The following is a 144179-nucleotide window of genomic DNA, read 5'->3' on the forward strand; positions in this document are numbered from 1 at the left end:
GCCTAAAAGAAAGATAATTTTGTTTAGTGTAGGGCTTATCCCTCCTTTGTTTCCATCATTTGGAGTTAGGCAGTGCTGGCTTTTTAATTGCATGGCTTGTAAAATTATCAAAGACCCCAGTTACTATCCAAACCCACTGTTAACCTTTTTTTTGTGTATATATATATATATATATATATATATATGTATGTTAACATGTGTTTTTCAACACCTAAACTTCCTTTCCTCTCCCTGTAGAGAAAACAAAATAAAGCTTTACAGTGATAATGTCGTATCTGCCTGAAGCCAGCCAGCTTCCTTTCTTTTTTCATTTTGTTTTGTTTTGTTCCTCTTACTCTCCATTTCCCTCTCTTGGGAAACTAAACACTTAAACATTAACTAAGTTTGTCAGGGTCAAATTTCTCCTGCTTTAGTCATTCTAAAATACCTACATTGGCTTTATGAATTAATAAGTTGCTCTAACACAACATTGTAAATCAACTACAAGTCAAAAAGAAAAAAAAGTTGCCACCATTTCTATAACTTCTTTAAAACTGAAACTTAAAACATTGATTAAAATTAAAATATGTAAAAACCTGTATTCAAATATATGGGATGATAACAAAAGATGTATTCTCAAATGGTTCTTTGCCAATATTCTTCTCGGCTTTTGTAAAAAAATGTTTTTGGACTTTCCTGGCAGTCCAGGAGTTAGGACTCCACACTTCCAATGCAGGGGCCACAGGTTCAATCCCTTGTCGGAGAACTAAGATCCCACATGCCGCTCGGTGCAGCCAAAACTTTACACGATATATATATATATATCCCTCTAATTTCTGTATATGCAATGTGAAAATGCAAAGGGGAAAATGCATCTCCATTCCAGTGCCACTGGTAAAGTAAGCCAGCTTGCCAGCGTTCCCTGGGTAGGACAACGTAATAACTTTTAAAGAACATATTCTACTTACACGTCAAAATAAAGACAAATTAGGAAGTGTCTGGGAGCGCAGCGATCCAAATTGTGAAAAATCTCCATCCCTTTACGCTCTCTCCTTCAGTCTGTGTCCTATCATCTTCTGAAAGGCTGCTCTTCCTCGACAGATTAGACCTCACAGATCCCACACGCCCTGTCAGAGATTCACTTATACACCTTTCCCTACATTCTCTAGACTTCTATTCCCTCTGGATTATTTTACCCAAGAAGACCATTGCTAATCATGACTCCCAGATTCTTATCTCCAGGCCAGACCTTCTCCCCTGGATTCCCCAGCCGCAGGTATATTGCCTTTTGACTCCCATGCTTTTGCGCGTGCTGTCCCTCTGCCTAGAACACTCTGTCGTGTCAGGCTCACTTTTGCACTAGACCCATCTCAGATGCCACTCTCCCCACCAGGCCGAGAAACACAGGTGGCTCTTCTCTGTTACTATAATACCCTGAGCATCTCCCTTTCTTAACGTGTAGCATGCTAGATTATAATCATCTTTCTAATTATATGATAATCATTTTTCTTGACAGCCAGTTATCAATCATAGATGTAACATGTAACATATGCTCAATAAATCGTTGAACGAACAGGTTCCATTTTTAATCTGAGTGGGTGCATTTAACAAGCTATTAATTCCAAACTAGGTTGTCCTTCAAGGGGGGAAATTCCAAATTCAGGTTCACAAGGTTCATTTCACTATTTACGACTCTCTTTTCTGTTATAGACTGGATTGTAGATGTCTTATAGCTAGTAAAACAGCCATTAAGCTTGTTTTTGTGGTGAGCTAGACGAGAAGTCACAGAATTGCTAGAATGCCAGATGTTTACTAACTTCAATAGGTCCCGTGACTACTGCTACTTGCTCTAAATCCAGTTTCACATACTAATGGTTACTATTCATTGAGCACATTTCTATATGGGAAGCTCAGTGCCTTAATTTACATTATCTCATTAACTCTTCCCCCAGATCCACTGATGTAACTCTATTATCATGCCCAATTAATAGATGAAACTGAGATTTAAAGAGATTGAGTAACATTTCCAAAATCACCCACCTACTAAGGAGGTGAGTGGATTTGAGCCCAGGTCTCATTCCAGAGAGTAAAAGTTCTTAAACACCATAGTATATGACCTTTCAACCATCGGAAGGAGATTTGTGAAGAGTTTGCATATAGTTATCACCAATTATGGGGCCAGACTAAACCTTTTGATTCCAGGCAGACAAAACTAAACAGACCTGTTCTCAGGGACACAAAGGCAAGACTGGCCCTGCAGGAAAAAACAAAGAATGAACAAATCCTGGCCAAGTCACAGCCTGCCACGCTGAATGGCTTATCTCCACAAGAAAGCGCATGTGTGTATACACACACAACTATGGATTAGAAATCTACTAAGGACAAGAATTCAGGTCCCACCGGTTTTTGTCCTAAATCTTCTTTCATCAGGTCTCGTGCTTGGAAAAATATTGGCCTTTTAAGTTAACAATCATACATTGGCAAGAACTGTTTGTGCATCAAAGATCCACAGGCTGAACTGATTTGGCAAGGGGTATGCATTTTTTTTCTTTAGGGGCATGCATTTTTAACTGCCAATAAACTATTCAGGTTTAAAAACCCCTCAAAAACAGAAATGGTGAGGGACTGATTGAAGCTTGCAGCAGGGGAAGCATTTAAGGGGAGCCTAAGAATCTCTGGGACAGTGGTGGTCGAGGTAGAATGAGGATGGGGGTCATCACTGTACCTTGTATCTGGCCTGTTTTTATCTTCAGGTAATAGGATTAGACTCCTGTGAATCTTTAGAGGGAAAGGAAAAGTTTATCTTATACATGTCCTATCCTAATTTCTTTACCATTTGGTAATAATCTTTCACGTGCCTCAAATTTTTTAGGAAATTAAGACATAAGTGTCAAAACCAGCACCTGATATACACTTTTTTTCCCTCCACTGCCCATCACTCCACAAAGTGGTAACAATGAGAACTATTCCTAATAATTGGGCATTAAAAACAACAAAATCATATTAACTACAGTTACCTATTCCCTAACCTATAAAGGTAAGCCTATATCCCTGTAGAAAATGGTACTTCTTTCAATTTACTGAGCATCTAATATCTGGCATGCAATAATGGAACAATCTCAGTCATCAAAATAGGTATTATGACTATTATTTTACATATGAGGAAGCCTTCTGAATAGAAGGTGGTAATGGAGTAAACAGCTGGACACCTTGGAAACTGCCCTGGGTACATACCCTTGGTATTTTCTCACATTTCACATATTTATTAAAGCATTACTGTGCCATTAATCAACACAACCCCAATAGGCATTGTTGGAATGAGGTCATTAATTTAGGCCCCCGAACAGGGGTATGTGTGGCCTGACCTTGGTATACTTCAATCTTGATCACATGGGAGAAGGTAATCCCAACATTCATTCCACAAGCAACAGAGAGACACAAGTACTAGTGGAAGCTGATGGGGAATTCTTTCTCTGATAGTAACTTATTTGTTCAGTGTCCTATCTTCAGGACACTGAACAAATAAGTGAGCTTTAAGAGTCAAAATCCAGTTGGTCTCATCTACAGCTATAGCCCCATCACCCATCACCTAGTACTGTGCATGGCATATAGACATGCTCAATAAATATTGGGGAAGAAATAAAGACAGTCCATGTGAGAAAACGGGCCAACTACAATACTACCAAGGATGAAGACATACTCGTCTTATTTTTTCTTTTCAAGAAGACTTCAACTCTGACTCACAGGAAAGATGAATCCAAAGACGTGAAATCTAAACGGGGATCTTATTTTGTGGAGCATGAGGGCCAGGACAAAGCTTGTAGAAAAGGGTGAAATAGAAGGGTCAGTTAAGGACAGATTGGATTGCTAGTGTGTAACTTTCAAATTCCTGATCTGAAATCATTTGTCCTTGCCTTTTCTCACATCTCACATATTTATTAAAGCATTACTGGACCATTAAGCAACACAACCCCAATAGGCATTGTTGGAATGAGGTCATTACTTCAGGCCAGCGGTAGAACATAAGGGACATCAAGAGGGTGATTTGTTGTTATAAAGCAAAATCAAACCAATTACATTTCCACAGGAATCTAATATGGTGGAGATAAGACCATTATGAAGCTAGAAACTTGAGAAAATCATTTTTAAAGCTCATAAGCATATGTAACTCATGACTAAAGGGGCTGCACTGTTCTGCGACATGAGTGTCAGGGGAACAGACTTCCAACCTCGTGACTCATGCTTCCGTATTACACATTACACACTCATGCTTCCGTATTCTTCATTTTAAAGAAATGTGAACATAAGCGTGTTCATAAAAATATCTGATACCGAAAACACAACAGCTGTCAGGCCAAGAAAAATCTGTTGACACCGTGTCATCAGAGCCACACTTCCAAGACGGCAAGTTATTTTACCTTTTGAAAAGTATGGGCGGAGAGACAACTTCCTGCCCAAGACCAGCTCGAAGCCACCGTCTCCCTCCTAGAACAGGTTCCTGAACTGCCCAAACAGGGCAGGGGAGCAAAGGCCCTGGGAAGGGAAAGTAAAAATAATTCCCCCAGCCGCATTCGCACCTACTCTGTCTCTCCTCCGCCTTCAGGCGAGGAGGGAGAGTTCCCAACTCTGCCCACCTCCAGGCCAGTGGGTCCCTTCTGGTCTCCCTTGCCCGCCTTGAGGGTGACCTGCGGACCAAAGCAGCCCAGAAAGTGGCTCAGGCCGACCCACCAGTACCTCCTCCAAAGGCCTCCCGGTTGCCCCCTGGGTCACCCGGCAGGCCCCCGCGATTACACAGTTCTCTCGACCAGACAACTTTCACCGACTTTATTGGCCCCCGACCCTAATGGGCCCCTCGCCGCCCACCTCCCCACTAGATCGCGCCGGCCCTCCATAACATCAACCGTATTCAAAAACACTGCGGGGTGGCTATGGAAAGAGCCTTTGCTGAGGAAGCCAGCTCTCCTGTGGCGGCGTCAGGGTCACTTGCTTTTCGCCTTCTGACTCTCCGTCTTCTTGGGCAGCAGCACGGCCTGGATGTTGGGTAGGACGCCGCCCTGGGCGATGGTCACTTTCCCCAGCAGCTTGTTTAGCTCCTCGTCATTGCGGATGGCGAGTTGCAGGTGGCGAGGGATTATCCTGGTCTTCTTGTTGTCCCGCGCGGCGTTGCCAGCCAACTCCAGGATCTCCGCCGTCAGGTACTCCAACACCGCTGCCAGGTACACAGGCGCCCCGGCTCCCACTCGCTCTGCGTAGTTACCTTTGCGCAGCAGTCGGTGCACTCGGCCCACCGGGAACTGCAGGCCCGCGCGAGAGGACCGGGACTTGGCCTTTGCCCGCACTTTGCCGCCCTGCTTTCCGCGACCAGACATGTTTGTCTCTTGCCTAAAACTCCAGCTAGGGGAAATAAAACCCAGCGGTCCAGTTCCTAGAATGGGAAGGCAACGTACCACATCTGAACTGCCTCCACCAACACTTTGCTGACACTAGGCAGCGCCTTCCCATTGGGCGCGGCAACAACCTCGGCTCCGGTGACCAATGACAGGCAGGCTCTTCTACCAATTAGAGCGCTGGCAGAAGGACCGCCTTCTCCAGCTTGCTCCAATCAAAAGAAAAACTGCTAACCCTCATTTACATAACCTTCCATATGAATACCCTGGGCCCGACTGCTCCGCCTTTAGGGGTTCAGTTGAACTTACAGGATCCTGAGGTTTCAACGTCCTCGCTCACTCCCAGGAAAATAACGTCTTAAGAATTAAGTAACCGGGCTTCCCTAGTGGCGCTAGTGGTGTAGTGGTTGAGAATCCGCCTGCCAATGTAGGAGACACAGGTTCTAGCTCTGGTCGGGGAAGATCCCACATGCCACAAAGCAACTAAGGCCGTGTGCCACAACTACGGAACCTGCAAGCCATAACTACGGAACCTGCATGCCACAACTACTGAAGCCCACGCTCTTAGAGCCCATGCTCCACAATAAAAGAAGCCACTGCAATGAGAAGCCCGCTCACGGCAACAAAGAGTAGCCCCTGCTTACCGCAACTAGATAAAAAAGGCTGCACGCAGCAACAAAGACCCAATGCAGCCAAAAATAAATTAATTAATTTTAAAAAAAGTTTAAAAAAATTAAGAAACCATGGTAAGAAAAAGAAAAATCCGGAAGGAGAGCTACTCTAAAGTACAAGGCCTGAAGCAAGAAATGCCTCTAGCACTTGAGGTCGCAGGGTATGCCCCCAATTTTTAACTTATTATTATGGACACTTTTTATTCTTGTAAACAAGAGAGATCTCTAACTTGAAAATGTTCTAACCTTGATTTCTTAGTAAATATTTAAAAGCCAACCTATTTTACCATTACAAGAATCCTGATTCTTCAAGAGTTTTCTTCTTTGAGTCAAGGATTAAAATCATGTTGGTACAATTTGAATATTTAGGATTTTTTTTTCCAGCCATCCAGAGAGTGTTCTGAGAGCTCTTTTAATTCTTCTTTAACAACAATAACAGTAACTTTTTTGTGCTATGGAGACGGGTAAGGATAGGTAAATAATAAGCATTTAGGTATATATAAATATTTACCATAAAGCTTTCCTGCTGGAAAGGCTTATTCGTCAGGACTAGGGACAGGGAGCACAGTTTACTAAAATATTTGTTCCTCAAGGTGTTAAGTACCTGGGAAAGAGTTATGAATCATCCTCTAAATACTGCTGCCTTTTATCGCAGTAAACCCTTTTGGGAAGACAGACAGTCCTATCTCCTAGAGGGGCGACACTACTCAAAAGTTTCGTTTTTGCTCAGGGATTCTCTTAAGAAAAGAATGGAGAGCCTCCTAATTGGGGATCTGCAGTATAAATCACTATTTAAAGCCACGATCATGGCATACATTATTTTACAGGAACTTTGAATTTTTAAGTGAGAACCTCGGGTTTTAATAAGATTACAGTATTTTTACTAAATAATCACAGAAATAGTTATTTGATTGAAAAGCAAAAAACGCGCTTCGGCTGGAGGCGGCGGAGGCAGTAAAGTCTGCCAACTGTGCAGAAGAATCTTCAAGGGAAAAGTCTGGGGGGATTGGGGGGAATGGGTAAGGTTAGACTTTTTGAAAGGATTTTAGTTCTCTCCACGGGGCCCCCAAAAGAGAAAAAAGAACCATTAAAAGATTTTCTCTACCCCAACTAGTGACTTAAAAAGATCCACAGGTATAAAGCAACTGCTTTTAAATTTAACACGTAGTAAAGCATTCCTGGTTCCTATTGATTTTTACATTAGTCTGAGAATGGTATTATGAGTAAGCATTCCGTTTGAAAACTATAAAATTAGAATTCCCGCGCCCTACAGAGAGAGAGAGAGAAAAGGCAAAATAAATTTTATCGAGTCTTTCCTCAATTTCATGGCAAAAATAAGAAAAGCTTTCCCAAATAAGCAAACAAGAAATTTTATAAGGAGGGAATTTTTTTTTTTTTTTTTTTCGGTACGCGGGCCTCTCACTGTTGTGGCCTCTCCCGTTGTGGAGCACAGGCTCCGGAAGCGCAGGCTCAGCGGCCTATGACTCACAGGCCCAGCCGCTCCGCGGCATGTGGGATCTTCGCGGACCAGGGCACGAACCGGTGTTCGCTGAATCGGCAGGCGGACTCTCAACCACTGCGCCACCAGGGAAGCCCTATAGGGAGGGAATTTAAAAAAAAAAAAAGAAAGAAAGAAATCTCCTGGAGCCTATAGCTCCGCCCACTTTCTTGAGGTTTTCAAACAGGTCCGCTAGAAGGAACTATAAGCCCAGGTTCACAGCTCACAGACCTACTAGCAGCTTGCTGTTGGGTTTTAGCCGTGTTGTTGTGAAAGATGTCCGGCCGAGGTAAAGGTGGTAAAGGGCTGGGTAAGGGAGGCGCTAAGCGCCACCGGAAGGTCTTACGGGACAACATCCAGGGTATTACGAAGCCCGCCATTCGCCGTCTGGCTCGCCGTGGTGGTGTGAAGCGCATCTCTGGCCTCATCTATGAGGAGACCCGGGGAGTGCTCAAAGTGTTCCTGGAGAACGTGATCCGTGATGCGGTGACTTACACGGAGCACGCCAAACGCAAGACGGTCACGGCCATGGATGTGGTGTATGCGCTGAAACGCCAGGGCCGCACCCTTTACGGCTTCGGCGGCTGAGGTGTGCCTGCGGCTTATCTCCAGATCCCAAAAGGCCCTTTTTAGGGCCCTCAAAACGTCAAGAAAAGAGTTGGTAGTGCTTAAACTGCCGTGTGAATGTGCAGATAGGTGCTTCAAATGAAGCGTTAATTAGGGTTAGGCTTGAGGCTTGGGGAGGTGTGAGCAGCAGAGCTCGAGCCGGGAACCTAGCGTCCGCGCTTAGAACGTAGCCTGGGAAATGCGGCGCAGGGCAGTAGTAATTTTGCTCTCTGTTTCAGAGCCGGACTGCCGACTTTGGATTCCTTTTGGGAAAAGTAGGCATCGCTAGCTCTCCAAACCCACGTCTTGGAAGTGGTACACGCTTCTTAGCGGGGGAGGCTTCGGGCCCTGAGCATATATAGAACGGCTTGTATGCAAATAGGGTGAGCCGGCTATCCTCCTCCGATTGGATAGGAGGCGTCAGAGGGGGCGGTTCTCGCTGGTGCTACCCGGGTTCTCGCTGGTCGACCCGCCCCGTCTCTGAGACCGCGGATGTCGCGGCGTCCAATAGGAAAGCTCGAGGTGCAGGCGTAGTGTGGCGCGCCGGAGTCTGCCGGGTGTGAATATTTTATTTTTTCACTGACTTTGTGAGTAAGGGGTAACCCAGCTCAGGCGCTGAATGCAGGGTGGCTGCGTGTGGGCGAAGTCCAAGCCTGGGCCTGAGCCCTCGGCCCCTGCGCTAGCCGTGGGTCAGCTGCACAAAGATAGACGCGCCGAGCAGGTGAGCGTCCCGACACCGGAGTACCCGGCGGCCGTGCTTGAACTCCTAGCGGTGGGAATCCAGGAGTTAGCCGGCAGCGTGGCCGGGACGCAGGGCAGCGTCCTGCCCAGCATCCATGCGCTGCTGTTGCTCGGGAGAGAGGGTCGTGTGGCCCGGTAGCAGCCGGCAGATAAACCCTCACTTCCTAGTAAAAGTCGTTTTCCGAATCGCGGGCGGGGCTGAGGAGAGGAGAGAGGAGGCGAGTTGGGTTCTAAGGGGTTCAGTGAAAAGGGTGGGGCGAGAGAGCTGTTTAGTCGTGGAGTCCTACGCAGTAATCCCTCCCGGGAGAGCAAGGAGCGATCCGTTTGCGGGCGCTTTCCTGGGTCGCCGGCGGAGCTGGAGACGGGGCCCCACCTGCGTGCCGCAGGCAGGGGCCGCCAGCGGGGAGAGGCGGGAACCCGAAGTCATTAAAGGGCCTCGCTCGACTCCTGGCTCTGTCACTCCTAACCTGTTTATATGAGGGAAATGGGGAAGGGAAGACCCCCAAATGCGGTGTGATCCCATGCACCTTAACTGATCTCCCACAGCTCCGGCTTGTCTAGACATCGTGAAATCACTTAGCTTCCTAGAGGTGGTTGCCTGGATTGGCTTTGGGGTAATTTCCCAGCCTTGACAGCGATGTATGTGTATCTCATTTTAAGCGATATATCAATATATCTCATATGTACTCTAGCCAGGGAAACATTTCTTGTATTCCCTCAGCAGAGGCTGGCATCGTATCATTTATTGAATATCAGACCCTTTGGGACAAATTGTATTCCATGATTGCATTTGATTCCCCAGCAAGTTTACGAATTATTTATTATTAATTACCATTTTACAGATGAGGAAACTGATACGGGGTTGGGGGCAGAACTGAGCCAGGATTTGAACCCAGCCCTGTTGGATGCTGCACCCTTTGACGTTAACCTTTACGTGCTACTGACTCTGCCAGGGAAGCTCCCGTCCCTATTTGCTGACATTTCACTTCTAAGTGCTTTCTTCTATTCCATACTCAAGTGTATCCATGGTACTGGTATTAATTAAATTTCTGGGGCAGTGAGACAGTCCCATAAGTTCAACTTTCTTTAATTCAAGTGAAAAAACCCCTGAGTTACTTAAAAAGAAGCAGCAGGGTCTGGCACACTTCCGTGCCGTTGCATTTGTTGAGTGAGCGAATGAGTGCATTTGAGTAGACAGGTAATGCACCTATTAAATCCCCAATTTAGTGTGAATCAGATTATTGAGGATGAAGGTGGGACTGCAGTGGAGCATGAAAATAGGTATTCATATGATAATTTAAAATATTTATTCTTTAAGTATTTAAGTTATTTGGAATTAATTTTTTGTTTATATTTTTGATGGTGGCCTCAATTTTTTTGAACCTGTCTAGTAGAACTTTATCTTCCCTTGTAGCACAGCTTTTTTGTTTTTGTTCATGTTTTATGTACTTTATAAAATATAACCAAATTATTTGAACATGGGAAATCTTTTGTTTCTGTCTGTGAGTATGAGTCCCATGGTAGTGTCCAGTCCTGAAGTAATCATTTTCCAAACCAAAACTGGGTCACATGATTTGAGAATGCAAGATATCTGAAATTAGAACTGACTGAGATTTTCTGAAGTTGACTAATAAAATGCGTTCCTACACGTTTGTTGAAGAACTTAATTTAAAGCTGTTCTATAAGGCTTTTCTTACAATGTGAATGAAATGCTGTTGAAATTAGAGCCTGTAGCAAAGTCATCTCTTCTGAATGGGAACATTTAATGCCTCTTTTGTCCCAAGACAAAAGTTGTGTTAACTTTTGAAGATTCAGAGATAAATAAGCCATCAAGAAGCTTCTATTTTCCAAGTAAAGAGCGAGGGAAGGGGAAGACATCTATGTGGTACACATGTGGTTTGCTATAATGGAGTGGCATGAATGAAATGCTCTTGGTGTACAGAACAAATTTTATCAGGACTAGGGGTGTCTTCAAAGATCAGGTAACATTTGTGCTGAGCTGAAGGCCCTTTGGGGAAGGAGAAGAGCACAGCAAGCTTGGGGAGCAAACAGCGTGAACAAATGCCAGAGTAATTTCTAGGCATGATGTATTTGGGAAACCTTCTAATGTTGGATATTTAATTTGTCCTGTTGCCTGAGAATAATGTGATGGACCAGGTAAACAGTTGGATATAAATTGAAACCAAGTCCAAACAAGCCAATAGAAAAATGAGCAAAAGACAGTGGAAAAACATGGCCAATAAGCATAGAAAGAGATGTTCAGTTTGATGAGTCATCAGGGAATTGCAAATCAAGACCACAGTGAAATGCAATTTTTCATTCACTATATGGGTAAAAAATTTTTAAATGACAGTAGTGTTGCACAGAATTTCTTATAACACTAGTAGGAGTATAAAGTGATTCAACTATTTTTGAAACAAAACTTTGTCATTGTCTTGTGAACTTGAAAATAGATTCACATTTATGCTGAACCAGCAATTCCACTCCTGGATATTTACCCGAGGGAAATGATAGCACTTATGTACATGGTGCATGTTCACTAAAGTTCTTGGTAGAGCTCTTCACAGTAGCAAAAACAAACCAGCTGCACATGGACAAGAGACTGGATGAATAAATTACGGTGTGATATAATTTGGCAGTCAGAGTGAACTGATAAACACAGTCAATTCATGGTGGTCTACAATACATGAAGACTTGTGACTTTATTTATTTGGCAAATATATATTCTAAACTAAAATATGGTTGAAGATCACCTGTGGGAGTCCTGAGGAACTAACTGAGCATTGCTGCCTTCCACAGAAAATTAACATTTTCTTCTCCTTTGGGCTGGATGCTGCTATCAACCTGTGACCATTTTAGCGCCCTGTGGGTGTCCCAGCTTGTTGAAGAGGCTCATATTCTACTTCGCCTCCTTACAGATTTATTCTCCATTGCAACCCTAGAGTGGATGCTTGCTTACTTCTCACCTTCAGTTGTTATTTCACTGTCCTTTTACTTTTTATTTTTTGTTCTTTGATTTTCCTTATTTTCTTCTGGCCATAATAATGCAACGTTTGTGCTAGAAGGTTCATTCAGATTGTGTAGATTGCCAAACTGCTGTAAGTGGATTTCACTAACTACAGCATTTGAATTTATGTGTTTTGCCTGACTAGTCTGTGAACTCCTTGAAAGCAAGAATCTGATTCATCTGTGTACCCCTAGAACCTCGGACCTAGAATTTGGAATACTCATAGGCACTTATTAATGTTTTGGGAAAATTATCTATTTGATAATATGTTAACATATCTTCCTAAAATGAGTTGTTTTCCATATATTTTCATTTTCTGAAAAGATTTTATACCATGACACTTATCTGTCCCTTAAATTTATTAGTAAACCATTTGCCTTGATTTGCCCTGGGGGTTATGTTTTGGTTATCTTTTCAGATTCTTTAACCATTTTTATTGGTCAGCAAAGTGACCTGACAGGTGGAGAGAAGGGCTACCTTAAATATCATATGTGGAATATTAAAAACTAATAAACAAAAATTGTAGTTGATGTTTACCCTTAAGAAATTCTTTAAAAACTGGCATTAAACATTATGATAATGATTATATTCTGATAATAAGAAATAAGTTTGCTTATTATCAAATCCAAAATTCTACCTAAATATTTTTGTACTTACATACATAGATACCTACATATTTTGTATTCTAAGGTTATCTTTCACAAAACTCTTTTCCTTGAGCTCACTCAAATAATAATGTCCCAAAATCCGAACAACTGCTTTACTATCTTGAAGATTATAATCGTGCATAATAATAAGTACTTGGTTTCTAATACTTTCTTATGGGATATATGAAGCTTGATTAAAAGCAAGCTATCTTAGAGATAAATTTTATATTAATCTTACAATTTGCTAAACCTTTGAATTAGGCATTATAGATATATAAAAAAGAGATACTTTTGGGCTTCCCTGGTGGCGCAGTGGTTGAGAGTCCGCCTGCCGATGCAGGGGACGCGGGTTCGTGCCCCGGTCCGGGAGGATCCCGCGTGCCGTGGAACGGCTGGGCCCGTGGGCCATGGCCGCTGGGCCTGCGCGTCCGGAGCCTGTGCTCTGCAACGGGAGACGCCACGGCAGTGAGAGGCCCGCGTACCGCAAAAAACAAGAAAGATACTTTTATATTTTCAAATAAATACCTGCAATTCTGCATCATCTTTACTCATCTTCATTGTCATAGTCATTGCTGCTAAACTCTTCGGTTTTTGTTTTGTTTTGTTTTGTTATTTATTTTATTTATTTATTTTTGGCTGCATTGGATTTTCATTGCTGTGTGCGGGCTTTCTCTAGTTGCAGCGAGCAGGGGCTACCGTTTTGTTGCAGTGCATGGGCTTCTCATTGCGGTGGCTTCTCTTGTGGAGCACGGGCTCTAGGCTCCCAGGCTTCAGTAGTTCTGGCACGTGGGCTCAGTAGTTGTGATTCGCAGGCTCTAGAGCACAGGGTCAGTAGTTGTGGCACATGGGCTCAGTAGTTGTGGCTCGCGGACTTAGTTGCTCTGTGGCATGTGGGATCTTCCCAGACCAGGGCTCGAACCCGTGTCCCCTGCATTGGCAGGCGGATTCTTAACCACTGCGCCACCAGGGAAGCCCTAAACTCTTGTTTATTCACTGAAGAATAAGATAAACAAACTGGAGGAAGGTGCTGCCTGAGTTCAGCCTTTTTAGGAAATAATTTTCTTATAGTTTTGTTTCTCTGCAACTTATAGTGGTTTTATATTTTTAACTTAATCTGACAGTTAGCTTTTAATAGAATTCAGTCCATTGTCACATTTAAACAACTATAAACATGATTCTTTCCTTCCATCTTTTTGTTTTTCTATTGCTGTTCCTTTTTGCTATTTCTACTGGTTTTATCACAACACTGTGGCAGACATCACTGGCAGACATCCATTATCCATTCTCCCGTTTGTTATTAATACCAGAACCTAAATTTTGGGGGGAGTGATAATGCACTCAGGAGAAAAACTGTATTTCCAAGGCCCCTGTGGTGAGAGGAGGGCCGTATGGCTGGTGGAAGCTGTGGGTGGAGCTTCTGGGAAACCTGACTAAAAGGAGGGTAAATCAGATGAGAGATCCTTTGTAGTTCCCTTTTCCTCCTCTTTTTCTACTTGGAGTGTGGGAGTAATCATGGCACTTCCCAGGCTGGGGCACGAACCCGTGTCCCCTGCATCGGCAGGCAGACTCTCAACCACTGAGCCACCAGGGAAGCCCTATTCTCTTCTTTATATCCCCTGTCAACTCCAAAGATTTGTTGAGATGATTTAGCACTTTAATTCTAGACTATTTTGATTTCTCTTGCAGAGTGCCTTTTTTTTTCAAGAATTGTTATTTAGCATTTATATTACAAATTCCCAATCACTGTATCATTATCTACTCAGACTTAATTATACGTACATTGCAGGAATCATAGTTCACTACTATTTGTTCTCTTCTTCATCTTCCCTGATTTTGAAGTCTCTATTCTGATTTCTTTTTCTTTTTCTTTTTTTTTTTTTTTTTTACTTTTGGCTGCGCCATGCAGCATGCAGGATCTTCCCCAATCAGGGATTGAACCCATGCCTCCTGCAGTGGAAGCATGGAGTCCTAACCACTGGACCGCCAGGGAAGTCCCCTGATTTATTTTTCAATTGAGTAGTCCTTTTTGAAGAATTTTCCTTAGGTGAGGTATGTGGGTAATTGAGTCTATGAAATTTTGCAGCTCTAGGCATATCTTTCCTTCACCCTGACTGGTAAATGTTATCTAAATGATATATAGACCCTTAAGTTGCAGCTCTTTTTTTTTTCTCAGAAGTCTGGATAATGTTCCATGGTCCATCAGCTTCCAATGTGCAGCTAAGAAGTCCCATGCTCGTTCACTGGCCTTTATTCATTTATTATTTGTGAGATTTTATTTTTATCCTTGGAGTTCAGTCATTTTACCAGGGTATGTTTGAAGCTATTTTGTTCTTGTATTCCATTACTGTGGTAACTCCTTTTCAATCTACTGACTCAACTTATTCTTCACATTAGGGAACTGCTTTCCCTGAAGCAGAGCCTAAAACAGGGCTTGGGTGCAGATGATGTACTGAGGGAGTGCTTTTCAAGAAAACGTGAGGGCACAGTAGAAGCCAGGTAGGGAAAGGAAGTTGTTTCCAAGGGCAGGTAAAGTCTAGCCTTGGTCTGATCCACAAGAGTTTCTGGAGAGGAAATTATAACTCTGAATTGTCCCATCTTAAAGCAGAGGCCACCAAACATGTATAATATAAACATATTTTAAAAATTTCTGAGGTAAACATATTATTTTTAAAATAAGAAAAAATGATGATTAAATATTTTATTGTGGTATGATCAAACATGGTTTTATCCATATCTTTCCTGAGCTTTTTTGGTGTTGTTCTGGATTATGTTGATTTATTTCTTTTTCTCAGTTTTATTGAGAAATAATTGACATATATCACCAATGGTTTGATTTGCCTATATTGTGAAATGATCACCACAAGTTTAGTTAAGAACCATCATCTCATATAGATACAATAAAAAGAAAAGAAATCCTCCTCACAATGAGAACTCTTAGGATTTAGTCTGCTAACAACTTTCCTTTGCAGTTGACTTTGAACAACTCAGAGGTTGGAAGCACCAACCCCCGTGCAGGTGAAAATCCTCCTATAACTTTACAGTCGGCCTCCTCATTCGGTTCCAAATTTGTGGATTTAACCATCCACAGATCATAGTAGTGTAATATGTATTTATTGAAAAACATTCATGTGTAAGTGGACCTGTGCATTTTAAACCCATGTTATTCAAGGAGTAACTGTATATCATCCGGCAGCGTTAACTATAGTCATCATGTTGTACATGATATTCCTAGTACTTACTTATCTTATAACTAGAAGTTTGTACCTTTTGACCACCTTCCTCTAATTCTGCCTCCCACCACCCCTCTTCTATAGCCACAGATCTGATCCCTGATCTCTTTTTCTGTTTTCTATAAGTTTGGTATGTTTGGGTTTTTTGTTTTTTAAATTCCACATATAAATGAGACCATTCAGTATTTGTTTTTCCTGTCTGACTTATTTCACTTAGCATAATGCCTTCAAGGTTCATCCATGTTGTCACATGTGGTAGGATTTCACTGTTCTTTATGGCTGAATAATATTCCATTCTTTATCCATTCATCCATCAATGGACACTTAGGTTATTTCCGTATATTGGCTATTTCAATAATGCTACTATGAACATTGGTGCAGATATCTTTTCAAGTTAGTGTTTTCATTTCCTTTGGATATATTCCAAGAAGTGGAATTGCTGAATTGTATGGTAGTTCTATTTTTAATTTTTTGAGGATACTCCGTATTGTTTTTTATAGTGGCTGCTCCAATTTACAATCACACCAACAATGCACTAGGGTACCCTTTTCTTCACGTCCACACCAACATTTGTTATCTCTTGTCTTTTTTATGACAGCCATTCTAACAGGCGTGAGGTGATATCTCATTGTGGTTTTAATTTGCATTTTCTTAGTGACTAGTGATGTTGAACATCTTTTCATGTACCGGTTGGCCATTTGTGTATCTTTGGGAAAATGTCTATTCAGGTTTTTGACATTTTTTATTTGAATTAGTTGCTTTTTTGCTTTTCAGCTTTATGAGCTCTTTATGTATTTTGGATTTTAACCCTTTCTGAGATATACGGTTTACAAATATTTTTCCCATTCTGTAGGTTTTCTTCACTTTGTTGAGAGTTACTTTTGCTGTGCAGCTTTTTAGTTTGATGCAGTTCCACTTGTTTATTTTTGCCCATTAGGTGTGATTTACAAAAAAACTCATGACCAACACCCATGTTAAGGAGCTTTTTTCCTACATTTCCTTCTAGGAGTTTCATGGATTCAGATCTTACATTTAAGTCTTTAATCCATTTCATGTTAATTTGGGGGAGTGGTATAAGATAGGGATCAATTTTCATTTTTTTACATGAATGCCCAATTTTCCCAGCAACATTTATTAAAGAGATTATCATTTCTCCACTGAGTATTCTTGAATCCCTAGTTAAATATTAGTTAACCATTTATGCTTGGGTTTATATCTGGCTCTCAGTTCTTTTCCATTGGTCTGTTTGTCTGTTTTTATGCCAGTACCATACTGTTTTAATTACTATAGTATTATAGGATAGCTTGAAATCAGGAATAGCCTCCTGCTTTGTTCTTCTTTCTCAGGATTCCTTTGGCTATTTGTGATCTTTTGTGGTTCCATATAAATTTTAGGAGGTTTTTTTCCCATTTCTGTAAAAAATGGCATTGGAATTTTGATAGAGATTGCACCAAATCTATAGATGGCTTTTGGTAGTATTGACATTTTAACAATATTAATTCTTCCAGTCCATGAATGTGGGATACCTTTCTATTTATTTGTGTCCTCTTTGATGTCTTTCATCAGTGTCTTACAGTTTTCAAAATAGAATTCTTTCACCTCCTTGGTTAAATTTATTCCTAAGTATTATATTGTTTCTGATTCTATTGTAAATAGGATTAACTTCTTTATTTCTTTTTCAGAAAATTTGTTGCTTGTGTATAGAAACGCTACTGATTTTTCTATGTTCATTTTATATTCTGCAGCTTTACTGAATTCATTTATTAATTCTAACAGTTTTTTGGTTGCGTCTTCATCTGCAAGTAGAAAAAATTTTATTTCTTCTTTCCCAATTCTGATAACTTTAATTTTATTTTCTTGCCTGATTGCTCTAGCTAGGACTTTAACCTTTCACCACTGAGTATGATGTTTGCTCTAGGCTTCTCATGTATGGCCTTTACTTTGTTGAGATATGTTCCTTCTGCACCTAATTTGTTGATTGTTTTTATCATAAACAGTTGCTGTATTTTGTCAAATGCTTTTTCTGCCTCAGTTGAGATAATCGTATAGTCCTTTTCTTTCATTCTCATTGGGGGATTTTTGATTACGCAGTCAATATCCTTACTAGTAATTGGTTTATTCAGATTTTCTGTTTCTTCCTGATTCTGTCTTGGTAGGTTGTATGTTTCTAAGAATTTTTTCACTTCTTCTATGTTGTCCATTTTGTTGGCATATAGTTATTCACAGTAGTCTCTTATGATCCTTTGCATTTCTGTGGTATCATTTGTAATGTCTCCTTTTTCATTTATAATTCTGTTGATTTGAGTTCTCTCTCTTTATTCCTTGGTTAGTCTAGCTAAGGGTGTGTCAATTTTCTTTATCTTTTCAAAGAACCAGCTCTCAGTTTGGTTCATCTTTTCTGTTGTTTTTCTGTTCTCAGTTACATTTATTTTTGCCCTAATCTTTATTATTTCCTTCCTCCTGCTAATTTTGGGCTCAGTTTGCTCTTTTTCTAGTTCCAGAGGCATAGAGTTAGAATTTTTATTTGGCTTCATGCAAAATGGATAGCAGAACCTAGTTTCTTATGCTAGTCACATGGCAGGCTTTTTTTCCCTTGGTCTTTGCAGAGTAGAATTAACTGTTAGCAATCTGGACAATATAACTTTTACACTGTTGGAGTGAAAGATATGAAGGAACCATAGAGGAAATGATAGAAGCAATAATATTGTCAGCTTACAAAAAAGGAGATCGAACTTAAAATTCCTATGTGAAGTGGGCCTGAGATATCTGTAAGGACATTGTAACATTTTTTTTCTATTTGATTTGATACCATATACTCATATTACTTTGTTAACTTTTTTTTAAGATCCATTTTGAGAAACAGCAATTTATAATTTTAGTGAGAGTAATGTAGTAATTACCCAGAAGCATATAAAATTTCCCTTTTATTGTTATCTGTGAACTGTTTATAAGGAATTTTAATTTCTGCTTGGTCATTAATTACCTCTACCAGTGCATATTAATATTTCAATATTATCTCCAATACTATCTCATAGGAAAGATACAACCCAGTACAGCACCTTCAATCTGTCTAGATCTTTTCAGAAATCCATTGTCTTTGATAAAGTTACATATATTCAGACCCACTGAAAGACTAATTCCTGGTGTGTGGTGAATTGGGGTTTTTCAGTGAAATTTGCTTCAGTCACCAACCAAAGAGACTGTTGCCAGGAAGAAACAAATGAAGCCATGGTTTTAGTTGGAGATTAGTTTGAAAGCAATGCACATTAAATGCCAAGTATATATCCAAGTTTTGAATTCTAGAAGGACATTGTGCATGCGTGGGGAAAGACAGAGGGCAAATTCTCTGGTGTCTCTTCTTATAAGGGCACTAATCCCATCATGAGTGCCCCATCCTCATGACCTCATCTAACCTCACTTTCCTCCCATAGGCCTCATCTTCAAAAATCATGATATTGAGAGGTAGAGCACCAACATATGAATTTTGGAGGTCACAAATATTCAGACCATAATACATGCCTTGTATGTTCAAGGAATACCCAGATGGCCAGTGAAGGTCAAGCAGAATTGACTAAAGAAAGACTGGGAGGAGATGCAGTCAGAGGATCTGTTGCCTTAAGATACTGGAAGGGCATTGCCCTTTATTCTGAATGAGATGGGGATCCACTGGAGGATCTTAAGCTGAGAAGTGATATGATCTGACTTATAATTTAAAAGAGCTAGTTTGTTGGTGGTGAGGAATATAAACTGTAGGAGGCAAGAATACAAGAGATGATGATAGTTTGGACCAATGGCAGTAATTTGATTCTAAATGTATTTTGAAGGTAAAGCCAACATATTGGAAATTAGAGAGGAATTGGATGTAGGATATAAAAGAAAAAGAAGAATCAAGGAGGGCCTGAGAGAACTTCCCTGGTGGCACAGTTGTTAAGAATCCACCCGCCAATGCAGGGGACATGGGTTCGAGCCCTGGTCTGGGAAGATCCCACATGCCACTGAGCGACTAAGCCTGTGTGCCGCAACTACTTAGCCTGTGCTCTAGAGCCTGCCACAACTGCTGAGCCCGCATGCCACACTACCGAAGCCCATGCACCTAGAGCCCGTGCTCCACAACCAGAGAAGCCACTGCAATAAGAAGCCCACGCACCACAACAAAAGAGTAGTCCCTGCAACTAGAGAAAGCCACGTGCAGCAATGAAGACCCAATGCAGCCAAAAGTTAATTAATTAACTAATAAATTTTTTAAAAGTGGTATTATTATTAACAACAAAAGAAAGGAGGGCCTGAGAAAGTAGAGTGGTAGAGGAGTAGAGTTATAATTACTGAGATGAGAATGACTTGGGGAGGAGCAAGACTGGAGAGAGGAGCTGAGGAAAACAGTAGTGCAGTTTTGGACATGAGAAATTTAAAATATGTATTAGACATCCAGGTGGAAATGTCAAGTCAGCAGTTATATATAAAATTCTTGAGGTTAGGGGAGAAGTCAAGGTTAGAAATATATGTATTTAGGTGTTATCAGCATATAGACAGCATTTGGAGTCTTGAGTTAGATGAAGACCATCTCTTAACTCATAACTCCTTTTTAAAAGCAAAGAAACCTTTTCAGAGATCCCTAAAAAACCTTCCCACATGTCTCACTTGCCAGAATAAAGCCACATGGCCATGCCTAAGCTCATTACAAAGGCAATGGGACCATTGCAACTGAATCAGTTAATTAGGAGTCACCTCCTGGAGCAGGGGAGGAGCCAAGCCTCCCAGAAGCTCATGTTAGCATGAGGATTAGCAGATAGTTGTACAAATTGTGGTTCTGCCAGGAAAAAGGAGGGATGGGCCTTATAATCATTATAGATGTCTTCAGCAGCAGAGATCAAATTTCAGTGGCAGCTTTTAAAGGTCTGGCATTTTCCTCCTTCTTCCAGCAGGTGGGAGTATTTTCAGCAGTCTTTGTCATATCTTCTATACTACTTACCAATACCACCTCCTCTTCAGCTTTATTCTGCTGCCAAAGGAAAGTGAAAGGAAGTGTGACATGTTACAGTGAAAAATAAGATACTTTTTTTTACCCGTGTGACAGTTTATTCTGTATTAAATATTTTCATGAGCTAATCTCTAATGGATATCTCACTTTAGTAAATTTTATTAATTATTAATCCATCAATTTTGACATAAACTAAGCTGGGCTTATTCTTACCTTGACTGAGTTGTTTTGATAGTTAAAAAATAATGGATGTAAATTATTTAAATAACTTTCCTCAAAATACTTTGCTATGAAATCAAAGCTTTAATAACTTACCTTAATTTGATTCTGGAAGAGCTTACAGAATCTTAGATACCTAAGTATGAAATTGTCTTCTCTTTACTTTTATCTTCTAATTGTTTTAATATTGTTGCACTAGTAATACAAAATTCATTTTGTGTGCAGAATAGTTTTCTGTTTCATATATAAATTAGACTAATACAGTTTCTTGACAAAAGAAGAGACTTAATTGCATTACTCACAGTTCAAACACTCCTCCCACATTGTAAAGAAGATATACAGATAAATATTCATTGTACACTTTCCTTATTATCCTCTTTCTTTTCTGTGGCCCTCATACTCACAGAACAGCTTTGCACTGGGCCAATAATGCCATTTAAGGCTAACCACCTTTCTCTTTCCCTCACAAACTTGGGCAACTCCTGCCATCTCAGGTCTTTAACTGTTTATTGCTCAGTTAAAGGATCTGGGAGCCAATCTAGTCATGGTGTAAAGGAAGAAAATTAAAGACAACATTCAATAGTAGATTTCCACTTCCAAAATAGTAGGGTAGATGTAGTTTGCCATGTTCCTCCTGCTAAGTACACCAAAACCCTGGACACTATATATAAAGCAAATAAAAGAAGACTCTAAAAGGTGGAGAGAAAAAGACAGATTGACAAGGGAACTCAGAATCCAATGAACAACAAAGTGGTGAGTTTTCTGGGTTTTCTTCTTGGCCTGTAGATCCCAGTCTTGGAACTGCAGAAGCTAGAAAACTGGAAACACTAACAAATGCAGACAAAACAAGCCCAACAAAAGCCTGCTCTCTCTAGCTGGAGGAAAGGGAAGCTTAACAAAACAGAAAACTTTTAGACAATTACAACTCTCTCCAGCCAAATACCAAAGAAAAACTGTAGTCTCACCCCACCTCTACCAGAAAAGGAGCTCAGATTTCCACCCTTGCTGGGCTGTAAGAAGGCATAAGTGAATAACCTAGACTCCTATCTCTACCTGGCAGTAATGAGGCTATGTCTCTCCCTTTCCCTGCCAGAGTGATGTCCAAAGAAGCCAGATAAAACAGAAGGTTAAAATAAAATTCAGAGTCTCATACTATAATATCCAAATGCCCAAATTTCAATAGAAAATCACGTTATACCAAGAACCAGAAAGGCCTCAAACTGATAGAAAAGATAATCAATAGATGCCAACGTCGAAATGATAGAGATGTTAGAATCATCTGTCAAATATTTTAAAGCAGCCATCATAAAAATGCTTTAATGAGAGGTTACGAACACACTCGAAACAAGTGAAAAAATAAAATTTCTTCAAAGAAATAGAAGATAGGAAAAAGAATTATACAGATGATTTGTTGGAGCCGTGAAACTATTCTGTATGATAGTATGTTGGTGGATACTTGTCAATATCTAAACCCATAGAATGTACAGCATCAAGAGTGAACTGTAACCTGTAGACTTTGGGTAATAACAATGTAAATTAGGCTCACCAATTGTAACAAATGTACCACTCTGTGGTGATGATGCTGTGAGGTCGATAGTGGACAAGACTCTGCATGCTGTGTGGTGACCATGAATATATGGGAACTCTGTATTTTCTTCTCAATTTTGCTGTGAATCTAAAATTGCTGTAAAAAAATAAAGTCTGTTAAAAGAATCCAATGTAAAATTTAGAACTAAAAAATAATTTAAATAAAAACTCAGTGGATAGGCACAAAATCAAAATGTAGAGGAAAGAGGAAAGAATTAGTGAACTTGAAGATGGAACAATAGAAATTACCCAATCTGAATAATAGGAAGAAAACAGAACAAGAAACAAACTTGTGGGAATATAACAAAAGATCCAACATTTTTGTCATTAGAATGTCAAAGGAGAAGAGAAAGGAGGGCTGCAAAAGTATTCCAAGAAATAATGTCTGAAATGTCCCAAATGTGGCAAAAGACATAAACTTAGATTCAACAACATGAGTAAACTCCAAGGACTATAAAACCCCCCAAATCCTACCAAGGCCCATTAAAGTCAAACTTCTAAACACTAAGGACAAAAATTCTTGAAGGCAGTGAGAGAGAAGTGACAGCTTATATATAAGAGGAAAACTATTCCAATGATAGCACATTTCTCATCAGAAATTGTGAAAGCCAGAAGGAAGTGCCACAACAATTTTAACATGCTGAAAGAAAAGAACTGACAACCCAGAATTCTGTATATAGCAAAAATGCACTTTAGGAATGAAGGGTAAATCAAGACATTCTCATTAAGGAAAACTAACAGAATTTGTCACCAGCAGACCCACTCTAAAATAATGGCTCAAAGAAGTTCTCTAAACTTAAAGGAAACAATGAAAGAAGGAATCACAGAACATCACAAAGGAAGAAAGAATATGATAAGCAAAAATATGAATAATTACAATAGACTCCCTTCTTTGGGCTTCTTAAATTATGTTTGATGATTGAGACAAAAATTTAACATGTATCTGGTGTGATTCTAAATATATGTAGAGTAAATATTTAATAAGATTATATTATGAATGGGGAGGGTAAAGAGATATAAAGGAGGGTCAGGATTCTGTACTTTATTTGAACTGGTCAAATGATGGCACCAGTAGACTGTGATAAGTTATGTGTGTATATAACACTTAGAGCAACCATTTAAAAAATTATATAGAGAGATGCACTCAAAAACATTACAAATAAACCAAAATAGAATTCTACAAAATGTTCAGATAACCCACAGGAAGACAATAAAAATGAAACAACAAAAACAGAGAACAAGTAGAAAACAAACATAAAAAATGGTGGACTTATTCCCTAACATATCAATAATTACATTAAATGTAAATGGTCCAAGTAAACAAATTAAAAGTAATCTTGGCAGAGTGGACTTGAAAACATGACCCAGCTATATGATGTCTATAAGAAACTCATTTCAAATATAAAGATATAGGCAAGTTAAAAGGATGTAAAAATTTATATCACACAAACTTTAATCTAAACAAAGCATATATGGGCTTCCCTGGTGGTGCAGTGGTTGAGAGTCCGCCTGCCGATGCAGGGGACACGGGTTCGTGCCCCGGTCTGGGAAGATCCCACATGCCGTGCAGCGGCTGGGCCCATGAGCCATGGCTGCTGAGCCTGTGCGTCCAGAGCCTGTGCTCCGCAACAGGGGAGGCCACAACAGTGAGAGGCCCGCGTACCGCAAAAAAAAAAAAAAAATAGTGACAACACTAACATTCTCTGCTCATGAGAATACAGAGAAACTGGATCACTAATAGATTGCTGGTGAGAATTTAATGGTACAGCACTCTAGAAAACAGCTGGGCAGTTTCTTACAAAACTAAATATGCAGCTACCATGCTGCCCAGAAATTGTACTCACTGGCATTTATCCCAGAGAAATGAGCATTTATATCCACAGAAAAACCTGTACATGATTGTTCACAGAAGCTTTATTTGTAACAGTCCAAAACTGGAACAACCCAGATGTCTTTAAATGAATGAACAGCTAAACAAACTACAGTACATCTATACCATGGAATACTATTCAGCAATAAAAAAGAATAAACTACTAAAGTACACAACAACCTGAGGAATTTCCATATTATACTGAGTGAAAAAGCCAGTCCCCAAAGGTTATATACTGTGTATTTCCATTTATATAATATTTTTGAAAGAAATATATAGAAATTGAGAACATATCAGTCACTGGTTGCTAGAGGTCCTCATGGGGATGGTAGGAGGGAAATGGGTATGGCTATGAAAGAATAACTTAGATTCTTCACTCTATCAGTGTCAATATCCTGGTTGTGATATTGTATCATAGTTTTGCAAGATGTTACCATTAGATAAACTGGGTAAAGGATCCATGGGATCTCTGTTATTTCTTAGAATTGCATGTAAGTCTTCAATTACCTCAAAATAAAAAGTCTAATTTAAAAAAATAAAGTAAGAACATTTTTTAAATGTTTCTGATTAGTAATACCCCTAAGACAACTGATGAAAGCAAGAGCAAAATAATCCCTGGGTTAACACGTTTAACACATAAGCCCCAAAAATGTTACAGAGATAAATTTCCCCCCAAAATGAGATTCCAATAGAAAACACTACCACACACAAACAACTACATAAACAAGTGTCAGAAGAAACAATGGCAGGATCAGGCCACAGAGTTTGCAGATATTGGATTTAGCAGTTACAGAGCATGCAATAAGTGAATTTATTATGTTAAAAAAAGAAACGATTATTAAAAAGATAAACTTCTAAAATGTACTTAGTAGATTAGAAAACAGGTAAAACTAATTGAGAAATTAAAGATACAGCTCCTAAATTTAAACTCTTAATGGGAAGGTTAAGCATCTTCTTTGGCATAGCTGAAAAAAATGTTGGAGAGCTGGGAGATAAATCTGAAGAAATGATCCAGAATGCAGAACAGATAGGGAAAAATAAAACACCATGAGAGAGGTATAAAGAAACATAGAAGGTGAAGTGAGAAGGTCCATCTCTGTCTAATAGAACTTTCAAAAGGCAAGAAGAGAAAGAATGAGAATGAGGCAGTATTTGAAGAGCTAGTAGTTGGCACTATCCAGAAGTGATCAAAGAAACCAATCCTCATAATCAGGAATATCAATAAATCCCAAATAGAAAAATAAAAATAAATATCAACCTAGAAACTTTTTGGTAGAACTGTAGAAGCCAGAAGACAAGAAGACTTTAAAAACCTCTAGAAAGAAGAGACAAAAGATTCATGATTAGACGGATGACTTCTTAATAGGAACAGTGGAAGCCAGAAGATGGCAGAATGTATCTTCAAAGTGCTGTCACCCTAAAATTGTATAGCTGTTGAAAAATGTCTTTAAACTTATAAAACAATTCTTAATTTAACTCCTAATAAGAGCAATGTAATTAGAAATCTGAAATATCATTTCTCACCTATTAAGTAACCCAAAGTCTATAAGTTTAACAATACATTCTGTATGAGGGGCTGTGAAGAACCAGGTAGTCTCACATATTACAGGTGGGAGTGCCTCACATGAAAGGCCAAAGTGGGTAAATCTAGCAATATACACAGCAACTATAGCTTGCATTTACTCTTTGACCCAAATATCTCCCTTCTGGGAATCTATTTCTCAGATACAATTATACAGCTATAAAATAATGTATACAAATTACCCATTTGAGCAATATTTGTAGCCAAGGATTGGGAAAAAATCATGTTCAATAAAATGAGACTGCCTAAATAAACAATAAAAAATCTACATGATGAAATATTATGCAGTTATTTAAAAAATAAGAATGAAGATCTCTATGTACAGGTATGAGCATAGTTCTAAGATTTTTGTCATTAAATGATGTCAGTAGACAAGAAAAAAGGTTAAAAAATAATATATATTCATCTATGCTTTTAAAAAGCTGGAATGATTAAAGCAAAATTAAAAATTGTTACCTGCATAAGGTTGGTAGAACAGAATAGAGGGGACAACGATTAGAATTAAATTGTGTAGATCATTTTTATATTTGATTGTTTCTTACTGATTTGTAGGTGTCTTAAGGTAATCTGCACATGTTAACCCTTTGGCAATTATTCATGCTACAATTATTTTTACTCTTTTTTATAGTGCACTTGATGAATAGAAGTTCTTAATTCTATTGTAGGAGAAAAAAACTAGCTTTCCCATTGTGATTTTCACTTTTTTGTGTTGTTTTTAAAAATCTCACCCTCCTAAATATTCAAGAACAGATTATTTCAACCTTATATTCAATACAAACTCTTCCAAAGAATAAAAAAAAGAAACAGTACTCCTCAACTCATGTTACGAGATTGACACCAAAACCTGGCAAAGGCAGTACTTTCTCATATTATAAAGGTAAATTACAGACCAATATCACTCAAAACATAGATGCAAAAATCCAAATGAAATAATAGCAAACCAAATCTAGCAGTGTATAAATAAGAAATAAATATATATCATGACCAAATTGGGTTTATTTCAGGATTCAACTATTCCAGGAATAGTTCAATATGATAAATATTTTTCATGAGGAAATTAATGATATAATTTCCTCATGAAAAAATAAAAGTAGAAAAAAAACATTTGATCATCTCAATAGATAAAGACAATACAACTAAAACATCGTTTATGATTAGAAACTTGGGAACCTAGAAATAGAAGGAAATGTCATTAACATGATAAAAGAATCTACAAAATAAAAACTAAATTCCTACAGTGAATTTCATACTTAATGGCGAAATGTTAAAAATCATTATCTTTAAAATAGGAAATATAACAAGATATGTACTGCTAGGTGAAAACAGTAGGTAAGAAAGGAGAGAAAATAAGTGTATAAAAACTATCTTACGAGCCCACCTAGGCAAACTAAGGTGCACAGTCTTCCGAGATCTATTAGGAACAATACAGTAAAAAGAGAAAAAAATCATTTAGTAAATGATGTGCTTTCGTATATAAAAAACTTTAATCTACAGACTATTAGTATGTAATAAAAGAACTTAGCAAGGTTGTCAATATGAGATCAATACAAAAAAATTTAAATTTCTATCTATAAACAATGAGATTTTAAAAACACAACTTACAATTTACTTGCAATAGCAACAAACATATATAAATATATAATAGTTATGAATAATTCTAACAGTGTACAGTATACTTATGTTGAAAATAGTAAAACTTCATTTAGATGCATCAGTAAAGATGTAAGTAAAGGGACCAAGCATGTTCCTAAATAAGGAGGCTCAGTATACTAAAGATGTCTAATACCCCAAATTGACCATGTTCATAGATATTAACCTTTACACACACTATGCTCTAAAAATACTGTGGAAGAAATTTCTTTTTTTAGAAGAATATTTTAAGTGCCTTTCTAATTTCATCTATATCCTAAAATAGTTTGCATTCCATCCAAGTGTAATAAATGGGAAGGGGAAAATAAAAGAATACAAGTTCTATATTGGTGTGGAGAGAACATTAAAGATTATAAACTACGAAAAGTGTCAGGAGTTAATAGTCATTGGGAGATTAATATTGAAAACTTATAAACCACCTTATAATGCTTTGTGCTTTTCAAATTACTGCAGTATCTACTTTTTCTTTTAATTCCTCAAGGTCTTTTAAAATATTTATTAAACTTTGACTGCACAATTCTAGGAGATGGAGATACAGAAATGAATAAGACAGCTCAATTCCTTGAATTCCTACACCTTAAGTTCTAATGGGGGAGGCAAATTAATTAATTAATAAACAAGATAATATCAAATCATGATAACTTTTATAAAGAAAGTAAAGCAGAGTAACATAATAGAGAATGACTAGGGGAGTGAGGTGTCTTTCAAACTGGTTAATCACAAGAAGTGTCTTAAGGAGGTGCCATTTGAGCTGAAATCTGATAACAATAAAGATAGCAGTGTCAGAGAGTTCCCAGCAGAGGGAACAGTTGATGCAGATGTCCTTAAGTGAGTGGAACTTAGCAAGGCAGAGCGGGATAGGTGAGGAGACATGCAACTTGGCAAGACAATTACCATGTAAAACAGTGGTTCTCAAAGTGTGGTCCGTAGTCTCCTTGGGTAAAGGCACTTTAAAGGGTCACAGAGTTAAACTATTTTCAAAAGAATACTAACATTTTATTTGCCTTTTTCTCTTTGTTGACATTAGTGTTAATAGTTCAGAAGCAATGGTGGGTAAAACTACTATAACCTCAGCACATCAAGGTAGTGATACCCAGACTATACTAGTATTCATTATACTGTTCATCCATCACATATCATTTGCATGACTGAGTTGCAAGCTGAACTAGTCACCTTTTTATGGAAACCATTTTTACTTGAAAGATAAATGAGGGTTATTCAGATTTGAATGTTTGCAGACATTTTCTCAAAAAGTAAGCCAAGTGAGACTGTCACTTCAAGGAACACAACTGACAGTATTTGTTACCGATGATAAAAAGTCATGCATACAAGTAAAAATTAAAATTTTGGAAAACTTGTATCTGCTACCATGAGCTTGGCATCTTCTTGATACTTGACTTTTCTAATGAGACCAACAGTGATATGACAAATGCGATATTTTGATGATGTATTATGCGATGTGTTAAAATTTGAAAAATCTGCAGAACTCAGTGAAACAGTATTTTCCAAATTCACTGATTCATGATGTTAAAAGTCATGCATGTGTGAAAGATTCAATCAAAGTGCATGATAGCTCAATAGATTTTAATATATCAGGGTATGAAATTTCCTTGATATGGTTCCAGATCTCAAATTTCAACTAACCTTTGGGAAACTATCACTTGTCAAGTTTGGGTATAAAATCAAAGGATATCTGAAAAGGTTATGAAAATACCTCCGCCCCCCCCCTTTTTCAGCTGCATATCTATGTGAGGCCAGATTTTCTTCATATACTTCAACCAAAACAACAAATTAAAACAGACTGAATGCAGAAGTAAATATAAGAATCCAGCTGTCTTTTATTAAAGAGACATCAAGGAGATCTGCAAAAATGCAAAACAAAAATCACCCTATACATCAGCTTTTATTTTAAGAAAATACAGATTTTTTTCATGAAAATATATTTTTATTGAAGTATAATTGATTTACAATCTTGTGTTATTTCAGGTGTACAGCAAAGTAATTCAATTATATATATCGTTTTTCAAATTCTTTTCATTATAGGTTATTACAAGATATTGAATATAGTTCCCTGTGCTATACAGTAAATTCTTGCTTACCTATTGCATATGTAGTAGTTTGTAATCCCATATTCCTAATTTATCCCTTCCCCTTTCCCCTTTGGTAACTGTAAGTTTGTTTTCTATGTCTGTGTGTCTGTTTCTGTTTTGTGTATCAGTTCATTTGTGTTATTTTTAAGATTCCACATACAAGTTATATCATATAATATTTGTTTTTCTCTAACTTCACTTAGTATGATATTCTCTAGGTCCTTCCATGTTGCTGCAAATGGCAATATTTCATTCTTTTTTATGGCTGAGTAATATTCCATCTTCTTAAACCAATCATCTGTTGATGGACACTTGAGTTGTTTCCATGTCTTGGATAATGCAGACAGTGCTGCTATGAACATTGGAGTGCATGTATCTTTCTGACTTAGAGTTTTCATCTTTTCCGGACATGTGCCCAGGAGTGGGATTGCTGGATCATATGGTAGCTCTAGTTTTAGTTTCTTTAAGGAACTCCCATACCGTTTTCCATAGTGGCTACACCAACAAAAAAATGCATTTATGTTAACATGTCATGGGTTTAACATTATTATTTAAAATAAATAATTTTTTAAATAAGTTTATTTTATTTATTTATTTTTGGCTGGGTTAGGTCTTCGTCGCTGTGCACAGGCTTTCTCTAGTTGCAGCGGGCGGGGGCTACTCTTCGTTACAGTGCACGGGCTTCTCATCGTGGTGGCTTCTCTTGTTGCACAGCGCGGGCTCTAGGCACATGGGCTTCAGTAGTTGTGGTGTGCAGGCTCAGCTGTTGTGGCTCGCGGCTCTAGAGCACAGGCTCAGTAGTTGTGGTGCACAGGCTTAGTTGCTCCGCGGCATGTGGGATCTTCCCAGACCAGGGCTCGAACCCGTGTCCCCTGCATTGGCAGGTGGATTCTTGTGCCACCAGGGAAGCCCTCTTTTATTTTCAGTATAATAAGTATCAGTAGTTAAAACCCCATAAACAAAAGCTCTTAGGGTCCTCAGTAATTTTTAAGAAGGAGTCCTGAGATCCAAAAGTTTAAGAACTGGAGATGTAAATTTATGAATTCAGGTTCTGTTGAGAGACAGTACAATATACTGCTTAAGAACACAGACTCTAGAGCTAGATTGCTTAGGTTTGAATCCCAGAACCAACACTCAGCATGTGTATGACCTCAGACAAGTTACTTAGTCAGTCTTGCCTAAGTATCCCCATCTGAAAAACAAGAATAATAATGAAACTGATATCATAGATTTTTATGATGATTAAGTTAATTTATATAAATCACTTAGATTATGTTTGGCTCTTGGTAAATAGTATACGTGGTCATTATTATTATAATAAATATAACAGCAAGCCACTGAGAGTTTTAGGAAGCAGTAATGCATAATCTGATTTAGTAGTTTTTTAAAAAAATCTGTTGGCTGTTGTGTAGGAAATGGATTTTAAGAGGACAGAAGCCGAAGTAGGGAGACAAGTTAGGAGGCTCTGACAGTATCTCAGACAAGAGATGATGGTTTGGACTAGGGTGGTAATAATGGAGAGGGAAGGAGTGAACCTTTTTGGGAAATATTGTGGCAGCAGAGCTGATAGGATTTGCATACCCTATTGGATGTGGAAGATGAAGCAAAGAAAAATCAAGGATGGCTATTAGGATTTTGATTGAATAGGGTAGATGAGGATTCCATTTCCTGGGATGGTGAAGACTGGAAGAGGAACATGATACAGGGTGATGCAATCTAGAGTTCTGTTCTAGACATGCCATGTTTGAGGCTTCTATTCCACATCCCAGTAGAAATATCAAGACAGATATTTGAATCTGGAGTTAGTTCAGGGTTCAAGATGTAAACTTAAGTTCATCACCTTCTAGAGATTATATAAAGCCATGGATGAGATTTCTTAGGATGAAAGTGTAGACATTGAAAGATAACAGACTATGCAACCCCCCCCAAAAAATGCCCCTTTGGTATATTGATTATTTTGAGCTGTAGTCACTTGAAAAACAGCAAATACAAGCAGGGGCTTTCTCTGAACTCCTTTTATCTGCCTAAAGACAGATCCTCAAAAGGAGTTCAATTGTCATAAATCCCCTCCCTGGGAGTTTCGTCAACCAGGGAAGATTGACTCTTGTCACAGGAGAAGAGAATAAAAGTGGACACCGCAGCCAGACAGACTGTGTCACAAACTAACATACTTCCCATCTATTCGTCTAAAGATCCGTTCATCTTTGCTAAAAATCACTTACTGTCCCCAAGAGGTCTACCTCCCTCCTCCCCTTTCCCTATTAAGTCTGAATTCTAAGCCATTTTATAAGTTACTCATTTTTCCCTGGGAATCTACCCCATATACATAAAGTATACATGTTTTGTTTTGTATTTGGGGGAGGGAAGATTTGAAAAGATCCTTTACTATTTATTTATTTACTTGCTTTTAACTATTCCAACAGGTTTTATTGTGTTTTTTCTTCCATTTTTTTGAAATATAATTGACATACGGCACTGTATAAGTTTAATTTGTACAGCTTAATGACGCCTTACATAGATCATGAAATTATTATCACAATAGGTTTAGTGAACATCCATCATCTCATATAGATACAATGTTAAAGAAATGGAAAAAAATATTTCTCCTTGTGATGAGAACTCTTAGGATTTGTTCTCTTAACAACTTTCATGTATAACATACAGCAGCGGGCGGGGGCTACTCTTCGTTGTAGCCCCCGCCCGCTGCTGTATGTTACACATGAAAGAGTACAGTGTACATTACATCCCTGGGACTTATTTATCTCATAACTGGAGATTTGTACCTTTTGACTGCTCTCATCTAATCCTCCCACACACACCCCACCCTCCAGTAACCACAAATCTGATCTCTTTTCCTATGAGTTTGTTGTTTGTTTTTGAAATATAATTGACCTCCAACACTATGTTATTTGCTGTTACACAACATAGTGATTCAATATTTCTGTACATTTCAAAGTGATCACCATGATAAATCTAGCTATGATCTGTCACCATACAAAGATATTACATAGTTATTGGCTATATTCCCCACACAGTACATATCATGTCTGTGAATCATGTATTTTGCAACTAGAAAATTGTGCCTCTTATCTCCCTCATGTATACATATTAATAAACTTCTGTTTGTTTTTCTCTTGTTAATCTGTCCTTTATTACAAGGGTCTCAGCTAAGAACTCAGAATAGTAGAGGGAAAATTATTTCTCTCCCCTGCCTCCAACAGCAAGTACTGGACAGTTCATTTTTATAATTTTTTTCATAAAAGCTAACTAAACAAAATGCCTTGTGTGGCACAAAATCATATCCTTATAAATTAAACACTTTCAAGGTTTTGCCATTTTCCCTTTACCTGCTTTGCTTTCCTATGTCTATTATCCTTTTATACTCTTTTACACCTTTATGTGTCAAATTTTATTTCCCTCCAAAATTTCCTCACTCTGCTTCCATAAACTACTTCTTTGGTATTTAAGTCCGTCTACTTCGTTGCCCTCCAGATGTTTCACCACCTGCCCTCCTCACCAGCCCCCAGCCCCCAGTCTCAATTAATAAGCTCAGAGTGGAGAAGGCTAGGCTTCTGGAATGTGGCAAAACCGATCCAAATTCTGGCTCTGCTACTTACCACCCAAGCGGCCTTGGACCCAAATGTTACCATCCAGGGTTCTTGGCCTTCCTTAATCAATAGAAATTGATCACAGGCCAGACAAGAAGTTTAGGCAAGGCTTTACTGGGGCTCCTGCTGCAGCAGGGGGGAGCGAGAACAAGTAACAGTCCCTTGCTAGCTTGCTTCCCTGAGGGGATGTGGCGAGCTAGTTCCTTATATGGGGTGACGGTAGAGGTGTGTCCAGGGGTCGGGCTGGAGGGTTGGCTCAGGTGTCAGCCCACCCCTTTGTGGTATTGAGTTGGGGGGGGGGGCTGTGCGAAGGGCCTTCCTGAGACAGACCCCTCCCCCTCAGTTTCTCTGCTTTAGCTCCTCTCGGAAGTACCTAGGTAACAGTTATCTGATGCACATTTCCTGAGTTGTTTTACAGATGCTAAAATTCCCACCAAATGGAAGAAGTTAGCTACTTGATAACCATGAGCACCCAGACTTATTGGAGCCTGAGGATTGATAATGTTAAACCTGTGACCCTGCCCTGTTACCTCACCCTGTCAACCAGTCAGAGAATTGCATGAGCTGATCACAACCCTGTGACTCCCTCCCTCACCTTGTCTTTAAAAATGCCTCCCTGAAACCCACTGGGGAGTTTGCATTTTTAGAGCATTAGCTGCCCCAGACTCCTTGTCTGGCGCCTTGCAATACACAGTGCACTTTCCTTCATCACAACCCAGTAGGTTGACTTTATGTGCAGGCAAGCAGACCCAAGTTTGGTTCGGTAGCAAAATCCAAACTTTGAGTATCATTGTCATCATTCCTGCTGATTTCACGTGTGTGTTTCAAACTACCCTTGCAACTTTCTAAATTTATGTCAAGAATTCTCACTAGCCTCTACATTCACATCCTCAATATAATTGTATATTCTTTCCCGACAAATTTACAGCTTTGTACTTTGTTTTGTTGACTCTTGGCCTCCATTTCTCTGATAAACACCTTAAGTTAAATAGTCTCTCCTTTTATTTCACAGGGATGCTGTGGGTGTCAGCTGTAAATGGGCTTGGTTTCTTTCTCACAGTTTTTTTTTTTTTTTTTTTTTTGCGGTACGTTGGTCTCTCACTGATGTGGCCTCTCCCGTTGCAGAGCACAGGCTCCGGACGCGCAGGCTCAGCGGCCATGGCTCACGGGCCCAGCCGCTCTGCGGCACGTGGGATCTTCCCGGACCGGGGCACGAACCCGTGTCCCCTGCATCGGCAGGCGGACTCTGAACCACTGCGCCACCAGGGAAGCCCTCTCACAGTCTATTTTACATCCTTACCTATCAGGGACAGTCTGTCACTGTCTAGACCTCTGAGCGTTTTAAAAGCCTATAAAGGTGTTTGAGACCTAAAAGAAAGAAGTCTTGGCTCCAAATTCAAAAAAGATAACTAAAAAATCAAAACTGATAGCAAAACTATAAGACTCCTTTCAATTTTTTACAGAAAAAAATTTTTACAGAAAAATGATACATATCAAATATATTAAGTGTGGTCGCATCTAATACATTTGATATGATGTGTCTTTGGGCGACCAGTTTCTGCAATCATGAAGCATTAATAAGACTTTTCTCCCCTGATCTTCTTATCCTTTTCCATCTAATCCTATTTCATCAGGCATTTGTTCCTCCTTCAAATAATTTTGCCAAGTTTTAAGCATTTGACAAATTCATTTCTCCTAATCTCATACATAAGGTGAAAAGGAATATCTACCACTCTACATTTCAGAACTTCTTTCTTTCAAATATATCCTGCTGATTCACTGTTAAATATAAAGAAATATATCTAAATAAATGTAGTTTAAATTTTTGTTCCTGTGGTAGATTCCAAATATTTGTCTTAGGGACAATTTTCTAATCCCATCTAGCCACATAATTATTTCTTGAATACAACTGAAATTTCTTTCCATTACTATTCTTTTCTAATAAAGTGAAGTTGTCATATACTTCGCTTTTTCAATTCATTTCAATTAAATAAACGTTCAATTAAAGTTAGAGAAGATATACCTACTATACACACAAAAGTAGCACAAAAGAAGGAGCAATTGATTCTGCCGTTTAGAGAAGGGCATCAAGGAATAACAATAACTATCTAGGTGCCAGGAACTTTATAATACCATTTTCTGCTTTAATTAAACCAAACTTCCTTGTGCTAGAATCTGCGAAGTTCACGCAACAGTAGTAAGTTAATTTTCACTTGCTGGTGCTCCTGTGAATATATCTAGAAGTTGCTAGGCATGTCTTGAATATTGTCCAATAAGTCTGTTTGTCCTGGGAACTGCTGTGGGCCCACTGAGCATGAGGGTCTCCAGTGGATTCTGCCACCTGGTGAGTGCAGTTTGCTCACACATTGAAGTCCCCCACGGGGTGCTACCACAGCTCCAGCAATCCCGACAGCCACCATGGAGGACTCTCAAAGTGCCAGAGCAGGCTGCCAGTTTTTGATCAAGTGAAGTAGGACATCCCTCTTCTTTATGTGATAGAGCCTGTTAGAGTGGCCCTAGGCAATTATGTGTATGACTTACTATTCTACTGACTTCTTTATCAGGTGGTTCTTCCAGGTTTTTATTCCAGGTCTTTTTCTCTTTTGAACTAAGGTCTGCATGTATGGACTGGATTGGAGACAGGCTGGAATAATATGGCAGCTGTTGTTTGGCTGTTTCCCTGGGAATGAATCACCTATGGTGTGACTCTTCAACCCCAGGTGAGTGAATGTTGTTTGGGCAAATCCCGTCAATCATCTGGCACACCTACCCACATCCAAACTCCAGCAAGGGTCACAGCTCAGGCTTACTGGCTAGAATAGAAATTAAATTTATCTTACAAATAAGAAAACTAAAGATCAGCAAATGTAGGTAATCTGCTGGAGTTCATATGCTTAACAAACAGCTGAAACATGATTCAAATCCAGCTTCAAGTTTTGTGGGTCTTGGTTTTTTGTATAAGAATATCGAACTGCCTCCTGAAACTCAAAGATGCTCTTCTTTGCCTCAAGATATACAATTCTGTTCTTTAAATGCTTGCCTTACCTTTCCAACTTTGTAAAGAAGCATCAATAAACAAAATTGATCGTTATTCTGTTCGTAAGGAGTTTACACTTCAGGGGACTGATCACTTTTTTTCCTTCTTTCTCAAGCTATTATTTTAACCCATATAACTAGGAGGAAGTAATCCTTCAGCTGCCTTGGCATGGTGGGGAAGAGTAATGTCCAGCTTCTCTACAGGAGAATACAGAGTTCCTTTTTCAGGATTGACGTATCAACCCAACCAACCACTCTTGGCAGCCTACGGCCTGTTTCCTTCCGTGTGTCGGAGGTAAGAGAAGACAAACAAAGCTGTTTCCAGAGCATGGAGAACTTTATTGCAGCTAAGATGCATTACTACTGTCTCCAGCACATATTTCCCTAAGTACATAAAACTAGCCACCTGGACAGAGGAGGTAATCCAAGAGTCACTAGGAAATTGAACAGAATTCCAGCTGCCCCTGCAAGTGTATAACAATGACCTACTCCAGCCTTTCCTGAGCATATGAGAAGACTGTACAAAATGGGCTGGGGAAGGAGGGAGAGGAAGACATTGCTCAGGGTTTAAATAGAGTTTCTTTTGTTGTTTGTTTGTTTGTTTTATGGGAGTATAATTGCTTTACAATGTTGTGTTAGTTTCTGCTGTACAACAAAGTGAATCAGCTATATGTATACATATATCCCCTCCCTCTTGAGCCTTCCTCCCACCCCACCCCCATCCCACTCCTCTAGGTCATCACAGAGCACCGAGCTGAGAATGGGAGAGGGGAAGACAAGAGGAAATAGGCATAACAAGGAAAAGAAACAAGCCTGTCGGCCTGAAGCGCCCAGGCACTGGTGCTAGAATTTAGATATGCAGCCCTAGTGTACAATAGTGATTTGGGTGTCAGTCGGGTCACCCGACCTTGTGATCTAGATAACATGACTTACCCGACCTTGTGATCTAGATAACATGACTTTGACGCTCATCTCATCCTTGTAGAAAGTTCAAAAACACTTCCCAATATTCCATCAAACCCTGAAGTCTTAAACTACCATGATCATCTCTGACTTTAGACTCCTGCTTCTGAGAGTCACCTAGCCATCCTACTCCTGTTCTTACCCCATGAATCTAGACGCAGATATGAGCACCTTTCCATAATTCCCAAAAGTTAGGCAAGTCGTATCTGGCACAGACTTGACTGAAGGTTTGGGAACCATTACCCAGTTTTATCAGTTTTAAATTCCCGCTAGAATACAACTATCATGAAGGCAGAAATGTGTTCATTTGTGTAACCCCAATGCTGAGAATGATTAGAGGGTGCTCCATAAATATCTGTTGTATGGATGAAGTAAGGCATCTTTTCCTCAAGGAAAAGACGAGCAACCTCTTATTTATTTTATACATCCTTGTTCTTAAATGTCTTCAGCCCGCATCCCACTAGGCCTTTCCCACAGGCCATTTATTTCTATGTAGCTCCCATCTCTTTCCCTTTATCTCTTTCCATCTCTCCTCCTCATTCCCTTGTTCCTGGATTAGCTCTGGGAACTTCACATTTTCCTCATTTTATCACGTAAAGCAATTTATATTTCTCTGTGCCTAACTCAGAAGGTTTGCGTAACCAAATCCATTTTAGTGCTCAGCAAAACCGTATAGCCTTTTAGTTACCTGAACCCATCTGGCATTGTATTATCCTATGTGAATAGGACCAGTAAGGATTTCCTTCACAGGAAATAAACAGTTAAACTAGGAATCATTAAAAATTATATATTTATACCTTAAAAGTTTTATTTTATCTCAAAACATATTCATGTTTGTTTATTCACCCATTGGTTGCTGTCAGGCCAAGTAATATTCTTTAAGCATGAGTAGCCAGGTTGGAGCTCTATATCAGCTTTCTTTCTTTCTTTTTTTATTGAAGTATAGTTGATTTACAATATTTCAGGTATACAGCAAAGTGATTCAGTTGTGACACAAAGTGATTCAGTTGTGTCTTTTTCAGATTCTTTTCCATTATAGGTTATTACAAGATATTGAATATAGTTCCCTGTGCTATACAGTAGATCCTTGTTGTTTATCTGTTTTATATATAGTAGTGTGTATCTGTTAATCCCAAATTCCCAATTTGTCCCTCCCCCCGTATCAGCTTTCTTAAGTAAACCACACCCCTAGTGCATCTTGTACTACTTCTGGTGTTTGATGTTTTAAGGTAATTGACAAGTTCTCTAAGGACAGAATTTCTTTTAGGTTTCTTTGTTATTCCCTGGTGTTTTATAGCAGTCTCGCCACAGCAGTTTTCTTAGTAATTTGCTTTGTTTAAGATTTCCAACAGTTTTTGTATGTATTTTATCAGATTACATAACATTTAATTAAGGACATAATTTAATAAATATGTTTGGCAAGTTTGGGTGCAAGCACAAGGAACCCTTGGTAAGCAGATGACTTAATTGGAAGGAGCAGAAGTATTCACGTCCACTGGCTGCAGGCATTCAGGGTGTATTTCAGCTAATCTGGTGCGTCTATTAAATCATCCGTTCAGAAATACTCTAATGTACAGCATGATGGCTCCAGCTAACACTGCTATATGATATAGAGGAAAGCTGTTAGAATAGACTCCATGAGTTCTTCTCAGAAGGAGAATTTTTTTTCCCTTTATTCTTTCCTCCTTTCTTTTCTTTTTATTGTATTTATATGGCAAGATGGTTATTAGCTGAACCTACTGTGGTAATCATTTCACAATATATGTAAAGCAAACCATCATGCTGTATGCCTTAAACTTATACAATGATGGGTGTCAATTATTTCTCAATAGCACTGGAAAAAGAGAAGTACTTTACTGTAGCCATTTTTCCTCAATAAATCCCGATCAGAATCTCTACTTTTGTGCTTATTTAAAAAAATACTTTCACGTTTTAGTTCTATCAGTTACATTAGTTCGTAAACTCACTTTTGCATCTGCACTGAGATAGGGAGAGAGGAAGCCTAGGACTGCTATAGACTGTAGAGATGCCGAGTACTCTGATAGGCCTGAAGGTGAGCAGGGGATCTTAATGAGAAGCATACAAAAGAGACCCAAAGTCTTGCCACAAACGAAAGAGTGGCACATGCAGGTGACCTGCTCAGCTGCCCCTTCCCATGAGGAGTAATTTCCCTTTTTTTCTCATATCTTTAGGGCTTTTGTGTTCTACTGAAGAGTATATCTCATAAATCTGCCAACTCGGTGTTCCATTATTTGTTTTTGACCCTTGAAACTTTCCCAGCAGAACCTGCCTCTCTTTAATCATGATCTACATGCTGGTAGTTTTACAACATAAAGAAGACACATAATGTTTGCCTTAAAGGATCCAGAAAGGACTGTCATCTTGTTCGTTCCCTTCTGAAAATCTTCCCTGGTTCCATGCTATAACCAAAGGGTTCCCAGAACTGCATCTGCCTTCTGTCTTCACATCTGAATTAAAAGCACCTGACAGTTACAACTTCGTCCATCCCTTGACGTCGCTTTCTTTCATATTTGCAATTTGCAGGCCAAATCAAAAAACAAAAACAGTCTACTCTTTCTCCTACCACAGGAAGTGGGAATAGCAACATATTAACGGACAACCAAGTTTGAGTCCACAGTGGCCACCAAATGTGCAACATATAAAATCGTTACCTGTAGCAAAGGTTAATCACCGATATGATGGCCGTGTGCCTCTCTGCAGCCTGCTGTTCCATTCTTCCTAACGTCCACTAAAAGTATCCAGGGGCACCCACTCCTGACCACTCTCAGTCACTCATCACCACGTTACCCCCCCATAAAATAACCCCAGTGCTTTCCTTCTGAATCAAATCTGAATCCTATGAAGTCTGAGCATCTACCGTCCTCCCTCCAGGAGACACTAGAATTGAACCCACCTTATTCCACATCACTCATCCCCCCAAACATGGGTACTTGGTGTCATATCTTCTCTAGCCTTTTTTCATCCCCGTATTGCTATGCCATGCTCAACACATGCCTCAGTATCCTGTATCTCTTTGTAGACTGTTCCGTACACCTCATGGCTAGGTTGGGAGAAGCAGGGGTCATGTGTTAGGGATGGGGCACACAGAGTACAAAGGCTCTAGTAACATTTTATACCTTAGGCTGTAATGTATGTACATGAGTGTTCATTTTATTATTCCTTTAATTTGTATATATTCATGGTAGATATTCCTTTACATGTATGATCTACTTCATAATTTAAAAAATTTAAAAAAAATACCTCTGTCCTCTTGAGGCGTGTACCATCTAGCCAGGATACTCTCTATCCCATTTCATCAACCACTGTCAGTTACTGAAGTCCTGGATATTCTCCCTGGTTTATTCCTCCCCAACAAGGGCCTGCTATCAGTCTGGTTGATTTTCATACCCAGGAGGTGACCTGTCCAACAGACTGGACTCTGAGTTCCTGAAACTCCTCTGTTCAAAAACATTGTCCTTCCCCCCCTCAGCCACCTTGAACTTTTCAAATCAGTAATTCAGAAAACCCACCCTCTAATGCAAACACTATCCTTCCAGCTGTTTGTTTCAGCTGTCCCCTTTCCACCTGTACTTCTACCTGCCTACTGTACCGTCATCCCTTCAAGCCTCTTCTTTTTTTTTTTTTTTTTTTGGCCATGCCGTGCGACATGCAGGGTCTTAGTTCTCCCAGCAGGGATTGAACTCACAGCCTGGGCAGTGAAAGCATGAAGTCCTAACTACTGGACGACCAGGGAATTCCCTCAAGCTTCTTCTTTATGCCTTTCCCTCACTCCCCTCCTGCATGCACTTCATTGTTATTCAATTTAGATTTTATAGTCCATCTCTCCACTCTTTTGACTTTGTTCAATTTTTTTTTTATCCATTTGTTCTTTCATTGCACCTACCTGGAAAAACCATACCTGAATAAGCCCAACCATTCACTTTCCCGTACTGCTCTTGGGCAGCTAAACATTGCTAGAGAAAATCATAAAGCTGGGCTGAGTAGGGCCAGTTTTCAGTCGCTCATCTCCTAATCTCACCACTGACAAACAACCTTAGGACACATCTCTTATCAGTCCCTTCTCTCACTCATCATGGTAACTCTTCAAGTCCCTCCCTTCTCAAGCCTCTGACTAGCCCAGCTCTCCTTTCATTCTCAGCCAATGACTCACCTCCTTCAGAAAATAAATTTAAACAATCATACATAAATGATCTCATCTTCCAGCCCACAAGTCTAGAAATATACATGTATATATGAAACCGAGCAGATCCCTGCAGGGCCTTCATGATTGCAGACCCTTCCATGTTCCCCCACTCCCACCTTTAGAAAAAAAAAAACAACCTTATTTTCCCTGGCCTGTTTCAGAAAACAGATTCAAGCAATTAATCATTTAAGGAGGGGCAAAAGTGGGAACTAAGAAAAGGCTGTCAAGCAAGGAAGGTGATAACAACTTAAGCAATAAGTAAAATTGAAGGATTGGGTCATAAAGTCCTAGTTCTCCTTGAGAAAAACAGATAACAGTGTCTGACACACATTCTTAAGTTATTTCTTACAGAAACCAGACCCCCAACCAGGTGGAAACTGCTGACCCTGAACACATAGACCATAGACTGGTTGGAGCTGGAAAATTGATGATCAAGATTACTGAAACACCACCCTGTCACCTTACCGTCTACCAATCCGAAAAGTGTCCATGAGCTGATCACACACCCTGCGACCCTCACCCCAACACTGCCTTTAAATACATTTCTCTGAAAACCATCGGGGAGTTTGGGTCTTTGAGTATTAGCTGCCCATCCTCCTTGTTGGGTGCCCTGCAGTAAACACTGAGCTTTCCTTCACCACAACCCAGTAGGTTGGCTTTGCTGCGTATCTAGGTGGGTGGATCCAAGTTCTGTTCAGGAACATACACAATCATCCTACAACACGTTCTTCCTTTTATAAGGAAGAGTTGTTCTTTCTGCCATGTTTGGAATCCCATTGCCTCTCATTTTCTTGGAGCCATCGTCATTTACGCCTCCTCTCTCATATTTGCCACCTCTCCCTCTCCACCAGCTCCTTATCAACATTTAAATAACTCAACTAACTTTCACCCTTAAAAATCCTCTCATAACCCTATCCCCACTTCTGGTTATCACTCTGTTTCTCTCCTCGGCTTCTGGTAAAAGAAGCATAATTTCTGGTTGTTTTCAGTCACTGAGTGGATTTCTAGAACCAGCCTATTTTTCAGGTTTTGGTCTACTATAAAATGAGGAGAATCACGGTACTGTCCCATTCAATTTTACTAATCCCTTCTATTAATGTCTGGTTCGTTGAGTACCCAGAATGCATTTCTTCTTTCACCTGGGATGAACAGTAGAACCGGCAAGGCTAAGTCAAGGGAGTGTTACACCAGGCAATTCCTGTCCTGTCCCACGAGGTCTGGAGGCAGCCTTTCCGTGATCACTCACAAGATCTCTTTCACGTCAGGAAACGTCCATTCTCCTTGTAGGCCCTGCAGTGGGGGATGCAACTCCCAGTGTAGAGGTGTGATCAGCTGGGACATGGTAAATCACTAGAGGGCCATTCAAGTTAACCTGAAGAGTGGCAACAGCCCAGCTTTTATTAAAATTTTTTTGTAGCACAACACCGTAAATCAACTATACTCCAATAAAATTAAAAAAAAAAATTTTGGCGGCCGACCACCATGATTGATTGAATTTATCATTTCATATATTGTATTTGGTCAGTTTTAAACTGTAAATAGAGTTACTTCCGGGGAAAATTTGTAGGGCTACTTTCTCTCGCTGTCTTCTTTTGCTATTTGATGGTTTTCTTGTAATGATTTGCTTTCAAGTTTTTTCTCATCTTTTTTGTATCTACTATAGTTTTTCTTTGTGGTTAGCTCAAGGCATGCATAAAATATCTTGTAGTTGTAGCCATCTATTTTAGGTTGATAACACCTTAACTTCAATTGCATATAAGAACTCTGTACTTTTACTCTCCTGTCCCCACACTTTCTATATTGTGTGCCCAATAACAAATTTTTATCATTTAACTTTTATATTAAGCTTAAACATAACTTAGGTACCACCATTACAATATTACTTTACTCTGCATTTTTTAATATATTTACCTTTGCCATGAGATTTATGCTCTCATATGCTTTTGCATTGCTGTTTAGTATGTTTTCATTTCAATTTGAAGAACTCCTTAAGCATTTCTGTAAGGCAGGTCTAGTGGTGATGAGCTATCTTAGTTTTTGCTTATCTGGGAAAGACTCTATCTGTCCTCCATTTTTAGAGGATAATTTTGCCGGTATAATATTTTTGGTTGGCAGGGTTTTTTCTTTCAGGTACTTTGAACATATCATTGCACTGTTTCCTTGCCTACAAGATTTGGGCTGAGAAATCCACTGATAGTCTTATAGGGGTTCCATTTCATGTGATGAGTCACTTTTCTCTTGCTGCTTTCAAAATCCTAGAGCTTAGTCAACAGCTTTCCCATCCACCCAGCTGAGTGTATAACGGGTCACTCTTGACTCCTCCCTCTCTCTAATGCCCCAAGTCCAATGAAATATCTTCTTATCATTTTACCTTTTAGATGTCTCTTGAACCCACTTCCACTGCCACGGCCCTCATCTGGCCCCCTTCACTTCTCACCTAAACCACAGAAGCAGCCTCTTAATTTGCTCCATGACCCCACTCCTGCCTCTCTCTAGGTCATTTCTTCCATGGCAGTCTAAGTGCTCTTTACAAAATTTATCTGATCATGTCCCTTTCTTGACTCTTAGGGTAAAGTTCCAAATTCGTAATGGCTCACAGGAAACCCCCTGGCCTACACTTGCCTACTCCCCTGGCATCCTTTACTGCACTGGACTAGCTTTCTTCACTTCAGCCATACCATATCTCTTTCAGTTCCTCAAATATCCATGCCCCCTCCTCTGCACAAGGGCCTCTGGGCCTCTGCACAAGCTCTGTCCCAGCCTCACATGCTCTCCCTCACTTTCCATTCAGCTAACTCCTGTTCATCCTCCAAGGCTCGGCTCAAAGGATACTTTCTCAGGGACGCGTCCTTGACTTTCCAGAATAGGTTAGGTTAATCTGCCATGTGCTCCCACAGCACTCTGCACTGTTTTTCATTGTTGAGTTTAGTTATTCATAATTATTTATTTAATGTTTGTCTTCCCCACCAGTAGACATGTGTTCCATGAAGACATTAATGTATCCATGTCATTCATGGCTGTATGCCCAGTGCCCTTCCAATGCCCCGTCAAGTCCCAATAATAGTTGCTGACTGGGTGAGTGAAACACAGATCTTCCTAGTTAAGGATTCAGTTTCAATGTGAAGGATTCAGTTTCAATGTGCAACTATAACCTAAAAGCTAATAATCTATCATATTTGTGCTTGCCTTAAACACTTTGACCTTTATTTTCCATCTTACAAGCGTTTTTGGTATATACAATACTGCCCTCTTCCTCTTTTCCCTCTTCTCAGTGATGTGTCACCAGTGATTTTTTTTTTATTGGGTGAGGCGCAGGTAATATCCTTGTTTATAACTCTGACCTTTCTGTGAGCAAACACGCAAAGTGAACTTTGGTTTATCTCCTACTGTAATGTAGCTGCTAATTGCTGACAGGGAGGCTGTATTCTGTGGTCCACGTGACCGGTGGGGTGACCAGAAAGGAGCGTGGGGAAGAGTAGACCACGGGACTCAGTGACAGGCTGTTCAGTTGGAGTTCCTGCTTCCCTGAAAGGCCCAGAGTAAAGCAAGGAGTATGGTGCTGAGGTGAGAGAGGTCATGAAGACGCCACTGTTGGCCTTGGCTTTGTGGTCACTGCTCCTCCGACCAGGGCTTTTGTTCTGGGACTCCCAAGTGAGTCAGAACTGTCACAATGGCAACTACGAGATCAGCGTGCTGTTGACGAACAACTCGGCCTTCCCAGCGTCCCAGGTTAACTTGAGAGATGTGGTGGACGCGGGAATGGAAATAGTGAGACAGCGTCTGCTTGAAGCTGGTAAGAAGATGGTAACAGAATTCTCCTCCCTGTTACCACCTCTGGGGTCAGAGGGTTGCTAAGCCAAGACCTGTGTTCTTTGCCTGATCACCCAACCTTCTCTAAGGGCCTGGCCCACAGGCCTTTTCTATTTCGAGGCAATAGATCCTCAAAGAGAAGGATTTGAGCCCTACCTCAATGAGTTCACTCATGATCTACTCTGCTTTGGGGATGGCCCCGACCCAGGTGTTCACAGCAGTGAAATGTCCCAGCTAAAGCTGGATTTAACTTAACTGGACTTAAGTAGATAAAACTACTCAGCATCAGGAAGGCATTATGTTTCCTTCTGTAGCTTCTCAGAGGCAAGATTTGGTCTGTGTCTGAGATTTCACAGGGTTACCAGTCAAGAAGATGAATTAAGTAAAGATCCAGGTGCTAAATCTTTCACTGGGATTTTTAATCCATCTACTCACTCTTTACATCTCTGGTGGCTGTTATTATAAGATACAGTCAATATGATAAATTGGCAATCAAATTCAGTGTTGAAGTTCTTTATTGTATCTCTTTTTTGGGGGATATAAGAAAATTATTTTACTTTTTAAAATGTTTTATTGAAGTATAGTTGATTTACAATGTTGTGTTAATTTCTGGTGTACAGCAAAGTCATTCAGTTGTGTGTGTGTGTGTGTGTGTGTGTGTGTGTGTGTGTGTGTGTATTCTTTTCCATGATGGTTTATCACAGGATGAATACAGTTCCCTGTGCTCTACAATAGGACCTTGTTGTTTATCCATACTGTATATGCTAGTTTGCATGTATCTCTTAATTATTAAAATAAGCTATACCAGTAGATAAAACATGTAGAATAAAGGGAAAAAAGTCACCCCTGATAATTTCCAGCCACCTGGATATTTCCCGTATCTTTTCATGTGCCTCTGAGTTTCTTGTTTTTAAGAACATAGTTGAGGTCACTATGGCACAGAAACAATTTTCTGTCCTTCTTATTTCATGTCACATGATTCTACAAGTGGCTTTCCTAGAACTGCATAATCTTCTTAGCATCATGTGAATGAATGACCAATACCCCTTAGAGTAGATATCCTCCCAAATCATGTAATCATTCCCTATGGTAGGACATTCCATTGTTTTTAATTTCTCACGATTATTTAAAAACTACTACAATAAACATTTTTATGTACATAGTTTTTTCCATGCTTTGAGGTGAGATTGCCATAAGTATAATTACTGAGTCAATGAGTATTTCATACATCTTAATGGTTATTTATGGTTCTAAGGAGAGGATGTCTTAATTTTCTCTATTTAAAATTTGTGGTAATAATAGCAATAGGTATCATAGATCATATATCATATATGTGTAATAACTGTCTTCTGTGCAATATACATTTCTTCAGTCCTTTCTGAGACTGGATTCAGATATAAATGGATGGATCTGATCTAGCGCTGTAATGGAACTAGGAGGTCATTTAATAAAATCCCCTTATTTACCTGGGCAGTGTGGTATAGTGGAAAGAACATTTGATTCGAAGTCTGAGGACCTGAATTGGAGTCCCTGCCAATCTCATGTGAGCTATTTCCCTTGGTCTCCCTGAACTTGGTGTTCTTGTTTTTTGAGTACCTGTCAAGTGCTAAGTAAGATATATAATCTCTTTACTTGCCACAGCTCTGTACGATCAACACTGCTGACACTGTTTCACAGCAGAGGTTTAATAACTTTGCTGCAGTCATACAAGTTGTCTGTTTGAAATGAGAGTCAAACCCCTATCTGTCAGATTCCACAGAGTGTATCATGTCGCCACTGTAAGATCTTTACCCACCCATTGCTCGTGAAAATAAGGTAGTGGAACACTGTGGTTAGAAGCAGAGATTTGGAATCGGACAGACCTTGGTTCATATTCCAGCCTTTTATCCAACCATTTATCACCAGTGACCTCACGCAAGTTACTTATATTTTCTGAGCCTCAGTTCCCTCACTTGTAAAATCACGATAAATAGTAGTTTCCTTCTGTGGGTGTGGTGTGAATTAAATGAGGAGATTCACATAAAGTACCTAATTCACTGACTAATACATAGCAAGAGCTCAATAAATGGCTGTTGTTTTATTGTTGCTGCTCTTACTGTTGTGCTTGGGAAGGACGTTGATATTGTGTTTGTTGCTGTGGTGTCGGAACGCGTTACCAGGCATATCTCAAAAGTGAAGCCTGATTTGAAGTCATCCCATCCCATTGTCTAAAAAGTGTTCAGTATTTTCTTGAGAAATCACTTGGGATTTGGGGAGATAAAAGTAAGCAAAAACACATCACATCACCATAATAATGAGAGGCAGCAGCTTACTACAGTATGTTCTACAGAAGTGGTTCTCAAACTTCCCATCTCAAGGCCCTTTTACACGCTTAAAAATAATCGTGGGTTCTAAAGAGTTTCGTTTATGTTACATTTATCAATGTTTATTATATGGGAAATTAAAACTGAAAAATGTTCAGAATATTTTCTTATTGATGCAGTTAAAATAACAATTGTAAGAATTTGTTAACATAAATAAAATTTCATATTAAAGAAAACATATTTCTCAAACCAAAAACTCGTAGAAGTAGGTGGGAAAAGTGGCAGAAATTCACATTTTAGCAAATCTCTAATATCAGTCTTAATAGAAAATGGTTGGATTCTCATATCTGCTTCTGCAGTTAAAATGTTGCCATACTACATATTATGTAGCCTCTGGAAAACTTCACTATATGCTCGTGAATGTCTTAAAATAATAGAATAGTTTCGACCTCGTGGACCTCCTGAAAGAGTCTCAAGGTGCCTCAGGGGTCTATGGCACACACTTTGAGAACCACTGTTCTATAGCATATTGGTTCCAGAATCAGACTGCCCTATGTTCAAAACCCAGCTCCACTACCTGCCAGCTGGTAACCCTGAGCAAGTTAACTTACCTCTCTAGATCTCCTCTTTCTAGAGAGGTAGAAAAATAAAGTCTCATGGCTGGTATAAACTTCGTGAGAAATAACACTAGCCTTCTCTTTCCCCTCATTTCTGGATAATAGGCCTAAATGTGACCGTGAATGCCAGCTTTATCAATTCGGAAAGTATGATTTATAAGTCCAGTGACTGCCGGAGTAGCACCTGTGAAGGCCTCGACCTACTCAGGACGATTTCAGTGAGTACCTGCCTTCGCAGAGTCAGCTCACACCCTCCTGCCTCAGGAGGGCCACGGCGTGAGCTCGGGCGCTGGCCCGCCAGGATCTCTCACATCGTCTCCAGCTATGCAGCTGAGTGATTTGGGGACCAGGTGCTCCGACTGTATCCCCATCTATTTCCCAAGTGATAGGCACCCTCCAGGAATCTAGGAAAGCGGGGAGAACCTTAGCTATGTTCTGTCTGTACACGTTCAGTGGTATGGAGGGGAATTATTTTGTTTTCAGCTGTTTTTAGAACTTTTAACAAATCTAAATGTTGGTATTAACTGGTTTGCCTTCGTGTCCCTCAAGAAAAATCTGAGGTGCCCCATTAAAAAATATACTCTAAAGCCTTACACCAGACACCTGTTACAAGCCATCACCGTATACACGGTCGCAGGTTTAGTGCTTAAGGGCTGAATCTGAAACCTGACTTTAAAGTAGTAACTGTAATGTCAATCTGTAGAAATGGGAAGACAGAGATTCTTGCCTAGTTCCTCCTGCCAACTCCATCCCCAACCAGAGCTTTCTGGAACTGAAGAGTAGTCCAAGCTCTCTAGAGGCAGGTAGGGTGTGAGATGTCCCTTTGGTACAGAGACCTAAGGGAAGGCCGTCCAGGAAGCTGAGCACTGGGCACAGATCCACGGCTCTGAAGCTCTGATCAGTAACATCACATCGACCAGATTGGCCGCACTCCTGTCAGGAAGTGGTCATTTTTTTTTTTTTTTTTTTTTTTTTGCGGTACGCGGGCCTCTCACTGTTGTGGCCTCTCCCGTTGCGGAGCGCAGGCTCCAGACGCGCAGGCTCAGCGGTCATGGGTCACAGGCCCAGCCGCTCCGCGGCATGTGGTATCTTCCCGGACCGGGGCACGAACCCGCGTCCCCTGCATCGGCAGGCGGACTCTCAACCACTGCGCCACCAGGGGAGCCCAGGAAGTGGTCATTCTTGATCATGGGAGGGCAAGGAGCGAGCAAGGGGAGTTTAATAAACAGGTGTGCCTCCTCCCTGGCTCCGGAGGTGGGAGGTCCCACCTCATTCTCCAGCACCAACAACGGAATGCTCCTAATCAGTTTCCCCTTGAGAAAGAGTGGAATTAAGATCTATAGTCTCTCACCCGGCCACACTGCGTTTTGTTCTCTCCAGCCCCGCTTTGTAGCTCTCCCTAAACCCGAAAGTTGCCCTGTCCTTGCATAGCACCTCCAAATCTAGCGTCTTCACCCCTTGACCTACAGATAACTGCTAATGTGACAGTCTGCCAGTCCCTCTCCCACCACTGGACATCCTCCTCTTGATAGAGTCCAGGGTCACGTCAGTCAGCTCACCTTCAGTGGGATGCCCTTCCCTCCATCCGCAGCCTCTCCCCTCTCGGACCCCTTTATCCCTCGGCTGGCCCTCGCCCAGCCCAAGGCATGCACGTGGCTCCTTTCTGCTCTACATTCTAACATCTCGAGAGGCCCGCTTTCTAGCCTTCTGGGAGTCTTCCCCTTGCTGGTTCTTTCCTGTGCATTGATTCATACTTTTAGTTTTAGGAATTGGTTGTTATTTTTTTCTCCTACAGAGGACCAAACAGATGGGATGTGTCCTCATGGGGCCCACGTGTACCTATTCCACCTTCCAGATGTAGTAAGTAGTTTGGTTTGTTGTTGTTTTCATGCCCCTGTGAATTGAAGTCAGGACATCATATCAAGATTTAACTGATGTATCAAACAGCAGTCTACTCAGGGCAATACAACTGAGGGTGCCAGGGCCCTCGTATGTTACAGTCTCTCTATAACTGTCATTCCCTCATCCGGGTAACTCTGCCTTTGCTCAGTGTGGGGTGGATGACAGTAGATATTCCGCTTCTGTTACTAACATCTGAGCTTGAAAAGCAAAAAGGTAGAGGTGAAAAGTTAGACTCCAGGCAGGACACAGGGAAGATAGTGAACTTAGATATTTTGAGAGTTGAATAAAGGAAATCTTCCCGGAAGTATGGGCAGAATGTGCCCAAACACAAAGGAAAGTGCAGCACCCTAGGGCATTAACAGGGCTCCGTTCCCTCCTTAGGGCTGTAAGAATAGGGAAGGTAGCAGGGTTCTTATTTCAAAGCACTATTTGAGGATTATATATATAACATACTAAAGTACTCTGCACAGTGCCCTTATCAGCTTAGAAAAAAAAGAAAAAGCTTCCACTGTATTTAGAGTGAAAATACTTCCTGGCTTTGGGAAAATCGCCCTCATCCCTTTCGATCATTTCATTCGGCGTAATTCTCCTCACTGCAAAACACTTTGTTCTGCCAGATCACCTCTCCCCCAATCCAAATCCCTCTCACATGCCTTTCTTTCCCCTGTTTCATCTCCCCGTGAATCAAGGATCACCCTTTGTCTACACAGAGCAAACTATGCTGAAGGAACACTTGCAATAGGTTTTGAAGGGTAGACGTTAGACTTCTGAAATTTCTGTTGCCAAGTCTGCTTCTCACACCTCCCACCCAGCTGTATAAACAGACTCAGACGTTCAAACCCACACAGACAATAGACACCCCACAGAAGCACATTTGACCTCCTCTTCTGTACCGAAGTGCAGACGAATACAGACCCTCATCTTCCTTGTGCTCATTCCCAGCTGTCATCTTACCTGACCATTCACTGATATTGCTGGAGAGTGTGCCCAGAAGGAAGGGAGAAGTAGAACGTTGATTCACCGCTTATGAGGAACTTCCATGTGCAAAGACGCATTTTTGTTGTGTCAGAGCGGAGACAATTAAGTAAAATAGAGAAGGTGACAAGGACACTGGTGACCAATACAAGGCAGAGTGGGACAGGTTCCCTTAGAGAAGTACAAGCAAGGTGCTATGGATGCACAGAGGAAATGGTCCCTCTGGATGGGAGAATTAAGCTTCAAGAGGAGAAAGACTTCATGAAGGAGATGGTATATGAGTTGAGTGTTGAAGAACGGGTTAAATTGTAATGGGTAGAGATGATGTGATAAGCATCCCAGCCAGCAGAGGGAGAAGCATATGTGAAAGCAAAGCATCAGGGAAGTGTAGAAAATTTGTGAAAGTCTGTATTAACTGGAGTGAAAGAGATGTATGGGGGAGTAGTAGGGAGAAAACTAGGAAAATCAGATAGGGCCGTATTTGGGTGGCCATGAGTTCTAAGTGAGGGAAGGGTTTTTAATTAGATTTGCATCAGAAACCACTAAAACAGCAGGGAAGTGCCATCAGAAGCAGCTCAACTTTGGGGAAGAATAATTGGAAACAGTGTAGAGGAAAGGCTGGAGCCCACCAGGAGAGACTGAGGACAGGAAAAGCAGCAGGGGAGGAAGAGATCCTGAACTAGTGAGGAAGCAATTGACTTGGAATAGGAGGATCGCCTTAAAGATATTTAAAAGTAGAATCAATAGCATTTGATAACTGATCGGATATTGGAGTGTGGGATGAAAAGTAGTTGTTGAAAAGGCTTTGAGATATCAAAACGCTAAAAGAAATGGGAAAGTCAGGATAAGGAACAGTTCTGAGAAACAAAACTAAGAGACAAATTTAACTGTGGCCGTGAGGTGTTTGAAATGCAAGCAGGACACCCAAGTGAAACCTTTCAGTGGAGCACCGAAGATGGAAGGGGAGGTCATTTTCCTCCCTTTATCAAATACATCTGAAGCATCTACACATAAAGCAGGCAGACCGGAAATGCTGCGGTGAACAAGCTGGGCGTGATCCCACCTTCGTGGCACTTGCAGTCTGGTGGAGGAGACAGGTATTCAACAGGTTCTCACCCATGATTCCTGGTCTTAGTTATCAAGGAAAGCTCTCCTGATGGATAAAGAGATGTTTAATTAAGGACCTGATGGGTGAGTAAGTATCAGCCAGGCAAAGACAGAGGGGAGCAGCATTTCTGGCATCTGTAAAGACCCTGGTAGAAAATAAAGCTTGCTATGCTTAAGGGACCACAAGCAGACCCGTGGGCCAAGCAGCGGAAGGAAAACAGTAAGGTCCTCAGGTGATGTCTGTCTCAAAGGCCGTCCGTAGAAGAGCTGGCAATAAGGCAATGCATGGAGGGAAGCTGCAGAGGGCATCTTCTGGGCTTTACAACATTTGTAGTAGCTATGGTGGCCCATTTTCTATTTTTTCTCTGCCCTACTCCCCGAAATCCATATGTCCTAGCCTAGACGTTAGGACAACCCAATGACAATTCATTTTAGAATAAAACGAAGTAACCAAGCCACATATACAAGAAAACACCCAGAGTATGCGTAGAACATAGCATACGTTCCGTAAATATTGTTTTAGATTCACCTGTGAGGGACAGACCTATATCCATGGAACACCTGCTTGAATGACCCTGTTTCATTTTTGTTATTTATACCCACACGCTGAAACAGCTTAAAGAGGGATCTTATTTGTACTACTTAGGTTAATCCTGATACTGGTTTCTCTCTCACCCCTTGGCATAGCCTTGACACAGATTTGAAGTATCCCATGATTTCAGCTGGAAGTTTTGGATTGTCGTGTGACTACAAAGAAACTTTAACCAGGCTGATGTCTCCAGCTAGGAAGTTGACGTACTTCTTGGTTGACTTTTGGAAGGTCGATTATTTTCCATTCAAAACTTTTTCCTGGGACACTGCCTATGTTTTCAAGAATGGTACCGAGTCTGAGGACTGTTTCTGGTAAGCAGGACCATTAATGTCTTTCTGGCGCTTAGCAGGGAGAGAAGCCATAAACTCTCAGCAGGCCACTAGTTATTATCAGACATGCCTTCCATGAATAGTAGCATTGGGAATGGAAACCAGCCCACTTTCTTACACACAAGTGGTACATAGCTTACATTAATTGATTTCATCCTTAAGCTGTAGATATATTTAGATAAGGCTGTTTGTTACTCCTGTTTGAACTAGGTATATTAAGCATAGCTCTCTGAAGTAGATACCCATTAACTTTAGGTCAAATTGAAATTTCACTTGGAAGTGTACAACACTTCACTGATTCCATGATCTAAATCAGTAGCAACAGGTAAAAATGTCTGTTTTTTTTTTTTTAACAGCAACTTTCTTTGAGTCCTTACTTTTTGCCAAACATTGCACTAAGCACTTTCTTTTTCTTTTTTTTTTTTTTGGTTTGAAGCCATTTTTTTTTTTTATTGGAGTAAAATTGCTTTACAGTGTTGTGTTAGTTTCTGCTGTACAACAAAGTAAATCAGCTATATGCATATCTATATCCCCTCCCTTTTGGACCTCCCTCCCACCTAGGTCATCACAGAGCACAGAGCTGAGCTCCCTGTGCTATACAGCAGGTTCCCACTGGCTATCTGTTTTACATATGGTAGAGTATTTATGTCAAACCTAATCTCCCAATTCGTCCCACCCACCTCTTTCCACCTCTTTCCCACTGCGTCAACATGTCCGTTCTCTACATCTACGTCTCTCTTTTTAAAAGAATATTTATTGGAGTAAAGTATAGCTGATTGACAATGTTGTGTTAGTTTTGCTGTACAGCAAATGAAAAATGTCTTTTCAAGAACATGTTTTAAAAGTTACCTAATACTTACTTCCTAAAAGGAGTGCATGGAGTTATTCAAGGTGGCCACAATTTTCTTCCTGACCTCTACCCAGATTGTTATTAACTACTAGAATGTAGTGGTGTAAGAAGGAGAGTCTGATGTTGAGGCTGACAGTCTTAGGATATGAGGTCTACAGATTCAATTGAATAATGAACGTTTATTCTATAGGATGTGCAGCTAATGTTTCATATTAATAAAAAAGAATCATATGGAGTGTGTTATATGTCTTGAGAACTCTGAATAAATGTTTTTAAAACATATTTTCAAAAAGTTGCATTTTCTCTTAGAGTTTTTTAGTTAACAGTGATCTGATTTATTTTGTTGTCTCAGTATGATTGACATAAAGTGTCTATGTAATAGTAAATACGTTGACTAAATTTTTTTCTAGTTCTTCCCAAATGGCATAAGTGACCTAGCAATAAATATTTATATATTTTAGATTTATTATTTATTTATTTCTTGGCTGCGTCGGATCTTAGTTGCGGCACGCAGGCTCTAGTTGAGGCGTGCAAGCTCAGTAGTTGTGACACGCGGGCTTAGTTGCCCCAGCATTTGGGATTTTCGTTCCCTGACCAGAGATCACACCCACGTGCCCTGCATTGTAAGGTGGATTCTTTACTACTCGACCACCAGGGAAGTCCCAATAAATATATTTTCATGAAGATAAACCCTCTAAAGAAAAGAGAACAAGTACTATGATCTCCATTTTACAGATAAGGAGAAGGGAAATGAGAAGTAAATGCTGTCATATTGCCGTGCAACATATGATAGCAGAGAATGTGCATTCTGCCTGTCCTACACAAGTTAGAAATCATTTCTCTCACAGCTTTTCAGAGGAATAAGGGTGGTGGGGAGAGCAGGATATTGGGTACCATTGCTAAAATAAAATCACAAGGCTCACACAACTCCAGCAAAGGTGACAGAAAGAATCTCTTGAAGGAGTCTGCAGTAGCTCTCCACCAAAGCATCCAGAGGACCAAAATAGGGCACCCCTGGGAACACACAAGAATCAGCCCTAAGGCAGCACCCTAGAAAGTTTGGGGTGAACTTAGAGCACACAAAAGTCCTTTTCACACAGTAGGAGAAATTATTCCTATCAACTCTGAATTTTTGTACTATAGATTCACAAGTTTCCATTTATCTGTGATAATGGGACAAGCAGAATAGTCTTCCTTCAGCAAATAACAAGAAGCCATTATAAGGGATTTGCCAAATGTCTACTATCTGTATATATACACGAAGATTCCCTAAAACTTTCCCTAAATTAGATGTCCGTAGTCCTAACCATTGGTATCACGCTGTGTATTGTCTATTGTGTTAGTGGTAGAAATGAATTTTAGGTGAACAAGTCCCTGGACAGATCTGTAAACAGTGAGCAAACAACATGGAAAGCCATGAAGAAACTAAGCTGATTTCTTAGAGTTTCTCTTTTTTTCTGTTCTAGGTACCTCAATGCTCTGGAGGCTGGAGTTTCCTATTTTTCTCAGAAACTTACCTTCAAGGGGACGCTGAGAAGGGATGACGAGTTTCAGCGTATCTTAATGGACCAGAACAGGAAAAGCAACGGTAAGAAGACATGAAGATAATTTTTGGCCAGCTACGTCCACACAACCATCACCTCCCTATGAGTCATTTTGACAAATCTACCACCACAGAGCTATCATCGTTACTGTATATTTTGTATATATTTGCAGAGATCTGTAGCTGCGTGCACCTCCGTTATACTGTTCCTTTTGCTGATTAAAACCTTATCCTCTGAGCAAAATTAGCTAAGTAATGTTCTGCAAATATATTAACATTATGAAAGTAATGATGATGCTAAAATCCAGCTTTTATAAGCCAAAAATGATATCACGATCCACTATTAGTAAACTGCTTTTTAAGTTCACCACAATCTAATATATTGTTGGATTTGTGACGAATTCTCAAATATTCTGAACCCTCGTCCCCTGGTGACCAAGAGGATGTATTTATTGATATGTAGCCTTAAGCAAAATTACCAGGTAGGCAAGGATTGTCTCACTTTGCTTTACTCTGTCGGTATTTTACCTGCCTAGTGATCTCTCAGTTATAGGCCAAGTGTGAAAGGCCAATGGGATACTAAGTTATTTGGTGATTTATTTCACTTTCCACAGAATTCTTTTTGCAAATAAGAATATATCAGGAGCAAAGGAATCAACTGTGGAATTTTCTACGAGGAAATGTTCTTGCTTGTCAGGATTTCCTGGTATCGCTTGAAATATCTTTTGCTGTTATAATTAAGCATTTGCCATATTAAGAGCCTACCATATGCAAAACGTTAACCAAGATATGGGGAACAAGAAATATAAGATGATTCATGTCCCTAAAGTGTTTACAGTTCAACTGGACAGCACAGTGTGTGAGCAGATCTAATGAAGTGTCTCCCAGCTTATTCATCTTACTCATCAATCCATGCATTTGGGAAATCTGGCTGCAGTGGATAGGAGAGCTTAGAGAATCAGACTGGAACTCGATCACTGAAATCACTTTCTGAGCAAAGAAGCTGCAACCCAAACCCAAGGAAAGGTGCTTAGGAAGACTTCATAAATTCTCACATTAATTTATATCTTTTCCAGCTACTTTACAAGTGGCAGTGCCCTTCACTTACCACTGAAAATAGCTTCTATAACTACTCCAGCCTCGTGTAATGGAATAAGCACGAAGCCAGACTCCAATACTTGACTATCAGAATTATTCATCCACCGGTTTTTTTATCTCATTGACATTTTAGCTACAGTCTCCTTAAATCAGTAAAATTAAGGGCAAGGACTAGATGATTCTTTTTAAGATCCCATGCAGTTCTCCTCTGCTTCTGTGACTGTAAATGAAAAATAAAAGGAGTGGGGGAGTAAATTGGAGGAACTGGTGTTAATCTTAAAACACGAAGGTAGCATGGACTTTACTGGGTTCACATTCAGGCCCCTGGTTCCCTTCCTGCTTGGGAGTAGACTATTGTATATTTTTCTCCCTGTCTTGCTCTCTCTCCTGCAGTGATTGTTACGTGTGGTACACCAAACACCATCAACATCCTCAAGGGTGACCGAGCAGTGGCTGAAGACACTGTCATTATTCTAGTGGATTTATTCAAGTAGGTATAATATTTGGAAGAACTCTCCTCCTTTCAGAAAGGAAATACTCTAAGGATTTCTGGAAGATATTCTCTTTTCTCACGTTTTGCACAGCCTAAAATGGGATTCTGTGTGAAGATAATACTTTAACCAGTGTTTCATTTCTTCTTTATCACACCCTCATTCTTATTTAATTAATTATAGCTTTAGCAGAGACGTATACCTTTGACATCACTATCATGTCAGATACAAAAGTTTTATGAAATCCCCATTAAACCCGCATGCTCATTCAACAAAGATCCTGGTCTTCAGCCTGATTTTAAGGTGTTTTTTTTCCAGGCAGTAATAAATCAACTAATATCCCAATCATATTTCTGAGAATGTGGGCCCTATCTATGCCTTCAATTGCTAATGGCCTTTGGTCCTAGATTATTTTTCCTTCAGCCACCTTTGGTAAGAGAAAAGTTCCCATTAAGTGAATTTGATTTACACAGTTATTCTTTGCCCTCTGTGGTATAGTCATTGGGTGGTGATCTTTTCCTCTGCACTTATCTGGAACTAAGGGGAGAAAATTCTGGAGAACAGAAACTACCTTTTATCACATTCCCTCTTTTCACTACTCATTTTCTAACATGGTTGGAGACCCCACAAACAAACTGTGCAAAGGTAATATCTGAGTCAGATGAGGCTTAAAAAAGGTGTTGCTGCTACACCTGTGTCCCTTGCCCCATCAGCTAGCTCATATGACTTCACTTATCTGATTGGATCATTAATCATTCCCTGTCCGTATTCAGACCAGAAGCTATTCCTGCACTATATCATATTTGCCTAGTCATTTCACCCACACTAAATGCACTTGTCCCAGTATTGAGAAAAATGAAGCATAGGAACTGCAGGCCTATCTTGTTCACAAAGATAAGCTAGTCAACCGAGCCTTTTAGCTGCAGAATACTAAAAAGAGGGAAAAATGATCAACATTTTATTCCTACAACCACATTGATAGCTGCTTTCAATAGCTGCTTTGCCCTCTGGAAGGAGGCCTCAATGTAACCAGGCTGGTGTAATTTTATTTTTAGCAAATCCTCAATCATCTGCCGAAGTGTTGGCATTCTTTTGTCACTATTCCCTAAGGACCTCTGGGTCTGTTTCGGAATGCTCATGAGATAGATTCATTTGAAACTAGACATAACTTGGGTTCAAATTCTAACTCTGACATTTCTGGTTCATTTGCCTCTTGGGTATTACTTAGTGTATCTTGAGATTCTCATTTGTAAAGTGAGAATAAAAATGCCTACTTTGGGCTTCCCTGGTGGCGCAGTGATTGAGAGTCCGCCTGCCGATGCAGGGGACACAGGTTCGTGCCCCGGTCCGGGAAGATCCCACATGCTGCGGAGCGGCTGGGCCCGTGAGCCATGGCCGCTGAGCCTGCGCGTCCGGAGCCTGTGCTCCGCAGCGGGAGGGGCCACGGCAGTGGGAGGCCCGCGTACCGCAAAAAAAAAAAAAAAAAAAAAAAGAAAAAAAAAAAATGCCTACTTTATAAGGGTGCTTTTAGGATTAGATGTGACAATATGCGCAAACTATTCAACACAGTCCTCTGTACATAGATGTGTTCACCTACTGTTTGCCTATTAAATGATGGTCATCCTAGTTACAGCGGTTCAAGCTTGTCAGGTTATTTGCATATTAAAACATTAAAATGATTAGGAAGCTTGGGACCCATATGATTGGCAGTGCCATCCCAGACGGTATTGAGGGTCCACAATGTACCAAATACTGTCTAGGAGTCGAGGATACAAGGACCGATAATCTAATGTTAAGAAGCTTACAGTGTTAGAGAAAATGCTTAGTCTTTTCATGCTTATGTTTCACCATCTGGAAAGTAAATGTAATTCACAAAATTTCTCTCTATCCTATCCCTAAATCTCTAAAGTGTTATGAGCACTTAATGAAAAGAAAGTTTCCAGGTATAAACCAAGAGTCATTAAGCATTGAAAACAAGCTTATGTGCCCAGAGCCCCTAAGAAAGCTTCCTCAAATAAGTATCTGTGTTCTGATCTTCCTTTCCATTTGTGTATGTTAACCAGCTGCTTAATTTCTGCTATTCAAGGTAGCAGATGTAGAAGAAACTTATCTGGGAAAAGTAGAACGTTTTGCAGGAAAAAGATGTTTTAAACTATTTCAAGGCTGCTGTATGAATTTTAGAAGCTCCATTTCTATTTTTGGAGGAATCTAATTTTCATGAGAAACTTGTACTTTTTATTCCAGTGACCACTACTTCATGGACAATGTTACAGCCCCTGACTATATGAAAAATGTTCTTGTTCTGACACTGCCTCCTGAAAAATCTGTCTCAAATAGCTCTTTCTCCAAGAATGTATCACTGGTAAGCTTCATATACATATATATATATATATATATATATATATATTTTTTTTTTTTTTTTTTTTTTTTTTTTGGCAAGGGTAAAGTATCATTGTTCCATTTGGGACCCAAATTCTAAAATGAGCAATTCGTTTTTTTCACTTGTTCCAATTCACTCAACAAATGTTAACTGAGGCCAATAGCAGGATTCCTGCTACTAAAACTGTTACTATAGGTCACTGTGCTAGGCTCTAGATCAACACCACAGTGCACACTGCTGTAACATCAGAACAGAAATGACAGTGTGGGAAGATCAGAAGAAGCCCTGCTAACGTAGGGGAGGTAGAAATTAAACAATGAAAGATAAATGAAGTCCCCTACATCTTAAAGCAACTTTCTGCTGGCCCTGATATCACAGTTCTACCTCTAGAGATATATATTCCTAGGTTAAGACATTGTTCTTTTTTTTTTTAATTAGGTTGGCCATTGTTCAGATTTGTCCAGGCGAGGCCTGGTTTATTCCTCTTATCGCAGCATCCCATCTGGTTTAGCATTTGTCCCAGAAAAAGAACCTCCAATTGGACATTAAATCATTAATGTCTCAGGACTTCCCTGGTGGTCCAGTGGTAAAGAATCTGCCTTCCAATGCTGGGGACGCGGGTTTGATCCCTGGTCAGGGAACTGTGATCCCACATGCCGCGGGGCAACTAAGCCCACGCGCCACAACTACTGAGCTCACATGCCTCAACTAGAGAGTCCGTGTGCCCACGTGCCACAAAAACTGCAGACAGAGCCCATGTGCTCTGGAGCCCACACGCCACAACTAGAGAGAAAAAGCCCGAACGCCACAACTAGAGAGAAGCCCACACGCCACAAAGAAGACCAGACACAGTGGAAGAAAGTAAAGAAATTTTAAAAATATATTTTAAAAAATCATTAATGTCTCAATTAAATGCAAGACCCCTGCCTCTAATGCCACTTTGGGTTTTATCAGTCACTGCACCTTAACGCAACTAAATTCATCGGATGTTTTCTGCCCTCAGACACAGTTGAGAGCAGGTTTGGAGAGGGAAGTGGAGGGGCAGTCTGTCCTGAGGACCCTGAACAACTTTGGGATGACAAGGCCCAACGAGCAGTGAGGAAAGTTGGGGACCTTTGAGAGAATCACAGTTTTGCCTAGACTAGCAGTTCTAAGCCCTGTGTTTTGCAACCCTGCCAAAATTAGGGGCTGCAACCCCTTTGGGGGCTGGGTCTTAACTGATTCTTTTCATGTCATGAAAGGATGATTTCAGCAAAAGACACTGAAACCAATGAGAAGTGTTTTAGTTTTTCCTTTTTATATTTTCTAGCAAATATACTTCTGGGTCTAGTAGTATTCACATATCATTTGCACAGCTTCTAGGCTCTGGCAAAAGTCTGATTCTTCACAGGTGGGAGTTCCAAAGTGTCTGAGCCGACAGAACTCGCGTGGTCTCGGGGGGGCACAGAACTTTTCATCCATAGCCCATCTCTGTGAAGACAACCACACAACTGTTGCAAAGGCAGAGGAGTTCTGACCCCCTTCTTATGTTCCCCAGGGCAGACCTTTGTGGCTTGAACTAACACCCAATCAGGACTATCTCCAAAGCAAATTCAATGGTATCACCCAATCAAAACTCTTCCCACCCCATCAGGATACTCAAAGGCAGTGAGGTTGTTTTTGTTGCTGTTCTCTTTTCCTCTTAAATGAAAGCGTTATTTCTATATAAAACCTTACAGGGATCGAAAATGCTGTATGTTGTCCTTCCTGGTCGAAGTAAAATATTTTCTCATCATGGGAAGAAGGAAGCACAGCTGCTTTTAGATACTTCCCTAAAGGCGCAGGGTATGCAGTTTATTGATCCCAAGAGAAGACAGAATTGTCACGTGGGGATGATAAAGAGCCCTGGTCCAAGAAAAGTTTTTCCAAAACTTCCTTTAATACCACCCCTACAATTCCCCTAATATTCCTTTACCTTTCCAGTTACCCTGCTGACCCCAAGAATGTTTTTCTCCAGGTTCAAGACCAGAATCTTTTTTTTTTTTCTTGGAACTCATTTTAAGATTTTCCTTTCTCATTCAGACAAATGCTTTTGCTGCTGCCTACTTTGATGGAATCTTGCTCTTTGGACACATGTTGAAGATATTTCTTGAAAATGGAGAAGAAGTTACCACCCCTAAATTTGCTCATGCTTTCAGGAATGTCACTTTTGAAGGTACCGGTTTCCTAGGAGCAAACAACACTTACCTAACAGTTTCTAGAGGAATCTGATGAAATATGGGCCCTATGGGCAGACTTTGGGAAGCAAAGAGAGGGTGTGGCAATAAATGGATCAACAGCTAAATACCTTTTAACTTAATTGGAGGCAAACATAATTGCATAAACCTTGGGGATGCTATAATCTATAACTAGACCCCAGTTTATGCTTCAGAACTTGAGAATCTTTGGATATCAAAGAAAGAGCAGGTAGCTCAGGCCCTGTACTTATGAACAAGCTCATCACAGGGCATTTTGGGCAGTGATGTCCTGACTCTGCTTAATGACCAGCAAGAAGAGAAGTAGCTGCAGTTTGATTTTCGTCCTTCCATATCTCCCTTTCTGTCCTTTCACCATTGAGTATGATGTTTGCTGTGGGTTTTTCATATATGGCTTTTATTATGTTGAGGTAGTTTCCTTCTGTTCCTAGTGTGTTGAGTGTTTTATCATGAAAGTATTGAATTTTGTAAAATGCTTTTTCTGCATCAATTCATATGATCATGTGGTTTTTTTCTTCATTCTCTTGTAGTGTATTATATTGATTAATTTTTATATGTTGACCCATCCTTGCATTTCAGGAATTAATCTTATTTTGTCATGTTGTATTCTCCTTTGAATATGCTATTGAATTCTGTTTACAAATATTTTGCTGAGGATTTTTAGATCAATGTTCATAAGGGATATTGGTGTGTAGTTTTCTTTTCTTTTGGTGTCATTGTCTGGCTTTGGTATCAGAGTAATTCTGGCCTCATAGAATAAGTTAGGCAGTGTTTCTCTCTCTTCAGGTTTTTTGGAAAAGTTTGAGAAGGATTGGTGTTAATTATTTTTTTAATGTTTGGTAGAATTCACTGGTAAAGTCATTAGGTTCAGGGCCCTTTCTTACGGGGTAGAGGGTCTGGAGATTTTTGACTACTGATTCAGTGTCCTTACTAGTTATCGGTCTCTTCAGATTTTCTGTTTCTTTATGGTTTTACTTTGGTAGGTTTTGTGTTTCTAGAAACTTGTTCATTTCAACTAGGTTATCAAATTTTTTGGCATACAGTTGCTCATGGTACTGCCTTATATTCCTTTTTATTTCCTTAGAATTGGTTGTAATGTCTCCACTTTCATTTATGATTTTAGTAATTCAAGTCTTCTCCTTTTTTCCTTATTCTATCTGGCTAAAGGTTTGTCAATTTTGTTGAACTTTTTGAAGAACCAACTTTTGGTTTCAACTGATTTCCTCAATTGATTTTCTCTTCTGTATTTCATTTATCTCTGCTCTAATCTTTACAACTTCCTTCCTCTGCTAGCTTTGGGTTTAATTTGTTCTTCTTTAACTAGTTCCTTAAGTTGTAAAGTTAGGGTGTTGATTTGAGACCTTTGTTGTTTTTTAATGTAAGCATCTATAGTTATAAATTTCCCCTTAGCACTGCTTTCACTGTGTGTGCCCCATAAGTTTTGGTGTATTGTATTTTTATATTCATCTATCTCTAGGTCTTAAAATTTTTCCCTTGTAATTTCTTCTTTGATCCGTTGATTGTTTAAGTGTGTACTGTTTAATTTCCACAAATTGGCGAATTTTTCAGTTTTCCTTCTGTTATTGATTTCTAACTTTAGCTCATTGTGGTCAGAGAAGATACTTTGTATGATATCTATCTTTTAAATTTTACTGAGACTTAATTTGTTGCTTAACGTATGGTCTGTTCTGGAAAATGTCCTACAGGCACTTAAGAAAAATGTGCATTCTGTTTTTGGGTAGAATGTTCTGTATTTGTCTCTTATATCTAGTTGGTTTATCATTTTGTTCAAGTCCTCTGTTTCCTTACTTATCTTCTGTTTTGTTATTCTATCCATTAGTGAAAGTGGAGAGTCCACTCTCCACTGTCCATCTTTCTCTCTCTCCTTTTTTTTTTTTTGACTGTGCTGGGTCTTTCTTGCTGCGCACGGGCGTTCTCTAGTTGTGGCGAGCAGGGGCTACTCTTCGTTGCAGTGTGTGGGCTTCTCATTGTGGTGGCTTCTCTTGTTGTGGAGCACAGACTCTAGGCACGTGGGCTCAGTAGTGTGGATTGCGTGCTCTAGAGTGCAGTTTCGGTAGTTGTGGTGCACGGACTTTGTTGCTCCGCAGTATGTGGTATCTTCCTGGACCGGGGCTCAAACCCATGTCCCCTGCAGTGGCAGGCGGATTCTTAACCACTGCGCCACCAGGGAAGCCCTGTTCATCTCTTAAGTCATGTAGAAAACAAAAAGTGGAGTAACACATTGTTCTTACAATAATACTAGATTTTATAATTGCTTGTGTATTTACCTTTACTGAGATCTTTATTTCCTCACATGGCTTCAAGTTACTGTCTATTGTTCTTTCATTTTAACCTGCCAGACTCCCTTGAACATTTCTTGCAGGGCAGGTCTAGTGGTAGGTAACAAACCCTCTCAACTTTTATCTTAGAATGTCTTACTTTCCTTTCACTTTGAAGGACAGCTTTGTTGAATAAAGCGTTCTTGATTGACAGTTTTTTCTTTTAGCATTTTGAATATATCAGCCCACTGCCTTCTGGCCTTCAAAGTTTATAATGAGAAATCTGCTTATAAATCTTATTGAACATCTCTTATATGTGATGAATCACTTCTCTCTTGCTGCTTTCAAAATTCTATGTCTTTGGCTTTTGACAATTTGATTATAATGTGCCTTGGCATGGATTTCTTTGAATTCATCCTACTTGACATTTACTGAGCTTCTCGGATGTTTATATTCATGTGTTTCATCAAATTTGGGAAGTTTTCAGCCATTATTTTTTTAAATAGTCTCTTTACCTGTTTTTCTGTCTTCTCCTTCTGGGACTTCCACAATGCATGTATTGGTCTGCTTGCTGGTGTCCCACAGGTCCCTTACACTCTGTTCACTTCTTTTCAATCCTTTTTATTTCTGTTCCTCAGATTTGATAATTTCCATTGTCCTATATTCAAATTCACTGATTCTTTCTTCTGTGTGCCTAAATATGCCTTTGATCCCTCTAGTGAATTTTTTATTTCAGTTACTGTACTTTTCAGTTCCAGAATTTCTTTCTGGTTTCTCTTTTAGGTTTTCTACCTTTTTATTACTATTTACATTTTGTTCATACATCATTTTCTTGACTTTATCCATGCCTTTCTTTAGTTCTTTGAGCATCTTTAAGACAGTTGTTTTAAGGCCTTTTTCTAGTAGATCCACCATCAGGTCTTTTTCAGGGATAATTTCCATTGGGTTTTTTTTTTTTCTTATTTTGAATGAACCATACTTTCCTGTTTCTTTGTATGCTTTGTGTTTTTTGTTGAAAGCTGGACATTTGAATCTAATAATCGGTAATCCTGGAAATCACACGGGGAATGGGGAATTTTCTCATTCCCCAGGGTTTGCTGGTTTTTGGTTTTGCTTTTTGTTTTTATTGTTGTAGACTATCTCTGCTGAGGATCAGCCTGAGGTGTAAACTTAAGGTCTTCTCAGGTCTTTTCTGAGCCTCTGCCTTCCCCTGGGCATGTGTAGTAGCTTTCTAATTTCCCCCATATATGCAGTTGCTTGGATATTCTAGTCTTCAATGTCTGTCTCTCAAAGGGGAAAAAGAGAAAAACGGAGGGGGATTGAGGGGAGCACCAACCCTTTACATCCCTTGACAGTCATAATCAGCAGAGGGGGAAGGGCTTCAACAATGGGGGAGGTGCAACGGCAGTGGCTGCCACCATTTTGCCTGCACCTCTGTGAACCTGCTAGCTGTACCTATAACCTGGAACAAGTTAGTAATATTTCTGACCTCAGACTTCTCATCAATAAAATGGAGATAGTAACAGCTTCTATGTCATGGTATTTGGGGAAGAATAAAATGATAAATGCATATAAAGCACTTAGCACAGCGCCTGGTCTAGTAAACACAAAATAAGTATCAGCTGTTATGTTGAACCATGTGAAATTGCTGATATTTCATCAATTTTTTTCTTTTACCTAAACAGCCATTTCATAGGCTCATCCTATATGGCTATCATTTCATAGTTGAGAAAACTGAGACTCAAATAACTTAACTTTTTCAACTTAACTTTTTCAATGTGTGCAGCTCATACATGGTAGTGAAGGGATTTTGACCTTTTTACAATCTAAGTTAGATTATGGAGCGACAAACACTGTGCCACTAGTTTAGTCAATACTCTCAGCAAAAACGTGTCACTAATAATCAGGAGAAGTCTACTGACTGATTACATTTAGTGTCACCATTCTAAATGCAATGAAAAAGAATTTTCCTTCTAACTAAATACCATCTCTTATAAAAATACCCTTCAGAGATCTCAGGGCCAAGAACCAATCCAGATGCCCTCAGCTTGCATCATTAAGGTCAATTTTTCAGTAAAATAGAGCAATTTGAATCTATTTTATACCCTCTGTCAGGACGTAACTGGTCTTTCAGTCAAGAAGTCAACAATGGCCTCTAACTCTTTCTGATTTTGCCCTAGGGCGTGTGGGTCCAGTGACTTTGGATGACTGTGGGGATATTGACAATACTATGTTCCTTCTGTACACCTCTGTGGACACCAACAAAGTATGTCTGACTTCTTATTGGCAACTTGGGGTTAAGTGACTAGGTGAGGAGGGTTCTCCTAGAAGGCAAATATTGGGTTGGCCAAAAGGTTTTCTGTAACTAAGATCTTACAGAAAAACCGAACAAACTTTTTGGCCAACCCAATACTAGCAAAGGAATTAGAGAAGTTATGTTTAGAATCTAGAGGTTAGTTTATTTCAGATTTATGATTATGCCCCCCTTGGGGCCGTATTCCTTAAACATTTTCTCCCATAGAACTTCTTATTCAGAATATCCACTCTATTTACTGTATAAAAAATACCTACCCAGAAAACACTGGTATAAAGACCAGACTGTTGATGGGATACCAATGAGAAGGTGATGGTTTTTTCCTAAGAATTGTTTATTCATTTCCACAACTAAAAATTTGAATGAAGCATTACCTCTTCTCTCTCCTTCTGAAGTCTCATGAAAATCATTAATTGTGTAATCCCTCTGGCACATACAAACAGCCTTCTAATGTTATGCTTTATGTTCACACACTATATATACATAGTGCATATCTATCTATAGATAGATATTTACACACCTACATATGTGCTTTATATTCACACACACTATATATAGTACATATCTATCTATCTATAAATAGACAGATAGATATATTCACACACCTACACAGTAGGTTCTTTGAAGAAAGGGGTGGATCTCATTTCTCCATGTCTCCTGTGCTTAGCTTCTTATCTGGCACATAGGTGACGGCTGCTAAGTGTTTAATGTAAAAACAAAAATACCTGCCTTTATGTCACCCAGAGTTGTGCCCATCATGAACTAGAAGCCACTGTTCTAACCAACCAAATGGTAGGTAGAAACCTTTTCTTCTTTAAGAAGTTAGGTCCTGACATAACCAGGAATCTACTAGAAAAAGTTTTTCATGTAATTTTCCGATATGAGCATTCTGACATCCCTAACTCATATATTGAGTGTATGTATTGACCCAGCTTTGTAAAAGACAACTATAATGCGAAATGTGGAAAGCTAGAGAAAGGATGCTCAGATTGAGAAAGTTAAACTAGAAGTTCGGGGCGGGGGGTAGCAGCATTTCAGAAAAGTAATGCATCGTTTTTAGTTACATTGTTTTACTTATACTGAACCTTTACTATAATGCTGTATTTGGCATCATACCATGGGAATACCTTAAAATGAAATCTGCTCAGTACTTCAGTTTCTAGTAGTAACTACTGAGATAACTACATGCCCCTCTAAGTTATTTGCACCTGGGATGATGGCTTTGCCTCCCTTGGAGAGAGGCAGATACCTGCGGTGAGATTCTATGTCAGCCTTATGATTGCTCTTCAAAATGAAAAATGTGGTTCTGTGCACTTGCTGTCTCCACAGGCAAGTCTAGTTGAACCTTTCGATAATCTAATGCCATCAATTGTGCTGTATGATATGTATCTATGGGGAAACGAGGGATTAATTCTCAAAACATAGGGCTATAGATAAGTTATTCCATAACCAGAGTAGGTCTCAGTAGAGATATAATCTACCAGCCCCTAATATGTAGGATATTTTCTATCCTCAGTATATGCAAGTTTATATTCTGTTTTCAAGTTAAGAGTATAATTTTGAGAATGTAAAATTTTGTCCAGAATGTTTTGCAGGAGCAGTGGTGAATTTAGAAGGATGAACATTTTCCAGATGCCTCTTACAAAACTGACTCAATATATGCAGCAGTAATTTAAGGATATATTAATATTTCCATTGACAGATTACTTGAAAAAGAAACCTTTTATCTTGGAAACCTAGTGAGTGCCGTGTCTAAGAAAGTACATTAGAGCATAGGGCCAGAAGAGATTCAAAAATTATGTAATTGACAGAACTTAAGAAATGTAGAATTCTCTAGGAGCCCCTTGACGTGTATAAATATGGATAATGGATGTTAGCTATGGTGCATTTTCTCAAGACATCATTTTTAGTAGCAACTTAATATTGTGGAAAACACTGCTGTCTCCCTTGTCATGTGACTTGGAGCTAGCCATTTAATTTTTCTTGCTTCTATTTTAACATTAGTAAAATGAAAGACTTGAACTAGAAAGACCCAAAGAATCTCTGCTGGGCAGGTGTAGCATATGGTCATAAAGAAACAGAAAACTAATCGGCCCACATGGAGCTTAAATCCATGTTCATGGTGAGAACCAAGTGGATCCTGACTAGGTCCTGGCTGGTAACATTTACCTTGTTTCACTGAGAAACATTGCTATGAAATTCAAATGTCATTGGGCAGCACGGTTAATCTGATCAGAAGTCATTCTAAAATGTCTTTTTCTGTTCATCCTTCTTCTTTTCATGCCCCGACACAGTACAAGGTTCTTTTGACCTATGACACCCGCATAAACCAGACTAACCCGGTGGATAAGAGCCCCACATTCATCTGGAAGAACCACAAACTTCCTAATGATATTCCAGGCCAGGGTAAGATATCCTTCATGAAGCTTCTTTTCCTGAAATTGTCTTTTTGGTAAGGAGAGTAAATTCTGTGGTTTATGAAATTAGCCTGTGTTTTTTGTGTTGTTTTGCTTATTGTCTGTATTAGATTTGCCAGGTTTGTAAACATGGACTTTACGTCTCTGTCCAATGAATAATATTACGGTTCTGATAAAACACTGAAGACATCCCATTCTAATTTAGCTATAACTGTCTTTAAGATAGGGTGTCTTTAATAGGGTGTCCTACCTACCCCTTGACGTAAATTTTCCTATAGAAAACTAGGTTTGGCAATTGGCAAAATGAACACAGAGACACATAGTCTCACTCCATTTACATTTTACTGAAGGAAACTCATGGAATATATATTTCAGCAAGGAATACTCGATGTCATTAGACTGAGGGTGGTAAGTGAGCGTGGCCTCTGAAGTCTCCCCCGTTTCCTCAGAGGACACATACTTGGGTCATAATGACGGTTACCTTCCTACCTGAGATGAGGTCCCATCATGTCATGAAAGCCCTAATACGGCTAGGGCTTCACCCATGCAACTTGCCATGCAACTGTATAACACTGACTGTCACTGGACAGGGCCAGCTGAGTGTCTCGTGGGCAACAAGGTCTCAGGACACTCTGCCCATGGCTGGCTTGGCCAAGGCTTTCCACAACGAATAGTAAGTAATTCCATATTACTAATCAATTTTTAGGAAAAAAGTTTAAATTTGAACAAATACTTATGCCCAAAGATGCAAAAGAAAAAAAAAAGGTGGAAACATTATTAATAAAATGACTTAGAAAACTACAATGTATTCAGAAATGGGGCAGCATGCAATCAATTAAAAATAATTATTTACAAAGAATTGTAAATGACATTGGAAGTTATGAGTAAAGTAATACAGCTTTTTTATTTAATGAAAGTCTAACTTTGCAAAACAGTGTATAGAAATAAGACTGCAGAAAAGTATGCTAAAATGTCAATAGTCGTAGCCTCCGAGTAATAGTATCCTAGATTTTCTTTTTGCTTTTTTATATATTTCTTAATTTTCTAAATTTTCCATAATGACTCTATTAATTTACCATTTTTTAAAAATATTAAAAAGTATAAACTAGAAATACTTCTATCCTAGCCCTGCTCTACAGCCAGAAACTCTGGCTGAAAGGTTGATCTGGCTGAAGAGAACAGTTCTGATTAAATGGGCTTGTTTACATTATAGCTGTAACTATGTTTCTAGTTCTTGTGTTCCATGAGTCAAATTTGGTTAAAAATGAATCCTGTGTTTTTAGTCAATAGACATGAGGCAGTTGACTGAAGCAAAGAGAGAGGTAGGAAGGAGGGATCCCATTCTTCTAAATGATTTACTGTCATCATGGCTTTTTAAAGTTGATTTGTTTTCTTTAGCAAGCTTTTTTTTTTCTTTTTACTTATCTCTAGAACCATCTTCAAGCTTCCTAGATTCAAGCCAAACTTGAATATATCTCTTCTCACAGGCTTCTGCAACTCTATGCTTCTTTCTTTTGTAATTTTTTGAGTTAAAATTATTTTTCTTTTTCCTTAATTATAGCCCTCAGTGACAGAGTTGGGTTTGTATTTCTAATATATTTCTTTAAAAGTTTTTAGATATTTTGGTTATTTAACAGAAAGTCTGTACTGTGTAAAATAATGAACTTCTCAAAACATGATTTTTGAGAGAATTCTCCTTATTTACCTAAACGAGATCACATTAAATATTTACATTACATATGACAGGGATGTTGCCTCATCCTGGGCAACTTTACTTCATCCTCAGTTAACTAGAAAATTCAGTTAGCCAGAGCTTTTCATTCTTTAACTGTTACATTTAGTTTCAGACTTTACAAATTAAGTAACTCAGTCTTTCAAATAGTATACAAATAAGATAGTCATGCCTGGTCTTTCATCTGTGTACACAACTGCCAACTAAGTAACAGAACGTTTCATCAGGAGATTCTACCATCACTGTCTTTTCATTCATCTGACAAATATTTACTTAATGCCAGACAATGTTCTAAGCACCTGGGACGCAGCAGTGTACAACGCAGATCTGGTTTCTGTTCCGCACCCAAGCCTTCCTCAGCTGCCTCCTGGGTTCCAATGACATCCATCTGTCTTCCTGCTCAGCCCCACCTCCTGCCCAGCTCAAACCCAACCACCACTGCCGCCAGAGGGACAGCGCAAATCCAGTCGCATTACCCAACTGCTGCTAACCCTTCGATTGGCAGCTCCACTTTGCCTTCAGAGTCCAAATGACTTATTATAGCACAGAATGTCCCTGATCTTCCCACGTCTCCAGCCTTCTTTTTCATCTTACCTGAAATCTCTTCCCCACTCTCTCAACTTCCTCCTACTTCCTTAAAGAAAGGGTCCTGCAGCTTCGTGCTCCTGGGTCTTTATGGATGCCACTCCCTCTGACTAAAATCTGTCACCATCACCCCCCATAGAACTAGTAAACAACCACTCATCCTCAATGTGTAGCTTGGATTTCACCTTTCCTGAGCTTTTTCTTAGCATCTCAGGAGGTTATTGACCTTGCCCTTATTACACCGGACTTCTGGCCTATTACTTATATCTCATTTATTTGTTTACACCATACAGCGTGTAAGTGTAGGGTCCGTTCTTTACTCAGACACAGTGCCTTGAAAGGAAGGAAAGAAGGAAGAAATGAAGGAAGGAAAGAAGGGAGGAAATGAAAGGAGGAAGGAAAGAAGTGAGGAATGAAAGGCAGTATGAGATAACTATGAATATGCTGCTATTCAGTACTGATCTAGACAGTGTTAATTTCAGTCCACTTACTTCTCTAACTATGAGTATCTTCCTCTGTTAAGTCAGGAGATTTGCTAACTGATCTCAAAGTTCTTTCCAACGATCATGGTCTATGACCTTGGGGTTATAAAACTCAATCTACATTCACCATCTAGTTAAATAGGCTGTGATAACCACAGTAGCCACCAGAGGGCAGCAGAAACTTAACCTTAGAACTAACGTGATACGGTGATTTACAAGTATGTTGAATTAAAAATTACTATATTTAAATAGTATGTAGTATATTTAAATATCATAATTATATTTCATGCAATGTGATGTTTATACTAGGGAAGAATTGAGAGGGGCTAAGGACTCAGCAGGTATTCCCTCCAACTTCTGCTGTAGTCTGGAGGCTGGGTAATTTTGGTAGACTGAGGAGTAGAATTGTCTGCACCGTTGACATTGTATTCCTCGCACTCACTGCTGTTTTCTGTGTGGGGTTGGGGTTATGAGAGTGGTGGGGGTGGGGATGGAAGTGGTGATTGTAGTAATAAACGGAATTCACCAAAGTCACATATGCCCACAGTGCAGCTCCACCTCCAAGGGAATAATTTATTTCTGCGCTAACGAGAATAGAAATCCAGGGCTCACATTTTCACTGTTAAACTCTCCCCTTAGCAGAAAACAAAATAACAAGCAGAGGCAAAGTTATAAGTTAGCAAAGCATAACTCCTTCCAATTCATCCCTTATAGAAAGGTGCTGCAGTATGAACCTTACTAAACCCCCCTACCTCAGAAAAAAAAAATGGTTAGCTCATTAGAAGGACATAATGTGATGAAACAAAAATGGTTCAAAAATACGTGTGACATGTAAGCTAAGTCTAATAGCACAAGAGATTTTTTTTATGTGAATTTATTTACATATATTATTTGGGCATTTTTCTTTGCTTCTTCTCAGAGAGTGAGATGAGCAGGGCCAAGTTTTTATTCAATTATTTATTTATTCAGTAACTTTTTATTGATACGTGACCAGGTACCAGGTCTGGTGCTGCGTGCTAAAGGTATCAAGATGAGCAGACAGAACACTGGCCATGCCCTCAAGGGTCTATGTTATGGTGCCATGAGAGAGAACACAGTGTGAGGTGTTGAGGTGCTACTTGAATAAGATCTGGCCACTCATCATTCCAGGGACACCTTCATTAATTATATTTTTATTGTATAAAAATTCATGCACGTGATTTTAAAAGTCAAGAGTAGAAATATTCATAATGGAAAGAGTGTACCTGGTCCCACCCCTGTGCATCCCTGGTCTTGCAGTCCCTTCTTCTCCATTTTTTTCATATTTTTAAATAACATGCATATATTTTTTGCTTTATAAGCTTTAGATGTTATCTATTTCTTGTATTGATAAATGAAGATATAGTTCATTTTCACTAGCTCCACTTTCTCTAAGCTCTTCTCAATATAGTTATATCTTTTTGTCAATACATTTATTAGTGCTTGTAATTTTAATTAATTTTGCATAAGCTTCGAGTTCTATCAAGTATATATAAGAGTTCTTGCTTCCCAGCTTTGTAAGATGAAGACGTTAGTGTCACTTTCCTTTCTTCTACCTCCTTCCCACCTCCCAAATTCTCCTGTATTTTGCTTTAATTTGTCTGGGCTGATAATATTTTTTTGGTAGCCATATGAAACCCTCTGTCATTTACCTATCAGTTGAAAATTACTAAACATTTTCATTATTATTATTATTTTTATAAAGCTAGATAGCATGTCAGGATAACATTTCTTTCTGTATAACTCCAGTGTCTCTCCTTTGTGACACACACACACAAATGGATTTTTTAAATTCCAAATTCTCAAACTATTTTACTTCGTTTTAATTTTAGATGCGCCTTCCTTGATCATTCTTCCCTAGAGTTTCTGATTGGGTCTCTCTTATTTATGCTATAAAGAAAAAAAAGCCTGTCTCCTTCACCATATTGCTATTACCTTCCAGCTTCTTACACACTATCTGTTGCTTGGAATCCATTCCATTTCTTCTTCTTGAACCCTCTAACTTCCTATTCTAATAAGGATCTGCCGAGGCATGTTTGAACAACGACTTTCTTGTACAGTTTTTTTTTTTTTTTTAATTGATTTTTGGCTGCATTGGGTCTTCATCGCTGTGCACGGCTTTCTCTAGTTGTGGCGAGCGAGCCGGGGCTACTCTTCTCTGTAGTGCGAGGGCTTCTCATTGCAGTGGCTTCTCTTGTTGCAGAGCTCAGGCTCTAGAGCGTAGGCTCAGTAGTTGTGGCGCACGGGCTTAGTTGCTCCACGGCACGTGGGGTCTTCCCCTGCATTGCCAGGCGGATTCTTAACCACTGTGCCACCAGGGAAACCCTCTTGTACAGTTTTATTATTGTCGTTGTCCTTCTTAATCTAGGCTTAGTCCTCTGCACACTCAGAGTCTGCTTCAGTGCTTCGTTGGGTTGGATCCACGTTTTCCTGAACTCCACTGACTCTTCTGCGAGTCTCTCAAATTCCTCCTTCTACACAGCTTCACCTACATGCTAATAAATCACATTCCTTACGTACTTCATGGACTTCCCTCAATGACCCGGTTGAGCTTGGAAAGGACCAGTGGGCAATACTGTCATGTACTGTTCACTCCACACTGTCCTACTTTTCCTCCGATGTGTTCTCTGTATTGAAAAACAGTTGTCTATTTCTTCCTCTATGAATCCTCCTTAGGTATATTGGTATCAAAGACATCAGATAGTCTTCCCACCAAAATTATTTGTGTGCCAGAAACTATTTTATGTCCTTGTAACATTTGATGATTCCCGTAAGAAACGAGATGTCTAAACTATAAGGGTAGATGAAATTAAGCCACTTTGGGGCACATTCCAGACGGTTTTCCTCATAGACCAAGGATGCAGGATCTGTATTACCAATGAAGAGATTAATAAAAGACAGATATCTTTTTTTAATTTAATTTTTATTTTATATTGGAGTATAGTTGATTTACAGTGTTGTGTTAGTTTCAGGTGTACAGCAAAGTGCTTCAGTTATGCATATGCCTATATCCATTCTTTTTCAGATTCTTTTCCCGTAGAGGTTATTGAGAGAATATTGAGTAGAGTTCCCTGTGCTATACAGTAGGCCCTTGTTGATTATCTATTTTATATACAGTAACGTGTATATGTTCATCCTAAACTTCTAATTAATTTATCTCTCCCTCCCACTTTTCTCCTTTGGTGACCGTTTTTACATTTGTTTTTACATTTGTTTGTTTTTAAGTCTGTTTTAAGTTTGTTTTTACTTAAGCTTGTTTTGAAGTCTGTTTTAAATTTGTTTGTTTTGAAGTCTGTGAGTCTGTTTCTGTTTTGTAAATAAGTTCGTTTGTATCATTCTTTTAGATTCCACATATAAGTGATATCCATAGTATGATGTTTGTCTTTCTCTAAAAGACGGATAGCTTAAAAGGTCTCTCCTTTTCCCCATCCTCAAGTTATATTACACAACTAGAATCTTGTGGGGTGTGCGCACTGTCTTTTCAAAGGTCCTTACTGGTGCGTTTTCACCGTCTTCTCTGCCCCAGGCCCTCAAATGCTGATGGTCGCCGTCTTCACTCTCACGGGGGCCGTGGCCCTGCTCCTGCTCAGCGGCCTCCTGGTGCTCAGGTACCTTGCAGCCCCTCTAACCTGCCGTGCTCCCCACTCAGAGAGGGAAGGGGGCGAGAGGGAGAAGGCACGTCTGTGGATGATAGTATACATTCACAAGAATCTCTCTGGACAGGGCTAAGATCATGAAGGCATTCAGCATCAAAGACTCCATCAAGGGCAGAATATTACTCAGTGGATGGATTAGAGCTTTGCCCTCAGAGACGTTTGAACTCAAATCCCAGTTCTGGGCTTTACCGGTCGTGTGGTGTTAATCATATTATTAGCAACTTAAACGTGTTACTGGGCTTCCCTGGTGGCGCAGTGGTTGAGAGTCCGTCTGCCAATGCAGGGGACGCGGGTTCGTGTCCCGGTCCGGGAAGATCTCACGTGCCGTGGAGCGGCTGGGCCCGTGAGCCATGGCCGCTGAGCCTGCGCGTCCGGAGCCTGTGCTCCGCAATGGGAGAGGCCACGGCGGTGAGAGGCCCGCGTACCGCAAAAAAAAAAAATGTTACTCAGCTTCAGTATCCTCATCTGAACTGTTGTGAGGAGTTGAAAATAAGGTCCGTATCGTTACCATATACCAGGCATTCTACAGGTAGAAATAGCTATTTCTGCTGTTTTATTAGTATATTGTGGGCAATTTCAGAGTCTCTATATTACATACTTTCAGGCTGGAAGAGGCTTTAGAAATCATCCATTCCAAACCTCCTGCTTTAGCCTGAGGAAAGGGAGACCCAGAAAGCCAAATGGCTTGTCTGGAATCACATCACCAGGTAGTGTGTTGGGCCAAAGGTAGAACTCAGTCCTTCTGACCATCAATTCCATGATTGTTCTACTCAGCTTGGACATATGAAGAGCCTAGTGCAGTGCCAGAGACATAGTCTGTATACTCAGAAATATTTCTTGAATATATAAATGAATGAGTCCCACACTACCTCCTAATCTGTGTGTGTTAAACACACAAAACTTTCTATCCCATTATAGTGTCAGGATCATTCCCATTTCCTAACTAAACCAGACAACAGTTTTTCTCTATGTATCACACGCTTTGGTCTGTGTGTCACTGTACCTTCTCATGATGAGAGTCCAGTCTGTTGCATGTCAGTTAAAGGTTTCTGCAGGAAAGTGGGTAGATTGTTCTCTTCAGTCTAAAGGCAGAGCTTGACACCTGTGACTCTGTATTACCAAGAAACGTAAGAGATGATTTACAGTGTATGGTGACCATTTAGTTGAAGGTAAGAGGAAACCAAAATTTGAGGAGAGTAAAGGCAGCCAATAGCAGGGCCACAGATGTGGCTATTGTCCCTCAGACACCAAGTCCAAATGGGCGTCAGATTAAGATAGGATGAATTACAAAGTAAGAAACAGTAACAGGTGGAAACAGGCATTTTCCGTTTTCTCTAAGCAGGGAAGGCAGAGATAGGGCTTCCTAATGGCGAGAGCAATACTGTGTCCATGAGGAGATATGGAAGACAGATGTTATTCTTATAGTTTTCCATTCCAACAGCTATGCAAGAAAAGTAGTGAATGATTTATAGCATCCTCTAATTCAATATGAATGGCAGTTGGCTCTGTGGAGTCCCAGGAGTCTTCTGCAGTGCAGAGATGAGAGTCTGGGAGCCTTCAAGGCCCTAATAGTCACGCCACTTGCCACCAGGTCTTAGGACCAAAATCTTTGGCCAATAATATACTATTTTATATGTATCTAATAGAGGAGTAGTCAGAGTTAGATGGTAGCATAGGAAGAGAATAATCATTTCTACTTAGGGGACATCCACAACGTCATCATCAATGACCTTGAGAAGGGGAGTAGGAGTCTGTCAAATGAGCACAAGCAAAGACAAACTCAGGGACAAATAGGCCAATGGAAAAGAATACAGATTCTAGAATCTGACACGAGGAAGCGTGAGAACTTGGCATATGATGGGAACATTATGAGCCAGTTGGGAAATGATATTGGAACAGTAGGCTCTCAACGTGAAAAAAATGAAATGAAAGCCCTACCTGAAACAATACACAAAGATAAAGTTCATTCCATATGGATGGTAAATGGATTACAGACCTAAATGTGAGAAAGCAAACTCAGAAGAAATTAATAGAAAATGACTTTATGTCTCAAGTAGGAAAATACTTCTCAGTCAAGATAAAAAAGAAAAGTCAAAGAGAAAATAATATAACCGTGACCTTAATAAAATCAAAACTTTTTATACAGCAAAGCTCAATAAAGCAATAAACCAGAAGAAAGCATTTGCAACGCATCAAAGGACCAAAGATTTGTTTTGCAGAATTTATAAGGAACTCATGTAAATAAATAAGGCAAAGGCAATGCAATAGAAAAAACGGGCAAAATTATGAATAGGCAGCTCTATAAAATAGCTAGAAAATATTTGAAAAGATATTTAATCTCTCTAATAATCAAGAAAATGAAATACAAAGCAACAAACACCATTTCACATACATCCTAAGGGTTAAAAAAAAGTTAAACTATACCAAATGTTGTTAAGAATACGGAGGAAACGGGAATTTTCACAGTGAGAGGGCAAATTGGTGCAACCGCTTTGGGAAGCAATTTGGCAATGTCTGTAAAGTTGTGAGCGTGCATTCCTATAACCCAAGAATGCTGCTTTGTCTATACTCTCTGGGGGAAACAATCACAAATTCTTGACATTTTGAATGTTGGGTTACATGTTGTTACATTTTTCTCTGTGCTTTTCTATTTTCTTAATGGATTTTTTAAAAGGCACATATGCCAAAGAGGAACTGGCTTATTTGGGAATCTGATGTATCCTCTGTTTTCGCCTCACTCTTTCTGTGACATCAGTTGAAATTTTTTTTTTTTTTTTTTTTTTTTTTTTGCTGTACACGGGTCTCTCACTGTTGTGGCCTCTCCCGTTGCAGAGCACAGGCTCCGGACGCGCAGGCTCAGCGGCCATGGCTCACGGGCCCAGCCGCTCCGCGGCATGTGGGATCTTCCCGGACTGGGGCACGAACCCATGTCCCCTGCATCGGCAGGCGGACTCTCAACCACTGCACCACCAGGGAAGCCCAGTTCAAATTTTTTATTATAATAAAGGGTTGCCTTAGTGAAGGATCTGAGAAAGTGAAATGAAAAAGAAAAATAAAGAGAGAGTACAGAAGACCATCAGAAATCCTTACAGGTCCACAAAAGGTCAGCACTCACCAGTTTGGAGAACATGGAGTCACACCATTGGGCCAGCTGTACTCACCGCGTATCCACCTGAGGGCATCATAGCTCTAGATTTCTCCTAGTGTTCAGAAACCGAATGGCATGAATACTAATAAAAACCTATTGGCTGGTTCTATTCCTTTCACAGAAAATATAAGAGAGACCATGCACTTCGTCAGAAAAAGTGGTTCCACATTCCTCCTGAAAATATCTTTCCCCTGGAGTCCAATGAGACCAACCATGTTAGCCTAAAGGTAAGGTGTCCCTTACCTGGTGAATGCAAGGGCTGGTACAACTTGCCAGGGATTTGACAAGACTTTGGTACACGGTATGAAATGTTCCAGGCCAGGATCATTTGTTTCAGAATCCAAGACTTAGATGTTTTCTAGCTCTCAGCTTCCTGTCTTTCCCTTGGCTCTTCATTGCACTAAATGTCAGCTACTTGAACCAATGAACACTTCGGTGGAGGCTGAGATACGGTGTGTTACTCATTCTTTGCATCTGACCCAGAAGAGAAATGCACAGAGTGAGAATTTTTTATGGAAGGGATACGGAAATGGGTAGAGCATTTGAGCTCCTCTAAACCTCGGGGAGCTACTCTGCTTATACTGAGGACGTGTGACTTACTTGCTCGTTGCTGACAAGAGAGGTCTCTGCTGATATTTGCCCACGTTCTCCCTCAGCCAGGAAATCTCAGCAGCAACCCCGTGATAACTCCTCCCATCCGCTGAGGTTGATGCGGGACCTAAGTGGTCTTACCTGCTCCCCACAGGGACCTCATGAGATGAACTTTATCATCATAATTTTGCCGATGAGGAAATTGAAGGGCAAAGGGTTGAGAAGCAGGGCAGGGTCACACACAGCTAGGGAGTCAGATTGCTACAAATGGTAACAGCTAACATTTCCTGAGCACTTGTTATGCGCCAGAGGCATTGACCCGTTTCATCGTTCCCGAGCACTTTGAGGCAACAGGGCTAGAAATTCAGGAGCGTGGCCACAACGTGAACCCGGTCTGTGTAACCGTGGAGACCACGATCCTAACATTCACCGTACACCACAGCCTTTTCAGAGGTTTTATACCGAAGCATACTAAGAGGAGATGGAGTTCCAGAACCTCCACGTGAAGGAGTGAGCAGGGTCCCTCAGAGCAGGGCCAAGCCAACAGGACCGTGTGACCTGGGGTGCCTCCCTGCCTAGAATCAGCAAAAGTAAAATTGTTTCATGGGTCAGGTTTGTGCTTGGAGCCTCTCCGCCAGCTCCTGGCATTCCACCCCAAGTCCTGCACGCTGCACTCTGGTGCCTCAGGTCCCCTCACGGCTGTGCAAGGACTGGGTCTTCCCATCCTCCAGAAGTGCGCCACGCTCGAAAGTGATGCTCCTGTTACATCCTGAACCACAAAAATAAAGGTGCTGTTGGCAAAGGCCAGGGACTTGCCCAGCAGTCCAGTGGTTAGGACTCCGAGCTTCCACTGCAAGGGGCACAGGTTCGAACCTTGGTCAGGGAACTAAGATCCCGCATGCTGTGCAGTGTGGCCAAAAAGTTAACCAACTAACTCACCAAATAAATATTTCTAAAATTAAAAAAAAAGACCAATCTGTCTCAGGCAAGTGTCAGGATGAAATCGATCTTGTGGTCATTCACAGTAAAATGTAAACAATCGTCAGATTATTGGATTTTCAAAGAGAGAATTTATTGACCTGAATGACGTACCAGCAGTACCCTGGGAAGGGGAGAGGAGACCTTTAGAAGGAGTGAGTGGTCCCCTGCCTCTGGTGTGACACGAGGATGGGCTCCCACATGGTTCACCTCTGCCACGTCCAGCCACGGCTCCACTCCTCACAAGCCTCCCCCACTGCCTCAAAACCCCAATATTGCACCTTGTTCTTTGGGGTTGGGCCTAAAACATTGTGTCTCTGCACGTTTTCTTAAAATATAAATACTCCTAGGAGTATACCCCATCTACCCCTTGTCAGGCATGACAGAATTTTTATGAGTTAATTCATCAGTTGGCTAAGGAATAGGTCTTGGGGACAGTAACCAAGAAGGAGGAAGGTTAGAAGTGATTCAGAGCATTGGGGAGTCGCTGTCACCCTGAGGAGCAGCCCAGCTAGGGAGCAGGCGGCTGGGAATTGGCCGTATGGAGAGGTCTTCCGTCGGCAAAGTCAGCAAGAGGGGAAAATGCCGCACAGCCAGACAGGCGGTGCTTCGAGCTCTGGGTAAGGAAGCAAGACTAAGGGGCGAGATGATGAAGAAAGCATCCCGGGCTAGAAGAGAGAGGGTCAGAAAACCAAGGCAGCCAGAGGGAGAGAAGTCAGCAAAGCCCCAGGGGAGAGCAGCAGACAGGAAAAAATGGTAACGATGCAGAGGACTCATTTGAGGATAAAACGCCTTTGCTTGCAAGGAAATGTCACAAAGTTTGTCTCAGTTGATTCCCAGGTATCCCTGAGTTAGGATTGCCCAGATAAGGAAGGGACTGAGGCTCAGATGGTTTAAACGACGTATCGAGGCCTGAGAGGGTGAAAGGAATACTAGACAAGAAGTCATGCTTGGGTTCCATGTGTTCTTAGGCCACGTGTGGTATCATGTAACCCTTTTGTACCTCGTGTATAAAATGAGAAACAGGAGAAGGGGAGACAAGTGACATTTATTAATCTGCATTGTACTGGGCATCGTGCTTGGAACTGGATATAACTTATTTCACTCACATTTTCAAAACGTCCCTATGAGGTAAGTTTTAACAAATATGATACACAGGTTTTTATGAGAATCAAGTGGAAAGATGCAATAGTTCTCAATCTTTTTTCTGCCTTCAGACTGGCAGACCAAGAGCCATACTAGCCTGCAGGTGCGTGCGTGTGTGTGTGTGTGTTACGTTTTGTTCCATATTTAACTTTTTAAAACATTAATTACCAAATACAAACATCTTGGAATGGCATAGAAAATCCATATTACAAGCTTCTTTTGACAAATCAGATGATCTGGCAACTCCAGGCTGAGCCCAGAGCTGCTGAGGCTGCCCTCTGAAGCCCCAGCACAGCGTCCTCACTGGCGTTGCCACTTGGGCATTTAGGCATGAGTTCGCAACTCACGTGCACAGCGTGCTCCCCTAAGAGCGTCTGTCTGGAGCTACAGGCAATGGCTCTCAGTAGATGGGGGAGCTGAGAGAGAAGGAAGCAAAGGAAGTCGCTGGCTGAAATAAGCCACAGGAGGAAGGGAGGGAAACCCAGGGTTAAGCTGGCGGATACTTGGAAGGAAGATGTCCTTGGAGGGAGAACGTGAGAATAATGGGGAACACAAGTCAATTATGACAGCTTTTCTGAGCCCGCCCAGAGTGCTGTGAGCAACTACAACAGATACAGCCCACCTGCAGAGCCTCTCAGCCTTCACTGGCAGGGGGTGGGGGGAGACTAGATATGGAGCTTCTGGAATAATCTGCCTTTCCTTGTGCCAGATCGATGACGACAAGAGACGTGATACAATCCAGAGACTACGACAGTGCAAGTACGACAAAAAGGTGACTCTAGTCTCCTCTGCTCTTCTGAACTCTCAATCAGGGGTATGTGCTGGGCCTTCTGACTCATCGTCGCCCCAGCTCTGATGTTGCCAGTGCAATGGCCGGGGTGCCCGGGCTGACCCCAAGGGCTGTTCCTGGAGCCTTTCACAGGGGTGGGCAGGGCTCTGCTTCAAGGGTTACAACACTCACAAGTCATGAGTATATTGAAGGAAAAATAGAATTTTTGAGAGGGAGGGAGTGAAGGAAGGAAAAGGAAAAATTAAAGAGATTCAGAGCAGTCCAGCCAACCCTGTATATATTTCAGCTCATTGCAGTGGGAATATGACAATCCCATAGGGGGGTTTTGTATCTTCTTTCCCTCCCTCCCTCCCTCCCTCCCTCCCTCCCTCCCTCCCTCCCTCCCTCCTTCCCTCCCTCCTCCCTCCCTTCCTTCCTTCCTTCCTTCCTTCCTTCCTTTTCATTTAGTCATATTTAAGAAACATTCCCATCTGAGCCTACCATATCCCAGGCACTAGTTACCAAGGATATAAACAGCAATAAAAGTGTTACCACTCTCAAGCGCTTACAGTATTGTGGAAAGATAGACACGTGAGCAAATTATTATAACATGCCTATGAGTGGTCATGCTACATTATCTCCTTAATTCAATGGATCTTTGCAGCGAGTGATTCTAAAGGATCTCAAGCACAACGATGGCAATTTCACCGAGAAGCAGAAGATAGAATTGAACAAGGTACGCATCCCTTCCTTAAAACCTTTAAGTGAGAAATAGCTTCACCCCGTGTTCCCCAAGCGTTGAGGTCCCTGGTGGAGCAAGGTGTTACTGGGGATGCTGACAGACAAGCCCTCAGACCAAGAAATGGGTGACCATACTCGCTGAAAATTGTACCAAAATATGTTGAAGAGTGATGTTTGATGGTGTAAAACATGTTGGCATGTCCTAGAAGGTGGTCCTGATGTGATTTGAGAGTACTCAAAGGTTTGTATTCAAGTCCCCTTGCCGACAAAAGAAAGGCTGTGGGGTAAGATGTAATTCCAACTGCAGTAGGAAATGAACTGACACTTCATTGTATCAAGAGCAGTACATCTTCCCAGAGATCTGAGACACGACATGTTTTATTAACATATTAGCTTTTACTCAGGCGCTCCTTTCTGGCTGACTTGCTTTGTAAATAAACATGTTTTATCTTAGTTGCTTCAGATTGACTATTACAACCTAACCAAGTTCTACGGCACGGTGAAGCTTGATTCCATGATCTTTGGGGTGACTGAGTACTGCGAGAGAGGATCCCTCCGGGTAAGGAACCAGGATCGTTTCCAGTTCCCTAACTAGCCAACCATATGCAAAAAAGAATATTTAGTAGCGATTTTAAAGGCTCACTCAGTGAGATAATATCAGAGAGTTATCAGGAAAAGTGTATGGGCCCATATGCTTGTCAAACTAGATCATTCAGATTTTGTCAATCATCCATATTATATCTTTATAAGAAAACTAGCTAAAAAATATTCAGGAGTGTAGACTTGAGAAAACAAAGAACAGATGTGGAATAGTGATTACCTCTTGATTCATTTTATTTTACTGGCGTACTTGCTTTTGTATTAAAAGGAAACTGGATGGTCATTACGATAGCAAGGAGGCTTGTTCATAAGTCCTAGTTCTGCTGTCTAAATCCTACCATTGTCTCCCTTGGGAAGGATTGAGGATGACCCAGGAGTTGCCAGATGGGGTCAGGAATTCTGGCTGAACAAGTCCAAAGCAGAAAAAGAAAGACAGGACTGAGGCAAGTTCTTGGGAAGAACCAACTATCGAGCTAAGAATATCAAATCATTGGCTAGCTCAGAAGGGCAGGCACACACAGAAGCATTCATACAAAAAACAAAGTCAGGTGTCGAGGAAAAGGGGAGGGGCAGGAAGGAAACCAGGACAGTTGCTTCAAAGGGCATCGAAATATTTGCTGCTCATCTTGAGCACTTTCTAGGCATATGTTCCAAGAGCTTTCAGCCTTTTAAATACCTTTGGGTAGGGTGACCATATAATTTCATTCTCAGGATCCTTTGAGAATGAAAGGGGGTACCAAAATAATTATGTGTTAACAGCAGACATAAACTGCAACTGGCCCCAAGCAAACCAGGAATTGTGGTCACCCTACCTATGGGCTCCTTTCCGACCTAGTATCTCTTAAAAACCTCAATGTTTTCCCCAACAAAGCCAGAATACTAATATTGGGGGCAGCAGCAGCTTCAAAGAGGTCCAAACATTCATAATTCAATAAAATTTTAAGGTAATAAAAAGTGCTGAACTAATAACTTAAATTTTTGTTCAATAAGCTTCAATTAAAAAAAAAAAAAAGAACACAAGAGGGAGTTGCCTGACAATCCAGTGGTTAGGACTGCGCAATTCCACTGCAGGCGGCACGAGTTGGATCCTGAACTAGGATACTGCATGCCGCACGCAGCGTGGCCAAAAGAGAAGAAAAAAGAATGTAGCTTTAAAAATGTATGTATGGCATAAACTCAAATCTGTCTTCAAAGAAAACAATTATATCCCTAAATGCTATTCTCTCTTAAAATAATCTAAGTATTCAATGCAAAATTTAGAAGAATAACTATGGCCTAAGGGCAGGAAACCTTCACAATTCAATTACTATAAAACTGGTAAATTTTTAAAGTGCATTCATGAGTTGTTTATTTTTTAAAAAACTACAAAACATACAAGCTTCTCATACTTCTAATTAAGTCTCTAAAACAAACATAAAAATACACAAAAGTGAAAATTAAAAAAAATAAAGCTATGAAAAAGATGCTTTCAATTATGAAAGAATGTCATGCCTATTAAGTTTAAAAAATCTTAAAAAAAAGGAAAAACTTCAGAAACAATATAATCATGAAAACTTGACTCAAAGTAAAAACTTACGGAAGTCAGTAACAATAGAAGAAATTAACACTCCCATTACAAAGAAAACCAGACTCAGCTTAATTTTTCTAAACTTCAATGAATAATTCTCATCATCTATGTAAATACTGTTCTAAAGTTAAACAAAAAACATGAACATCCTCTAAATTCATTTAACATTCAACAAGGCTAGCATAAAGTTGATACTTAAATGTGATTAAAGGCTAATTACATTTATGAATGTAAATGAAAAATTATAGATAAAGTACTGGTAGCTAAGCCAGTTGTCTACGAAAAGTGTAATACAGCTAGATACGGTTAATTCTACGAATGGAAAAAATATTACTCTAATGCATCATATCAAAAGGTCTTTGGAGAAAGACCATATGATCATTTAATTGATGCTGAAAGTGATCGTTTAAATTGCTGCTGATATAATAAAATAAACACATTTCTAATAATAACAATTTCAGGTCTTTCAAAATTCAGTGTTTTCCATACAAAGGCTAGACCATATCTGATTCATTTGATTTCAGTGCAACAGAAATTTCCAATTAACAGAGCCTGGTCAAAGGGTTTCACACCATCTTTTAATCCCTAAAATGCCCAGCCAACATTTAAATATCATATACGTAGTGTTTTTGGCTCTCTACCCTATGGTGGGAAACTTCAATTACCTGAGTGGTCCTGGACCCCCCATCTGGCATTGCTGACTCATGCTGGGAGCAGACCACACAGAAGCTTCTACAGGAAACTTATCCACTCCTTTGTATCGTGAACCTCAAAGCAAAGGCTGTGCCTTTGCAAAGTACATTCCCCTCCCTGATGTAATTCCTTTAGGCTTCAACCCATGGCAAATCCCATCAGAAGACTACTTTTATGGGGAAACAAATGAGAAAGTCTCTCCCTAGACAGAGTAAAAACAATATACTTCCCATCTTATAAATATACAGCAACCGGGACTTCCCTGGTGGCACAGTGGTTAAGAATCCACCTGCCAATGCAGGGGACATGGGTTCGATCCCTGGTCCAGGAAGATCGCACATGCCGCGGAGCAACTAAGCCCGTGCGCCACAACTACTGAGCCTGCACTCTAGAGCCCGCAAGCCACAACTACTGAGCCCGCGCGCCACAACTACCGAAGCCCGCGCGCCCAGAGCCTGCGCACCGCAGCCAGAGAAGCCACCGCAATGAGGAGCGCACGCACCACGATGAAGAGTTCGCCGCAACTAGAGAGAGCCCGCACGCGGCAACGAAGACCCAACGCAGCCCAAAAATTAATTAATTAAAAAAATATATACAGCAACCTTGGCTAACCTTGTTTAGGAACAGTTGATTCATTCGTGCAGCAAACATTTATCGAACATCTGTTCTGTGCCAGACACTTACTAGATGTTGCAGATACACCAGTAGATGAAGATTATCACAGAATTGACATTTTCGTAAGGAGAAGAGATAGTAAACAAATAAAAACGCAAAAAATGTCGGTGCTCAAGGAAAGAGTTACTTAGGGTCTGTCTGCTCAGAACTCCTCTCCCTTAACTTGGCCTGCTATCCACAGCCCCTTATCTGAAATGACTGATGGCTTTGGACTCTCTGTTGGAAACTGTTGGTACAGTACCTGAGTTAAAACTGAGCTTTTTCCCCAAACGAGAAACTATTGTTAGGTTCTCAGTTAGGGTGCTGTTTAGAGTTTTACTGTGAAGAATAGTTTTCAGCTTAGTTAAAACCCTGTATCTTGATAGAACCATCATCACGTTAATACTGTGAGTTCAAAATTCTAGGTCCTACAGTTCCCGTGAAAGTCCAAGCGCTCTGTCTTAACAACAGAGGACTTAGTAAACAGAAGAAACGCTTAGAGGTATTAAGCCAATGGATACAGTTGATCATGTAAGTGAAAACATAGCCTAATGAAGGAATATCCTAATAGCAATTCCTTGTTGAAAAACACTAGGGTAATTTTGCTGAGACAGAGCCTGCGTCTCAGCCCACCACCCAGCTCTCCTGGCAGGTGCCTGCTCTTGCCTTTACTCCTGGTGGAAGAAGCGGTATATTGGATCTATGGTCATCTCCTGCTCATCTCCTTGGGATAAGAACCACCTAATGTTTCTTAAATCAGAGAGAAAAGAAACACATGTTCAGGAAAACCAGGACAATGGAGTTCCAACTTGTTCCTGAGCCCAAGGCCTCATGATCAGAAAGTCATTATTTGCCTGTAAGAGTCTTTCCACAATAGCCTCCTTCAGACAACTCATCTTCTTCTTTTTCTCCTGCTCAGGAAGTTTTAAATGACACAATTTCCTATCCTGATGGTACATTCATGGATTGGGAGTTTAAGATCTCTGTCTTGTATGACATTGCTAAGGTAAGAGACCCACAAACACAAAAGACGTTTATGAAAGTTAAATCTGGGAAAACAGATCTAGCAAGCTATTGCATTGGTCTCTTCATCTGTAAAATGATAATAAAAATAGTACCTATGTCATAGGGTTGTCGTGAGGATTTTATGAAACAATGCATGTGCTCCGAATAAGACTTGACAAGCAGGTATTCAATATATGTTGGCCATTATTATTTTTATTATTAAATTCTTTCTACACTGGGCTTGGGGCACACATTTTCACAGATTTTCTGGAAGTAAAAAAATCACATAAGGTCTCAGAGAAGATGACTGAATCCTCATCTTCATAAGAGAAAATATTAAGGGCAGGCATTCGTCTTGCATGAGGCAGTAATAAATCTGGACATGTATATTTCCCAGATGTGCTATGAAAAGGAAGTGGATACCAGTAACTAGGGCCCCATTCAAGAATGAAGAAAAGCGAGTCCCGAGAGTAAGCTATGTGATACAGTCTTAAATCACTTGAAAGTCACATAGGATCAGAATCAGTTGGAAAAAATGTGACACAATACCTTATTTGGTACATTTCATCCCTGGGATCAAGGCCGAACACCAGTTTCTGCAATACCACCTCTGGCCACCAGGGGGAAGCACATCAGCTCAAAAAGGGCTTCCTCTTTCAAAACAGAATGAAACATTCTATTTCAAAATAGAATGAAACCGTTTAGACTTTAGGAAGTAATCTAGCCTCACCCCTCCCTTCAGGAAGGCAAGGCCTTATTCATATTTTTTCATTGAGGTAGCAGAGGACTAGGGACATACTCAGTCACAGAATAAGTGGTAAGCAGAAACGCTTTAAAAAAATAGGACCAGTCTTTGCTTCATATTATATACAACTACTAAACAGAGTCTTTAGACAATTGCCTTTTACTGTGTCACCTAAATAGACTCCAAAACTAGTTGCAGTGCTTAGGCAAATATTGGGGCTTTAACAACATTTTGAAAGTTAAACTTAATGGAATTAAATTTAAAATTTGATGGTGATTCTATCTGCATGCCAAAATAATTTCAAAACGTCATTTCTTTCCTTAAAATAATGGAGCTGCTGAAAAGTGTCATATCTCTTTGTTTTCCTGTTATCTGAAAAACTACAGGGGATGTCATATCTGCATTCCAGTAAGACAGAAGTCCACGGTCGTCTGAAATCCACCAACTGCGTGGTGGATAGTAGGATGGTGGTGAAGATAACTGACTTTGGCTGCAATTCCATTTTACCTCCAAGAAAAGGTCTGTCGTGAATGAAATTTTTACTAGTTTCCCACTTAAAAAAATTTTTTTTTCTCACAAGTCCATTTAAGGTGCTCAGGAAATGGTGATACTGATCAGAAAATAAACACTTGGAGTTGTAAGAGGCATCAGCTGGGTCATTCTCCAGCACTACCCCCTTCTCAGTGTTCAGTGCATGCTTGTCGAGTTGAACAAATCTCCTCTGTGGATTTCCTTCATCTGTGTGTCCCTTGATATCAGGGAGAAGTCATAAAGAAGTTATTGGCTTGTGGAAGCAGGACTGCGTGAAAAAATACAGAAGTTAGAGCAGTAAGAGATCTTAGAAATCGTCTGATCGAACCCTCTTCATTTGTAGAAGACAGAATTGAAGCTCAGAGAGGTTAAGAGGTTTGCCCAAGAAGATAGAGTACAAGGCTGAGGACCCGTTTCCCAATTCTAGACTTCATTCATTTATCTGTGATAATGATAAGAAATTATGATGATAAGAAAAAAGTCTTATCAGTAAAACATATTCATACTTATCCCTTTCAGGATTGTGATGAGGGTCAAAAAAGTAACACACAAAAAAGTGATTTGTAAAGTATAAAGGGCTTTTCATGTTGAACATTCACCTGTTCTTTACTAGAATTCTGGGTTAAACAGCCTCAGAAGGCTAGGACTCATATATGCCTCAAAATACTACCTGGATCCAAAAACTAAATTCTACCTCTAATTCTACTTTGGAATCCTCTAGTTTTCCCTTAATGGAGGAAAAATTAGAGTTCTGCCCCCCACTTCTTCAGTCATGTCAAGGATGCTAGGACATTGGACTCAATCTAGTAAGTGCTTGTTGAGGACCTACTGTGTGCCAAGCAGTGCTCATCACGGAGTGAGCAAATCTCTTTCATGAAATGACTCACCTTCATGAAATGACTCACCTTGACACAGCATCAGATGAACTGCAGGCCAAATCCTATCCTTCTGGACATCATCCAGTTATACCTACCTATCTGTGGGGTCGGTTATCGGAAATTTTAGCATAAGTAGATTTAGTTCCCTTCCCACAAGTTTAACCATTAGGATCAGTCGTTCATGAATCACAAGCCACATGAATTCACAAGACACAAATTCAAAAAGGCAGTGAACAGTTGGATGGAAAACTAAATGAGGAAAGTGTGCTTCATCTTAAGCATATCACCGTACTGAAAACACATGAATCTGTAGGTTTATTTAATTGAAAATGCTGAAGGTAGAAATCTCAAAAAGTCTGCAAGGAGCTAGGTGATCCTGGAAAACCTCCAAGGGATGTTGGAGGATAATTAATTGTATGCCCTCATTATTATACATAAGATATGTGATAGCGGTCCAAAACCCAAGTGTCTATAGGAGCCAAACACAGGACACAGGAGTGCTTCACTCGTGTGAAGTAGACTTGATGGAAAGCACTAGGAATAGCAGGCACACTAGTAAAACGTGAGTAAAGCGTGTGCATTCTTTTTTTAAATAATACTGTAAGCACCAAAGAAAACACATCTGTGGATAATAGCTGACTTCATGACTGCTGGTATGTCACACGCAGAAAATATCAGTGATGGTCTCTTTGTTCAAATGTTCTGTCTTTATTTTCTTTTAGGAAACATCAATATATGTATTTATAATGTTATATATTACATAAAATATATAAATATACAGTTTTAAAATATTTATAGAGGCTTTCATAGGTTTTTGCCATATGTTCCGTAAGCTATTAAATCCTCAGCCTCTTACATTCTACTGCCTTCACCCCACAAATATTTACTGAGCGCTTCCTATACCCCAGGTTCTGGTCTAGGTAGACCCTGAGGGTTTTCAGAACTGTGATCCAGGCAGTTTTAGGGAAGGCGTTGCCATATCTCCTCACCCAAATCCTGGCATTACCTAGTCAGCTTGGAAGGCAAGTGTGTGTTCTGCCCCATCACTAGCATCAGTATGGTAGAGGGACTTAAAAATAAAAGCAAGTTGGGGACCTCTGGGCCGCTCACCCCTGCCTCAACCTCGCGATCTCAATGCTGAACGCACAGACCTGTGGACTGCCCCGGAGCACCTGCGCCAAGCCAACATCTCGCAGAAAGGAGACGTGTACAGCTATGGGATCATCGCCCAGGAGATCATCCTGCGGAGAGAAACCTTCTACACGCTCAGCTGTCGGGACCAGAAGGGTGAGAGTCTGACCCTTCGGGGGCCTTCCCTGGGACCCAGCAGGAATTCTAGGCTGACTGAGACCCCGAGGTTTCTGTGACCACATCTCAGTCCCTCATCTGCGAAAACAATATCACATCTACCCTCCACACTCCACGGGGTAGTTGGAGGAATTCAGGGACAGTATGAACGTTAGAGGGCTCTGAAAAGCATAGGCCAATATACCACTGCCAGCTGCCACTACTGCAATTTTGTGAGTTAGAGAATCTCGCCTTACAATTTCTTGCTTTCCTTCTGATTCCAGTAAGAGACGTGTGTCTGCTTCACACCTGAACTAGATCACTCTAGCGGGACAACACATATTTTACTTCTTACTAAGAGCAGATCTATGGTTTTGTCATATGTCCTCTCAGGGAGGAAACGTCTCCTTCCGTTCATCCAGTCCTCGCTTTACTGAGCACTTACTACGTGCCAGCTCTTACCTGTCTGGGGGATGGAGGTGGCTAAGGGATATAGGGAGGACAAGTTAGGGTCTTGGTCAGAGGAAGCCTCCCTAAGACAGCGGTCTCTGAGTTAAGTTTTAAAGGGTTAGTAGCCTTAACTTAAGGTAATCTCCTGGGTGTAAGGGGGCATGAGACCCCTTCGCCTGGTGGATCATCCATTCATTCACATCTGTCTGTCAAGTGCTGGCCTAGGCTCTGCCACGCTCCCACTGGGTACCCACCCAGGCACGGTGAACCAATCCAGAGTCTGGAGGCTGCTGCTAAAATTCCTTCATGCTGCATTCTTTCTTGTAATTTGAATTCTTCCTACCCCACTAGAGAAGATTTTCAGAGTGGAGTATTCCAACGGAGTGAAACCCTTCCGCCCTGATCTGTTCCTGGAAACAGCAGAGGAAAAAGAGCTGGAAGTGAGTATATCTCCCTGCATGGAGTTTTCCTGGGCCTCTGCAAGAGGACCACAGACTTGGTGGATTAACACAACAGAAATGTATACGCTTACAGTTCTGGAGGCCAGAAGTGTGAAATGAGTTGCCAGAAGGTCATGCTTCTTCCAGAGGTTCTAGGGGAGAATCCATTCCTTGCTCCTTCCAGGAGCTTCTGGTGGCTACTGACATTCCTTGGCTTGTGGCCACAATGCTCTAATCTCTGCTTCCAGGCCACATTCTCCTCTTCTGTCTGTCTAATCTCCCTCTACTTCCCTCCTATATAAGGATACATGTGATTACACTCAGGCCCATCAAAATAATCCAGATTATCTCCCCATGCAAGACCCTTCACTTAATCACATCTGCAAAGACCCTTTTTCCAAATAAGGTAACTGGTTCCAGGGGTTGGGACACACCCTTGAGAGCCGCTATCAGCCTACCATACTCCCAACTCAGGAAGGAACTCAAGTACACATTACATTCTCGATTTTTAGGAGCTAAAAGAGCAAGATTCCATGTGATACCCATATTAAGCTCATAAATACTACCTTCTGGTTAAAAAATAAATATGCCAACATCTAGAAACAATAGAGAAATGTACTTTCACTATTTCTATCCTTCCCCTGAAGAAAATGGAGATTTCCTCTGTATCTGCTTAATTTTTTTGTAATCCCTCACAGAGGCCTTTAAGGGCTGTGGGAAAAAAATTCTAATTTTTTTTTTAGAATTTTATCTGAGCTTTTATAATCCAGAAGATGGTAAGTAAATGTTTAAAAAATATTTATGGTCGGGGGGCTTCCCTGGTGGTGCAGTGGTTGAGAGTCCGCCTGCCAATGCAGGGGACACGGGTTCATGCCCCGGTCCGGGAAGATCCCACATGCCGCGGAGCGGCTGTGCCCATGAGCCATGGCCGCTGAGCCTGCGCGTCCGGAGCCTGTACTCCGCAACGGGAGAGGCCACAGCAGTGAGAGGCCCACGTACCGCCAAAATATATATATATATTTATGGTCGTTAAAAATTTTTTTTAAACTTTTGTTCCTTGCAGGATAAAGATAAAAATATTTTGCTTTAATTTGCAAGCAACCTGCCAGATGCGGTTATGGCCAGACTCTGCTGGGCATGAATGGGCCATTTTTACTTCTCTCTCTCTTTTGCAGCATTAAAGGCAGGTTGTACCCAGGGTTCTGAGCTACATCTGCTTCTATCCTTGCTTCTCCTCATGCCTTCCTTTCCTCCTGCTTTTCTGGATCCTGGGATTCCTCCCCACACATCAGCATCTCTCTTCTCAAACCCTCCTTTCTAGCCTGAGTGTATCCACATGTCGTCTACAGCCTCTTTCACCAAAGCATCCTCCTCATCAGTTCACTCGTGTGGCTGGATGGTTCTGGAATCGGATATGAGGAATTCGACTGCATTATCTAGTAGCTGGTTCCAACAGAATACAGGCCCAAAACTCCAAGACTTGGAAATGCCTGAAGAGCATCTGCTGTTTCACGGGCGGTGCCGTATCAGCCCATTTGTCAGTGCTTCTTCTGTCCCTTCTTTGCTAAGGCATAAGCCAGCAGATCGTCCATTTGTCAGTGCTTCTTCTGTCCCTTCTTTGCTAAGGCATAAGCCAGCAGATCGTTTTCCCAGGCAGGAGCGTCACCTAGTGGTGAGTACAGGCAACCACGGTTCCATACCGTGGTCCTGTCCCTCCCCAGGGACTCTCGTTAAGGCAAAAGAACGCAGGTAGGGACTGTATCTAGTACCATTTGTGATCCTGTTTGGGGTCAGAGTGAAGAACAAACTTTATTATTTAAAACAAATGGTTTTCACCATGCTTTTTGATCCCACAAAAGCTGCAAACAAGTGGTATCAAACGAAAGATGGTTTCACAGGCTTCCTCATGTCTCCCTCTCCCTCTGTACCTCCCCTTCCTCGCTTCTCTTCACCGCAGCTGGGCATCGCATCACCTGTGGAACTTAAAAATGTATAGATTAGTGTCCTTTGGCCATGCAACATCTGGGACATACTTATGCTAAAGAAACTATTCGTTGTTTATCTGAAATTCAAGTTTAACTGGGTGTCCTGTATTTCTATTTGCTATATCTGAGAACCCTAACAAGGCCCCTTCCCAAACCAGTTAATTCAGAATCTCCCAAAATCATAAGAAGTTTTGTGAACGCTCCCCAGGCGATTCCACGGTCAGGCATGGTTGAAAACTAACGTCATAGAGCCTCACTCATTTAGAGTCACTTGCCTCATACTCACAGAGCCCAGCTCGTCCTGGGCACAAAGCCTGCAAACAAAGCCTGCAAACGTCCGTCCGTGAAGCATTTTGTCTCTCCCATCAACCCCACCTGGTCTAAATCAGTATCTCCGTTTTCCTTGGTTTAGGATCGAAGGGAAGGGTTGATGGTTTATCACAGGATACTGAATAAAGTTCCCTGGGCTGTACACTAGGACCTTGTAGTTTATCCATTCTAAATGTAATTGTTTGCATCTACTAACCCTACACTCCCAGTCCATCCCACTCCCTCCCCCCTCCCCTTGGCAACCACAAGTCTGATCTCTATGTCTATGAGTCTGTTTCTGTTTTGTAGATAGGTTCATTTGTGCCGTATTTTAGATTCTACCTATAAGTGATATCATATGGTATTTGTCTTTCTCCTTCCAACTTACTTCACTTCCACCTCTTCTTTCTTCCAGGTCTATCTGCTTGTCAAAAACTGCTGGGAGGAAGATCCAGAAAAGAGGCCAGACTTCAAGAAAATCGAGAATACACTGGCCAAGATATTTGGGTAGGGCTGAAATTTTTACTTTTCCCTTCTAATTTCAGATTTTTCTAATAATAGCTGACATTCTGTGGCAGCTAAGTATGAGAATGTCTTTTCTAATGAAAGATCACAGACTACAATACCTGTCTCCAAAAAATTAAAATGATATGGAGATGAACAGACCATTTTCTTGGGGGAATAATCACTTGAAACGTTAAGTATTATACGCAAGGGCAAAACTTGCCTGATTCGAAAATCAATTCTGACTGATCTGTTAAAAATATAGTTCCCTGACCCTTCTGCAGGTAATTAGGATTTAGAAGTCTAGTACAAATCTGCACAAAACCCTGGATAATTCTGAAGATCAAAAAGTTTCTTACAGTTTTAAAATCTTAAGATCAGCAACTTCGGCCTTAAGCACTTGAGCCATGAATCGGATTATAATTCAGGATCAAAAAAAGTAACATACAGTTATCCAGTAAGACTGAACTTTAGATTTCCCATGTTTTCGGTTAGAGTGCAGGGTGGGAAAAATAGCTCTGAGGTAAGAGTTAGGAGATCTAGTTTCTAGGCTAGGATCTAATAATAGCTAGTTGTGGGACATTGGGCAAAACACCCGAACTGGGTATCAATTTTGTTGCTGGTAAAATTGGAATGAAAAAGATGATTTCTGCAGTTTCTTCCAGCTCTTTCTGTAGTTCTCATCAAGTCAAAGACACAGATACTTAGTGAAGCTAATTTAATAAAGCCCAGGACTGAGGTGGGGTAGAGTGAAGACAATGAAAGTGTGACCATTGATTGTTTGATCTAAACCGTCATATGTGGAAAGGGAGCAGGAAATAATAAATGATTTATTATTTTCATTCCTTCCCAGACCTGTTACTAAGAGCAGATGAGATTGTGTGTGTGACAGATGAAATGTAAGCTTGTGAAGATAAAACTAGGCCCCTGATATTTAGCCTTTAATATGGTGGTTCTCAACTTGGCTGCACACTGAAATCACCTGGGGAAATTTTTAAACTACTGATGCCAGAATCCTACCCTAGAGAGTCTGGTGTAATTGATCTGGGTGCAGGCTGGCATCAGGAGTTTAAATAAGCTCCTCAAGTGATTAAAATACACAGCCAAGGTTGAGGAAACTGTTTTTATTGAATCAATTCATCATGAAATAAGATAATCCATCTCTTACACCTGCTCCCTCACTCTTTCTGCCCAACTAGACTCCATAATGGTTTCCGGTAAGAATCTCCTAGGGACCTTGTTAAATATTTCTCTTAATCCCAAACCTAGCAGTTTGCAGTCATATAGGTCTGTGATAGGACTCAGAAAAGTACTCAATTTTTAACAAACATCCCGCCCCACACCAAGGGGATTATGATGTAGTCCATCTTTTTGAGTACAGAAATGGCAACTTGTGATCATTGTTGTGATAATGAAATGGTATCATCTATTCATCCCTTCACAACAGCTGTGTGGGACTCAGTGTGCCTCCCGACTGGGTTCTGCACCTAGGCATATCACAGGGTCACGAGAAGCTGCCATCTCATCTAAGTTGTCTTGATCTAACAAAATACTCCAGAGTTAGGGCTTTTGCTCTAGGACCCTGATTCTGTCTGAGGAGATACTATATAAGGCTCAGCTTTACTTTTCTTGGTCCTTTTCTTATATTCCCCTTTATTGCAAGTTGCTCCTTTTTAAAATTTTAGAAAATATGAATAAGCAAACAAGAAAGTAAAAACATCACCTGGTTTTTAATAGATGACCACCAGTTTTCAAAAATTAAACATGGGATGATAATTTTTGCTGTTTTATAAACTGGCTGTTTTCACTTAATAATATAGAGGTAGCGTCTTTGTGTGTACCACGATTCTAATTTGTGTTTAATGATACATTCACATTCCATCGTTTCATATTTTAATCACTTTTTGTTACACATTTAGGTTATTTTTAAATGTTTGCTTGTGAAGAATACTGTGGCTTTCTTTGTAGTTAACTTTCAGCACGTGCATGATTGTTTCCTTCGGATAATTCTTAGAAGTAGGGTTGATGGGCCGATCGGCATAAGCATTCTTAAAGCTTATGACACATTTTACCAGATTTCCCTCCAGAAAGGCTGTAATGTATATTTTTCTTCCGTCTTACCTACATTGATTACCATTGTGCTCACATTTGTTTTTCTTTTTTTTAAATGTTATTTCTATTTCTTTGATCCTTCCTCAGGTTAAAAATTTTTGCTACATTTGTTGGTCATTTTTATTCTTTCTTAGTTTAATTACCTGCTTATGATATTTGCCCATTGTTTTAATGGATGTTCATGTTTTCTTGATAATATGGAGACCTCTTCATCTATCACTACCTACAGCCTTTTCCATGACCAAAAAAATGAAACTTACATGGATACCTTGATCCGACGTCTGCAGCTGTATTCCCGAAACCTGGAACATCTGGTGGAAGAAAGGACACAGCTGTACAAGGCAGAGAGGGACAGGGCTGACAGGCTTAATTTCATGTTGCTCCCAAGGTAAGGAAGTCCTCCCGCGGACGTGATCTTCCAGGCTCCGCAGACATGCTCAGCCCTTAAGGCTGAAAGCCAAAGCATATTTGTCTAGTGTTGGTTTTCTCTGTATTTATATAGGATTGGTCCCTTTCGCATATTCTTCAACAGATTGTTGTGTTTAAAAATGCACGTATCCCCACTTTCACAGGCACCGCTCTAGATATACTTGAACAATTTAATATGTACAGAACATGTATCTATTCTGGATGCTAGTAAATAAATAAGAATCGTACTGTATTAGGGGTTGTGACAACATTATTGAATTTTTTATGTTTTAGAGTGGTTTCTATCAGTCTTATTTTACACTTCTATGACACTGTGAACTAAAGAAGAATTTTTTAAAATCAAAGGTGAAGAAAGAGACCAAAAAATTTGTCTGTTTCAACAATAAGCTATAGGTAGAATCTCTAAACCTTCAGAAGTAAACTGCTCACCTTCAGACTGAGTTGGAGTGTATTAAAATAAATTATGCTATTTCCCACCAAACATTTTAATTTAGTGCTGATTTAAATATAACATGTTGTTACTTAGTGCATTTTAGTCAAGTTTATATTGTACAATAAAATATGAGAAAATATATTTTTTTAAAAATTCATGTACCTTGCTAAGCCTTGTCCTGGTTTGCACTGTCTAAATAGCTAGAAGAAAGAGGTGGTTTTCCAGTGGCTGTGTGGTGCCATGGAAGGAGCATGGACGGTAGAGTTAAGGTGACCTGGGTTCCAGCATCTCTTGGCCACTTCTGCTAAGTGTGGGACCTTAGGCACTGCCTCTCCCCAGTCCAAAAATGGAAATTAAAGTTTTCCTACAGAATCTGTGAGCTTTAAGGCATTTTCAGGTACTGTTAGTTTCTTTGCTTTCTTCTGTCTGCCTCAAAGTAGAGGCCAAATTACACGAAGTGGGAGCATCTTTAGTGGAGAAGGTATGGTCCCACTCTCCCCAGGTGTCTCATCACACAGGCATCTACGGGCTGATCTCTATTTTGTGAAACAATATTACAACCATGACAGAAGAGAAAGAAATTAAGGTTGAAATCCCAGTTTAACATTTTATAAGTGTTGGTTCTCAGGTAATAACTAAGAAATGTTAAGATAAGCAAGAAATTAAAATGTGAACAGCTGGGAGATAGGTTGGACCAAGGGACCCACAACTGTCACAAGTGAGAGGTAATGTTCTCTGCTCAATGAATGATAAACTGTCCTCTTAGATTAAGGATAAGCGAGGCAGTGTCGCATTGGATGAAATCATGGAAACTGAGGTCAGCTAGGCCTGACTTCAAATCATGGTTCCACCACCTACTTGTGATCTGCAGCCTTGGACAAGTTACCTAAACACTGCAAGCCTCAGTTTCCCATCATAGGCTGGCTCAAAGAATCCTCTAAAATAATGTGCACAATATAAGGTACTTAGCACAGTGTCTGTAACGTCCATGGTCGTTATTACTACGCATAGTAGTTACGACTCTTATATATTACTTGCATTAATTATTATTTTATTTTGAACCCATGCTCATTGAGCATATCAGCTCTACATTAATAAAGGAATGATTTTGAGCTCATATGAGTTGTTTTCTAAATAAAGAAATAGTTTCTCTTCTACAAGCCTGAATGAGGAGGTAGGAGTTACACACATGCCCTGTTCAGCCATCTGGCCCTGAAGAAAGCCTAATGCAGAACCCACGTGCCCTCAGCCTGGCATTGGTACCCTGGGCATAGGCTGGAGCCCTTATTATTCACTTTAGAGATGGAGTTTCTGTTAGTGCTCTGTGAATGTTCTTTATGTAATGCATCAGTCCTTGCCTGGCCTTTCATGCTGAGTTGTGACAAAAACAACATCCTGATGATTTAGCTGCCTTCCCAGCTTTTTATCACTGATGGTTTTAACCAATAATGACACTCACGATTTGAAACAGCTGGCTCAGCACCGTGGATTTTTTTCCTACCCTTGGTTCAGTGTGCCATGTTGACCACTAGACGGGAGATGTTCCTGTTGGATCACCAAAGATTGTAGAGCAAGGGCTGCAATACACAGTGACTACAGGGCAAGTCACTTTGATCATTTATATACAAGTTCTTTATATTTGCAAAAGAAAACTAAAATATACATGCATGACACCTAGAAGAATCCAAAATAAATATTACAGCAAAATTGTAAATAAGTTGCAGGTAGGAGCCAGATACTACTTAGACACTTATTTCACAGTACTCCTGGGGGTTGTGAAACAGGTTAAAATAGAAGTTTTTTCTACCTATGGAAAAAACTACCTACCTGTGGGAAGCACTTCTAAGACTCTGTATGCTGTGTCAGCAAAAACCTTTTATCAAAGTTCACCAGGTTAAGTCATAGCCCTTCCTTCATTTATCCACCAACATTAGTTCCTTTCTCAGGTAACATACTATTTTCTAAGCTCATATGACTTTTCAGCTATAAGCAGTAAAATGAAGGGCAAAGATGGCGAAATATCCAATCTTATCATTAGTCTATGTAGCCTCCAAATAATCTGCACCCTTCTACGGGGCACGTAAAGAACCACCACCCCAGACGGGCCCCTGCGAATCTAACCAGCCACACGGCAGGGATGGTTTTCAAGTTCCCAAATTTCATCATCGTACCAACTGAAGGGACCTCCCTTGATGCTCTGAAGGTTTTCTAAATGAGTTTTGGGAATGCTGGTGGTTGATTGGCTGTCTGTTTTCCAGGAAAGTGCCAGACCTTCTTCCTTTACTACAGCCAGCACACCTCCAAATCTTCCCCATCACCCCGAGGATCCGAGGCCTGGGTTGTGCTGGAATGTGATGCAATTACAAGGCTGAAGGATGGGAGTTACTGAGTTCCAGCACTGGCTCTGCCCTCAGTGGCTCTGGGACCTTGAGCAAGTCATACTTTTTTATTTGGTTGGGTTTTTTTGGCTGCACCGTGCAGCTTGTGGGATCTCAGTTCCCCAACCAGGGATTGAACCCAGGCCCTGGACAGTGAAAGCATGGAGCCCTAACCACTGGACCACCAGGGAACTCCCCATACTTTCTTTTTAAGCCTCAGCTTTCTCATCTGGAAAAGTAAGGGATTTTATGACCTCTGTCGTACCTCCCAGCTTGCAGGCGGTCCATACTCTGGTCCTTTACCAAGTGATCCCAAAGGCAGACAAGGAACACGCAGCCTCATGTCAGCACCCCTCCACCCCATTTACTCAATAAAAAGGCAACTTGGCACATAAAGGAAGCGTGGTATCTCTTCTTGTGGTTCTTTTCTCTTAATTCTGAGCCTAATATACTGCCCTTTATGTCTGTTCAACAGAGATAGTCTAAGTTGCTTCTATCCGACTTGTGCAGTTTTAGCAGAATTTTAACTTGTTTACGTGGTAACTGATGTGGCTTTTTAAAGGACCCAATTCTGCTCCAAAATGTTTCAAATAAATCCGGGTTCAGAATATATCAAAATTCATTTTAAATACATTATTTCTTCATAGTGGTATTAAACAAGGCCGTGTTAAATATGCCAGGGAAGTAAAACTAGTTACTGATGAGAAAGTCAGATCTGATAGCTATCGTGAGTCAAGCTCTTACATCAATGACACACTCTCCTTCTCGGCTTCTGGATGTAGAGCTCTATCTAGAAGAAGCTATCAATAGAGAGGTAAAAAGTGAGCAAGTATTAGGATTGTGTAGGTATTACAGTTATGTGTACATGTATATTAGTGTTATAATCAAGTATTAAATTAATACTGAACCTCCTGTTCATCTGAGGTCAAATACATGTGTTACGTGTGTGTGTAGTATATTCATACATTTGGTTTATGCAAACTATCTTTGCTTCCTAGCCACACAATTCACTGGAGATCCCCAATTTTAGAATTCCTGGTGGACAATTAGTACAGCCTCAAAGATTTCTGTAGGGGAAGAAGAAATTTGCTGAAGTTGAAGGCCTTGTTTTTCGCTTCCTCATCTAGGCTGGTGGTCAAGTCTCTGAAGGAGAAAGGCATAGTGGAGCCTGAACTATACGAGGAAGTTACAATCTACTTCAGTGACATTGTGGGGTTCACCACCATCTGCAAGTATAGCACCCCCATGGAAGTGGTGGACATGCTCAATGACATCTATAAGAATTTTGACCACATTCTCGATCACCATGATGTGTACAAGGTAACCACTTCACCTAATAGGCTGAATGATGGTTCAGCCCCAGGTCAGCAGATCCAGAATTGGTTGTTTCTGTTATTACAGTCCTCCGTCGCTACCCACTAGCCCCTCTGCCCCAGGATTGGTTCCAGGACCCCCATGGATCCCCAAATCCCCAGATGCTCAAGTCCCTTGTATAAAATGGCATATTTGCATATGACCTATGTACATCCCCATGTACTTTAAATCATCTGTAGATTACTTATAATACCTAATACAATGTAGATGTTATATAAATAGTTGCTGGAGTATGGCAAATTCAAGTTTTACTTTTTGGAACTTTCTGGAATTTTGTTTAAATATTTTTGATTCATGGTTCGTTGAATCCACAGTGCGGAACCTGTGGATACAGAGGCCAGCTCTACTCAGGTCTTGTCCTTTGTAATTTAAGATTTAATGAATTAGTGGTTGAATCTGAGCTAAAAGTGAAGGGAAGTGGAAGAATAAGAAGGGTTGTAAGTCGAAATGACCTTGTGACTTTAAGGACCAATATGAAAGACACAAAATACAGTCCAGCAGGAATGAATTTGGGGTGTTAAATTTAGGGAAAATGGTTTACTCTTCAGTCATCTTCACAAAATGGGCAGTGTTTAGGCTGATTATGAATGAAGGAGAGAAGGTACCAGAGTTATTCTCAGGAGAATTGGAATCTTTTGTCATTGTTGCTGAAGTAGCAAGCATCGTTCGAAGAAGAGTAAAGAACAGAGCTGGATCTGTTGCCTGACCAGGATGCCGGCCAGTTCCGGGCTGATAATGTCTGAATCGGAAGAGTAAAGGAGAATTGCATTCCCACATTTTCATGTTGGAAAAGCAGCAGAGCATGTGGAACAAGTAACTTCAGAATTAGAGCTCTTTATTCAAATCCCAGGTTGCCCCACCTCATTGCATGACCTCATAAAATATAGTATTTAATTTCAGCAAGTCTCAATCTACCTATCTGTAAAATGGCACAATAATACCTAACTCAATGGATTATTTTGAAGATTACTGAGGTAAACAATATGACTAAAACTCTGTATGCTTAAGTTTAAGGGTCATTCATGTAACAGTCTGTTATGATGGTTTTACCCACAGGGAGGACTTCCTTTTAGGATTTATCTTAGCCCAGTCCTCACCCTATGTAGATCAGAAAGCCATGCTAACAAGAGTTCCTGTTGAATAGAAAATGATTATGCATTTTTTTTTTCTTTTGCGGTATGCAGGCCTCTCACTGTTGTGGCCTCTCCCGTTGCGGAGCACAGGCTCCGGACGCGCAGGCTCAGCGGCCATGGCTCACGGGCCCAGCCACTCCGTGGCATGTGCGATCTTCCCGGACCGGGGCACGAACCCGTATCCCCTGCATCGGCAGGCGGACTCTCAACCACTGCACCACCAGGGAAGCCCGATTATGCATTTTAGAGATACTCAGCAAAATGAAGTTAACTAACCAACACACGTGAACTATGTATATGATTATGAAAATAATATTAAAAGGGAGAACATTTATCAAAGAATAAATAAGTCTACTACCTATTGCAAGAAAAGTGATTGGAATCATAGTACAAGAAAGTGTATTATGTCTTAGAGGAACTTATAATTATTATTATTTATTTTTTTAACATCTTTATTGGAGTATAATTGCTTTACAATGGTGTGTTAGTTTCTGCTGTATAACAAAGTGAATCAGCTATACATATACATATATCCCCATATCCCCTCCCTCTTGCGTCTCCCTCCCACCCTCCCTATCCCACCCCTCTAGGTGGTCACAAAGCACCAAGCTGATCTTCCTGTGCTATGCGGCTGCTTCCTGCTAGCTATCTGTTTTACATTTGGTAGTGTGTATATGCCCATGCCACTGTCTCACTTCGTCCCAGCTTACCCTTACCCCTCCCGGTGCCCTCCAGTCCATTCTCTACATCTGTGTCTTTATTCCTGTCTTGCCCCTAGGTTCATCAGAACCTTTTTTTTTAGATTCCATATATATGTGTTAGCATATGGTATTTGTTTTTCTCTTTCTGACTTACTTCACTTTGTGTGACAGACACTAGGTCCATCCACCTCACTACAAATAACTCAATTTCGTTTCTTTTTATGGCTGAGTAATATTCCATTGTATATATGTGCCACATCTTTATCCATTCATCTGTCGATGGGCACTTAGGTTGCTTCCATGTCCTGGCTATTGTAAATAGAGCTGCAGTGAACATTGTGGTACATGACTCATTCTGAATTTATGGTTTTCTCATGGTATATGCCCAGTAGTGGGATTGCTGGGTCGTATGGTAGTTCTATTTTTAGTTTTTTAAGGAACCTCCATACTGTTCTCCGTAGTGGCTGTATCAATTTACATTCCCACCAGCAGTGCAGGAGGGTTCCCTTTTCTCCACACCCTCTCCAACATTTATTGTTTGTAGATTTTTTGATGATGGCCATTCTGACTGGTGTGAGATGATATCTCATTGTAGTTTTGACTTGCATTTCTCTAATGATTAGTGATGTTGAGCATCCTTTCATGTGTTTGTTGGCAATCTGTTTATCTTCTTTGGAGAAATGTCTGTTTAGGTCTCCTGCCCATTTTTGGATTGGGTTGTTTGTTTTTTTGATATCTGCATGAGCTGCTTGTATATTTTGGAGATTAATCCTCTGTCAGTTGCTTCGTTTGCAAAGATTTTCTCCCATTCTGAGGGTTCTCTTTTCGTCTTGTTTATGGTTTCCTTTGCTGTGCAAAAGCTTTTAGGTTTCATTAGGTCCCGTTTGTTTATTTTTGTTTTTATTTCCATTTCTCTAGGAGGTGGGTCAGAAAGGATCTTGCTGTGATTTATGTCATAGAATGTTCTGCCTGTGTTTTCCCTAAGAGTTTTATAGTGTCTGACTTTACATTTAGGTCTTTAATCCATTTTGAGTTTTATAATTATTTTTTGTCAAATAGTTTATAAAAAATGATAAGAGCCAAGGATGACTTTTCTGGTATTTGGAGGTGTTCCTAAAATTATATAAAGCCATTCAGATTATTTCAACATTGATAGAATTGTCATTACATCTGGATGATTCATATTATTATAAAGTACTTTCATATGGTTAAAATCCTTTATAGTGGGGACTTCCCTGGTGGTGCAGTGGTTAAGAATCTGCCTGCCAATGCAGCCGACATGTGTTCGAGCCCTGGTCCGGGAAGATCCCACATGCCGCGGAGCAGCTAAGCCCGTGAGCCACAACTACTGCAGCCCGTGCTCCGCAACAAGAGAAGCCACCACAATGAGAGGCCTGTGCACCGCAACGAAGAGTAGCCCCTGCTCGCCACAACTAGGGAAAGCCCGTGCGCAGCAACGAAGACCCAACACAGCCAAAAATTAATTTTAAAATTAATTTTAAAAATATTTTTAAAAATCCTTTATAGTTGTTTTATCAGCTATTTCACTAGGCTATAAAAACCCTGAAGATGGGCTTCCCTGGTGGCGCAGTGGTTGAGAGTCCGCCTGCCGATGCAGGGGACACGGGTTCGTGACCCGGTCCGGGAAGATTCCACATGCCGTGGAGTGGCTGGGCCGGTGAGCCATGGCTGCTGAGCCTGCGCGTCCGGAGCCTGTGCTCCGCAACGGGAGAGGCCACAACAGTGAGAGGCCAGCGTACCGCAAAAAACCAAAACAAACAAACAAACAAACAAAAAAAAAAACCCTGAAGAAATTAGCATAGAACTGGTCTTGAACTAGTCCCAGAAAAAGCGTACAGGGCCATGCTCATACTGAGTTCTCGAAAATTTTTGTACTTTTTATGTGACTAACTGCTTCTGTTTGATTTCTTGTGCCATTAGAAGGGGCAGATTCACTAATGAGAAACTACTTCCACAGGTGGAAACCATTGGTGATGCCTACATGGTGGCTAGTGGTTTGCCTAAGAGAAATGGCAACCGGCATGCAATTGACATCGCCAAGATGGCTTTGGACATCCTCAGCTTCATGGGGACCTTTGAGCTAGAGCATCTTCCCGGCCTCCCAATATGGATTCGCATTGGAATTCACTCTGGTATGTAGTTGAGCATTGTAGCAATCGAGAACTGTATGTACCTCTCTCTGTGCACTGACTAAATCAGAAAGGTTAAAGGATCTTCAGACGTGATCAGTTTTCACATGACGTTTACTCTTGAATCCTGCCAAATACGAAGTCCCGTTACACATCCTGACATAATTAGACCTATAATTAGTCTCTAGAGAGTTCTAGGAAACGACAGCCATGACAGCACTCATGGAACGATAAACACCAACCACAAACTGAAATACCAAGCTCCAGACTTCCTATTCAAGCCACCCTATTTACTATGTCATTTATCTCTTCCCCATTCCCTCCCTCTCCCCCACCCCCAACTTCTGTGTATTTTTTTTGCACTAAAATATTACAGTATCTTAAATGGATTATGTTATCTACAGGGGGAAAACATATCTGTTCAGATCCCTACAATAAAAGGGCGTTTATGTTCCCCCAACCCCTCAGTGGTACAGAAAGTACATGGATCACTTTAAAGACCATGAAACTTATCCAACCTTGAATGTAGAGATTTGAGAAGATGAGTTACGAATACAGCAAGTCCCCTACATACGAACCTTCAAGTTGTGAACTTTTAAAGATGCAAACATGCGTTTGCGTGTCCAGTCATGTAAGTTAGTTCACATGTCTGGTGTATGTTGTCACATGCGTGCATCCTCTACAAGTGGTTGTGCTGTTGTGTACTTTACTGTATAGTACTGTGTAGAGTACAGTAGTACAGTATCTTTATTTCGAGCCCAGGATGTCCAGAAGTGATCGTAAAAGCAGCGATGACGTCGCTGGTACTACTGTGCTTTTCAAGGTACTGTACTGTAAGATTAAAAATGTTTTCTTTATTTTTTGTGTTTGTTTTTTATGTATTATTTGTGTGAAAAGTATTATAAACCTATTACAGTATAGTACTGTATAGCCAATTGTGTTAGTTGGTTACCTAGGCTAACTTCGTTGGACTTACAAACAAATTAGACTTAACACACTCTCAGAACAGAGCTCATTCCTATGTAGGGACTTAAGGTATTACAGAAAAATATAGTGGTAGAGGAACTCAGAAGTCATCTAGATTAATCTTTTACAGGGCATAAATTATACTTTCCAAGATAAGTAATAATGTAACCACGTTTAGAACAAATAATCCCAGGACTCCCTGAAAACTCAGTATTTCCAAAGTCAGCTCACTCCTTTATCAAGTAGTTGTAATTGTTAGGCAGTCTTTCCTTGTGTTAAAGTCAATCACATCTCCCTATAATTTCTTGTCATTGCCCCTTTATCTGCCCTCCAAGCCTCACAGAAGACACAGGGTAGAGAAAACCCAAGAGGTCACTCCAGGCTTTGTGGTGAGGGCCAGACAACTGCATTTGCAAAAGTCATCCTGTATCCACCGTGCCTAGCACAGAGTCAGACAGTAAATATTTGGTTGAGTAATGAATCACTGAGAGTCTCAGAGTGACAGTAACTAGAAGTTAAGAACTGTTGCCACATCTTTGACAGCCAGGGACATAGCTGTGGCCTTCCCCAGTCATGTCACAACCAAATTGTCATAGATGTTTACATGTACACATAAGGGAACTGTTCGGCATCTCCCTGACCCATCACAAATTGTCGGGCCTGGAGGAAGGGACAGCAGCAGAACTTATGGAACCAGGGAGAGAGAATGGAGCTCTGGGTCCTGGTCCCCTCTCTTTTCCTCTGTGACCTACTCAATGCCTGAGTGACTGCCAGGGCCCAGGCACTGTCACATTGGGCTGGAATGAGAGTAAATAGTAGACACGTATACCGGAACGTGTTTATCCCTAAGAAATTAAAAGGTTGCAGTTAAATATTGATAGTTGAAGACAAAACATAACATCTGCAGGCATTTTCCACCTCCAGGCCCTTCCCAGTTTTATCATTCCATTTTTGAAGTGACTAGTCAAGACACAGCCTTGGGAAGCTCCGAGATCTTTTTTTTTTTTTAATTTATTTTATTGAAGTATAGTTGATTTACAATTTATTAGTTTCTGGTGTATAGCAAAGTGATTCATTTATACATACATATACTAGTTTGCATCTGCTAATCCCAAACTCCCAGTCTGTCCCTCCCCTCATCCCCCCTTCCCCTTGGCAACCACAGGTTGTTCTCTATGTCTGTGAGTCTGTATCTGTTTCGTAGATAAGTTCATTTGTGTCATATTTTAGATTCTGGGAAGCTCAGAGAGCTTCTAATCAAGTAGCTGCTGCTGTTTTTGCTTGTTTTTTATTTCTCTGTGGTTTGTTTTGTTTTTTGCATTGAACCTAACAGGGGAGGGTTCAGTATTTTTATTTTTTCAGTGTTCATAAACAATGAACAACTCAATGTTCAATTTTTTCAGTGTTCATAAACACAGAGTATTTGTAGGATGAATCTATCAAGAAACTCGTAGAGGTCAAAACCCAATCAGCCAACCATAAAATCAATAGTTACCTCTATCCAAAGCCCGATTTTGCAGTTTCTGAGTTAATCTTTAACTTCGAAAATTTTAACTCCTTGCATTCCGTCATTCCACACAAATGCTTGCGTGAGCAAACCCTTCTTTCCTACCTGATATGCCACTGTGCATCGCCTTGCCTTGGCTTTTGTTCTTCTTTTTGGAGTATCCTTGTGCGACAGGCTCCCCGTTCTGTATTCACACGGTGCATGAAATTCTCAGGGAAGAAGATGCCAAGTCCTTGTCTTCTGGGTCTTCCATCATCAGGCCACCAATGCCAAAAAGCCTACTCTGACTTAAATAAAAATAAAATAAAACAAACTTGGGCCACTGAGCCTTAGAGTGTTCTGTGCTCTCCAGCAGTTCAGAGCTCCGGGCTGCATGGCTGGAAGGGAAGCAAGCAGTGGGATCGTCTTCATCCTCCCTGAGAGCCTTCTATTTAATATATGAAAGAGGGGGACTTCCCTCATGGTCCAGTGGTAAAGAATCCACCTTAACAATGCAGGGGATGCGGGTTCGATCCCTGGTCAGGGAACTAAGATCCCACATGCTGCAGGGCAGCTAAGCCTGCTGAGCTCACGCACCTCAACTAGAGAGCCTGCGTGCTGCAAACTACAGAGCCCAGGCGCTCTGGAGCCCACGCGCCACAACTAGGGAGAGAAAACCCACATGCCATAACTAGAGAGAAGCCCGCGTGCTGCGACAAAAGATCCTGTGTACCACAACTAAGACCCAGTGTGGCCGAAAATAAATAAAATAAATAAATAAATAATAAATAAATCTTTATATATATGTGTGTATATATATATACATATATATACATACATATATACACATATATATACATATATATATATATATATATATATATATATACACACACATATATATATAAAATCTCAAGGAGCACTTTACACCTCTGCAGCCTGGATCTCCGGATGCCTTGTTTCTTGCCAATGCACTTCTCTGTGCTACAGCAGAATACTTTCTGAAAGCGTGATTTGAATAACGGTGCTCCCCCAGTGAATACATTGACTTAAAGCAGAAGTCACAGGTCGCATTTCCCACCTTGAACCGCTTCTCCATGAAATGAGGTATCGCGCATCGTGACCCTGAGAAGAGGCCTGCCCCCTCCCCCCCCCCACTCCACTGTGTGACTTCTGTTGCCTCCACCTCTTGCTTTCTGTCCCTCTCAGGTCCCTGTGCTGCTGGAGTTGTGGGCATCAAGATGCCCCGTTATTGCCTGTTCGGAGATACAGTCAACACAGCCTCGCGGATGGAATCCACTGGCCTCCGTAAGAAGGGAGACTGCTTTTTTTAGAGGACAGAGATTCTGTCTTCCAGCAGAGGGGAATTGTAGGATAAAATGCAGAATAAGTTCCAGTGAGATGAAGAATGACTCTTCACACTGACTGGCCGTGAGCCTGGGTCAATCCAGTCCTTGCTACAAATTGCCGTTTACTGATAACATTTTTTTTTTTTTTTTTTTTTTTTTTTTTTTTGCGGTACGCGGCCCTCTCACTGCTGTGGCCTCTCCTGTTGCGGAGCACAGGCTCCATGGCTCAGGGTCCAGCCGCTCCGCGGCATGTGGGACCTTCCCACACCGGGGCACGAACCCGCGTCCCCTGCATGGGCAGGCGGACTCTCAACCACTGTGCCACCAGGGAAGCCTTACTGATAACTGTTTTATTCTTCCTTTTTGACTCAGTTTTAGACTGTTATCATTAATTTGGGTTCATTTGCAATGCATTCAGGCATGCTCTACCTGGAATAGCCATGAAATTTAGCATAGATCCATGTAAGTTAAACAGAAATTCCGTTTAACAGAAATCTATTCAGGCCAAGGGTATGAACAGAAGAGCCTGAAGGGAAGGGCTAATGATGCCATAGCTTCTGCTTGTCTCTATATTGCCTGCAGACAGGAAGGAGTTCCTAGGACATTTAAAGTACAATGGTAGTTACACATATAGCCCGTAAAGCTGTGGCGTTGGACTTGGTTCCTGGAAGAAGCCTGATATCTGTGGCAGCAGCCGCCATTTACATGGCCTCACAGGCATCAGCTGAGAAAAGGACCCAAAACGAAATTGGAGATATTGCTGGTGTTGCTGATGTTACAATCAGACAGTCCTACAGACTAATCTGTCCTCGGGCCCCAGATCTGTTTCCTACAGACTTCAAATTTGACAGCCCTGTGAACAAACTACCACAACTATAAATTTAGACAGCTAATGTCAAGCTCCTATGAACACTGGACTTTGCCTGATGTACGTAGCCTATACAAAGTGCTGGATTGAGCCTTTAATAAGGAAAAACGAAAGACATGGTATGCATTCCAGGGCTAAATTTTTTTTTAGGTTTACTTTTTTTTTTTTAATTTATTTATTTTTGGCTACGTCAGGTCTTCGTTCCTGCATGCAGGATTTCTCTTAAACTGAATAGAAATTCAGTGGGTTAGATACAGAGTATATACCCTGGTTCACTTTCCTATTCCTCTTTTATCTGGTTTTCCTTGGAATTGGTTTTAATAAAGAAAATGATAAGTATTTGTTATATGCAAAAGCTTATATTGCGTTTTTCTGGCAAGGTAGAGGCAGTGTGTGTTACATCTAGTAAATGCTCAATAAATACCTATGACTATGATAATATGAGAAATATATACAAGAGAGAAAGAAAGCATTGGTAATGTGTGTGCGGGCTTACAAAACACTGGTGGTAGTATGGTATTTTGGCAGTCTACTGACAACCTGATACTGGTTTGAACTAGAAAATCACGGTGTAAAGGAAATAATAAGGTTGGGGCCAAACAGATGGGTTAAAATCATAACTATACAAGTCACTGTCTGTGTAAGCTTGGGAGGAAGTTACCTCATCTTTCTAGGCATCAGAAAGTTGAAGATACAAATTGAGGATGGGATTCCAACCTTGCTGGAAGTGTTTCTGGAAGGAGTTGAAGTGATGTGTTTTAAGCATTGAGCAGCCCTCTGGTACATGGTAGGCAGGCAATACGGGGTTTTCATTATTCTTACTGTTGTTACTGTCTGTGGCACCCAGAGTGGGAAGGTGTTATATAGTAATCAATCAGTGAATGAGATTGCCCTCACCACTTGTTTGTTAGAAGGATAACCGTTACCCCGGAAGAGTAAAATACGAGAAAATCAAGACTCTATAACTCTCTCCAGAATCTTCACCTTGCCGCCAACACTTTAGCTACTTATTAGAATGTGTATGTGGAGACACCAGAGCAAATTCCACCTTTTAAGCTCAGCACCACAGGCTAGATCCAAAGCCAGGCCCAGGGGCTCCCACTCTGAGCTGGGATGAGAATTTACGGGGCACAACCTAAGGAGCCCCCTCATCAGGACCCTCTCTCTTCCCATGTGCGATAATAGTTCTTATCTCACTGATGATATTTTTAAGTATTTTTACTACAGTATCTAAGCTGCCAAGAGCACCTGTAATAAATATTCTGGCTCAAGGGGAAACAAATGGCACCATATAATAGCTTTCAAAACGGGTGAGATTTTCATTGATCTATTTTGCATTTCCAGCCTTGAGAATTCATGTGAGTGGCTCCACAATATCCATCCTGAAGAGAACGGAGTGCCAGTTCCTGTATGAAGTGAGAGGAGAAACGTACTTAAAGGTAAGGAGTCCACAGAGACAGCACCCAGAAAAAAGCTCTCACCAGCACCTGGGGGATGCCTCCTTTGAGACTGGACATCCAATGTTCAGTATATTGATGACCGTGAGAATGAAGGGTGCTTTCCTGCTCTCCCCGCAATGATCACCCACCCTCCCCTGTAGGAGAAGCTACCACCGAAGACTATAAACTCAGAACATCCCTTTACTCCAAAGACCCCTCCTGATGTTTTGAACTATGGCCACTACATTATAAAATGCTTTCACCATTTCTTTCACCTGTATGCAGGTTTGTCCCCAGTTCCCCCTCCACTCCCAAGAGCTAAGTCTATTGCAGGACTACTTTAGTCAAAGCCCCCCTCTCCCCACTTATGTCCTCGCTTTTACTGCAAGGTGCTGCTACTCTCTAAGCCCACCTTTCTTGCTCTACTTTTCTGCGGTTCTGGACTAGTGAACCTCAAGGTGTGGCTCCACATTCTGACTCAGCATCGCCCGGGCATTTGTTACAATGCAGATGCCTGGACTCCCCTCACAGGCCTGCTGAGTCAGACTCTCCTCGGGTGTAGATCAGAAATCTATACTTGAAACACGTACTCTATGTGACTGTGATGCGCAGGGAGATGTAAGAATCCCCGTTTCAGATGCGCCATGCTGCCCTGCACATCTAGAACAGCAGCCCTCGAGAGCCACCGCGCGTCTCCGGGTGGCCCACCGGCTGCTAGTTGAAGGCAACCGCACTCACAGTTGGTCTGAAGCCAGTGATCGGCCAAGACCACCTGCCTCTACTAGTCATAGGGCCGCTGGCCTCTACTCTGTGACAACTGCAAGAGCCTCCTTTTAGGTAGTTGTGTCCAAACATCACACTTGCTTTTTTAATTCTCCGTAAATACATTTTCTGCAGGGTGTTCCCCCCAAAACAGAAGTGGTCTAAGGATTATTACAGTCCAAACAGAGCCCCAAACCACAATTGTTTGGAATGAGTGATTTTTAAAAATATAAACATCCAGTCTCCTTTTCAAATACAAGCTCTAGCAAAACCAGAATTGCCTGTGTTTCCCTTTATTTTATAGCCTCCAGATGGGCCCAGCCAGTGGTACTTAGTGAATGTTTATTACGATGCACATGTGTTTATAATTTACACACTTAATGTGGGGAAACTGTGGCACAAGTTTCGTGGCAAGGTTTTGGGACAGAAAGGGCCGGAATAAAACGTAGACAACAGAAACCAGTTGGATTCGTTGGCGTAGCAGGATTGCAGATGGATGTCCTTCCTTCTTCATTTAGAGCTCTTGTGCTGTTGCTGTGGTGATATTTTGAAATATCTTTTGGGAAAAAAGAAAATTCTACTTTGAAAAAACACGTCTGGTGGATGAGAGACTTATTTTTTAACAGGCACTTAGAAATAAAGATCGGTCTACAGATAATGCAAATCATATCAGGAACAGGTGCTGTCCTAAAATAGAGGCACTGATGAGAAACTCAGAGGTGAAATGTCTTTTGGAAACAGATACTTGTCAGAACGGTGGGTCAGAACGACGGGCTAGAGTCGACTTGTCTTGGTCTCCATGGTACACACCTTTCTTTTCTCTCTAGGGAAGAGGAACTGAGACCACCTACTGGCTGACCGGGGGGAAGGACCAGGAGTACAACCTGCCAACCCCTCCAACCGCGTAAGCTGCCTGCGGCTGTGATGGGGAGGGGTGGGGGAGGGGAGGTCTTGGCTTTGTAAGTTGTGCTACGTGCAGCCGGTTTAACTGTGGTCAAGTGCTTTGCCAGTGGCAGTGATGCAATGAATACAAGGTGAGAGACTACACACCTGACAAAGCTTGGAAACCTCCCTTCTCTGACTGCTAGAGGGTTTCAGGTCTGCTCAGGAGACCAGAGGACAGTTTAGGGCTCCCTCCCTGCCCCTCTGGTCGTAACAAAAGTAGAGCAGTGGAGCACACTGTACTGCATTGCCTCCCGTGCCTGCAGTGCTCTGCCGTCACCCGATGAAACAGGAACACCCCCAGCTCCAGGACTGCGGGTCTGGGTCTTCACATGGAGCATGTGTTCCCCGTGAGATGAGGAAGACAGGTTTCAGGTCCAAGTAACCGGTTTCATCCCCTAAAGATGACTCAAATGGTCTTCCAGTTGCACCTTGGCCACTGCAATCAGTCACTGTGGCCATTGGAATGGCTTTTGCTGTGGTGGAGAAACCCTGTTTTGCAGACTCCTAGACGCAGGACCCAGACACACGGGGAAGACCGTAGAGATGCCAAGACAACCCAGATCGTCCCTGGGTTACGGGGGACCTGGGCCCTCATTAAGAGCACGCCAGGTCCCTTCTAAACTCTTGAAACCCTCCACCTGTTGTGAGCCCTCCCCAGACAAGCCACACTCCTAGGAAGGTGTGGGACCAGTGTGTTTTCAGAGTTTCGTGGTGGCAGGGGCCTAGCACCCTCCTGGCTTCCTTTCCCCTCCCTGCAGAGGTATGTGTAAACCTAACCATGCCTCCGAATTCCGCAGCATGTTGTTTCACTTTGAAATTGAAATATATCAATAATTTCCTGCTCGAAATGTATTCTGCTTTTCCTACAACTACACAGAGCAGGGATGACAGATCTTTAAGCTCGTCAAGGGAAGGCAAGGATCATTTTGTGTTCTCTGGACTTCCTGTGTTCAGCCCAGAATAGGCGTTCAACAAGTATTCAGTGAATGGAACTGGCGGTTCTGGAGCTGAGGGATAGTCTGTATGAATTGCTGAGAAGATCCGTTTTCCCTCCGCACTCTCTCTCCAGGGAAAACCAACAGCGATTGCAAGCCGAGTTTGTAGACATGATCGCCAGCTCTTTACAGAAAAGACAGGCCTCAGGGATAAGGAACAGAAAACCAACCCGGGTAGCCAGCTACAAGAAGGGCACCCTGGAATACTTGCAGCTGAACACGACAGACAAGGAGAGCACCCATTTTTAAACCTCAGTGAAGTCTAAGGGCTCGGGCAAACTAAGCCCAGCTGCACTTGGGCAGGTGTCCTGAAGCTTCCATTTCCCTGACAGCTCAGTGGAACGGAAGAAGACTTAGATGCAACCTCTTCAGCCTCGGCTGCCCTGTCTGGAACACAGACTTGCTTCTGTGAATCAGATGTATGCCCTCAGTGCGATAATTACCTTTTATTCTGGGGCCCAATCTCAACAGTTACCCCAGGGAGCTTTGACCTGGGAAAGAAGAGGAATGAATGTACCATCTCGAAGTTGAGGAGATTTTGTTCTTATTTCGCCTATTTTTGTTTTGTTTTGTTTACTGGCTCTTTTTCCTTCTGTATTCGTGATAGGATTCTTTTTTTAATTGTTGCAATTATATTTTAAGTACTTTGTCTCCATTAAATTATATTTAACTCATAATTTTTGCAGAAAATATGCCGTATATGAGGTAGGAATAAAAGTTAAGTGTTTCCTGGGTCTGTGGATGTGTTTCCATCTTTTCCACCCATTTTTCCTGGAATGCACCATCCATCGCCTTGCACTCACTGAAAAACTGACTTAATTCCCCTGCACTGAAGGAGGGCAAAGCTAGCATCATTGCTCAGGGATACGAACCTTGACGTTTATCATTACCTGTGTGCATGTGGTAATTTTGTGTCTAGCCCTCTACCATAGGAGCTGGGCTAAATTCAAATCCTGTTTACCTGTAAAGACACATTACTTCAAACTCTTCAAACCCCCTTTCACATCCAGCAGCAATCTCTTGCCCCTTCTAATGGCACTCCAGCATGACTCGTCTGCTTGAAATCTCTGGGGAAAGGACAAAAGTCAGGCTGAGTAGACTAGTATCAGCAAGGGCAAGAACAAGCATGTAACACCCTGGCACTAAACCACGAAAACAACTGCTCTAACCACACCATGCCTCCCCAGGCCTCTGCCACAAAAGCCACCCCAGAGATTAAGAAACAGGTTATGTCTTCTCCATCACCTGGAAAAGTAGACAGTGAAAAAGTAATAGGGTTTCCCTGGTGGCGCAGTGGTTGAGAGTCCACCTGCCGATGCAGGGGACACGGGTTCGTGCCCCGGACCGGGAGGATCCCACATGCTGCGGAGCGGCTGCGCCCGTGAGCCATGGCCACTGAGCCTGCGCGTCCGGAGCCTGTGCTCCGCAACGGGAGAGACCACAACAGTGAGAGGCCCACGTACCGCAAAAAAAAAAAAAAAAAAAAAAGTAATAAATTATCTCCTGATATATAGGTTGAACACGTAATATGCAGCAAGAGTCCTTCCTTGGAATCTGGAGGTTTATAATCTGTCTGTGCCTCTGTGTCCAGCACAAGGAGACTTTATACACAGGGATGAGGTCGTGGCATGGAAGTTCTTGGTCATTCATTCATTCAGGAAACGTATTTGACCTTCTCCTTTTATTCCAGGGACTGGGCTTAATGTAGGCGGTAGAGACATACAGTCTCTGCCAAACCTTGAATCTTATAGGAGAGAGAGAAATGGAAAGAGATAAGTGGGTGTGGGGACCAAGCAGCATCCTTGACAACAGGCAAACTTAGCAACTCTAAGGTCGACCAGAAAATTGTTTTTAATGCTCACAGGGCATTGATGAAAAACTTCTCAGTTGAAGGCTCCAGTGTTTGTATTCTATTATAGACTCCACGTGGTTGTGAAATATTTCTTGACCTTTAAACAGATGTGTGGCCTCGGCTTGACCACTTACCAGTGTGGATGTATAACACCAGTGATGACAGTGACTAAGAATAGTACCGGCCAAATTCCTTCTCTGCTCTTTTCTAGCTGTAAATTAATTAATGTCTCCAAGCCTCTGTTTCATTAATAAATCATTAATCATAATATCCACCTCAAGGAGTTGTTATAATGATTTTTTTTAATGAAATTTGTCAAGAACCTAGCACAGTGGTTCATATAGTAGATTTTCAACATATAACCTCTACCTTCAACTTTTCCCCCCTCTCTCTACTTGCTTAATTAGTCAGAACTAAAGCATTTCAAACACAGGACTTTCATGTGCAATAAGCATACTTAAGATGATTTTTTTTCAAGAATTGATTATAGAATTTTTCAAATGTACACAAAAGTAGAGAGAATAGCTTATGAATCCCCATCGAGTCATCATCAGTTTCAAGAATTACCAATATTTTCCCAATCTTGTTTCATCTATCTTCTACCAACTTTGTTTGTTTTACCAGATTGTTTTAAAAGAACTTCCAAATATCCTGTCTTTCACCTATAAATACCTCAATACATCTTTTAAAAAATTTTTTTATTGAAGTATAGTTATAGAAAATGTGTTTCAGGTATACAGCAAAGTGATTCAGTTATATATATATGTATATAAACATATATATATATATATATATATATATATATATTCTTTTTCAGATCTTTTCCATTATGGGTTATTACAAGATATTAAATATAGTTCCCTGTGCCATAGGTCCTTGTCGTTTATCTATTTTATATATAGTAGTGTGTATCTGTTAATCCCAAACTCCTAACTTATCCCTCCCCCCCCATTACCAGTTGACAAACAGTTTATGTAAAGGACCAAGCAGTAAATAGTTCACACTTGGCAGGCAGCCCTCTCTCTGTTGCAACTACTCACCTCTGCTGCTGTAGCACGAAAGTCACCAGAGACAGTATGCAAGGCCATGGGCAGGATGTGTTCCAATAAAAGTTTATTTTTATTTGCGGCTATTGTTTGCTTACCCTTGCTCTAGCAGATAAGGGTTTTTAAAAAATCATAACTAAAATACCATTATCATAGCAAATGAAATTAATGAAAAGTTCTTAATATCAACTAATAACAGGTTCATTTTATTAAAAATCTCCCTAGCTGTTTCAAAAAAATATTTTACATTAGTTTTTTCAAGTCGGGATCCATAAAGGTCCATATGTTTACACATGCCTGAAACATCACTCTAGCCTCTTTTAACCTATACCGTTTCACCCATACACACTTTTTTCCTATGACATTTATTTGTGGAAGAAATTGAGTCATTTTTCCTACATAGTTCCTCAATGAATTTAGCTGATTGAATATTCATGGTTATGTTTAATTTGTTCTTATATTTTCCATATTTCCTGGAATTTGGTAGTTAGACCCAGAAGATAATTAGAGTCAGGTTTAATATTTGCCCAAGATAATTTATGTAGCCAGTCTCCCAAAGGAGAATTTAGATGTGGAGAATAATACACTGAGACTCCAGCTCCAGTGATCAGTAATGAGACTAGATTATAATTGCACACTTGGCATTAGTTTTAATCACCCACTCCCACCTCAAACCCCCAGAATGACGGAAAATTACTTCTACAAAGAATTGGGAAACAGGAAAGAATATCCTCGGTGAACTGGAAATTATGAGACAATTCTGAAAGACAGAAAACAGATGGGATCAGACTAAAAGAGAGAATAGTAGCCCAAAGCAATTGTAGAAGAGGACTGATGGAAAAGGTAGGAAGGGTTCTGGGGGAGCTCCAAGCTCAGAAGGAGCAGATGAAGGGGCAAGAGAGAATCTTAACGTTAATCAACACTAGGGTGGAGGCTACCATTGCCAATGAGAGTACACAGACTTAGGGGGAACGGAGCCAGCTCAAACCCTGGCCTGGCTCTGCCTCTGACCAAGGCTGAGGCAGCCATTGCCAGCACGCACATTCCTGCCCACACTTGGGAGGAGGGGAACTAGCTCCAGGTAGGAGACCACCGAAACCAGCGGGAGCGAAACCAGCTGAGTAGTGTGGCAACAGCCTCACTGGCCCTGACCCAGCCTCTAACCAAGTCACACATACCAGGGAAAAAGTGAAGCCAGCACAAAAGTGCAGCCCCAAACCCTCAGGCCCTGGCTGTGATGCAAACCAAGGGAGAGACTACCACCACATCTGGGAGAAACCCAACTCCCTCAGGGCTCCTGCTTCAGCCCCTTGGGTCCCAACTCCACTCCCAACAGGGTGACAACAGCCACTGAGCATAGAAGAAGCTCCAGCTTGCACCTGCCTCTGGCTCTAGCTGCTCCAGCTCTACCTCCTACCAAGGTGGGGCTGCCAGCACACCTGTGGGAAGACATGCTCATTTCAGATCCAGCTCTCCCACCAAAGCCACTGGGTACCAGAGATTGTACAGGACGCTCCATTCAAGGACACCCCTTCAAGACCACAATAAGTAACTGTTTCACTAATTTCATGGGGACAGAGAAAGTTAAACAAATTGAGAAGACAAAGGAATTTGTTTAAAATGAAGGAACAAGAAAGAAAAAACACAAATGAAGCAGAGATAAATAATTTACCAGATAAAGAGTTCAAAGCATTAGTAATAAGAATGCTAACTGAACTTGGGAAAAGAATAGATGAACACAGTGGAAATTTTGACAAGGAACTAGAAAGTATAAAAAAGAACCAGTCATCACTGAAGAATACAATAACCAAAATGAAAAATATACTAGAAGGAATTAACGGCAGATTAGTTGATACAGAAGAACACATAAGTGACCTAGAAGACAGAATCATGGAAATCACCCAATCAGAATACAATAAGAAAAACAAATTTTAAAAATGAGGATACATAAGGATAGCTTAAGGGACTTCTGGGACAAATCAATCATACTAACATTAGCATTATAGCGGTCCCAGAAGGAGAAGAGAGAGAGCAAGGGGTAGAAGGTGTATTTAATGAAATTGTGGCTGAAAACTCTCTGAACCTGAGGAAGGAAATAGATTTCCAGGTACAGGAAGCACAGAGAGTCATCAAGCAAGATGAATCCAAAGAGACCCATATAAGACATCTCATAATTAACATGACAAAAGCTAAAGAGAATTTTAAAGGCAGCAAGAGAAAAACAGAGCCACATATAAGTTAACCCCCATAAGGCTAACCGCTGATTTTTCTGCAGAAACTTTGCAGGCCAGAAGGGAGTGGCATGACATATTTAAAGTTTTAAAAGGGAAAACCTACAACTTAAGATACTATACCTTCAAGGTTATCATTCAGAATTGGAGAGATAAAGAGCTTCTCAGAAAAGCAAAAACTAAAAGAGTTCATCAGTACTAACCCAACCTTAAAAGAAGTGTTAAAGGGGCTTCCCTGGTGGCGCAGTGGTTTAGAGTCTGCCTGCCGATGAAGGGGACACGGGTTTTTGCCCCGGTCCGGGAAGATCCCACATGCCGTGGAGCGGCTGGGCCCGTGAGCCATGGCCACTGAGCCTGTGCGTCCAGAACCTGTGCTCCGCAACGGGAGAGGCCACAACAGTGAGAGGCCCGCGTACCACAAAAAAAAAAAAAAAAGAAAGAAATGTTAAAGGGTCTTCTTTAAGTGAAAAAAGAAAAGGCTACAACAAAATATAAGAAATCATAGGAAAGGAAAAATTCCACTGGTAAAGGCAAATATATAGTAGAGGGTGTGGATCAACCACTTAAATAAGCTAGTATGAAGGTTAAAAGACAAAAATTATAAAATCAACTATAACTACAATAAATAGTTAAGGGATAAACGTGAAAATGTAAAATATGATATCAAAAACACAAAATGGGGGAGGAGAGTAAAAAATGTAGATCTATTAGAACGTGTATGAACGTAAATGACTACCATTTTAAAACTAGTAGATATAGTTCAATGTATATGAAGTCCACAGGAACCACAAATCTAAAACCTATAATAGATACACAAAAACCAGAGAGAAAGGAACACGAAGATAACACAAAAGGAGTCACCACACCACAAAGGAAGAGACTAAAAGAAGGAAAGAAAAGAGGAGAACTACAAAAACAATGAGAAAACAAGTAACAAAATGGCAATAAGTATATACCTATCCGACATTACTTTAAATGTTGACAGACTATATGCTCCAATCAAAGGACATAGTGTGGTTGATTGGATTAAAAAATTAGACCCATCTATATGCTGCCTACAGGAGACTCACTTCAGAGCTAAAGATAAACACAGACTGAAATTGAGGGAATTAAAAAACATATTCCATACGAATAGAAATGAAAAGGAAGTTGGGGTACCAATACTCTTATCAAAGTAGACTTTAAAACAAAATAGATAGATAGATAGATAGAGATAAATGTACATGTGTTCTATATACTAACCCACTGGTAGGAACTAGAAGTCGTGACACCCAAATAGCAATGAACACAACTAGTGTCCAGATTGTTGCTTCTAAATACCATTGCCAGAAGGAATGAGGGCTCCTTGCAGAAGTGACTGATTTTAAGACTAGGGCAGGAGGGAGTTCCCTGGTGGCTTAGTGGCTAGGATTCCAGGCTTTCACTGCCATGGCCTGGATTCAATCCCTAGTTGGCAAACTGAGATGCCACAAGCCATGTGGCACAGCCAAGAAAAGAAAAATACCCTTTAAAAAAAAAGACTAGAGCAGGAAAAATGCAAAATAAACCTGGAGCACCTTGTGTTGACAGAAGGTAATGAAGTGCTCAAAAACAAACAAAAAAAGTTGGGGGCACGTCAAAATGACACAGAAGCCAACCTGAAAGAACTCCCAAATGGTTAAAGCTGGAAGAAATTTAGCAATAAAATAAATAATGAAACTTAAAGAATAAAGTAGATATCCATGATTCCATACCAAAATAAATGTGATTAAATATACAAATAAATGATGGAGATGAGATAACACTTCCTTATAGGATAATCCAATTAAGAAGTGTAGAAAAATGCAGGACAAAAGAAAATGGCTATGAGAACACCAGAGTAATAATTTTTACAGGCAAGATCCATCAATTAATGCTAAAATTAGTGGGTGACAGTTTAAGGACAAACAGGATGTTTGTATAGTTTCCAAGTATCTCCCCTTGAATGTTTATTATTACAAAGGAAAAGTAGTCATTTAAAGTGGAAGAGCCTCTGACACCACCTTAACCAGATAATTAAACCTAACTTCACCAGTAACAAGACATATTAACATCCTGTACCCCCTCATACAATGTCTTGAGAGGGTTTCTTCACCTATGTGATATTTTTCCTTAATATGCATAACCTCAATCTCATCATGAGGAAACATCAGACAAAATCAAATTGAGGGACATTCTACAAAATACTTGACCAGTTCTAGGAATAAAGTTGGAGGAAATAGTGAGACCCTATGAGAATTAGCTTAGGAGATTCTATCCTAGGTTGAAGGACTAGGAAATGCAAAATGTTTGAAGTTACAGAGATAATCAGTAGAGGTACTGATGGGGATGGAAAAAGATATTCCATGCAAATGGAAATCAAAAGACAGCTGGAGTAGCAATACTCATATCAGACAAAATAGACTTTAAAATAAAGACTGTCACAAGACACAAGTAAGGACACTACATAATTATCAAGGGATCAATACAAGAAGAAGATATAACAATTGTAAATATTTATGCACCCAACATAGGAGCACCTCAATACATAAGGCAGATGCTAACAGCCATAAAAAGGGAAATTGACAGTAACACAGTAATAGTGGGAGACTTTCACACTCCACTTACACCAATGGATAGATCATCCAGACAGAAAATTAATAAGGAAACACAAGCCTTAAATGACACATTAGACCAGATAGACTTAATCGATATTTATAGGATATTCCATCCAAAAGCAGCAGAAAACACTTTCTTCTGAAGTACACACGGAACATTCTCCAGGACAGATCACATCTTGGGTCACAAATCAAGCCTCAGTAAATTTAAGAAGATTGAAATCACACCAAGCATCTTTTCCGACCACAATGCTATGAGATTAGAAATCAATTACAGGGGAAAAAAAACTGTAAAAAACACAAACACATGGAGGCTAAACAATACGCTACTAAAGAACCAAGAGATCACTGACGAAATCAAAGAGGAAATCAAAAAATACCTAGAAACAAATGACAACGAGAACATGACAACCCAAAACCTATGGGATGCAGCAAAACCAGTTCTAAGAGGGAAGTTTATAGCAATAGAGGCGCTGATACCATTGATAATGGAAGGAGGTGGAGAACAAGGTAGAGAGTATTGTAGGTGAGCCAACTCTTCGTTTATCCTAGCAGGAAGTCAGATAATGTCGGATTGATAAAACGAGAAACAATAGTATAGGCATATTGGCTTCATTGACGCTGACACCTTCAGAAGACCTAAAAACAGAAATAGTAAAAAGGGACAACCTCAGAGACATTGGACTAGAGGAAGAGAAGTGTAGGTCAGGCGATTTGTTTCTCATTGTAAACACTGATTATATTCATATTCTTTATGTGCATTAATTGCTTAGATTATTTAAAAAAATAAATAACGGGGAGGGGCGCTATAGGGGTAGGGAATTAAGAGGTACAAATTATTAGGTATAAAATAAGCTACAAGGATATATTGTACAACACAGGGAATATAGCAAATATTTTTATAATAACTATAAATGGAGTAGAACCTTTAAAAATGGTGAATCACTACATTGTACACCTATAACATATAATGTTATACATCGACTATAAAAATAAATTTTAAAAAATACAAAAATAAATAACAGATAGTATTCCATAAAAATTGGGACTCCTATGTTTTTGAAAGACTCAGAATAAAATTGTTTAAAAATCAGATGTTCCCCATGCATAGAAAATGAGATTTAATAAAACAAGGAAAAAATAATTCATGCAAATTTTTTTCAGAAAACTACCTATGGCACAAATGAAGTACACGTGTCTTTCTGAGAGCATCTTTTAAATGATCGCAAAGCCTTTGTTTTTGTAAAAGAGAAAAAAACAACAACAGAAATGATGTGGGAAATTGTTCCTTTTGTGCTTGAGTCACATGAATTTTTATTCAGCCAGCAGATGGTAGACCAGATGTTGGATAATATGTTCTGAAAATGACCTTGTTTTATTAAGTGGTGATAAGTTAACCATCATAGAAATAGAAGACTTTCCAGCCTAGAATTCTCATGGAGCCTTTGTATTTGCAGTAATAGCACATTGTTTTCATGTTTGCTAAAAATGCCATTATCTTCTTTTCTGTATTTTTATAGAATATAAAACTTTGTGTATGTGCTTACAAATACACATATATCATACAATGCAGTCCCAGTTAAAACACATCTTATCTAGCACCTTTAAATAATTGCAGTTTAACATTGGGTAGATTATTCCATCAAATTGTTTAATGTGTTTACCTGACCGCAGTGTAAATAGAGCTCACAGCAGAGAAACCAGTGACACACTCCTGGTTTATGTCCTAATATCTGGGCAGACTCATGACTCAAAACTCACGTTTGTTACAAAAGACATGAGTTATCGCCTCCAGTTCCATATTTCTTTTGAAATAAATAATCAGATCTTGCGGTTTGTGATAGGGCAGATGTTTGGTAAGAGTGGGACTTGCACGAGAACCTTCTGCAACTTCTAAAGAGATCCTAAATTACTGTCACTCATTCAGCTTAGAAACAAACATTATATAGAGCGGTATTTCTCACTCTGTGATTCTGTGATCAAGGATCCTTTTTCATTTCAAACTGACCAGAGAATGATACTTTTATAAAACACAGAAGCACACGTTTAGATGTTATGGCAATGTCCATCTGCCATTGCAAACCAGGACCGGTCTGCAGAGCCCCTAGTAGAGAGGACCGTACGTTCAGAAATGTAGATTTCAGTCTCAGCTTTGCCACAAACTAAACCAAGAGCTTCTCGGCCAGTTGCTTAACCCTTAGGGCTGCTGTGAAGACCACAGGAGTTTTTATAGATGACAGCTTTGTAAAGAGAGGAGAACTATATTCATATTAGTTATTATTCTGAACCTCTCTGGACCTCAATTTCAATCAGACTCCAAGAGAATTGAAGGAGTGATCTGTATAGTACTTTAAACTTTAATGATTCTGTGTATTGATGCATTTGTTTAAATAAAGCAAGAAGGGTGGACAGTGTGTGGATACAGTGTAGTGCCAAGAGGTTTCTAGGAGCTGGACATAGAGCAGATACTGCCTGGCCCGTTCTGTCTCCTCCCCCTTGGCTCTCTGGGTTGACTGATAAGAAGACATCTGAACAAAGGCTGCTCTTGGACACTTACAGGCTCCACTTGGAAGAGAACTTTTATGAATCCCTACCAGCAAGTTGGCCACGGGATCGGCATTACCATGGGAGTAAGAAGTCCCACATCCCACCACCCAGTCCCCTCCGTGAGGCCTTTTTCTCCAGAGGAACAGTGTCCTGCCTTGATTCTGCCTTGTTGCTTGTAAACCTCTTCCCCAGTGAGAAGGCCCTGTTTCTCAGCTACAGGGAAAAGAGTCTACTCCAGCTAGTTTAAAAGTAAGGAGTTCATCAGTAGCTCCCCCAGTCTCTGGAAGAGCAGGAGGAGCGGACTTAGAGGCCACAAAACCAGGAGTCTGCAAAAATGAAACCTGGATTGTCACAACAGAGAAACGTTTCAGCGAAACACCACAGGACCCTGCTCCCCAGCACTGTTAAGAACTGTAATCCAGAAACCCACTCCATTTGCCCCAAAGGACCAGATGCTTCTGCCATATGCATGCTGAAAATACCATCTCCCCAAACACGGCCACCTCTCTCATTGCTCCAAGTTTTCCAGGATGATCTGCTCCATTTTCATATGGACATGCCGTAGGCCACCACCAACCTGTCTCAACCAGTGAGAAGGAAGCTATGTAGGCCTTAAAAAAAAAAAAAAAAAACCCAAAACAAAAACAAAGCAAAAAAACAAACTCAAACAAAAAACCCATCCCGTAGCATTACATATAGGAGGTAATCAATAACACAGGCTGATGAGTTTGCTGCCGATACTGATCATGACTTCGCTCATGCTGGTTCCACTGCCTAGAAATCTCTCCCACATTCTTCACTTGTGCTTTGAGATTCCTCTCAGGTATCATCTCCTCTTGCAGGACTTCTGTGACCCCCCCCATCCCTTCCATGCTCAGTGCCCATCCTCTGCGCCCCCCGAAGTGCCCTGTGCTTACCTCTGCCACGGCACTTACCACACTGTGAAGTGAACTGCTGACCTTCTAGGCCCCTTCAGACCATGATCTCCTCAAAGGCAGGGGCTATGGTTCATACATCTCTAGCCACAGAGCCTAACACAGTGCCTGGAGTACAGTAGGCACTTCACATGTGCTTGTTGAAATGCAGCTGTGATTTAAATTGATTTTTTAACTATCCTTTGGCTTAAGGTCAGCTGGGCCCGAGATTTGTCAGGAGCTCGCTAGGCTGGGAGAAGGATCTGAGCTGCTCATCACCTGTGTAGCTGATTAAAGCAGCAAGCCAACAAAGAGAGCGAAGCCTCTAATCATTTACTGAGATGGTATAACAGTCTGAGACCAGAGAAAACACCACCTCCCCCTGTTGCATTTTCCCGCATGGAACAGCACACCTGTTAAGGGTCAGGGAGACCAGCACGGATGGCATCATCTCACCGTTGAGGGAGCCTCCAACAAAAGGCTCTGGCTGTCTTACTGACTCTGGGGTCAAGAGAGGGCAAGGGAGCAGGGCCAGGAATGGAAAAGTACTGGGTCCTGGGTCAAAATGGGGTAAAGTGTCTTCAAGTTTTCCTCTTCCTCCTCCTGATAAGGAGGTCTCCACAGAAACACCTGGAGGGATTCTCTAGCCAAGGCTTCAGATAAAGATATCTAGGAATGAAGGCACGGGGCCAGGAATGCAAATGTGCAAACAGTACGAGTGGCCTGAGGGCCTGAGTCCTTGACTTCACCTCCCTCCGGAGATAGCAGTGCATGACCTGTGCACCAGGCCTGGTGTAGGGCGGGCAACGTTCCCTGTGAGGCCTGCCAGGAAGAGCCTATGGAACTGCCTACGGTCGGGCCTGAAAAAATTCACACATAAGTTTTTAACTAGGACCCATCCTCCTCAGTATTAAAAAACCAAAACACAGAAGCAATAACCTAGAACGTCACAGCTGCCTCCCAGGCTTTCCAGGGATGTGCACACAGTAGTATATCCCTCTTGGGACAAATTGCTGAGAGAGGAGTCTAGACCCATAGCTCAGCTAAAATGAAGGAATGCATACTCCTGTAGTTAATTAGGAGAGGCCAACAAAACTGACCTAAAATTTATCTATACCTTGGAAAAACTGATGCAGTTCTTCTGTAAAAAAGAGTAATTAAGAAAAAAACCCCAAAAGTTAATATGTGAGTTTTTTCTTCTCAACACCAACAGCCAATTCTCTGATACCAACTGGGTGACCAAAAATTCAATTCTATTCTGACAGTAGCTACCAACTTAGCACCGACTCCACAGGTTAAGGGCTCGGTCTCACAAGACTGTCTCCACAGCAGTTGCCTGTCATAAGTCCCAGAGGGCCACCCATATTCTGACTGAAGCTGTAATCCAGAGGTTCCCATGACTCCCTTCTCAGGCTCCATAATTTGCTAGGACAATTCACAGAACTTGAGAAAACACTTTATGTTTACCAGTTTATTATTGTTAAAAAGAAACAACAGGCCCCAAATGGAGTCATTTGTGCTAAGCCCATGTCACCGAAGTAAGACTTAATACCTAACCTATTGGAACTATAGTCCCAACCCCTCAGGAAACTTCAACTAGTGGACCTGGAATTACCTAGTCAGCCCTAAGTGAGGTAATCCTCCCTATAGGCTCTTGCATTCCCTTTAGGAGGTGACCTTGCCTGAAATAATGCATTCTTTGCTAATAATTTTCCCCCTTTCTGCCTTTAAGAATCTTTCCTTTTGTACAGCTTAGCAGAACTCCCTTCTATTTGCTAGATGGGATACTGCCTGCTTCATTAATTGTTTAATAAAGCCACTTTGATCCTTAAATTTACTTAGTTGTATTTTTGTTATTTAATAGTTTGATGGCAGTAGCGGGACTGAGGGAGACTTTCGACAGCTTCAAAGACAAGGAGAAACACAGGAGTGGTACCCTGTGACCTGTTTGAGTTCACTGTCTTTCTCACCGTTTCCAAGGCCCACGGGTAAGTCCCTTCTTGGTTCTCAGCTCTGCCCTCTTTGCATGGAGCTCCTAATCTAATTGGCTTTTTCCATAGTTACTTATTTGGTTGGAAACCCCAGCCCTTGGTTTTGTCCCCAGATCCCCAGTTCCACTTCGGGAACTGCAGGTAGTTACTGGTCAGAGTTGGGCTGGGTCTGACTTAAAAACTGGACTAGATCTGGATTCAGACTAGATCTGATTTGAATAGGACTGGGTTCAGGGTGAGGCCTTGAGTGAATGAAATTTTAAGTAAAGGCTATAGCTAATGGGAATCGCAGAAGTAAAAAAAAAAAAAAAAAATCACAAAATTGGTGAGCATGGGAAGAGCACTTAATAGAAGCTGTTAGAATATTCACCACCTCACCCAAAGACTCTGGTGTTAGGACAAGTTGGTCACAGAATGGGTTAGATCAACACTAGGTCACCTGCCAACCTCAAGAAAATTTCTGTGCTGTAAGGTACCCTGCAAAACACCACACAATCCCCAACCCAGGAGCACATCCCTTTTATGTATTATTTTGGCTCTGAAAGACCCAAAACTTTCTCAAAAAAAAAAAAAAAAAAAGGGAATCCTTAAAACCCAAAGAGTTAAGCATGCCACCTTCCTACATACCTGCTTAAGAACTGTGGTCCAAGAAGCTATAAATATCTACCAAAAATGGTCAAAATCTCGCTAAAGACAATCTAGAATTTTGTGTCCTGAGAACTTGCCTTGGTAACCGTCAGGTTGGGGGCCCCAAAATATGGCCAGACAGAAATGTGGGTTGCACCCCATCTGTGGCTAGATATGGCCGGGCAGAAATGTGGGTTGAATGCCATTTGGTAAGGGTCCTACCAGACTGCCGCCGGCCCTCAGGGAAATCACAGTGGCCACTACGAGGAATGTTCCAGTTGGATAATATCATTTAAGAAGTGCATTTAAACACAAGGGGTACATATTTTAATTGGTATGAAGAAGCCTCCGAAATTCCAAAATAGCCCATTAAAAGATTCACTGCAAAAGGATAAAATGAAAAAAGTAAGGACATAAAAGGTACCTAAAACAAAAGACTGTAGGACTGATGTAATTCCTACTGCTCCGCTCTATCCTCCTTTATTTGAGGACTTATTCTAGCAATCCTCTGTCTGAATTGCCTTTCTATGCTGAAAAGACTTATTAAACAGTTACCTTTCAAAGAGCTTGGCCTGGCTTTCTGCCTCCCTGGGACATGCAGGCTGTTGGTTCTTTCTTGTGGCTATCTTTGGGAGTGACTCGATCTTGAGAAGGCAGTAGTACCTTTTTCACCCTCTTTGAGGATGCCTTTGGGTCCATGAAGTTGTTTAATTTTGCTAGAAATATGTAGTTTGTCCTGGCTGAAAACTGACAAGACAGTTAAAAGAATTTTTAAGTAGCTCTGTGGTCAAAAGTTGCTCAGAGATTAGAAGCTGATATTCAGATCCTGATAGGAATTTTTTTAAAGCCTTCTCCCCTAAAGAAATTAAAGATAATGCAGTTGGATGAGTAGATCAATCCATAATATCATTTAAGCCTCAACCCAATTTCTTATGGAATTGAGAACAACTGTCAAATCTTTACAAAACTAGGAAGACAGCTCTAGAGGCAATTCAAAAGTTCACTGTTCCTTTTTATCAATCCCCAAACCTCCCCTATTTATCTTAAAAAGCTTGTAACTGACATTGTTTCCCTCTGTCTCTGAGATGTAAATGTTGAAGCACAAACTTCAGGGAAGTAATTCTTATCATAAGAAAAATGAAAGGGGGAAGATCATTTGAAACAGGATCAAGAAAAAAAAAAAACCCAACAACTTAGATCCAACTTCTTCAATAACTAGTAAAATGAAAACTATTAGGTCTCTTTGTGTTTGGCTATGTTTATGTGTTGTAGATGTGTGGCATTTACTACCTCTGGATGGTATTACTAAAATTAATAGTTTGTAAAAGAGCTCTATTTAATTGGCTTAAGTGCTTATATAAATTTAGTATTCAAAAAAATTCTTATAAATATAATAGAGACTAACCGAAATGTTTTTCAGGTTCACATTATCTGGGAAAATATTCAGTATTAACGCTAGTTTAAGTTTGCTGGTTTAATTAAAGCAAGCATGTCTTTAGGGTTATCAATGTTAAATGTAAAACTTTTACTCTACCTGGGTTTACTAATCAAATAAGGTCCTATTATCTCTGTTACAAAATTTGTCTGCCAGAAAAATAACTTTGGATGATGGATGACTCTGTCTAATATCCCATGAAGTTCTTGTGGGTAGCTTAACCTAAATGTTGAGAACAAATAAATTAAATAAATAAGAGTTTCTAGGTAAACTTTCTAAGCCATTTTTTCCAAATCTTTCTGATAACCTAAAACCTTAGAACTTTGCTAAGTTAAATTAAATGAGGGAGATTCATTGAATATTTAGATCATTTCTAAATAAAAGACTGAAATATTAATTACTGACATAAGTTTATTCACTTTTTGTTTCCTTTTTTATAGAGGAATTAGACATGCTTGGATCTATTAGTAAACACATGTTTTGTGCCAAGCTGAGAAATTTACTATAAAAAAGCATGCCTCCAGAAATTACAAAAAGTATAAATTTGCCAGGCCACAGAATGCTAATATAAAGGACGATTTACAGTCGCTTACTTCTTAGCTTTCACTAAAAATTAAGGGCTTCTAAGGATTAAAAATAATTCTAATATATGTGATTGAAGCTACAAGAAAAGATATGTGTTTTCAGTAAACTAGGTATAAGGAATGGAAATGCATTTTGTTAAAGGAAAAGAAAGTAATTTTGTCCTGGCTGGGAATAAGGGAAAAAATAGGACAAAAATGAATCCAAAATGTATGTATGCAAAAAGAAAATTTGGAAGTTTGTGGAACAGGAATACTCGAAAAAGAATTTTAGGTGTAGTCAGGACAGTCTATGAATTAAAATAAATTTAATTATGTAAATGAGCTTTCATATCAAAATTAAGCTGGTTCAAAATTATAATTTGGTTTTCTCTCTTTTTTACAAAGTTTTCTTGAACTTTTGGTCTGCTTTTGATAATAACAGATTGTAAAAGATTTTTCTTTATTTTTTAAGTTACATACCCAGAAAACAAAGATTTTGTCTTTTATCAAAATAATTTCCTGTGCTTCATGTTATCTTTATCATTGGATCTTTGATTACTTAAGTAAACCTATCTTCTCAGTATTGAAAAGAGATAAATTTTACTCAGAAGTGTATAATTTTCTTTATTTGCCTCTGAAGTCTTTGTCACTTTGGTTAAGTAGATAACTGAGTATAGTTTCACAGTGACCTATGATCTTATATTTGACCAAGTGCTTTAAAACATTTTTGACAAACTTTCCAAAATTCAAATTCTAAATAATGTCTTCTTGACCTTGAACTAATTTGGATTTTTCCAACTTAGAAAAACCCAAGTTAGAACATCTGAAAAGATTCATTCTTTCTCCTTATAGAAAGAGAGATGTTACACTAATAGTCTTATTCGGCATATTAAATTACATGAGAAGCATTGTTAAATAAGTGATGATCAACCTTAGGTTATATTATGTGGGTGAATGTTACTAATATAAGTGTTCTAGACATTGTATAAAATTCCTAAAATTCAAATAGTCCTGCCATAATGTTATCTGTCATAAATCTAGTTATCTTGAAATGTTATGTGTCACAGAAATAACCAAATTTTCTTGTCAATTCCATTATAATGAACTTTCATCAGATCTTTAACAGTGGGCATTTTAAGCCTTTTGTCATTTACAGGCAATTGTTGTTTACTACAACAATTTTGCAAAAGTGTTCCTACAAAGGTGTTTGAGCTTTAGAAAAATTCATAGAAAGTACTCTAACAGGTACTGTAGAATACAGATTTCTGATCACTTTATCATAAAACTGAACTGGGTAAAAATTTCCAGAATTAATGGGAAAACAATTCAAGCAGAATAAGAATTAATAACATGAGGCTGAATGAAATGATAAAAATGATTATAAGTTTTATGAATTTTGCTCGTTCTTTTATGTTTTGCTTTTCCAGATTTAAGGAAACCTTTCTCTCTTTTCTCTTAAAGCTATCAAGAATTTAGTAAGATATGCCTTTGGAAACAAAGATGAAACATTTACTTTTTCTTCCTACCTAATCCTTCTAGAATTTGCAAACTTGTTAAGTATTCTTTTCATGGCAAAAGAGTTAATTATTTGCCAAATTCAGTAAGAATCTGTTCTCCTTGTAACAGAACACAGTTGGAAATACTGACTATATCAACAAGGCTTTGACTGGAGTATCAAATTTGAGAGAGATATGCATAGACTCAGATATGACCAGACAGCTTTAAGGAACTGCTTGAACTTTGGATTGGCTACTTGACCAGGAGAGATTTTTTAAGAGTTCGATCTATTATTCCTTATAAAAAGTCCTAGCAAAGCAGTCTTTAAAAAGCTTACATGGTCAAGCACTATAGTCTTGCTGCACTCATGTAAATAATCAGATGAGGTTTAATGCAAATAAATTAGTTTTATTTTGATTATCTTTGATTAAAAATGGGGGCGAGTGTAGAAAAAAAATTATTTTTGTGCCTTTTTAGATATCAGATTTTAGTCTTTAATGGTTTTGTTATCTCCCTGTAAACTGGACTGGATCCTGAATTCTTCTAGTTTCCTCAAACATCTGGCTACAACTTTCCAATCTAATGTTTCTCCCACCCTTCTAATTTAGAATCACTAAGAACAGAGAGTACTCTTGAATCTCCTTAGAAGGGACTGTACCAGGTCCTCCTTGCTACTCAGATGGCAGCCAGACTCAATCTTCAGTCCCTCTCCTCTCCCCAGAGATGGAGGGGCAAGTCTGAAAGTTCCAGCCCTCTAATCCCCTGGTTGGTTTTTCTGGTGACCAGCCCTCATCCTGAAACTATGGAGGGGCCCCCAGCCTTGGATCATCTCATTAGCGTACAAAAGATACTCTTAACTGCTCAGGAAATTCTCAGGATTTTAGGACTGTGCCAGGAACAGGGGACAAAGACCGAATAGTTTCTTTTAATTATATCACTGTCAGGCTTGCTGAGGGGGGACATCTTGGGAATAGAATTAGGAGCTAACTTGCAGCTCCCAGAAACTGCTATCTTAAATATGATGCTCAACAGATGGAAGATAGTAGTAGCAGTAGTACTTACACTCATTATTTATGATTTATGGGTACTGCATTGATTCCTAGGGCTGCTTGGAACAAAACCATAAACTTGGTGGCTTAAAACAACAGAAATTTATCCTCTCAGAGTTCTACATACCGGCGTCTGAAATTAAGGTGTCTGGGGGTTGTGCTTCCTCTGAAGTCTCTGAGGAAGACTTCTAGCTTCTGGTGGAGTAATCTCTGCCTCTGTGTTTACATGGCCTTCTCCTCTTCTCTCCAAGTCTATCCTCGTTGTCTCTTGTCTCTTAAAAGGACACTTGTCATTGAATTTAGGGCTCATCCAGATAGTTCAGAATGATCTCCTCTCAAGATCTTTAATTTAATTACATCTGCAAAGATTCTTTTGCCATATAAGGTCACATTCACAGAACATGGACATATCTTGGGGGCCGTGATTTGACCTACTATAGATACACCCTGCGCTACTCATATAATTTCAGAAGGGGGGCACAAGCCTTCCCCTTTTACTTTATTCATTTGCAAGGCTGAGAAATTTAGACACAAGTCTGGATGAAAGCCAGTGGGGAACCAGAGAGCATCCCTGCAGGAGACATGAATGCAGATCCTTGTTCTTTCCTTCCTCCTGTTGACTCTCTTGCTCTAGACTTCTGTGACCAGGAAGGCCCAGGGAACAAGGGTAAAATCCATTGAAAAGTACCACAGTGCTGGCTGCTGGAGATAGGAAATGATTAGGCTTTAGGTGAGAAGGGTAAAAGAAAATGAGATTCCTAAGTCCAGCTCCACTCATAAGAATGGCAGATCAGATAGAAATTTGAACGCCTCTCTGGTACTTTATCAACACTATCTCATGAAGCTTCATGGCGATACTGCATTTTGTAACTGAGAAAAGTATGGCTCCGGGGACTTAAAGCAACAACTTGCCGCTACTAATTGGTGGAGACAGGGCTTGAAACCAAGGCTGCCTGTCTGCAAAGTCTCTCAATGTGTCAAGCCCAGCAGGGAAATTGAATAGCATTCTGTGAAGAATGGTGATACTCAGCAGAAGTAGCCGTCTATGGAGTTGTAAGGGGAAAACCTCCTAACCACAAGATATCTAAAACTGTGGGATAACCATTTCCCTTTTTCCAGAGATCTTACAAAATTAGAAAGGCCTTTTCTGGGACTTCCCTTGTTGCACAGTGGTTAAGAATCCGCCTGCCAATGCAGGGGACACAGGTTCGATTCCTGGTCTGGGAAGATCCCACGTGCCGCAGAGCAACTAAGCCCGTGCACCACAACTACTGAGCCTGTACTCTAGAACCCGTGAGCCACAGCTACGGAGCCTGCACGCCACAACTACTGAGCCTGCGCTCTAGAGCCCCCAAGCCACAGCTACTGAGCCCATGTGCCTAGAGCCTGTGCTCCACAATAAGAGAAGCCACTGCGACGAAGAGTAGCCCCCGCGCACTGCAACTAGAGAAAGGAAAGACCCAATGCAGCCAAAAATAAATAAATAAATGAATAAATAAAGATCATTCACTTATTTAAAAAAAAAAAAAGAAAGGCCTTTTCCCAACTCATCCATTTCTGTCTGCAACCCCAGCTTTCTTCAGTTTTCCTATGTTTGTTAAACATAGGTACTAGGGATATCCTTTAATTTAATCCACTACAACCTCTTAAGTAACCATTATCCTTGCTTTACAGACTCTGTAGCAATAAAGATGAGCAATTTGCCTCACATTACACAAGTACTGAAAGTACAGGCCAGTATTGGGACAGAGGTTGCCCAGATACCAAAGCCAATGACAGAATTGAAACTTTGGGGTTATTATTCGCTCTCTCTTCTCAGTACTACTCATTTGGCACTTGTATTTATTCTTTAGTCATATTGGAGATATGTATATACAGTCATCATTGATTGGTCTAAAAGTTTCTTGCAGGCAGGACATTTGTCTTACACCTCCTTCACTCTTCTGTCACGCAGATACAGAAGTTTAGAGAGATAAGTTTCTTCTATACTTATCTGGGCTGGATATCTTCTTTCTGTTCTCCAGATCCAATCTGCCTAGTATGGCAGCATTGAGGATGAGAAGTAGTCAGATCCTGGGTGTATTCTGAAGGCAGATCCAGCAGGATTGGCTGACAGTTTGGAAGTGAAGAGAAAAGAGTGAAGGTCAGTTCAATCAACTGAAGGTATTTGTCCTGAGGAACCGTAGGAAAGGAGTGGCCCTTTACTAAGCTGAGGAGGACTGAGGGAGGAGCAGTTTGAAGGAATCAGTAGAGGTGATAGCAGTGCTTGAGCATGGAAAGCAGATGGGGTCAAATCACAGAGGGCCTTGAACTTTACATTCATGGCTTTGGCCTGGTTTTTGTAAAGTAATGGGCAATCAGAGAATGACACAAAGGAAGATAAGTCTACATCAAGGAAGATGCAATAAAATGGCAGAGAACAAAAAGCCTCTTTCATTTTCAGCATCTGTGAGCACACTGTTACCAGAGTCATGTACCTGGTATGAGAGCAATGAGAATTTGAAAATCCAAATAGAGAATCGACAGGATTTAGTGACTGATTAGAACTGGGGGATGAGGAAATGGGAAAAGTCAAATGGAACTCCAAGATTTTGCGCCACTGTGAGTGGAAGATATTACATTCCTGGTGGAACACAGAAGTTCTGTTACTTCCGGAGACGTGACGTTGAGTATGGCTTTTGAGCTTTTGCAGGGTGGTGACCTTGTTTTATTCACCCAAATACATCCCAAGCGCATGATAGGAAGCCAAAAGTATTTGTTGGTATTTTTAAATGATTGAATAAACAAATTAGGAGATGATGGAACAGATTGGAACTTAATGCTAGAATGGAAATGATAACAAGACACTTACTGTAAACTTAGAGAGATATTTGCAAAGCATTAGTTGAGGTCTGTAGTGTAAACCCTGACAGATGTTTCGTTTTTTCTTCTTTGTACTGCAAGTGCCTGACTTACCCTTTGATTGCTGAGGCAACCATTTCGAAGGCAGATATCCCGAATAAACACACGGCCAGCCACATGACTGGATAAGAGCCAGACACCTCCCTGCCCTGAGGCTCCTTTGTCTTAGAGCCTGATTTCAGTAGCTGACCATTGGAACCACTTGTTTTTTCTCTTCTCACACTTTAAATTCCTGCTCTTATGTTTTAAAGTGACTGATAAAGAGTGAGCCTGCAAAGCCCTAGGACCCCTACCCTAGACCCAGTAAAGACAGGACGCCAGCCTCTCAACTCTCTTTCCCTACCCGTGACTGCACTGTGCGGCCCCAGGTCTGCTGTGTAAATTCTAGGTCCTGTAAGCAGTGAGCCTTTACTTTTTTTTCAGAGTTTCCTGATGGTTATTGCTGAAGGGCGTCTCGAGATCACAATAAGAACCACAACAATAACATTGGTTATTGATAGGCTGAGACCAGCACACAACAAGGTCACTAAGATAGATGAAACCTCTGTGGAAAATGAAGGACGAGAACAGAAACTTGAGGTCCCCTGTCTATAGAGGCAGGAAGCAGAAGGTCAATGAAAATGAGTGAAAGAAAATAAGAGGTGGCCTCATAAACACCAAAAAAGGAGGATGTTTGAAAATAGGGACCTGTCACCTGAGCCAGACACTGCAGAGGGCAAAGCGAATCCAGATTTACATTAAAAAATCAACGGTATGACAATTAGTAGTAGACTTGGGAACTTCAAGAAGTTTCTGGAGAATGGGGGAAGGGCTCGCTATCAGATCGGAAAAGGCTCCAGCCCGCCCTGAGACCTTGGTGTATCCTTAAAATCATAATTCAAGTTTTAGCAAAAAATTCCTCCGACAGAATGCATGCCGACAAAGAGAATTACAAAGTCATGCTGCAGTGCTGGGTCTTCGGGACCGTCTGCTGACTTCCTCCCATTTGCTGTAGACTTTGTACCTCAGCAGAACCCCTAATGGCTACATGTCATGGATATTTGGGACCTGTCTTTGATCATTTAAACTATGATTACTGAATCCACAAATGGCAGAGGTCTTCTGTATATCAAAGGAAACCACTCTGGAGCCTCCTGATTAAGATCTAACAAGGATTGGGTAAAGGCTTTTGCTACATGCCCAACAAATCTACTTACGTCAGTGGTTCTTCATCTTTAATTAGATTCCCAAGCCTTACTGTAGAAATTCTGATGTCATAGAGACCAGGACTCTGTATTTTTGATAAGGATCTCAGGTGATTGTGATGCTGGTGGTTGTTAGAATGGGTATTTGTGATATAATCAGAACTTTCCTAATGTTTATTATTTTTAAAAAAATGATGCCCTGAGAGTTGTGTCTAAGTTTCTGTTTTCTTGCTACAATTTCAATCTTAGACTAGTGATCATTCTTTCCTGTGTCCTGTAGAGTTCTCTTTTTTTTTTTTTGTATATAAGGAACTGGATTGTTTTAACTTGGCTCCAAAGCCAAGGAGAGGATTTTGAAGGAGGACACAGGGTGGCCCTGAGGACAAGGGAAAAATCTTAGGTATGAGCTCAAAGATGCATCTCTCAAGCATGCATGCCATCAGCCCAGGGTCTAGCCCTTTCACCTAGCTCCCCTTGACTACCCAGTCGCCTGCCTCATAACCAGGATGAGGATCCTCTGGGCTAACCCCAGGTATGAGGGCCCCGAAGGGCCAGAGCAGGATTTACTCCACTGTCACACAGCCCTTTTCGACTTGGGTTCATCGTCTAAACCACAGGATGCAGAAAATTATTTGAGTGACTATTTTCTTAATTCCCCCAAAGATGGTACATAACTAACTCCATTCTAGATGCATGAGAGAGGTTAACTCATTACATACAAAGGGCGTCTTTGGCCCTTTAGGGCTAGATTTTCTCAAGGAATCCTGTTGAAAAAGTCTGGAAGCTATCTGGGATACAACCATACTCACTCACCCTTGTTAGGCTTCTACACTCCTTAGAAGTGAGTCCTAAGACAACACTCACCCCGACCCTGGCTCCCGGTGGAAAACTTCCAACAGTCACTTAATTGTCATACAGCTTCTAATTTAAATCAAACTAACGTCTGTAAATTGGCCCTTATATTAAAATCCTTTTTTTTTTTTTTTTGGCTATGCCATGCAGCATGTGGGATCTTAGTTCCCCTAACAGGGATAGCACCTGTGACCCCTGCAGTGGAAGCGCAGAGTCTTAACCACCGCCAGGGAAGTCCCTAAAAGTCATTTTTAATTTGGCAAAGCAATATATACTAGGTTCCATTCCATACATAAATATAAATAATGTAGAAAATGAAATTGATGTGGCCTACTTTAAATGCCTTAGTACACATTGGAAGCTCCACCCCACAACTTTGCTGAGAGAAACATGCATTATAAAAGGCCGCATCCCACAAGTTGTGAGAAGTAGCATTTTCAGTATCACAGAGTTCTAAGTATTGTCAAAGTTCCCTTATGATTTCTTCTGTCATCCATGAATTATTTAAATGTGTACTTTAAAATTTTTTAAATGTTTGAGGGAGGTTTTTGTTACCTTTGTGTTATTGATTCTGATTTAATTTTATTGTGATCTATTAATTCTTTGTAAGTTGTGGATACTTGCTTGATAGCCTAGAATGTGCTCGATTTCCATAAATGACTCTAGTGTGCTCGAAAAATAATGTGTACATACTTTTTTTTTTTTTTTTTTTTTTTTTTTTTTGCGGTACGCGGGCCTCTCAGTGTTGTGGGCTCTCCCATTGCGGAGCACAGGTTCCGGACGCGCAGGATCAGCGGCCATGGCCCACGGGGCCCAGCCGCTCCGCGGTATGTGGGATCTTGCGGGACCGGGGCACGAACCCGCGTCCCCTGCATCGGCAGGCGGACTCTCAACCACTGCGCCACCAGGGAAGCCCTATGTGTGCATTCTTTATGCAAGATAAATATTTTTGTTGCTGGCTCTGCCAACAGGAGGAGCATTTAAAACTCCTACTAAAAATAGTCCCTTCCTGTTTTTCAGTCCAAATGGAAAAGAAATTCCTTTCTGTGCAGCAGCATGGCCCTTTCTACATGCTTTTAAATACACCCCTTTCCACTACCCTTCTTAGTGTTCCCTATGGTCTTAACCTGTTCACATCCAACACCATCCAAGCTGTACTACTATTAGCTGTTCCAGTGAATGTGGGAGACATTCAGTCTTTTTTCTCTCATGCTACTTTTTTCTAACTTTCTATTTCTTTATTGCATGAGTAGCACATTTTTATTCTAGAAAATTTTGAAATCACAGATAAAGCAAAAAGAAAATAAAGAACACCCATGTTTTCACATAGGTTTCTTTATATAGGAAAACCACTCCTAATATTTTATATATATATCCATACTTATGCATCCACACTTAATTATTTTATGTAAATGGATAATATGCATAATACTCTGAATTTATGTTACTATGATTTATCTAGCTCTCAAAGGTTCAGAGATATGCCACTTTCACAGCCAACGTGGCACTAATAATTTGGCAGGTATATGTTCCCTTGCTAATTTCTTTCCCCTGATGTCTCAACATGACCTCAGCTTGTGATGCTGCCTCAGCAGGTGGTATTTGTGTCTGTTCCAAAATACATTCTAGTTAGATGCTTATCTGCCTAAGACCTACCCCTGTTTCCCGAGATCTCATCTTTCAAATAACCACAATCATGAGAATTTTTAAATCTAAGAAATCACACAGATTGAGGTTTTGAAGAATCAGAACAGGAAATTGAGTCCATGTTCTGAACCAGGCAGCTGCCCGCTCTAGCTAATTCTTTTTGTTCTGACTTCAGGAGCTCAAGACAACTGCTTAGCCTGCCTATATGGAGCATGTGTACCAGTCACGACAACATGGGTATTTCAGTTGGCACGAATTTCCTATTTCTTATTATAAATGAATGCATTGTGGCTTTTACTTTCATCTCCTCTTTTTATTTTTATTTATTCATTTATTTATTTATTTATGGCTGCTTTGGGTCTTCACTGCTGCGCATGGGCTTTCTCTAGTTGTGCCAAGCGGGGGCTACTCTTCGTTGCGGTGCACAGGCTTCTCATTGCGGTGGCTTCTCTTGTTCCGGACCCCGGGCTCTAGAGCACAGGCTCAGTAGTTGTGGCACACGGGCTTATTTGCTCCGTGGCGTGTGGGATCTTCCCGGACGAGGGATTGAACCCGAGTCCCCTGCACTGGCAGGAGGACTCCTAACCACTGCGCCACTAGGGAAGTCCCTCATCTCCTATTTTTAAATTGAAGCAGTCCTCAAGAGATTGGTCATCTCTTATTAGCTGACAATCAACTTCCTGTACCTTCAAAGCTGAGGACCATGTGACATCACTTAGGCAATTTCATCATTGGTAGTAGCCTATCTGGGCTCCCAGCCAGGAGGTTCCTTGAGATACATTGTATCACTCTGTCTACAGCAATTCCTGCTAAGTTCCACTCCCAATGAAACAAAAGTTTTGCCTCATCCTTGTATTATCACTTAATACCTTATTCTTCACATATCATTTGAATGATAGGCCAATGAATTTCAAATAACTTTTTAGTAGTACAATTTTTTCAACTAAATAAAGCATGGAATTCTCGTGCTTTTGAGTAAACTGTGTGGACAGAGGAACTTCAAAACCTTTCCCCTGTCTGCCTCCTCTTTCTTCTATTTATTTTTTATTTTTTACTTTGTTTTATTTATTTATTTTTTTATTGTGGTATAGTTGTTTTACAATGTTGTGTTAGTTTCTACTGCACAGCAAAGTGGAGTTCCCTGTGCTATACAGCAGGTTCTCATTAGTTATCTATCAATCTCCCAGTTCATCCCACCCACCCCTCTCTCCCCACTTGGTGTCCATACGCTTGTTCTTTATATCTGTGTCTCTATTTCTGCCTTGCAAACTGGTTCAATTGTACCATTTTTCTAGATTCCACAAATGCACACTAATATACAATATTTGTTTTTCTCTTTCTGACTTACTTCACTCTATATACCGGTCTCTAGGTCCATCCACATCTCTACAAATGACCCTATTTGTTCCTTTTTATGGCTGAGTAATATTCCATTGTATATATGTACCACACCTTTATCCATTTGTCTGTCAATGGACATTTAGGTTGTTTCCATGACCTGGCTATTGTAAATAATGCTGCAGTGAACACTGGGGTGCATGTATCTTTTTGAAATATGGTTTTCTCTGGGTATATGCCCAGTAGTGGGATTGCTGGGTCACATGGTAATTCTACTTTTAGTTTTTTAAGGAACTTCCATACTGTTCTCCATAGTGGCTGAATCAATTTACATTCCCACTAACAGTGCAAGAGGGTTCCCTTTTCTCCACACCCTCTCCAGCATTTATTGTTTGTAGATTTTCTGATGATGCCCATTCTAATCGGTGTGAGGTGATACTTCATGGTAGTTTTGATTTGCATTTCTCTAATAATTAGTGATGTTGAGCAGCTTTTCACGTGCCTTGTGACCATCTGTTTGTCTTCTTTGGAGAAAAGTCCATTTAGGTCTTCCACCCATTTTTGACTGGGTAGTTTGTTTTTTGATATTGAGTTGCATGAGCTGTTTGTATATTTTGGAGATTAATCCTTTGTCGGTTGCTTCATCTGCAAATATCTTCTCCCATTCTGAGGGTTGTCTTTTCATCTTGTTTATGGTATCCTTTGCTGTGCAAAAGCTTTTAAGTTTCACTAGGTCCCATTTGTTTATTTTTGTTTTTGTTTCCATTACTCTAGTATGTGGGTCAAAAAAGATCTTGCTGTGATTTGTGTCCAGGAGTGCTTTTCCTATGTTTTCCTCTAAGAGTGTTATAGTGTCTGGTCTTACATTTAGGTCTTTAATCCATTTTGAGTTTATTTTTGTGTATGGTGTTAGGGAGTGTTCTAATTTCATTCTTTTACATGTAGCTGTCCAGTTTTCCCAGCACCACTTATTGAAGTGATTGTCTTTTCTACATTGTATATCCTTGCCTCCTTTAGTTGACCATAGGTGTGTGGGTTTATCTCTGGGCTTTCTATCCTGTTCCATTGATCTATATTTCTGTTTTTGTGACAGTACCATACTGTCTTGATTACTGTAGCTTTGTAGTATAGTCTGAAGTCAGGGAGCCTGATTCCTCCAGCTCCATTTTTCTTTCTCAAGATTGCTTTGGCTATTCGGGGTCTTTTGTGTTTCCATACAAATTGTGAAAGTTTTTGTTCTGGTTCTGTGAAAAATGCCATTGATAGTTTGATAAGGATTGCATTGAATCATAGATTGCTTTGGGTAGTATAGTTATTTTCACGATGTTGATTTTTCCAATCCAAGAACATGGTATATCTCTCCATCTGTTTGTATCATCTTTGATTTCTTTCACCAGTGTCTTATAGTTTTCTGCATACAGGTCTTTTGTCTCCTTAGGTAGGTTTATTCCTAGGTATTTTATTATTTTTGTTGCAATGGTGAATGGGATTGTTTCCTTAATTTCTCTTTCTGATCTTTTGTTGTTAATGTATAGGAATGCCAGAGATTTCTGTGCATTAATTTTGTATCCTGCAACTGTACCAAATTCATTGATTAGCTCTAGTAGTTTTCTGGTAGCATCTTTAGGACTCTCTATGTATAGTATCATGTCATCTGCAAACAGTGACAGTTTTACTTCTTCTTTTCCGATTTGTATTCCTTTTATTTCTCAAATAAACAGTCTAACCTTATACCTAAAGGAACTAGAGAAAGAAGGACAAAGACAACACAAAGTTAGTAGAAGGAAAGAAATCATAAAGATCAGAGCAGATATAAATGAAATAGAAACAAAGAAAACAATAGCAAAGATCAATAAAACTAAAAGCTGCTTCTTTGAGAAGATAAACAAAATTGATAAACCGTTAGCCAGACTCATCAAGAAAAAGAGGGAGAACACTCAAATCAATAAAATTAGAAATGAAAAAGGTGAAGTTACAACAGACACCACAGAAATACAAAGCATCATAAAAGAATACTACAAGCAACTATATGCCAATAAAATGGGCAACCTCGAAGAAATGGATGAATTCTTAGAAAGGTATAACCTTCCAAGACTGAACCAGGAAGAAACAGAAAATATGAACAGACCAATCACAAGTAATGCAATTGAAACTGTGATCAAAAATCTTCCAACAAACAAAAGTCAAGGACCAGATGGCTTCACAGGTGAATTCTATCAAACATTTAGAGAAGAGCTAACACCCATCCTTCTCAAACTCTTCCAAAAAATTGCAGAGGAAGGAACACTCCCAAACTCACTCTATGAGGCCACCATCACCCTGATACCAAAACCAGACAAAGATACTACAAAAATTACAGACTAATATCACTGATGAATATAGATGCAAAAAATCCTAAACAAAATACTAGCAAACAGAATCCAACAACACATTAACAGGATCATACACCATGATCAAGTGGGATATATCCCAGGGATGCAAGGATTCTTCAATATATGCAAATCAATCAATGTGATACACCATGTTAACAAACTGAAGGATAAAAACCACATGATCATCTCAATAGATGCAGAAAGAGCTTCTGACAAAATTCAACACCATTTATGATAAAACTCTCCAGAAAATGGGCATACAGGGAATCTACCTCAACATAATAAAGGCCATATATGACAAACCCATAGCAACCATCATTCTCAATGGTGAAAAACGGAAAGCATTTCCTGTAAGATCAGGAACAAAACAAGGATGTTCACTCTCACCACTCTTATTCAACATAGTTTTGGAAGTCCTAGCCATGGCAATCAGAGAAGATAAAGAAATAAAAGGGAGCCTAGTCTTTCTTTTGCTCAGACGTACTCACTTTAAGAGTCAGCTCTAGTTTCACTTCAATCAGGAAGATTTCTTTGATTCGCCTCACCCCAAGCTATATACATCCTTCTTTGAACTTCCAAAAGTACCCCGTGTTTATCAGTCACTGAGCTTACCACACTGTATTATAATTACAGGTTTATGCCTTGACTGCTCTGAGACTGTGAGATCATTGAAAGCAGAGATTTTGTCTTATTCTTCTTTGTAATCCCTAAGGTCTAGCAAAGTTCCTGATACATATGTTTCTTTATGAATGAATAAATGAATATCTAAAACACTAGTCAGACTTGAAGGTCAAAGACAGCTGTATTACTTTATGTTTATTTCCATATTGAATATGTATGCTTTCATATTTAGTTGCACAAACCTGCCCCTCTGATAACATAATTACACTTACAAAAATAATAACAGGTAACATTCATTGGGCATGTAGCATGGTAAGTAGTTTTATACCCCTTAGCTCATTTAATCCTCAAAACAAGGCTGCAGGGTTGCTATTGTTATTTTAAATTTTCAAATAAAGAAACTGATTTCAGACGTACACATATGTTGTATTGCTTATATTGCCTAGTTCAGCACAGGCCAGCAAGTCTTCTGTTTCACCTATGGCACGAGCCCCACAGATCAAATGTAGCCCCAAAGCCCCGGTACACTGTGGTGGCCTGCAGCTGTCCCCATATTTTCTTCAGGCTCTCCCTCTTCTCAGTAACTGTATACTGTTTGCATTCATGACGGTTGTCTCTAATTAGGCTCACAAAATCCTATGACCTAAGAAATTAGGCTATGAAGGAGAAGAGTAAAATATGGCCATTGAGCAGGTTTACATGTTTTGCCAAAAGAGTCAAGAACGAGGCCAAAGATGGAGAACAGAGCATAAACACTTGATAACGTTAGGTTGAATTCGGGGTAAAAGGGGAAGAGAAGACAGAAGGACCAGACACAAGTGGTGATGTTGATCTCACATGATGAGAGGAAGAATTCCTCCTTTACTGTAACAGCCTGGAATGACAAGATGGGTGGAAATCCAGGTGCTTATGTAAGGTTGCAAGAGGGAAAATGACATTCTGGCTTCTACTTTCTCTCTGTAGTAGGAGGTGGGGCCATCTGCTCAGAACAAGGGATATAACAAGGGAAATAGGAAGAGAGTGAAGAAAGTCTGAAGCAGTTTGAAGGGAGAAAGCAAACTGACAACCATAATAGCTTGGCTAGGTAGA

At 40.5% G+C, this 144179-nt stretch overlaps 3 protein-coding genes across 3 annotated transcripts; 2 read left to right on the plus strand and 1 right to left on the minus strand.

Moving 5' to 3' along the window:
- Nucleotides 1–4787: 4787 nt before the first annotated feature.
- LOC116761273 (histone H2A.J) lies at nucleotides 4788–5463 on the minus strand. Its single transcript, XM_032647044.1, has one exon. It carries the CDS (start codon nucleotides 5346–5348, stop codon nucleotides 4959–4961), a length of 390 nt encoding a protein of 129 aa, XP_032502935.1. The 5' UTR covers nucleotides 5349–5463; the 3' UTR covers nucleotides 4788–4958.
- Nucleotides 5464–7776: 2313 nt separating this feature from the next.
- On the plus strand, nucleotides 7777–8172 carry LOC116760723 (histone H4). Its single transcript, XM_032646030.1, has one exon. The coding sequence runs from the start codon at nucleotides 7812–7814 to the stop codon at nucleotides 8121–8123; it is 312 nt and encodes a 103-aa protein (XP_032501921.1). The 5' UTR covers nucleotides 7777–7811; the 3' UTR covers nucleotides 8124–8172.
- Nucleotides 8173–35664: 27492 nt separating this feature from the next.
- GUCY2C (guanylate cyclase 2C) lies at nucleotides 35665–114721 on the plus strand. Its single transcript, XM_032646976.1, has 28 exons — nucleotides 35665–35694; nucleotides 36651–36681; nucleotides 48389–48501; nucleotides 50079–50143; nucleotides 52955–53170; nucleotides 55505–55626; nucleotides 57073–57169; nucleotides 59415–59532; nucleotides 61612–61744; nucleotides 66244–66329; nucleotides 68672–68783; nucleotides 75138–75219; nucleotides 78537–78642; nucleotides 81840–81902; nucleotides 82564–82635; nucleotides 83095–83199; nucleotides 87074–87160; nucleotides 88291–88423; nucleotides 90463–90600; nucleotides 91402–91490; nucleotides 94200–94291; nucleotides 96630–96788; nucleotides 100768–100960; nucleotides 104827–105001; nucleotides 108660–108758; nucleotides 111012–111106; nucleotides 112696–112772; nucleotides 113883–114721. Exons 1-28 carry the CDS (start codon nucleotides 35665–35667, stop codon nucleotides 114055–114057), a joined length of 3063 nt encoding a protein of 1020 aa, XP_032502867.1. The 3' UTR covers nucleotides 114058–114721.
- Nucleotides 114722–144179: the final 29458 nt, after the last annotated feature.

This window comes from Phocoena sinus, chromosome 10 (genome assembly GCF_008692025.1).
Source record: "Phocoena sinus isolate mPhoSin1 chromosome 10, mPhoSin1.pri, whole genome shotgun sequence".
In the NCBI taxonomy this organism is placed as follows: domain Eukaryota; kingdom Metazoa; phylum Chordata; class Mammalia; order Artiodactyla; family Phocoenidae; genus Phocoena; species Phocoena sinus.

Bases quoted from the DNA above. Each gene is read 5' to 3' on its own strand.
- LOC116761273 (XM_032647044.1), bottom strand. From the start codon at position 5,348: ATGTCTGGTCGCGGAAAGCAGGGCGGCAAAGTGCGGGCAAAGGCCAAG.
- LOC116760723 (XM_032646030.1), top strand. From the start codon at position 7,812: ATGTCCGGCCGAGGTAAAGGTGGTAAAGGGCTGGGTAAGGGAGGCGCT.
- GUCY2C (XM_032646976.1), top strand. From the start codon at position 35,665: ATGAGGGTCTCCAGTGGATTCTGCCACCTG. The intron at 55,627-57,072 runs GTAAGAAGACAT...TCTCTCCTGCAG, and splicing joins CCAGAACAGGAAAAGCAACG to TGATTGTTACGTGTGGTACA. The intron at 111,107-112,695 runs GTAAGGAGTCCA...TTTTCTCTCTAG, and splicing joins GAGGAGAAACGTACTTAAAG to GGAAGAGGAACTGAGACCAC.